A 113,441-nucleotide genomic window follows, 5' to 3' on the forward strand; every position below is an offset into this window, starting at 1 on the left:
TAAATTCCTATGTGCACCTGTTTGTTTTGTTGGAGTTATAGTGAAGCAATTTATAATCTCACAGGATTAAGTCATTCTTTCAGATTAAAAGGGAAGGGATGAATAATACCACGTCGCCAAGGTATTGCATATCCCATGTTTTATGGGATATCCAGCTGTCGGATACTTCATCCTAGTCCTGGAAAGTTCCAAACAAAAAAGAGATATTTGATCCCCTTCGGATTTATTGTCCAATTCATTTCTTTAGAACGGACAAACAAATGGGGTCAGTAAGTTTTGTAACCACATCTCTTTGCTCAATGTATTAAGCTGTTCTGCAGAGTCAAGCCAGAGATTTTGAAGACTGTTGGCAAAGCAATCACTACCCTTCCGGAAACTTTTAAGCCTCACAAGCAAGTGAAGAAGATTGTTGGAGACCGTGCTAAGATGATTGAAACAGGGCAAGGAGTTGATTGGGCAGTTGCTGAAGCTCTTGCTTTTGCCACATTACTTGTTGAAGGAAATCATGTCAGGTTAAGTGGTCAAGATGTTGAGAGAGGTACGTTTAGTCACAGGCATTCTGTACTTCATGATCAGGAAAGTGGAGAGATATACTGTCCTTTGGACCATGTTGTCATGAACCAAGATCCAGAGATGTTTACTGTCAGCAACAGGCAAGTTCTATTGGTATTTATTCTGCCAACTCATGTATTGTATTCCAATATTATTCTTGTCTACTTTATTATTTATTGTCTGAATTTTCAAGATCTTAATGTTTGTTTGATTGGAAGAATGAATTGTTCGTGATAGAAATTAATTAGTTATATCAGTTCATCATTGTTATTCCCTTTGTGTCTGTTATTATTATTTCGCCTTTCAGTGAATAAAGCCATTAATAAATATATGGCCACCATGGACCCAAGGTTATAGGTGGAAGGAAACATTTTATATCTTTATATTTAGCTCATTTTTGGGAATTTTTGTGCTTTTGTCAGTTGCTCCCTAATTCTTTTGAATTTCTGCAAGGAAAATGCTGACCACAACCTACTAGTTGGTGGATAAGGTGCAAAATTGGTGTTCAATGTGAAGACTGCATTGAAATTTGTGAAGTACATAGCAAAGTTTCAATATTTTTGGCATTATTTGCACCGTAACCACCGCCCAGTGCGGGGTTTCTAAAAAGGAAGTTATGGGATGGAAAAGTTTCATTATCTCTATGAAATACATGATCCCAATCCTTGCTAGAATATTGTTCCTTCTGTATTTTTTTTCCTGATACTGTTATTTATTGACCTCGAGTTCAGCCCTTCAATGTAGTAAGTTGCGGTAGAGAAAATTGTTTGTTGTTAAGGACGTCTGTGTCAACTTTTTACGAGCTCTGACATGGTGCAATTTTATTCTTATATGATCTATGATGAGGTTTACCCAGGTTTAATAGCCATTTTTTGTTTTTGTTTTTCAAATTTTACAGCTCTCTTTCTGAATTTGGTGTTCTGGGATTTGAATTGGGTTATTCGATGGAAAATCCAAATGCGCTGGTAATGTGGGAAGCCCAATTTGGTGATTTTGCTAATGGAGCTCAGGTGATATTCGACCAGTTCGTGAGCAGTGGGGAGGCCAAGTGGTTGCGTCAAACTGGGCTTGTTGTCTTGCTACCTCATGGTTATGATGGCCAAGGCCCTGAACATTCAAGTGCACGGTTGGAGCGATTCCTTCAGGTATTGCAATCTCAGTTTTCATCATCTGTTCTGTGTACAGGCCACTTTTTGTTTGTCCACTCATGACTCTCTCTCTCTCTCTCCTTAATGCGTACTTTTTATGCCTTTCTTAATTCATTTGACATCAGTGTGCACTTATATCCCTCAGAATCAGGGAGTGAAATTCCCAAAAGATGACTATTCTAATTTGAATAGCTTCATATGAAATAATCGCTACAAATATTTTACCCTCTTTATGCATTTTCTTATTGTGTCTTTCAGCACGCAAGCATGGTGTTAAACACCCATCTTTTAAGTATCCTTGTCTGTTATACTTGCTTTGCTAAGGATGCTGTTTGATTTTTGATTGGCATTATGTTTCAAATCCTGTTTCACCAACGGAATCCTATGAACTTTGATTTCAGATGAGTGATGATAATCCTTATGTAATACCAGAAATGGATCCAACGCTCAGAAAGCAAATCCAAGAATGCAATTGGCAAGTTGTGAATGTGACAACTCCTGCAAATTATTTCCATGTGCTCCGGCGTCAAGTGGGTGCAGCTTGTTTAATTACGAATGTCTTCTAGCATACTGACGAATTGTTTCCTAGTTATTTTTTTGGTGTGCCGACTATAACCGGTTTTCTTATTTACTATGTCTTTATATCCTAGATACATAGGGAATTCCGTAAACCTCTGATTGTGATGGCTCCAAAGAACTTGCTTCGACACAAGGAATGCAAATCAAATCTGTCTGAATTTGATGATGTCCAAGGCCACCCAGGTTTTGACAAGCAGGGCACCAGATTTAAGCGTCTCATAAAGGATCAGAATGACCACTCAGATCTTGAAGAGAGTATCAGACGTCTAGTTCTTTGTTCCGGAAAGGTGTGTGGCATACTTTTCATTGGTGTTTTTTTCCTTCTTTTTCTAATTTTTGATTTTCCCAATTCATATTCTTTGGTATTTCCAAAAAACAATGGATGTCACTGGACGCCCATTAGGTCTTCCTTATACTCGTCTGACCAAAACTTTCACAGGGATGTGTTGTAAAATACATGCACATTCTGATATTATCCACTTCATTGCTTTTTGGATTCCAAGAATAACTATTTGGTTGGCTTTCATATCCGTAGGTTCTTTTGGTTGTACAAAGCCCTGCCTCCATCATTTTTGTATACCATTTTGCAGGTTTACTATGAGCTTGATGAGCAGAGGAGGAAAGTCGATGGCAAGGACGTCGCAATATGTAGGGTGGAACAGCTTTGCCCCTTCCCGTATGACCTTGTTCAGCGTGAGCTGAAGCGATATCCAAGTATGTATTCGAAACTTGTAATTGATAAAGTTACTTTGACAGGAACAAGGACCCTACCTAGTTTTTCTTTTTGTCCATGGGTTAAACCAGAAGCCATTTTTTCCAGAGCACAGCTTTTATTTTCTTCTTTGATTCCGTTAATAATGATGACATTTATACACCGCCTTTTATATTTAGATTATATCACACTTTGAGTCCCCATGTCAAGATAGCATTCCTCCATGTTGAAATCGGAAGATGCGTGTATCTCTTTTTAGAAGCTTTATTTTTTCCCCTTGTGGCTTATGCTTTTCAATAGTAACCTTGTAACATGAGTTTCGCTGCTACTTTCACCTCGTATTTCGCTGCTACTATCACCTCGTATTTCCCATGAACTTTGCACCCACTGTCGCCTCGCACAAAATTCCCATGAACTTAGTAACATGAGTTTGGCTTATGCTCTTCAGAATTGGTAAATCTTCCTCTTTGGTGGCATCAGTTAACATTGTTTGCTGTGAAAATGTCATCTTTTTATTTCATGAAAATGTGTATATTTGAGTTTGGACTGTTTTATTTGCTGTGTGGCTAAGTCACTCTCCATCTTTGTTGCAAATCTTTCAGATGCGGAGGTTGTCTGGTGCCAGGAAGAGCCAATGAACATGGGCGCCTATCAGTATATAGCACCACGCCTTGGCACCACAATGAAAGCACTTGGCAGGGGTGGTATGGACGACGTGAAATATGCTGGACGTGCTCCTTCTGCTGCCACAGCCACCGGGTTTCAGCAACACCACGTGAAGGAGCAGACCGAACTGGTTCAGAAAGCCTTGCAGCCTGAACCCATCAATTATCCATTCTAAACCCCTTCCCTACTGATCAAAACCAGTTTTTTCCTGTACTGATTGGTGGTGAAAGATCATGTTGCAATCTGAAACTTTTCTGGTTGGAAAAGAGACAAGAAACCGGATGCTTTTTTATTGTGTTAGATTCCTTGTTGTTTGCTTGTTTTGGCACAAGCTGAGAATCGGTAATTTACCGTTTAGAACATGATATCATAGAAATAAAATTTTGATGAAATTCATTTAGAAGGTTCTGATGGAGATATGTTCTGGGCTATACTGTAGAGCCGGTGAATGGGATTTGCTTGTGCTTCCTATTGAAACCCAGTTTATCTGCAAAGTTTATTTGGAGCTGGCCTTAATTTTGGCTGTGCAATGAAGTCGACGGTCAAAACTTACAGCTTTGCATGAACTGATCTGTGCAATAAAGGGTGACCATTTTCTATGCTCCCCCTGAAGCCTGCCAAATTGATCTACCTCGTAGAAGCTGATAGAGAGAAAGCTCATCCCTAGGAGGTCTTCCATCCTCTTTCAAAATTGCACTTATGTGACGCTCGGGACTAAAGAAGAATACGGATCCTGTCGTGTGATGGTCTTTTATTGTAGTCTTAATGGGTTGCAAAATGAGACTCATTACGGTTTTCTTCGTCAAATTGAGCTCTGTTTATTTGTAAGGATGTACTTGTTGCCCGTGCCAAAAATTAGGATGATCAGGTATCAAGGCTTAGTTGAATCGTACTTTTCTTAGGAAAAATAAACGGTTAGAGTTAGAACATTACTCTTGTGACAATCATGCTTTTTTTTTTTTTTTTTTGATAAGCACATTCTTATTATAAATCGCAAACTCATTTACAACTTTAAGAGGCATACCCCTGAAAGAACAAACTCCCAAGGCACTTGAGACAAAACCTCAGAGAACCACTAGAGAAAATAAAGGAACAAGACCAAAAAACACCGAAAGGACTTCCTATATATATATATTAGATTTTTCCTATACGAAACAGGTGGAGCAAAAATCCTATTTGAGAGCCCCCAATTGCAACACAACTCCATGTTCTTTTGGGATTGTTTGACACCCCTCTTTGACTGCACTAAGTCCCGAATAGAAGTTATAGCTTTAAGTATAACCTGATCAAGAGGTGAAAACTTGTGCTGAAAAATCTGTTGATTACGTTCTATCCACAAGTTGTAGACACAAGCAGCTAGCGCACTCTTCAAAAGCCAACACTTAAAACTAGACCCTTTAGCATTCTGGATATACCATGCAATCATATCAGGTAAGGAAGAAGGGATTTGTGCAGCAAAACATCATTGCCAAATAGTTCCCCAAACTGATTGAGAATAAACACATTTAAAATACATATGTCCATGAGACTTTGGCCATTGTTACAGAGAACACAACCATCCTTTACATTCATCCCCCAGCTCAATAACCTATCATTTGTACTTAGTCTCTGAAGCACAATTAGCCATAGAATGAAAGCCCAGCGAGGCACATTTTTACCATACCAAACTATGCTTGACCAAGGCTGGATAGGAAGTTTAAGCCTTTGCTTACCAATCAAAAGACACAGTAAAGCCAACTGGATGAGGGAGCCACACAACTGAATCCAGCCTATCACAAATTGGTTTAAAATCAGCAGGTGTATCTTCTATGATAAACTGAGTGGCCCTATTCCTTTGTCTAGGCCACCTCCACACCCCTTCATGAATAATCGAGGAGACTTTAGAGTTCAAAGATCCACCAAGATTATATACAATATTCTCACCAAATTTATTAAAAAGTGGTCCAAGAGGATGCCAGTTTTCAAGCCAAAGAAATGTACCTTGTCCATTGCCAATCAAGTACTAAATTAGAGGCTGAGCCACATTTCTGAGGTTCAACAACTTTCTCATTGTCCATGAAGCATCACTAGGAATGTCCATTGACCACAAATAGTGTCCCTTAATGAAGTATGAGTGAAACCACTTTACCCACAGGGTAATCTGCCTAAGGGCCCAGAGATGCCTAAGCATCATTACTTTATTCCATTCCTTAAGTCTCTTGAAACCCAAACCTCCTACAAACCTGATCCCAAGAAAACTTAGCAGCAGAATGTTTCATCTCAAACCGTAACCAAAGGAAGACCGTCAAAGTGCTCTCAATTTCTTTGATTGTTTTGCTGGGGATAACAAAAATTGAGCTCCAATAGACCTGTATATTGAAGAAAACATACTAAATCAATTGAGCCCTCCCACCATATGTCAATGTACTAGCAGACCAACTATGGATTCTTCTCAAAGATTTTCTCTTTTAGAACCAAATAGTTAGCAGCTTTTAGCCTGGTAGAAATAAGGGGAACACCCAAGTATTTGACTGGAAGATGGGCCTCAGGAATATGGATGATATCCCGCAAAACAGCCTTATCACCCTCTCGAACCCCAGCATAAAAAAAAACAGAACACTTGTTCATGTTAGGCTTGAGACACTAGAATACTAGTATAAGTCATCTAGTAATTGTTTAACAAGCTGAAAAGAAATAGTTGAAGCTCCACAAAGGATGAATAAATCATTTGCAAAAACCGGATGAGTAAGGTTGATGCTCCTGCACTTGGGGTGGTAGCTAAAGGGGCTTTGATTCACTCTATAATGCAAGCGAGCAGTAAATTAAAGCCTCCATAACTATGAGAAGCAGATAGGGAAAAATAGGGTCCCCCTGTCTCAAACCCCTTTTACCCTGAAAATACCCTTCCAAAGACCCATTGATGACCATAGAAAACTTGGCTGAGCACACACATTGCTGAATCCAGTAGGTGAACCTAGAAGGGAAACCCATAACTTGCATGGTATTGAAAAGGAAAATTCAATCCATAGAGTCATAGGCCTTCATGAAATCTATCTTGATAGCACACCTAGGATCCTTATCATCTCTATGATATCCTCTAACCAGTTCTTGCATCAAAAGCACATTATCAACAATTGAACGACCTTTAACAAAAGAAAATTGAGCTTGATTGATTAAACAAGACAAAATGGGTTGCAATCTGTTTGCTAAAACCTTAGTGATGCATTTATATACCACATTGCAACATGAAATAGGCCTATAATCACGAATAGAAGAAGGAGAGTTGAGCTTAGGCACTAAAGAGATGGCAGTGGCATTCCATTCTTGTAGCAAAGAACTAGACACAAAGAAGGACTGTACAGCAAGAAGGAGATCCTGACCCACCACCAACCAATTCTTTATGGAGGTGAATCCAACTCTCGGGTGGTCACTTCGAGTTGGATGTTGTAGTCAAATTGGGCTACAAAGGCATCGCAAATGTCTTCCCATGTCCTTTTCTTTGGTGCCTCCAAAGTGTTTATTGATATCGTAAATCACTACAGTATTTGTGATCCCCCTCATTTCATATCCCGCTGTTATTATATTCCCATTCTCCCCTCCAAAACTGGGACGGACCCACACGAGGTCTCATGGGGGCACTTGCCCTCACTCGATTTTGTAAAATCAAAGTAATATGATTGAATATTTCAATTATATTCAATAAATTTATGATAGTGTTGCAATAAAATTGCTCTAGAGATTTTCTTTTTGAGAATATTTGTCTGATCTGTTTCATAGAGTACTAAATTTTTACATCATTTTGTGTGCGAACACACCCTTTTCTGTTAATTATAATATGAAATAACATATATATAGTCACCAAATTGTAATATACTGGCAAAATTTGTGTTAATTAACGAATTTTAAATATACGGGTTAGGTTTTTTAATTTATGTGCCCCCACTAATGCAAGCTTCTAAATTCGTCCTTGCTCCAAAACCTTAACCTCTACCAAATTAACGAACCATAAGGTGTATTGTCTCTCCAATACTGACAGGTTAGGGGATCAAATCTTACTGAATGCAAAGATCAAATATCAATTTTTCTGCAGGGAAATTTTTTTCGTGGTTAGTTTATTTTTTTCTTATGAAATTATTCTTTGGATAACTTACAAAACTGATTTAATTATTACAAATCTCAGATGATTGTTCACTTGTTTAAGCTCCGTTTGTTTCGATGTAAAATGTTTTCCATGTAAATTATTTTTTTAGAAAAAAAACTTTAAATTTTTATTTTCCGAAATTTAGTTGACACTTGAAAAATATTTTCAGAAATCGACAAAATAGAATAGAGAGGGGACTTAAACAATGGAGATATCTAATAATATTTGAATTGAACATGGATCAGGACTGACGATCTATAAAACTGAGCAATGAGAATTGCAGTAGAAGGCAGCGGGTTCATTTCCGAAAATAACTTACAAAAGATTTAAGGGTAAGTCATTTTCATCCAATTAATGAAAAATATTTTCCTCATTTTTTTTATACAACCAAACACCGAAAAATAGGTAAAATATTTTACAGAAAAATATCTTACGCTCAAACAAACGGAGCCTAAGACGTAAATCTTTCACAGATATAAAAAGATGCATTCTCTATCACTTCTACCGCATATAAGATCATGCAATTGATTTTATCTTTTTGTCACTATTACTTGCTTAAAATTGACGTTAACTACAAATTAGCGAGATATTTTATCAACTAAAGAACAAAAATATGGTGAACTATGGATAAGGTTTAGATTACCCAAACCTATGTCTAATTAATTAATTACGGATCCATGAAAAGGCCTTTCCACATTGTCTCGTCGTATCATCCCCAATTTCCCGGATAATTTAATTACGTGATAGAGCGACGTCTAATCCAACCACTAAACAAAGTGTACCAACTGTTGATTTTTTTTGTGTTCTTTTAAGTTGCAGTAATAATTAATTAGTGGCCATCAATATACGTAACAAGTGTGTAATACAAGTTGTTATATTCTCTGTATAATTTTTCGAATTTCGTCGGTATGTTCAAATTACTATGAAGCAAAAGCCAACGAATTTGTAGTCCAACGGCACTTCCTCACCTCTTCAGTATGGAAGGTGAGAGGGTTCAATTCTCTTCAGGAGCACGAGTGGTTGTTGTCTTTTGGGCTTGCCCCACCAGTATGCCGCTTAGCGGTACCTTTTCTGGATTCATTAAGGAGTAGGCTAGATATCTATCAAATGACAAAATAAATATGGAGAAAAACACATTTGGTTTTTGCAGTTATTCTAATTTTGGGGGGGGGGGGGGGGGGGGGGGGGGGTGGGGTGGTGGTGTGGGGGGTGTGGTGTGGGAAGAATTATTCCCACTGTAGCCCTTTCCATTTAGTAATTGGCACATAGTAGATATTAGGGGAGTAAGATTTATTCACGGAGTCGTTGGGGTGAATTTCGACCGTCCAAGAGTGTCTTGGATGGTTCGGATTCACCTCCATAAAAATTATTTCCGAAACCCCTCGTAGATAAGTTTTTCTGATACACATGTTATGATCCCGCTAAGATCTAACAATATTCAGGGCTGGCCTGCCAATGAGTTTGAAATTATCCAAAGCGTATTAGTTGTCGCCTATATATAGTCTCCACAAACCGATACTTAAGTCACAGGAAATTTAGCTAAATATTCTTTCTACCACCTATAATTTTCCAAAATTATCCGACCGCAACACCCGGTTCTAAATAGACGTCATCAACATTTCAACACCCGATTGTTTGTGAAGATATGTTCGTAGGACACACATTCGTGAGACAAGTCTAGCAACTATTCGGGACAGTTACTGGAAATTATCCACTCCCAATTAAAAAATAAAAGGTGACCCATTAGAATCGGGTGTGAAGTTGGCATTACTTTCGGCAATGAAATATGTGAAGAATGTGGGGAAAGTCTACAATACACACCCCTTTAAGGTATGTACCATATGCACCTATTGTGTGGCTCATATTGTGCCACCTCATAAAAAAATTACTTGTAGGACCGATCATTCATAACATTTTATTTTGTATCGTAACTTTTATACTAAAAATTCGTAACTTTTCATCATATGATTCGTAACTTTTGAGTAATACATTCATAACATTTTGGGAATCATAACATTTTAGTGTATTTCAATGAGGGTGCATATGATACACACCCAAATAAGGGGTGTGTATTGTAGCACTTCCCAAAGAATGTGAGTTGTGTAATGAATACGAGACCAAAGATTGAATGATTGCTTTTGGTCACATATATTGAAAATGAAATATTTGATGTTATCAACAAAGAGACTATAATGCAACGATTCCAAAATAAGAAACCGCGTCGAATGCAATTGTAGAAACTTGTGTAGCAATTGGTTTTTTTTTTTTTTTTTGTCCAGACCTCAAAAGAAAGATTACTAGTATAGCCTTTTGATATTGTTTTTGGATTAGTTGCAATGCTTGTCAAGCTTTAAATGTGATTTTTTTTGGAACTAAATTTTTAATGGCCAATACGATGATGTTTTTTTTCCCCTGATTTTGTAAATTGGAACAAGTATTAATGCTTATAAATGACCTCATGCGCTCGAACTCCTAGATTCACCACTAGCTATAACATTTTATCTTTTGTAACTGTTGCTAGAGAAATTTTTCAGTGCCGAGCGGGTATATCCCACGTGGTATATCCCCTTGGTGCATCCGAGCTGTCCGATACACTTTTGAACGGCTCGGATTGAAACTCTCTCTCTCCTCTCTCCCCTCACCCCAAAACTTTCTCTCTCCAAATCTGAGCCATCCAGAAATGCAATGGACGGTTCGGATGTGCTGAGCGGGTACCACGTGGTACTTGATCTGGTACCTGCTCGATACTGAAAAATTCTTCCTGTTGCTATGTTTATAAAAAAATAGTGTTGTAAGGATTCTTTTGTGAAGGTAATTTCTCTTGAAATGCATTACAAGCAAAAGTTTGTTCTTTCAACACAATATAGCAAATTACATGTTATCACACTCTAGACTATTTGAAGATTCTGGTAGACCGCTGAGACACTTCAAGAAAATACCGCCTACAACCTGAAAAGGGAAAATCTCCTAATTCAAAATTTATTTGCATCCATCTTTTTACAACCAAACAGGCTATACACTCTAAATCTTATTGCTAGAAAAACAAGACCACAAAACGCATTTATAGCTAGATAGACCAATATCTCGATTTTCGAGGGCTTCCAATGCTCAGGAAGCATTGCAATATCCCATTACAAGCCCTCAAAAAAACGAGACAGATCAAAGACTATCTCGATTTCCATAAGCATTGGAATATTGCGATGCTGCTAGCTCAAGAGTTCACATGATAGAACACGCTTCCGTATTGTCCTCGCTGAACATAGTGGCGAGTCTGTCATTAACGGTCGGGCTCTGAAGAGGCTGCGCCACGTTCCTCACGTGTCCGGCAGGGGCCTTTTTGTCATAAGAGGGAGGGGCATAAGGGTAATACACCAGATTGTAGGGAACGTATGGCCAGAACTCGGCTTTCTTCCCGGTACTCCTCACGCTCTTTAAAACCTTGTCTGGCTTCACGTACCCGCTCACTGTCACCTTGCTTTGCTTACGGTTTACGTCCACCGTTTTCACTCCTGAATTAAATTAAATTATTTATAACCCAAACACGCCCATAGAGATAGTACAGTATTAATACATGAGAGAGAGAGAGAGAGAGAGAGAGAAGGTCACAAGGACACCGCATTTATTATGTAAAATGACTAAACATCCAAGTTGTTTGACCCCATTACGTAGGAAAAAGGGTGTACGTGTTGGTAATTTGTGTTCCATTAACTATGCTCTAATGCAGAAAGCCAATACGAATTTGTTAGTTTTGTATCAATTTTTTATGAATTTTAATTCGTCTAAACGAGTAGAATCGAAAAAGTAAAAAAAAATTATGATTAAACTCAAATTTCTTATTTATTTCGACAACTGTTAGTTCTAATCAGACAATAGAATCAAGAACCTTATATAATTACACATGAATAAGGACAAAAGAAAAGGAGTGCATGAAAAATCGAAAATCATCCCACAACTAATAGCAGTTTTTTTTTAATTTTCGAAACAGAAATAATTCATGCATCACTTTGGTAAACAAGAGGAATCAATCTGGCTTGAAAACAGGGCAGCTCTCCCAGACTCCAAGTACTTGTTCATACACGTTATAAAATACTACTTGTCAAACAATTAAAAATGGTGGATGAAATCGAAACGGTCGTTTGAAATCGAAATCGAAACGGCCTGTTATGCAGCACACATGCGCGCGCATAGACACCACAGAGAGAGAGAGAGAGAGAGAGAGAGAGAGAGAGAGAGAGAGAGAGAGAGAGAGAGAGAGAGAATTTAAGTTCCTTTACCGCTCATGGAGGAAACAGAACTTTTTACTCTCCTTTCACAGCCCTCACAGTCCATTTTCACTTTGACTTCAACTGTCTGAATTCATGTGCCAAAACCAAAACCCAGTTATTCAGATTTCAGAATGATATAGGTGTTGCACAGACCCAATATAACGAGAGAGAGAGAGAGAGAGAGAGAGAGAGAGAGAGAGAGAGAGAGAGAGAGAGAGAGAGAGAGAGAGAGAGAGAATACCTGCATTACTTTGCGCTTGCCTTTCCTTGTGCTGGTGGAACTGCACAATTCTGAAAGGTAATCAAGGTATCCCATTTTTTACTTTTCCTTTTCCTAGACAAAAAGTAATTAAGCTAAGAACCAGAGAGAGAGAGAGAGAGAGAGAGGTAAGGTATTATTTGTGCAGAGTGATTGGTTGAGTCTGTATATATATATATAGGAGGGGTAATACAAAGATTTGAGCAAAATTGTTATAATTAGCCAATCGCGTTTATTGTACAGTACTATATTATGTAGAAAACGACTCATGTTTCTAATGAGGCCAAGAACCCTCCAATCATGCCCACTTTCTGGCCACAAATTAATAATTTATGTTAGAAAATGATTGATATATGAAGTTATGATGGTCTCTTTACTGCTCCGTTTTCACTTTTAGGTTGCATTTATACTGGATTTTTTTTTCTTTTTGGGTTTTTATTTACTGGACTTGAATATTTAATTAATGCAAATCTCAGATGATTAATCTAGGGGCAAATTTCACTTACCTCCCCTGAGGTTTCTGACACGAACAGAAACCTCCCCTGAGGTTTCTGAAATGACATTGTCCTCCCCTCATTTACCTGACAATACCAAGGGACCTCCCCCCCCGTTATCTGCCCGTTAGAAAATGGATGGAGAAGGTGATGTCATTGTACTATACTTTTTACAATACTTATATTACCCTCACCAGACTCATTACCCCTCTCATTTATAAAATATAAAATACAAACATCTCTACACTTTATGCTCGTTTCACTTTGAGATTTTGTACTTATTTAAAAGGATTCATATTTGTTAATTTTCTGTCAAACTCTTGTGAATTATTGGTTCGTCTCGATAAGAGGAATTGAAAAAAAGTAAAAAATTAACTTTTACCAAATATTTTGGGTAAAAGTAATAATTTTATACTCTTTTGATTCCTCTCGTTGAGAAAAACTAATAAACCATAAAAATTTAACACAAAACTAGCAAATACGAAAAAAATTCAAATATGAACAAAAATCAAAAAGCCTAAAAATCTCATAAACAAGCCTGCATGAAAAAATTGACTATGAACAAAAACTAAAAAGCCTAAAAATCCCACAAACAAACCCACAAATTTTTTTTTTCGTGCGGGCTTGTTTGTGGGATTTTTTAGGCTTTTTAGTTTTTGTTCATATTTGAATTTTTTTCGTATTTGCTAGTTTTGTGTTAAATTTTTGTGGATTATTAATTTGTCTCAACGAAGGAATCAAAAGAATATAAAATTATTACTTTTATCCAAAATATTGAATTTCTCAAAATATTTGGTAAAAGTCTTAATTTTTTACTTTTTTCAATTCTTCTTATCGAGATGAACCAATAATTTACAAAAGCTTGACAAAAATTAAACAAATATGAATCCTTTTAAATAAAGACAAATCTCAAAGTGAAACGGGCACAAAGTGTATAGATGTTTGTATTTTATATTTTATAAATGAGAGAGGTAAAGAGTCTGGTGAGGGTAGTATAGGTATTGTAAAAAGTATAGTACAATGACATCACCTTCTCCATCCATTTTCTAACGGGCAGGTAACGACGGGGGGGGGGGGGGGGGGGGGGGGCCCTTGGTATTGTCAGGTAAAGGAGGGGAGGGCAGTGTCATTTCAAAAACCTCAGGGGAGGTCAGTGAAATTTGCCCTTAATCTAGCGCTCTGTTATTGTAACTTTTTCAATGTACTCCCTCCGTCCCATTTTGTTCCGCCTGTTTCCTTTTTGGAACATCCCAAAAAATTGTCTATATCTCACAATCTATAATGTTTTTTATGATTTTGAAAACTTTGTTTAATAAAATAAATTGAGATCTATCAAACAAGATCCATATTGAATATATAAAATATTATAGATTGTGAGATATAGACAATTTTTTAGAACGTCCAAAAAAGAAAACAGGCGGAACAAAGTGGGACGGAGGGAGTAATTTATTTACCAATCGACATAAACAAGATGCATTAATTCTTTACCACTCATACGACACATAAGATCATACGACTGCATCTTTTGTCACTATTACTTGACTATAAATTTACGTTACGGAAATGGATTTTCTCTATTCCATGTTTTGGACTAGCGGAGACAGTCTATATCTGTACTATTATTCATTTGTTGTAATTAATGATTTGGATTCTGTCTCGTCCAAATCATCATACCAGAGAGGCCATCCAGACCCTTAATTAAGTTAACTAAGTTTGTTATTTAGTATTGGGAACTAGAGTTTGCCCGTGCTTAAAGGCACGGCGCAATTCGTTTTGAACACAACTGAAATAAATTGCGAAACTATTAACCTCCCCCGCCAATGAAAATAAATTATATGGGAAGAATTTTTTTACCTTTGTTTAGTATACTGAGCTATTTTATTATATAGATTTTCAACTAAAGAACAGATTAGGGTGAACTATGGATAAGGATTAGATAACCCAAACCAATGTCTAATTATCCATTACTAAATGAAAAGGACCTTCCACGTTGTGTTCTCGTCTGATTATCATCCGGATAATTAAGTGATGGAGCGATATCTAATCCAAGCACTAAACATGGTGTAACAACTGTTTATGTTGCATTTAGTCGTATTCTCCCAAGTTAAACTGCAATAGTTGCCGTCTACTAGACGGCGTCTATCAATGCCACCAAATTACTAGTACTGTGTAATGATATTTACATATTAATATTTAGCTTCTGATCGTGACTATCTCTGGTGTGATTCCCCATCTGACGGAAAAATAGAGCCCGGTCATTGACAATTCAAACCCCTCATTTTGTAAGTCACGATGGATACGTCATGTATATGAAAATTCAAATTGATCAGCCATTGATATTCAGTTAAGAGATCCGTATTTGTACTAATGAATAAACTGTTGAATGGTTAGATTATTACCTTATGTTGCTCTTGAAGTAAATTTAATTCAACCAATATTTTGTATTGTTCCATCAGGCAGTTTTTTTCCCATAAAGAATACAAAACGAAAGGCTAGGATATCATTTGAATTTTTGTTAATACTTTCCCATCTCATTTTATTTGCTCACGTTTTCTTATTGGGCTAGTTGTCCCAAATTGTTCGCAATTTTTCATAATTAGAAACCACCAAAATGACAAAGTTTTAATTATACCCTTTTAGTGTAAGATTCTAACATAACTATTAAAGTAATTGTAATATTCTAAAGTGTACTTTTGGAAAGCTATACGCTTTTTAACCCAAAGCCTTTCAGTCAATAAATTGGAAGAATTGCTTTAATGAGCAAACAAATTGGGACGGAAGGAATAATAAATAAAGTGTTAGTACTCATTTTTTACTCCAAATTGTAAGCTATTAATGGAGGGCTATTTAATCAAATATTAATTAAATTTGGTGATGAGCACCCAATATTGTAGATATTTGGTGCGACTAGTCTCGTTTTGCTTTGTTTTATTTTGCGTTTATTTAGCTTTTATAGTGATATTGCACGTAAGGTAGGTTTTTGTGTTTTTCAGGTAATTCGTATAAATAAGGTGCGTTTAATCGTCAAGGAATGCTCCAGGTGCACCCAAGTACTCAAGGCTATGTACCACCCCATTGTGGTGCTCGAAAGATGGTTTGGAGGTTGCTCGGGTTGCCCAAGAGTCAAGGGAATTGAAGAAGAAGTGAGGATTTTACTAAAGCTACTCATCTTCCGACGTGCTGAGGGTAGAATTGTCATAACTTTTGATGTACAAATTACTTTTGATCCAAACTACTTGGGTTAGAAAGTAGGCTTGACGAGCTTTCCAACGGTTGAAAGAACGCCTAAATCCGAGTTTGGGAGTGTTTGGAGCTAGTCCGTGAAGTTGCCCAAAAAATCTGTCAATCATGTACCGGTACTGGGGATTTCCCAGTACCGGTTCATGCTGTCCAGAGTTGGTGTTTTTCAGCATTATTGAAGGCCTTGTACCGGTACTGGGATTTGGCCAGTACCGGTTCATACTGCAGAAAACAGCCACGTTTTTGCTGCTTTTTCTACTTTCTACTTTTGGAATATCTTCCACTTTTGGCTATACTTTTGGGATATTTTGTGAGGGATTAAGGCCACCTTGTATAAATATGGTCTCCCTCTCTCATCTTTAGGTAGCTAGTCATTTTTCACTTTAAGTCTCTTTTTCATTTTCTTAGAACTCCATTAAAGCTTCAAGCTTTCTTAGTTATTTTCTTCAAGAACACTAGTAAGTCTTTCTCGTTTGTTAATTTCTCGTTTATTAAAGTTGCTTGTACGGACTAGATCTTTACTAATATCAAGTTTATTTCCGTTTTTATTGGTTAATCATGTTTCCTTTCTTAAGCATGTTTTCTAGTCTTTTTATTATGTGTGAGTAGTATTTCGGTTAAGTCTTGGGCTAATCTTTCCCAATGATCTAGGCGGTTATTTGGTTCTCGAAACTTCGGGCTTAAAATCATGATTTTCGGAATTAAGTTAACCTAGCCATTTTGGTCTAAGCGAGGGGTGTTAACTCCTTGATATGAAGTTTAGTCAAGCGGTCTTGGCAAGCAACGTACCGAGGGCTCGTGGCCTCCTACGTGTTGGATACATTAGCAAAAATAGGTTTGTTTTGTTCCGTTTAATCACATCTTTTGATAAACGTAGTCATTAAAGTTAAATCTTTCGGGCGTGAGCACGCGGTCGTGACTCTCGCTTGAGTTATAATCGAGAACCGGTAGCGGCCTTTGTCAAGGGATGGACGATCCCTAGACTTGCCTCTTTTAAGTTAATTAAGCTCATTTCTAGTCTTTTCCTTAATTTTCACCGTTTCTAAGCAAAATCAAGTTGGCCGTCTTGAACGCCGCACTCTACCTTATAAACCTACAATCCAAACTAGCTATATTTCGATTCTTATTGGGTACGATCCCGGACTTCCGGATATTATGCTATCGACGACCTAGCCCTACGCTTGGGGTGTTTCAACCTTATTAGAAGGCGAGGTTCGGAGCTAAGCATTTGGCCAGTATTTATGAAGTTTCTCGGGCTAAAAATCAATGCCCCCAAACCAATTTTGTGATTTGGAGTAAGACCCAAATAATTAAAATCCAAGTGAAGCATCAAATAACTTTCCATTGAGATCGATTTGCTTGGAGAAACTGTAGTCCACTCTTAGTCACATAATCCTTTTAAATATTTTGTGCTCACGCTCTCAATCGTAACACTCATGAATTTCAATTATTTGAGAGATTTTGGAAGATTCTTTCATTCCCCGCTTCACATTTTGTGACTTAGGCATTTCTTCCTATGGGCACATGGGGTACTACAAAGGTGGAGTGACCCAAGATACATGAGAAGTTGGGTTTTTATTTTCAAATGTGAATTGGTTATGGAGATTTGGCATTGAAAGACCTTAGAGCATCCGCAATGGGAATAATCAAAATCAATAACCAAAATGTGTCACGTCAGCATTTGATTATCCATTTAGTTCATAATCAAACTTAACAAACTTTATCTCCACATTGGTTTTTTTTGCATCTCTATAAAAAACCCCTCCAAAATACGCAATGCACCTATGTCCAATTGCAAACGAGTTTTAATCACGCACCCGACCATACCAAATTATTCGTCTCGATGAAACGATTCTAATGTGAGATGTTTTTTAGTTTTGAGTTTGGTTATTGGGTTTGGTTATTGAGTTTTGGTTATTGGTAAAAGTTGTTAAGTTTGGTTATGGAATGGATGGAATTTGATTATTTGCTAAAAGACTTGTAACTTTGCTTATTACAATGTGATGTGTTTTTTTAGCATCGTTGTTAAGTTTGCTTATCCATACCAATTTGCTTATTATAATGTGGATGCTCTTAGGAGAAAAGTTATTTGCCAAGACATGGGACACTTGTCGACGTCCAAGAATCCCACTCCCCCATGATTTCAATTTATGCAACCACTCATCCACAATCGCGGCTACTCTCACTCTTCTCTACAACACCTTGGAGCCTAACAATAATGTTAGAGACACAACACTCTACCACATCACAAATCACACATGTCTCTGTAGCACTGCAAGATTGATGATTGCAAAGCAGTTTTAAAAAAAAATGATTGTTTTCTCATTATCTATCATGCAGTACCATGCACATAGGCGGGTGTGGTTAGTGTTGTGGTGGAGTATTGTGTCTATATATTACATTTAGAATCTAGAATCTATCAAAATAAATTTTCACAAACAGCCACATAGTATAGATTTGAAACTTCTGGTAGAGATACTTTCAGTAACCTGCCTAGAACCTGAAAATCACGAAATTCAAAAGTAATTTCGCAACTTACTTTTATCCTTGTCTATCCATCTTTTGAGAACCAAACGGTCCATTAAACTCTAAAACTTACATCTCAGTAACAACAAAGGAGCAGAAAAGAAACAAAAAAAATCCTAACATATTTGTAGCTACATAGTCCATTATCTCGATTTTTGAGGGTTTCCACTGCAATATTGCATATTGCAAAGCTTATTTATTTGCACGGACCAATCAATCGTTCAGCATTCACATAATAGAACACGTAGTAGTGTTGTCGTCACTGAACATAGTGGCGAGGTTGTCGACGGCGGAGTTCGGGGCAGGAAGTGGGTGCGCCACGTTCCTCACGTATCCGGCAGGGGCCTTTCTGTCATAAGCTTGATGGGCATAAGGGTAATACACCAAATTGTAGGGGACGTATGGCCATAACTCGGCTTTCTTCCCGGTCCTCCTCACCCTCTTTAACACCTTGTCTGGCTTCACGTACCCGCTCACTGTCACCTTGCTTTGCTTACGGTTTACCTCCACCGATTTCACTCCTGAATTAAATTAGATTATTACCAATCCAAACACGCCATAGAGATAGTATTAATAAATGAGAGAGAGAGAGAGAGAGAGAGAGAGAGAGAGAGAGAGAGAGAGAGAGAGAGAGTTTGTTTTAGTCATTACCTCTCATGGAGGAAACAGCATTTCTGACCTTCTTTTCACAGCCCTCACAATCCATTTTCACTTTGACTTCAACTGTCTGAATTCATGTGCCAAAACCAAAACCCAGTTAGTTTTCAGAATGCTATATGCGTTGCACAAGCCCAATATAACGAGAGAGAGAGAGAGAGAGAGAGAGAGAGAGAGAGAGAGTACCTGCATTACTTTGCGCTTGCCTCTCCTTGTGCTGGTTAAACTGAACAATTTTGGAAGGTAATCAAGGTATCCCATTTTTACTACTTCTCTTTGTTCCTTTTCCTAGCCAAAAAGTAACTAAGCAGAGAGAGAGAGGGGGGGACTAGTGGCAGAGTGAATATTGGTTTGAGTGCGGTGGGCGTAAAATTTTCGATATATATATAGGAGGGGTGATACAAATTTGAGCAATTGCTATATTAGCCATTCGCGTTTAGTATATTATGTTGAAAACGACAAATGTTTCTAATGAGGGGTTATGAATCCTCCCAAAAATATCATGCCTACTTTTTGGCCACAAATAGTTTAATACGGAGTAGAAAATAATTGATGAAGTTTTTAGGTGGTATATCACATGATGGTGTACGTCGGCGATTTTAACTGTTCATATGTGTTTTGGACGGTTCGGATTTGAGAGTGAGAAAAAAGATGATAAAGAGTGGTCTAGCGAGAGGAGAGAGAATGAATAAATCTGAACCGTTTAAAACACGGATCACTGATGGGGTACGACATGTGTGGTACCTATTCGGCACCCAAAAACTTGGACCCAGGGGTGCTATAATATTGTACCCCCGCACTACACATGTAGGCCCAATCCGGCTGTCCATCTCGGCAATGGACGACTCGGATTTTCATCCGAATAATTGACGGCTAGGATTTTTAGGAGCTCGAATTAAATCCAAGTCATCCGCACCGAGATGGACAGACAGATCGGCCGCACTATACAGTGTAATGCAACGGGTACACTACAGCCCCTCCCAATCCCAAAAACTTCTCCTATCCAGTTTAGAAATTAACACTAGATTCGCAGCTTTTTCACGCAGTACTGTAAATGTAAAGGAACCCATTAGGAAATTGCTTTTGGTTTTGACTACAAATTTGTTACAAAGTGGTGAAATTTGTTAAAAGATTCATATTAGTAAAAAAATTATTTGAGTAAACGTATGATTTTTGAGTTTGAAATTGTCTTTTTAAAAAATAAGTACTTAATTGGATTTCTGAAACGGGGCCTTGAGTTTTCTCAAATTAATTGTGAATCCAGCTTGTGCTCTTTGTTTGAATCTTAACCATGGTTTTAGTGATTTGCCTTTGAAATTTTTTTTATAAACTGCTAGATAGACATAAGATCTACGCAATAATCGATTTATCTATTGTGCAATCAATTGTCTCATTGAAATCTTTTTACGTCGTAGTCCTTCTTCCACCCGCGAATAAAATAACTAAGGCTAGCTGGGCTTCATAATATTAATCGTTAGCATTTAACAAAAGTTTTGCACTTTTTACAAAGCAACAACAGCGAATTGAGAATTGAAGTGAAACAAAGGGGGAAAATCAAACTTAACTTGAAGCGTAGATTTTATGTAAGTGAAAAAAAGAAGGGTAATTTTATCTTTTTTGCTCGGCAAGGGTAATTTTATTCGCTTGGGGTTGTGAAGAATTTAGGGATAATTTTGGCATTTTGAAACTAAAAAGTAGCATCGGCAAAGGAAGTGAGAGTAATTTTCAGGACCAAAGGGGAAGACAGTGTATTTGTTAGAAATCTTAGGGAGGTCAATATAATTTATCCTATTATTGTACTTTATGTGGCTGTACTTGTAGATTTAAATTCAACTCAAAAGAATTGACAGATTTTAATGTGCTTTTAAACATCAAGGCCCTATAAAAAAAAAAATCAATAGAAGGGTCAAAACAAGTTTTTGAAATCCCTATTTTACCCCTATTTTCTTGGGGTTTTTTGTGGCTATCTTGGGTGGAGGAAGTAATTAATGGATATGCTGTTTTGAGAGGGACACTTTAGTTTGAACGAAGAGTTCAAAGGTATGTCATGCTATAAATGATATGGAGCCCATCTACCCCTTGCATTATTTTATTTTTTTGAACCAGTAAACATATACATCAACAACAAAACAAATACAAAGGACACAAAAGGTCCCATTACAAGAAAAAATTTACAAAAAAAAAAAAGCAAAGGGAAAACAAAAAAAGAAAAACTAGCTTCAATGTCGAAACCCACGTCTCGCACGTAGATTGAAAGATCCTCATCTGCACTAAGTCCGGTCTCATCGCAGTCGAAGCCAAACTGGCTCTTTCACCGTTGCTATTGGAGAGCCCAAGAGTCCGTCACCAAGAGCCATAAACCCAAATCTGGTTCCCCAGTTCTGGGCCCTCCGAATCCAAAAATGATGAAAAAAATGAAAGAACTTAATTTTCTACCTAAAGAGAGTTTTAACCATCTCAACGATAAAAGTAGAAGAGAAGAGGAAAGGGTTTGGAGCTCTAGGGGACTGAGAGGGAGAGAGAAGTAGGAAGAGAACAATAAAAGAGGGGGAGAAAAGAGGTGAGGAAGAAGGGAAGGGGCGGCGACCGGGGGAGAGGGTGGGAACCCAACCCCCCAACACTCTCTCTCTGTCTCTCTTTAGAAGACTCTACCATGCAATATTTCCCCACCTACCTCTCTCTCATCTCTCACACGCCATCTCTCTTTCTCTCCTTGGCTCTCACTCTCTCTCCCTCTTTCACCCAAAAATTTTGCTACACCGCCATAGATCTTTGAAACCCACGCACATCTTGCTCATTCTACTTTTTGGAACATTTAGTTAGAGACTATATCACATGATCAATCTTATGGAATTGCAATGTTATTGGATCACAAATTTCAAGAATTTGGAGATATTGAATATCAAAAATGCTACTTGCACAACCGTTGTATTGATTGTGTGCGTAATTCTGACCATCCCGATGTATTGAGATGCAATAATCTTACTGGTAGTATTCAGCTTGCAGTAACAAACTTTGAACAAAAAGCTAGACTAGCTATAGGGGTGGGCATGCCTGCCACGAAAAACAAAATAAATTCATATAATTAAGCTAAAAATAAATATTTTTATGGGTAATTCTATACATTGGACATTAGTTTGATGAACTGTCAACTAAAAAAAATAAAAATTTAGCGAAAAGTAGGACTTTTTGACATGACAACACAACCCGAAAATGACACGACCCGGACATGACACGAAAGATTTGATAAGTTGAAAAATGTTATGGGATTTTATAAATAAGATTTTGATATATAACACGAAAATGACACGAAATTACCTATTACCCACCCTTAACTAGCTAGATACCTGAATTATAAAATAAAATAAAAAATTGCCTGAAAAGCCTGAGAAATGTTCTCAATCATATCTATGGTTATCTCTACATCATTGGTATACCATAGCCGATTTATGAAAATCAGCCATCCCTATCCCAAAGCACAAGTGTGTGGACATTAAACATGCACATACACATGGTCCATGAATGCTAAACCTTGTGTGTATACTTATGATGGCAAAGTTTTACTTGTTAACGAAGCTCTATTTAATTAGGCCCCATTCCAGAAACCTTCTTAAAAAATAAGCAGCTTATTTCACATTTTCAAGCTCAAAAATAAAGTAAATGAAAAATAATTTTTCAATTTTTTTGCATCGTATAAAAAATCTCATCGAGATCTTCCAAATAAGATCCATAGTACATATTTTTAGATTTCAATAAACCTATAATTTTTGAGCTTAAAATTACCTTCTTAAAAAATAAGGACTTACTTTTTGTTCCGGAACGGAACCTTAATCTGGAATATTCCAATTGGAACAATGCTATGAACACATTTTACTTTAACACTCAGTTTTAGACACACAACTGCATCGAGAGTCCTTCGATGCATGTGGTCCAACATACATTGAGCAGCTTCCAACACAATTGTGTCTGAAATTTGTGTTCTCAATAACATCTTATAATTAGCTTCTTCTTCTTTTTTTAGTAACTGAGGAACAACCCTGCAGCCGAGCCACTATTGGACCAGTCTGCGCAATCCAAACCTCGAGGGAGACTAGCACAGCAACCCACTGCTATGGCCCCCCACTTAAATCATGGTTTGTCTCCAAGGGGAATCGAACCCTGCTATGTTGCAAGCACAAATTCGCCCTTACCATGTTGATTGATCCCAAAAGTCAAAGAGATTCCTATTATACTCTCAATACCCCTGGCTTCCACTAGAAATCCTCCCTTGCAACACACACAAGATCTGAATTTAGATCCTATATTTGGAATTATCAGGCACACAATCGAAAAGGATTTTGAATTCTACTATTACTTGTTTTCTTCTTCTTTTTTAATTAACCTGGGATGTTACCGGGTTGGAAAATCCTACAATACACACTGCAGACCATATTTGGGTCCGTACCATATGGATTACAGACCCCTTGAAATTATACAGAAACTCACAATTTTTGGACATAAATTTATAATAACAATCTCCAATTCATAAATTTTGTATAAAAATTCATAGTAACATTTGCACATAGTTTCATAACATCAACTTTCAATTCATCACATTTACAAGTACGAGATTTTCTCTTAGCATAATCAATTTTTATGCAAATACCATAAAATTTATATATCGATAATATTATATTGTGCACATATATTATGAATTTCTATGCAACTGTAATTAAGTTATGGATTTAAGATGATTCATGCGATGCATACTCACACATCCAAATAAGGACATGTGTTGTAAGTACTCTTTCTGGTCATGTTATAATGTTACGTTACCACAATTAAATTTTAATGGTTTTTCATTAGCTCAAATCCGAAACCCCTTATTTTCAAGGAGTTTAATCACTTAAGATAGAGAGATGAAGTCAAGTTCTAGAATATTCAGCTGCCCCCATATATAATTCGTTGATTTTTTTTTGGTTCTATTTTTTTTTTGGATTGATTTTGCATGAGCTGGCTTTCGTAAATGGGTGCTTGAAAGACTAGCTAAACTTGTAAAGAAGGTTGAATCGAATCAATTGGTTGAAGCTATGCCAGCAAGGCTATGTTAGTTGGGAATTTGGTAAACGTCCTTGTACGCATTTGCACCAATTCCTGTCGCCATATATAACCAAGGCCAAGGGGTACAGCTCTAGATGGTTCATCGATATACGACTTCAATTTTAAAATCCTAAACCATCTGGTACACTTCACCCCTAATTTTATTCATAGCTAGCTATCTTCAATTAGTAGCTAGAATATTCATGATTATGATAAACTCCAAAATATTTGTAAAAAAAAAAAGTATTGTCGGCTTGTTGATCAAGGCAGCTCTCTGCAGTTTATTGTTGACCGCACCGTGTAGCTAGTTTGTGCAATATTTGGATCTACTTTGTTGCAAAATAGTTCAACTTTTAGAACTTGTCGAGTCATCGATGGACTATATAGATCATTAGATCATCTCACCTCTCACCCCCTTGCATAGGAGAACCATGCAAGCATATCCTTACTTCCAACACCAAATTGTGAAGGGCAGGACCAGTAACCCCCACAAGTTGAGCCAGTCTCATGATCACCAGTCGTATTTCAATGCAAGTGGTGTGCCAAACTCTTCTCATTTGTGAAGATCATAAGTGTGTTTGAATTAGGTATTGATACGTATCCGATCAAGACAATTTGTTACTCCCTTTGTTCTCATTTTTTTTGTCCCTCGTCTTATCTCAACCGGATAAAAAATTAATACATTATAACTATTAATTGGCAATACTATTTATATGCAATATAGATTGTTTGATAGATCTTAATGAGCTCTTTTGAACGATCGATATTTTCAAAATTACCTAAAATATTATAGATTGCAAGATATAATCAATTGAAAAATGTCACGGATTCCCAAAAGAGACTAAAGAATGAGAACAAAAGGAATAATTAATAAGAGGTCGGTACCCCCAACGAGCTTTGAAAGGTAAACGATTTCCTTTATTAAAGTCAGCTCACAATGCGTCCTAAAATGCACAACTGTATGGTAGTCCTCAAAAGTAGACCGCACATCGGAACAAAAAATCTAGGTACACAACAATTCAAATACAACACCATCCATAACAACTCGCATACATGTGAAACCCACACGCATTATCGTGTGATAGGACAGTAGAGCAAGCATATTTTATTATGATATTCATGATCATTAGTAGATAGAGAGTGATATTTTGGAGGATTTCTCTATTCAAGATGTCCAAAACGAATTATAATTTCTATCTTCCACAATGCAAATTGTTTTTTGAGAGCGTAATTTAATACTTTTTTATTTATTTAATATGCTTGCCCTAAATCTTGGGCAAGTGTGCGTGTTTAATACAGTATTCAGCAAAATATATATGTATCAACTCTTTGTATGAGGATCAAAAAAAAAACTCTTTGTATAATACTCCAGTACTGCATGTGATTAAACCAATAGAAAAACCGTACTCCAAAATCACAAGCTTTGTCTGGGATCGGAACGCGTGGCATCCCTCGAGCTTGAATTCAGCCGTTTGTACGTTTACCAAAATACAAAACCATGATAATGCAAAGGAGATCCGCAAGCAAGGGTCAATTGACACTTGCAAGGCAGGGTTTGATTTTTCTTAGAAGCAAATCATGATTTAAATGGTGAGTTATGGCGGTGGGTTGAGGCGCGCGTAAGCTGGTCCAGATACTTCGATTATGAAAAAAAGAAGAGATCCGCAAGTAAGTGCAAAAAATGTACTACAACAAATAATATACGTACTAATCTAAAACACCCCGCAAAAAAATTACTACAACAAATAATATACGTACTAACCTAACACTCCCCTCCTTACAGGGGCAGGAGATTCGAGTCCCTCCGTGGGTGGTTTCGGGTCAGGGCTATGGATAGTCCTTGCACCCTCCTACGCTCACCTAACACACCCCGCTACCTATGCCGTGTGAAAAAAAAAATTAATATATGTATTGATAAAAAAAATAATATACGTATTTGTGTGTATGTATGTAGTTGTCGTGTATGTTTTATTCAAAAAACAAGTTTAGCCATTAAAGTACGTTGTAAAATATCAAAAGGCTATAGGATCCTGAGAAATCCTTGTTGAACCTACCCGACAAAAGATTCATTTACAGAAGACTGAAAATGACGAGAATTTAATTTAAATTTACTAATGGAATTTGGAGCAGTACTTTTAATGCATGTGGTCTAGGCCGGAGCTGTTATCATAAATCAAATGCTACTTTTTCAGTGGCGTCTTCAGGTTTTTAATTTAGAGATGGCAAAAATCAAAAACTATGTTGACGTGAATTTCTTTGTAAAGTTTTTTTATTTGGTAGAAATTTATGGGACCGGGTACGTATATTACTGTATAGTGGAGTACTAGTTTATTTGTGTTTAATTATACTACTATATACTTACTTGCAAATCTGGTAAATACTCCTATATATTCACCTACTTTAACTTTCGTATGATGACTCAATACTGAAGAATAACCAAATTATACCTCCCCAGTAGCGGGTTGAGGGTTTCGTGTGTCGTGCTGTGTGCCCATTTTGGGGCCCATCTCGTTCCATTATTTGATCTGAATCATTTATTTTGTTCATCTCGTCGTGTACATAATGCACATAAAATTCAGGTTAGTTGAACATTGGTAACATACTACGTTTTCAGAATGTATTTTTCTTCAAAAAAAACGGTTAAAGAAACAGTTGTAGGCGATTTATTTTAACAAAATTGTAAGTTAAATGCTCACCGATCAAATAGTTACCGATGTTCAATTAACCTCATGAATTTTTACATGGACTAGGTACTTGACAAGATGAACAAAATGACCGGTTTAGACCAAATAATGAGACCTGTGGCAGGGCCCATAACGGGCGCACATCGCACACCCTTGACCCCTTCCCAATAAATAACAACTTAAAATCCCATTAATTAGGATATGAGGCTGCTTCTCCTTCTTGTCCTTCTTCCGGGCTTAGCCACTATAAGTTAATGTGGCCCAATATAACCCAAATCAAAACAGCAAAAAAATATTGCGGCCCAAAATTAAAATCTTCTCATGACATGTCCAAAGCCGAAGCGTCATACCCTGTCCATATAAACTCTAATACTACTAGACAAAATGACGGTTCAGGACGTGTTTTGATAATTAATATCCATCAAAGATATTTTTAGTATTAACAAATATTCTCATCATATCCTTGACGGATATTAATTATTAAAACACGTCATTGACGGTCATTTTTCCCACATTTTCCTCATCAGTATTAATTAAGGCTATTAGCCCTGGGATTTCCCTCTCCTAATAATCTCCCGCTTGAGTTCCATATGCAAGACAACGACAGCATCTTCGATGTTCACAAATACTATATTTGATGACGTTTTCAAGCTTTTTGTGGAGTCTTCGTAATGAACCGCTCCTCTCCAATCCCTTTTTATATAGTATTTAAAGGATTGAACCGTGCTTTCTTGGCCTTTTGTGGGCCTTTTTTCTAACTAGGCCCACTTTGACGATTGAAATCATTCATCTTTTAGAGCTCAAGAACAGCAACTTTGCAAAAATGCATGATAGTGATCGAATTAATATCGACAAGTATATGGTTGAAGCGCATTTTACATTGAGAAAAAATAGGTTTGATCTAATCCGTTATGTACAAATTAATTTAGATTCTAAAAGGAATATTTAAATATCCGTCCTCTTTATCCATGAGATGTAAGAATTCATCCCGCCCTTTTTTCATACTTATGTTTTCATCCTTTTAGTGTGTGAATTATCTTTCTTACCTTTTTTACTATGATATACATATATTATGTTATATTGCTTTCCTAATTTAGTGGGATTGGATTGAATTGTTTTTCCAATTTAGTGAGATTGGATTGGATTATTTTCCTAATTTAATGTGATTTGGTAAATTTCAATGACTGATTACTTTTTTTATTGTTTATTATGGAATGTATTTGAGGAATCGATATTTTTAGGAATATAACATGATAAGTTAACCACATCTTTGCATTTTTTCTTCATTCTTCGAGTTGGCTAAAGGAACATGGCTAAATTACCATAAAAAATATATAACATAACATCCTCAAACCGTTACATGGTTAAACCATGACATTACATGGTTAATTACTTATGATTACATCCTAAAATTCTTGACCTATATAGAAAAGAATTTGGGGATGTAAATTACTTATGATTACATCCTAAAATTCTCGGCTTATATAGATAAGAATTTTGGGATGTAAATTACTTATGATTACATCTTAAAATACTTATGATTTCATCCTAAAATTCTTGGCCTATATAGACAAGAATTTTGGGATTAAATTCCTTATGATTACATCCTAAAATTCTTGGCCTATATAGACAAGAATTTTGGGATGTAAAATACTTATGATTGCATCCTAAAATTCTTGGCCTGTATAAAAAAGAATTTTGGGATGTAAATTACTTATGATTACATCCTAAAATACTTATGATTTCATCCTAAAATTCTCGGCCTATATAGACAAGAATTTTGGGATGTAAATTACTTATGATTACATCCTAAAATACTTATGATTTCATCCTAAAATTCTTGGCCTATATAGACAAGAATTTTGGGATGTAAATTACTTATGTTTACATTACAAAATTCTCGGCCTATATAGACAAGAATTTTGGGATGTAAACATAATTATTTGTACATCTCAAACTATCCTTATATGAATTGGTCCACGCAACGGCCTAACAAATTTCGCCGAACTAGTTTCATGGTAAACGGTCCAAATAATTAACCTTGAAATAGTTTCATGGTAAATGGTCTAAATAATTAACCATAAAATGATAGGAACATACAGTCATATTTCATGATAAATGTTACAAATAATTTACCATGAAATCGAAAAGCTTGTATTACATATATGGTATAAAATATATAACTATATACAATTAACAACACTCAAAGGGCAATATCGGTATTAAAAGTATGAGAAGGATATGAAATCATAAGTTGCTAAAAAGGACGGGATGAAATCATAAGTGAAGAGCATTAGCATTAGCAGCTAGCAAGAGTAATGACTTACAAATTAATTTAGATTTCTAAAATAAGACCCATGTTACCCTATATCGTTCAAGTTGGTACTTTCAATGGTTCATGTGTGGACGTGTAGCTGACATCCCGAATATTTAAATTCCATGCAGGTGTGTTTTACTAAATAAAATAAGTATTGAAAATTTTCAAATAAGTACTTAATTTTTAAATTAAAGATGATGTATTTTGAGAGAATGACATGTCTCGTAAAACAGAAAATAAATACTTAAAAAATACGGAAATGATACTCACACAACCGTTGTGTGTGTTGTGTAACTAATTCTGACCGTTCAGATGTGTTTAGACGCTCTAGATTTTAAAAAAAAACTCTTCCAATGAAAAGTTTAACTCTTCCAAGGAAAAGTTTGAACGAATCTTGACCATTTATTACTACAATGGACAGATGGAGATTGGTTGTGTTTGATGTTTTGCACAACCGTTGTGCATGTAGCATGTTTGTAAAAAATAAGAACTTAGCAAAACGAGGGCAAAAAAAAAGTATCTTCAAGTCTCATAATCTCCTATAATCCTCTTTTCTCAAGATTTCTGAATTTCTTAAGCTGAAGTTATTATTACATAGTAGAATTTTTAGCTCCTAATATTGCCTTTTTAATTTTACCCAATATCTTTCTTGCATTTCTTATTCAAATTCCTTTTCCAGCTGGTTATAGTTGTGCTAAATCTATTTAATTTCAAACTCACAAGTTTGCAATTGTATCATTTGTTCATGAACTCTCTGCTTTCTATGGTATGATAATTAATTAGTAATAACTTCTTACGAACATGCCTTTTTTCCTCATTAGGTAATTAGTAAATTAAATTTCTTAGGCACAAAAGTTTCCTACATGTGTTTTTGTTACCAATCCCGAACATATATTTGAAAATCTTCTGCTTTATTTGCAATCAATACCGTTCTAAGTCAATACTCCATTAAAGAGAAGAAAATTCAATGCACGCCAAAATAATAATTATATTTTGAGCATTTCATACACAGAATCTATAAAAGCAAATATTTTTTTCATTCAAAACTGTTATATATTGCCCCATAAATCATATAGTCCGATAGTCATGAAGCCATCTTGTTTCTCTCTGTAAATAAAGAGCTGCGTAATCCACCTTCATCATCCTAGAAGATCTATAGAAATGGGTTTAAAAGATCTCAAGAATAAGATTTTGATTTTGGGTATGCATTCATATGTTTTTCCACGTACTTACATACTACTTAGATTACTTTTAAGCACACCGATTTATATTTTCCGTTGCAACAATGCCTCGCTCTCTCTCGATCACACGGGACTTTTTTTTTTTCTTTTTCTTTGCAGGGTGGAAAAAATCGAAGGACGAATCAGTTGATAGAAAGCCTCCGGCAAAACCTGATGAAGTTAAGGATCAGGGCAAAGACGAAGACGGAGATCAAAACAAAAGCAGTGAAGAATCAACTACTAGTAATATAACTGAGAAAATGAAGGGGGTTAGTGTGAATGATGAAGATCCATCATCTGGACCTTCTCAAGAAGCAGATGGTGCCCCAATTTATGCTTCACAACAACACTACCCTGATCAGGGTCTGGAATGGAGACGTTATTGGAGGCATGCAAGCAGTGGTGACCACAATTGGCAAGAAAATATGACCAACGATATGGTTAATGATTTTTTTAAGCCTCCATATTAATTACTTTTGGAAATAAGCTAAAGTTTTTTTTTTCACTAATATGGTTCAAGTGATAAGAGATGGATATTTGCTCATATTGGAGAAAATAAGGAAAAAGAAGTGATCTCTTCTGGGTATCTATTTGCTTCATATACAAAGACGAGCAGACAAAGTATTAAATTGATACAGTTTGTTGATGCATAGAAAAATGTGAATCAATCTCCTCGAGACGACTATTATCTTTAATAGTCCAATCTGATTTTCATGGATTTGAATTTTGTTATTTGCCATGGTTCCAATTACAAATTTGTTGCTTCCACGCTATTTAGGGTGAGTTTGGATTACCAATTCAAACTACATATGCAGTAGCCACCTAAAAACAAAATGATGTGTCCATTCACAGATCCAAGTCCTAGTATACGTAGGTTCGTTCTACTAAAGGAAATAAGTATTTATTTTTTAAATAAGTACTTATTTTTTTGAATTAAAGGTAATAATTGTGAGAGAATGACATGTCTCGTAAAACGAAAAATACGTACTTAAAAAATAAGAATCTTAACAAAACGGAACCGTAATAATACAACAATTAGTTAAAAAGATTCAAGATTTTCACTCTTTTTTGTCATATTAAGTGCCATTTTTGTCCGACTTTTATGGTGATGTAAAAAAGCTCCAATTTGCCAATGTTTCACCTTAGGTGATGGTCAATTCTCAGTATAAAAAACAGAATAGGCTTTATAGCATCTTTTTCTAAAACTCGAGCAGTTTCTTGCTTCAGATATGAAACTTTGAATGCTGAAAATAAAACAAAAAAGAATCCTCAAGAAACCTCAATGAAACAGCTACTCCAAATATAATCATGTAATGGCATATGGTCCAAGATCTGAAGGAGGCCCACAAATTCCACATGCAATGCAACCCTATCAGCTCCACCTTCTTCGATCCTCTTCCTCATCCACAGGAGTATACCAGGACGGCCGCCGCTTGGAGTTGCTCAACCTGTAGTTCAACAGCACCTCTTCATCGGAAAGCGCCCTAGTGGCCACGAGAACAAGCGTCTTCAAAATAGGAACATCATCAGATCCACTATTGCCGGATCCCCATGATTTAAACCAAAAACGACCAAACCTCTTCATCCTCGCTTCCTCACCACCTCCAAAAGCAACATTTGGTATATATGTTCTCATATCCTTTTCTGTTAAGGGAAAATCATAAGGACAAACCATGACATTCGGGACCATTCCCTTTGCAGGGTGGTTGGAAAAATGGGCTAAAGCTAGTGGGTTTCTCCGCTCCAACACATCACCACTTGTTGCCACTCTTGTGGGTTGCAAAGGTTTACTGAGCATCTTCCACATCCGGTCAGAACCTTTGTCAGCATCCTGAGCACCCGCCGTAGGCCCCGTGCGACGTCCAATAACACTTGAGATGTCCCACACTTCACGAGTTTCACCTCCGGCACCCCAGGGCTGTGCATTGATCACAGTTCCGTCGTACCTTGTGATCAAGTAAGGGTTCTGTGCATCGACTTTTGGGTATCCAGGAATATAACGGTAGTAAGCTGGAGAGTACACTATGCCAGGGTAGATTGCAATCACTGCACCAACATCAGATTGGCCATGCACGAATAAACCTCGACCAGCCTCCTCATGTGTGATTTGAGATGGTTTGAGCTCAAGAGTATAGCCCATGAGATTCTTCAGCTTCTGTGACAGCTCGGCAGGTTTTAAAGGTTTTGTATCAGGTACAGCTGTGCTGAAAATTCACTCTAATCAGATTCCGGCAATAAAAATTAGCTATCATCAGTGAGTTTCGTGCCATGCCATAAATACAAATGCTTCAGAGGGCGAAGTAAGCTAATGTGATTAAAACTGGTTTACAGACACGTACAGCAGTAACGATCTGTAGTTTTCTTCTCTTTCCATTGCATGCAATCAGAAGTATTGGCAGAACAACATGGCACTACCATTATCATAATACTAGATCACGTACGAGCACACATGAAATCTTTCCAGCCAATGTTAGCATATATGAAAAGGCGAAAACAGGGATAAGTATCAGTGACATATGGATCAAATAACTTTAAATGATCTAAGAGGGGTGAAAACACATGATCATAGCAAGCGCCAAACAATTGCTAGGAAGTAAGGAACCATTATATGAAAAGCATTTACTATTGATTTTCCCCCAGTTTCCAGCGCTACACTTTTCAATACCCCAACTCCCACAATCACTGTTTATTCAAGAAAATTCACTGAATGGTTGTTGGCTTTACCGACAGAGCATGAAATCAACAACATTCTCATCTTATATTTCTTTTTGGCATATTTTATGCATGCCCGGCACAAGAAGAATTGAAGAATAGATTCCAGAAGTTTCAAACACTAAGGAAGTGAAATTGAATCATCTAAAAACTTGTAGACAAAATTATCCAACAATTTCAAATGTACAATGCCCATGAAAACTCACCAGGACTGTTTTCTGAGGGGCTCGTCCTTCCAACAGCAAGGCTAAGGCCACTGCGGGTCTGAGTATTCTTTTGTGAATTTGATTCAGCTGATTCATTTATGCTCTTGGAATCAGGAAGAAGGATTTCATCCATCCACGTGCTGAAGGTTTTAATTTGAGAATGGATGTTATCTTGAACCTGCTTCTGTTGGTCAGCAAGGGAGGCCTTGCCAGCCATATCAATGATCTCCTCCGCATCTTTTTCATCAGCATTCTTTCCTAACCGATTATAACTAGATATTTAATGTACAAAGGATTAGGACTGCATGACAATTAGTATAAAAGCAACTACATGGCAAAAAAGGCTGCATCAAATGCATATGAAGGCACATGGTATGGATTAGAGAACCAATGCATGGGATTCGGACCTGGTGTAAAGGAACAGACGGTTTATATCAGCCTCAAACTGAAGTTGCCTTGGATCTCTAGCAAATGTGGGACTTTTAGCAAGAGTTCTCACACCCTGATAGCAAAATCGAAAACCCAAAGACTTAATTAAGATGATGAAATAATCAGATAGTTATTTTAACAAAGTGGTGCTCCATGTCTAATATAGGATAATCTATAAACTAACAAAATCAGCAGTACTGTAATATGATATGTACTATTATTGCATCCTATTTGGTTGTACTCTATGTAGCACCGACACGGACACACAACACGACATGGATGGGACACCGACACTCCAACACATAAATTTCCAAAAATTGGACGACACAACATGTTTTAAAACTATTGCGTAGGCTTTTATATGAATGAAAATGGTATATAAGGCTCTAAGTAAATATATCATAGCATATATATCTTAAATCACATGTATCATTACATAATTCACAAAAGTACTTTTTTTTTTTTTTTGAACATGTGATTTAAGATATATACATAAGGTGTTTCACCATTTATCTTTATAATCAATTAATCATAAACCATCATCCTCGCGCAAAAAGTAAGACTTCCCTAAGATTTAATTAGAGTCTACTATTTTGGTTAACAACACCGACTTGTTGGCGTGTGTCTCCAGAGTGTCCGGAGCATTTTTCAGAATGTCCCTGGAGTGTCCAAACAAAAAACATTGAGAAAAAATACAGCACCTCATATTTGAGCGTCGGACACATGTCCAGAGAGTATCGGCGTCCGCCAAGTGTCCAACATCAGAAAGTGTTGGCATCCTCATCTAAGCTACAACCATCTAATTGATGTGTCTTTTGACTCTTTTCTTAACTTCCCAACATATCCAGTATGCAGAATCCGGATATTGAAACAAAACATGTGTCGCGCCCCCCCCCCCCCCCCCCCCCCATACCAATTCTATACAACTTTCATATCCTAAAAAAAAAAAGGTTGTGTAACTCTTTGTTCTAGATCTATCCATCCAATAAGAGTATTGAAGATAATGGAGCAAAAAAGGAGCAAGGTAACTCCAAGGTGCAGTAAGTGAATAAAAAGGTAGTGACAAATAAACATACAATACATTATACGTTAGAATTCCACACAAAGAGAAAACACGCACCACATACATTAAAGCTAGAAACTCATGTCAAAGTATGTAATTTGTGTCCAGTTATTTTGACTGATGTCACTACCAACCTACTAAACGACCACCACACAGATTTCAAATGGCAGAATAACAGGTTGTTTGTGATTCCATTTATGTTGTTCGTATAATGCAAAACAACGATTCAAATCGACTATAAATATGTACAATAGCCTTGAATGCAATGAAGACAATTGATTCAGGCCAACAAAAAAAAAGAGGATAATGGGGTTCGCTTCCTGAAAAGAACCATTTCGAAGAAGTTGATTTACTATGTTTGACGATTTTTGGCAAAGAATAGATAATTTCAAAAACCTCATCAAAGTTACAACTCCATCGAACAATCACACACACCCATCTAAATCAGTCATTTCAGTATTTTCCTCCATTGACCAGAAATAAGCTTTCTTCCTGAACAGCAAGATTGGAAGGAAATGTGGCCAACAATTTAGAATCATGTTCGAGACACATTTACAGTATTTTACACTATTTGGATTAGTGGCTTAAAAAAGCCAAACCAGCTTTAAAATTATATTGAACTCGGGCAGAATCCGAATTTGAGTAGGATCACATGACCCCATCAAGACCCACATGGATCCACCCGTCCATTTCCTGGTATGTGTCATTTACCACAGCTCAACTAACACCGTAATTCCAATCTCTCTGGAAACAAAACCAGTCACTCTTCTTAAGCAAATAAATTTAACAAATTGCAGCAAGAAAGTGGTCATCAAACTTTTCCCCTTTCCCACTGATTACTCAAATTATTTGAGCCAAATACACAAAAGAATGCATTTTTCCTCAAAAGAAAGCAAAACCATGAGACGCATCTCAATAACACAGTTACTTATGCGATCGAACTTGGATCGAAATTTTGAAAAATGACCTTTAAAAATGCTCAGCGAAATATAGTCGCATTGAGATCAAAGAGCGAGAGAGAGTACCTCTTGGAATTTCTGGAAAAGAAAAGCCATGAGAGAGAGAGAGAGAGAGAGAGAGAGAGAGAGAGAGAGCGCGCGCGCGCTGCAGCAGGGGATCCTGTCTTTGTTCTTCGTCTCTCTCTCTCTGTGCGTTGATTTTGGGGTTTTGGTTCCAAAAGCACAGAACTAAAACCCTACTTTCGGAGCGCGATCGTTCCAAGTGGATTCGGTTCGATCCGAAGTCCGACCCTTCTCTAGTTCAGAACTTCCATAGACACCGTCCGTGTGTGCAAACAGGCTCACTCCAGATTCCGTACAGATAATTTAAGTTGTTCAATGATTTTAAAAAAAATTGAGTGGGCATGTAGAAAATTAATTTAAATAGTATGTGTAGGAGCTCGATCAAATCTTCTAATTTTAATTCAGATTTCATTGAATATGTGTAGATGCTCAATCGAATCTTTGAAAAATGAAAAATCAAAAGATTCGATCAAAGCATCTACACATATCCAATGAAGCTGATTCTTACGGGCCCACTCGGGTTTTTTTTTTCAAAATTATTAAACAGCTCAAACTTTCCGTGCAAGACCCAGAGTGGATCCAACGTGTCAGTATGTCCACCATTGGTGTCTTTATCAATTTCGTTTCTAGTAGTAGGATACAGAAACAAGAGTTTTTAGGTCCAAAAAAGGTACTATGTGAAGAAAATATATAAACAAAAAAAAAAAGGGAAGAAGAAAGAATGATTTAACCCTCATTCCTCGTGCCAACCAAACATGAGTGAAATGGCAAAGATAATTTCAATGAATACTTGCGCGCCTGTACATGTGGCTAAGGTGACTTCTTTTGTTAATTTCCTCTTTTTCCCTTCTTTCCACACAACCGTTGTGTAAGTACAAAAAAGTCACAAGCCTACAAACAGACATCCAATGCAACCACATGACCAGAAAAACTTCTTCAAACAAACATACTCGGAACTCAGAAGAGAGTCCATCTATGGTACACAAATTGTTTTTTGTGAATGGTACCCAAAAATCACTTTAGTGGTAAGTATTCTCCATTGAGTACTAAGTATTTCATAAGAAGCGATAAGTATATCACATTGAGTAGTAAGTATACAATTCTTACCACTCAATAGGGATACCTACCATTCCATTTAAAATACTTACCACTCAATGTGGAAGTATTTCATATGAAGTGGTAAGTATTTCACAATGAGTGATAAGTATTATTATACATATAAAATACTTACCACTGAATGTGGAATACTTATCACTCCTTATGAAATACTTACCACACAATGTAGAATACTTACGATTAAAGTGATTTTTTAGGTACCATACACAAAAAAGTGTTACCATAGAAAATCAGAAGAAGGCCTTGGTTGCTCATTAGAGTTCAGAGGAGTATCCAGCTACAACCATGAAATGGCAAATAGATTGGAGCATCTTCTTATTGAACAAAAAACAAATAGATGGGTGATCTCACTCCGAATCCCGGGATCATCGAGCAAGCTTGCTGAACAAAACTTAAAGCGGACGAGGATACTGCAATTCAACAAGCTATCCTTAGTGTCAGGCAGGGAGTTACGGTTGGAGATCGCAAGGGACTCATAGCAGGCCTGAAGACCGACACTAGGATTTGCTCCCCGGGAGTTTTGAAACCTCTTGCTCCGACAGGGCTAATCCTTGCCTAGTACCTGGTGCCCTTCAGATTACCGAAATTGAATTTGATGCAGAAGCCTAGTCAGCCTTGAAGAAGCAGGATAAACTGTTTTTCCCAGTAAGTTATAGAATTCATCGATGGAGTGCAAAAAACATACAACCAGGAACAAATCATTCCTCCAGGCATCTAATAACAAAAGAAGGGTGGAGGAGTTCACCAATTACAACTCCTTTCCCACTTATAACAAAATGATGCCAACAAATGAACCCCATAATCGCCCCTTCGTTGGAGAAAAAGTAAACTTAAGTCAGGGCGCGCAACTTTTACACCGTGCCAGCATATTGATGAATGCTTGAGCAGCATCTCCTTCCAATATCACTGAATCGTAACTCATTTCCATAGCCATCAATCAAGACTGCTACCCATTTCCATAGCCATCAATCAAGACTGCTACCAACTCAAAAATCCCCTCCAAACCACGCTTCACAATCTCGACACCTCCCCATTCCCACCTGTAGAATACTATCCCCTAAAAAAGCAATCACCCCGACATCAGATTTCTAACAGAAGGACAATGCACAACTAAATGGTAAATGGATTCTGGACACTCATCACACAATGGATACTGAATATCCGAAGTAATTTCCACTTCCACGTGGTTTCTTTAGAAGCTACAATGCCCAGTCTACAATTCCACAGCAAGTGTTTCACTTTGCCGGGAGCTGTATTTCCCAATAGGTGCTTCCAATACCAGTAGAACTTCATTTCATCCTCACAACTTGGATCTCCATCTGTTCTACCTCCAAGGACACCATTAACTCTTCAACGAAAGCACCACATCATATTTGGAGTCAGCAAATTATTACCAGCACCAGTGTAAGTACCAAACAAGCTTTTCAATGGACTAGATTTATTGAAAGCACCATGATCAGATCTGCCACATCCCCCATGAAACCTGCTCCCAGCTATATCTTCCTTCCAACCATGGTTCAGCGAGACTTAACCACCTTCCTGAACTTTCCCTTGCTTAAAATGTTTCTTTACCTGCCAAGAGAACACGATATGCTAGTAATATGATATGTGAGATGCAGGAACTATTGCACAGAAGGCAAACAATCCACCATAGAGAAGAGCCGGGAGCTCTAACAACATTATCGAAGCATCAAACTTTATAAGGCTGTAAGCCTGTGACTGATATATTTCCGAGAAACAAGGCATCCCACTCATTTTAAATCCCAAAATTCGAAATAACAAAGTCTCATAGAGTAAGATCGCACTGAAATTCCCACATGAAATGCATATGCAACTTCACATACTCCTCGTAAACGTATTTATGTTCTATATGACTATATGTGTTCGAGTATGCATGCTGTGTTCATATACAACCAAGAATAGGATAAAGCTTACATGAAGTCAACGATAAGTATGAAAGAATGCAACATAACTTTCACCACGGCAACTCATTCTTTTATCTTGTCCCCGCACTGGCGATTACTCGTGCCCATGGCACTCCCCCAGAAGTTACTCATCAAAATGCTTTTGACTGTGCTGAACTTTTCTCAGAATCAAAAAAAAAAACTTAGTATATGGACTTGGACTACATAAATCTATATGAAACACATAATAGAAAAATAAAAGGTTTATCTTCGTTACTCCCATCCTAGGTCACATAATACGTGTCCGTATGCTGAGTGAGAACACAGACGAAAGCGTGAAAGGTTCTTTTGTAAACATCACAGAGAACTGGAATTTGCAAGGGAGAGGATTGCCAGTGGGAGTAAAGCCTCCTACAGGAGAATTATGTGGCCTAACTCCCACTTCACAAACAATTAGCATCTGGCTAAAATTGCAAGAAAATAATTCATAAGTTCCTAAATCTTGGACCAGATAGGATTGGCTTATACTATCTAGTGAATCATAGTTTGACCCCAAGTAAACCTTTCGAATCATAAATTGCCTTCATATCAATCAAAGCTTGTGTCTAGAAAAAAATTTCTTCGAAAAGACGAAAGGAACTTGTGTCCCACGGAGTGAAACAAGGAGTATCTAAAAGATAACTTCTCACTTACAAATTAACCATTTGAAAAATAGATTGAGCAATTCCCAATGAAAACACAAGGCTTGTTAAAAGCACCAGTCATTTAAAAGCTACTACAAAGAATTTTTAAAAGGATAGAAAAGAATATCAAGTGCATATGAAGTACCAAAACTCCCAGAGATTGCCGTATTCGTGTCAGACACACCTGGGACACGCAGGAACATGTATCCATTAAATTTCAATAATTTTTATTGAGGGCCACGCGGGTACATACACGGGGCATGACAGGATGGTTTTTAATAAATCTTAAAAGCTTTTTGGGGTAAAATACTTATAATTCCAAAAGCATTGGACCAAAGTGTAACATAAAACATGTGTATGTGTATATTGGTCGATAATGCATTCGATAGGAGTCCTACGTAAATATTTAGGGGATATGATGTATGCATAACTAAAAGAATTATTTAGAAAACATTGCCATGGCTCCTGGCAGGCCCGTCCCCGTTTTTTGAGAATTGCCATGACCGTGTCCCCTGACATGTCTGTGTCCGTGTCCATGCGACATAGGCAAGTACTGTAGGCAGCCAAGAAATTTTAGTAGGAAAGCCAAACTCTATGGGTTCCGAATTGGGCAGCTAAGTTACTTCCAAGACCACAAACATCATCACCAAATCCACAATACCATAGTTTTGTTACTCAATTTAAAACTTGTTCCCTCAACGTACATACACATCTACAACTCAAATCAACCACTGCCCAAAAAAGAAAAAGATAAATGTTCAGAAAGTCCTCACACCATAAATGCTCAAGCACTGCTAAAAGATGTCTAAGCAAAATGAAAACCAGACTTTGTTTTTGTTTTTGTCTTTTTTGGTAAAAATGCCAGTGTAAAACACATGAACGAAAAAACCCATGTTCAATGGCACTTGTAAACATGATCCAACTAGAAACTAAACCAACCCCTCTACCATACTGTGAAACCCAATAAGTACAGCTGAGCACTTCCAGATGGCCACACCAAACATGGATTTTTCAATAGCAACTCTTGAATTCCTAATCAACCATGCCGCAGAATAAGTAAGCATTATAAGCTCAGATATCCAACCAAAATAACATGTGCACAATGAGAAATCTAGAAAATCAGTTTGAGTTCTCGCGGGGTAGGGAAGTATAGGTTTGCTTGCATTCTTTGCAATTGAGCGAGTGAGTTCAAGGCTACGAAGGAGAAGGCTCGGTATGTTTCACCGCCACATTCAAGGAAGATCAATATGAAAGACAAGATAAGATTGAAATCGACTAGAGAAAAGTCTGATGAGACTCTTTTGCTCAAGGAAAGGACTGAAAGCCCTTGACCAAGCTAGCTTTCCTGATGCTTTCTTTCTTCTTTACTCTATTCTCTATTCTGGAGAGGGTCAACCTTATGCAGTCCTCGTCCCATCTACTCTCTCTTTCCTGGCCACCTGACTAGTCTTACCTTTATCTTTGCAACTTATTATTAACACCTGAAAATAAAGACTTCGGACTACAAAGTAGAAGTAGGACTTAAGATGAGCAAGTATTAGAAATGGAAACCTTCAAACACAAACCGAAAGATATCTTTTTTGCTTCTCCTTAAGTTAACAACTTACGAAATATCACTGCACTGAAATTTGACAACATTGTTGACATACCTTCAAGATTCTTCACAGCTTCAAGGTCCATTAACTAACCGCTTCTAAGGGCACACATAGACTAAATCTTCTTCAACATAAGCCAACCCATTTCTTGAACGTCAATCCTGCTTCTCTCTTTTTCAGTTGAGCTTCCGACTGAACTTTTGGAGCTTTTCCCTTGTAGAGAGTCTTGTGGTACCTCAAGAAGAGGGTGCGGTATTTGTACTTGTCAATAAACATGCTCTGTCTCTCCATCATCGCCACAACTTCATTTGCTCGACTGAAGAATCCACCCCTCACAAATGTGTAAAGTACAGAATCCAACAGTTCCTGATCAAACCTCATCCCAGTCGAAGAAGCAAATGACTTCATCTCACCCCACAGTTCAGTTACTTCTGTATATTTCCCCCCTATTGCAGCATACCCAGTGACCATAGAATGGAATGTTTGAGCATTTGGGAGATGTCCCAAGCTCCTCATCTTATTAAGAGCCTTTTCAGCGTCTTGCATCAGTCTTTTCTTACAGAAGAAATGGATAACATGGTTCCAATCATGAACTCCTGAATCTAATCTCTGGCCTTCTTTAATTTCCTGCAAAAGCTTTCCCATCAAACCTGCTTCACCCTTGTCTGCACATCCCTTCACCAGCATCTCAAATTCTTGATGGCCTGATCTTGGTATTTTGGCTTCTTTCATCTCTTTAAACAGATTGAGGGCCCCCTGATTATCATCCTGAAGCACCCTGGACTGAATCAGTACCTCGTAACAGCTTGAATCTAATTGGATCCCAGCCTTGCGAGCATCCCGTAAGAGTGATGCCACCTCCCCAGCTCTATTTTCTTTACAATATGCTTTCACAAGGGAAGCATACACAGCAGATCCAGTTTTAACACCAGCCAAGCGCATTTCATCAAGAAGGTCATGTGCCTGGTCTAACCATCCAAGTAAAATGCACGAATTGATAACATGAACCAAGACTGAATCGTCAGTGGAAGCAGGGGAGTCCTCTTTCTCAGCCTTAATTAGGAACTCAGCCAAATCCTTCGTCTTGCCAACTTCCAGGAAACCCTTGACCAACTTTACATAGATTCTTTCAGTCGGTTGCAGAATACCACGTTCCGTTGTGATCAGATCCACTTGCCTCTGCAGCTTCACCAGTAGAATACCAAGTAACTCTTTGGCCTCAGCCTCAAGTTGTGAAAACTTACGGTCTCGGTAAAAATCTTCAAAACATATTGAATGGCGTTGATGCAGTTTGGCATTATCTAAATCGTCTAATTTTCTGAGGCTCAAAACCTGTTCAGGAGGGGATTGATTGCCACTTCCAGAAACTTCAAAGACCATTGTAGCAGCAGCAAGAGAATTTTGTGCTTCCTTTGCCTTCCGGAGCATTTCCAAGACCATGTAAGATGCAGCTTCCAGATCCCCAAAGTTCAGATGGCATGTAAGCAAGCAATTATAGAACTGACGAAACTGAACATCACTTAGGTCAGGAGCTTCATCTATGTGTCTTTTCAGCTTCTTGAGCTCTTCTCTTCGTCCATTTCTTTCATAAATATGGGCCATAATTACCAATAAAGTCGTATCGACCTTGACACCAATACGAGGCATCATGTCAAGAAGTTGCTCTGCTTTCCTAGTAGTATGGAACAAAAGACAACCGGCCAAAGCAATGTTAAACGCGGTTGTGTTGGGCTTCATGGCAATCAAAGGAGCATTTATCTTCTTACGGGGATCCACCCTCCCATCTTGGAACAAGTAACCCATCTCAGTAACCAACTCAGCAGCAAGGTAAGCACCAGGAGCAGTTTGCGACATGTGAGCCAAGATAGCTGACCAAGCACTCACCGGGGGAAATTGTTCCATTTCTACCAACTTCCTCAGAACAGTTGATCCAGGAATAACTAATCCACATCTTGCAAGACAAAAAGCAAGATAAATAAGTGTCTTCTTCTCTAACAAGTTCTGTTTCCCCTCTTCAATAGCCTGTTCCACTAAACCATATGCCTTCTCAAGCCACCGCAATTCTAGGCTTTCGGCAAAAGCCGTTAGAAACTTGTTCACAAGGGATTTTCTAGGGAACCCTTCCATTAGCATGTGTTGCTCGTGCAACTTCCACGCATCGTCAAATCTATGCTCTTCGACTGCATTTTCTAGGTCCATAGATATTCTACCTATATCTCTAGCCTGAACCAGGATGGTTCCAGCGACACTTGAAAAAGATCGTAAGGGATTGCTGAGCCCATCCGGCTGGCATTTCAAAATGGTACTTTGCATAATTAGCTTGGTAAGTGAAGAGCCAACAACTATGAATCGATGTATGCACCTCCGAGTCCCATTACCCAAAAACTGGAATTCCGGAACCTGAGAAATAATGATACTACAAGAAAAGACTGAAGAAGGAGCAGATCTGGAAGCAGCAGCAGTAGTAACTAGATAGCCCAACTTTCTAAGAGGTAGCATTTTCTGCACACACACAAAAAAAAGGATAACAATCTGCACAACTCAATTGACAGCACAAACTAAGCTATATAACAATACATATACATCTAACCAATGATAAATCACCTGGAGAGACCAACATGATCTATGTAACAAAAAATTGGAACTTCGAAACAACTGAAGCCCAAGTCATGCTTGTCAGAACAATAGGGGCGCTACGCTAGAGATGTCAAACTGGCCGGGCTGGCAAGGGCGCAGCACGACACAACACGTTTAAATGTGGCACGGCACGGGCATGGTTTTAGACAGGCCAGGCATGGCACGGAGGTGAGATGGGCACGGCACCCTTCTAGACAGGCACACAAGGGCACAAGTCGCACAACACAACAAATACTTCTTTTTCCCAACAAAACTCAGTTGAAATGGGCCGACACCGGCACGGTACGACACAATTAAAAAATGGCACAACATGATTAAGTAAACGGGCCGGCCCGTTTGACACCTCTATGGGGTGCTACGTTAGGAGTTCGTCGAGGCCCCAAAAGCCCAAGGTCGGCCCCGGTTGGAAGCCTTTTGATTCATTAATCTTTTAACTAGTTCCTCAATAATATTCTACGGACATAAAATAAAAAATCCACAATTAGTCATACAAGAAGGAACTGTAAATATCTACGCCACTAGAAGAGGGTTGCAGTCGGGGGGGGGGGGGGGGGGGGGCGGGGGGGTGGGGGCGGTGGGGGGTTGGCGCGTGCCGCGCGTAGTGATAGGGAATTAGGGCTTACAAGAACCAGCAACAGTAGTGGAGTTCAAACGATTGCAGAGAGGAGAAATCAGGGTATAAGAAGACATTCGAGAGAGAGAGAGGAACAGAGATACAGTTCTACAGTTCTACAGAGCGAGAGAGAAAGACTTACCAAGAAAGACCAGCCGTAGTGGTCGGGTCCGATTGCAGTGGCGCGGGCGCGGAAAGACGAAGGGCTGTGGCAGCGCTGGTGGCGGGTGCCCAACTCAACAGTCAACACAAAAGAGAGGGAGAAGCCATATGGACGAAAACGACGTCGGTCTAGTCACTATGTTTTTTTTTTTTTTTTGAAGAGATCTAGTCACTATGTTTGTGTTAAACAAAAATAGTCAAAATCACTCGGCAGCAAAAGGTCCACTGATCACCCGTATAGTGGCAAACAAACCGAGGGGTTCACAATCACCTCGAACCTCAGCTTGACTATAAGAGCAAGTTTATCAGTTGTTAGGTAAAAATGCTAGTAAATAGTATATTTTTTTTATTTTATCTACTTATATCCCTCTCAACATTATATCAATACTATTTATTTTACCTATTTTTTATTAAAATATTAATTTTTTCCTCAGCCAAGTCTTTCTTCGTTGGAGAGAGAGAGAGGAGGAGGAGGAGGAGGAGGAGATAAACTAATTGTTTAATGGGTTGCTCATGAACAGTTGTTAGGCAAAAGAAGCTAACAACTGTTGCTGAAGGGATTCTACCGTGGGTTTTAGCAAAGCTGCTGCAGGTGAAAATTTCACTCTTTGGTTAGCTAGAGTAGCTTTTTCGGCTATTTCCCTCAGCTGGTAAACTTGCTCTAACTCATTAAAGATTAGCTCGCTAGGTAAACGAATAAGTTCGGGCTATAAATATACATGCATATACAAAAAAAAATGAGATATTTGAATCGAGTACCTACGCATGTCGGATACTGTTAATTCCCGCATTAGCCCACTCGGTTTTTTTTTTTTTTTTGGAACGGCTCGAATCGACCGTCCAATGACTAAAGACAGCTCGGAGCGGCCATCGATATGATATTAATTGGTACCAATATCATTTCTGTAAATAAATAGTACAGCTAGGAGTATTAATTTGCGAAATCTCACGCGCGCGAGCGTGTGAGTACACATGGCAGTCATTGCATTGATGCTGCGTGGAATGCTTTATAGGAGCAAAAATTGTAGAACGAAAGACCATTTACCCACCTTATTTATTTATTTATATAGTGAATGAATAATATTCATTTTAAATCCACTCTTTTCAATGTTTCATCAAAAAGTTCAAAAATTACAAATAAGGGCTAAAGATATTTTCGGTAGGTCTTCTCTGCAACTTACGTAATAAGCTTGAGTTATCGATCGTCTACATTGAGAGACATCTACTCTCTTTATTTATTATTAATGGATTCTCTCAACCTTCATCTATACTACTTCCGTCCTCTATCGAAATTCTTCAACCATCTTTTTTCTTTCATAATTCAAGTGGCCAGATTAGTTTACGTACACCTCGATTAATCATTTCACTTACAAGTATTTGATTCAAAAATTAAACTCATGAAGCCCTATGAATAAGGACCGTATGTAAAGATATTGAAATGGAATCATATCATTCTTGTTGCAAAGACCAAAGGGTTGTGCCTATCTTATTCTTAGAGTAAACAAATTAAAATCAATGTATGCTAATCTTTACTGTGTTTCTGATTAATTGCAGAACTTAGATTTGTGGTCCGATTGCTGTTGGAGTTCGACAACATGCGACTCTTGCATTTACCAAAATACTAGTAATTAATATGATGGGCAACAATTCCGGAGTTGTTGATGTACCTTTACTGTCTGGCTATATGAATGAGTGTTCAGTTCGTGGAGCCTAAACATATGATTAACCGATTTATGAATATGTATCATGAGATCTGGTACGAGAAGCTTTCGTATTCACACACATCATGACCCCAGTCCCTGCAAGATGCCATGTTGTTTTGCATAAAAATTTTGATGTGATACTTCTAGCTAGTTGAATAGAACGCACAAATAGATCAAACAAAATTACAAAAGCATAAAATGATCAATAGAACGAGTTTTTTTTATTTATTTTTAGGCTTCAAACGTATCACATAGGAACAAAGGAGTAAAGCAATGGAAGAGAACCCCAAATAAATACGCCCAGAGCCACAAAATCATAAAGATAAACCATGTGTGAAAAAAAAAAAAAACCCAAATGACCGAAAGAAAAAATCCATAGCTAGTACTAAACCATATTTTGGGATCCTGGCCTCTCTCAACCACTGCCCCTCCTTTCGGCTTACGCCAAGAACACAGCCACATGCTGGGCCACCGCAACGACGTGAGCCACGGCAGTAAGCACCGCCGCAATCACACCGACAGCCATAACTATCAATTGGACAATTGGAAAGAAGAAGCCAAACATTATGCCCCCGTTGAGAAAATACTAACAAAAAATATCTTGGTTTGTTAGTCTGCTAGTAATTGGTGCTCTGAGCTAAACATCGTCACCCCCATTTTATACCTTGAAAACTTGTCATCCAAAGAGTCCGGCCGTGACTTTACAACTCTCCTTTGTGTTGAGTACTTTAATAAGTTCATGCATCTATTTCACAGCACAGGTGCATGTAAATACATGCATGTTTTAGAGTATTGAATTTCAAGAGACTGGCGGGTTGAACAGAGTCGAAAGCCAGCCATAGTGATCACAGAATCCTGTGCATGAAATTCCCAATGTCTCTCCGTAACTTGAGCCCCTTTTAATTCAGGTTCAATACTCAAACTTATTTTTTGTTGGATGCCTATTTTACTTCCCACAATATTACGGGGTTGTACGTGTTTATAGGGCTCATTTCAGATGTATATACGCTATGCTACCCGCGATACGACTATTACCAGTTCAACGGTGTGATTAAAATATTATTATGGCACTTGAATATTGAGGCATAGAGCTTAATTCCCATAATATTCTTTCACTTCACTTATTTTCTCGGTTGTGTATTTATATCTAGATCGATCTGTAAATAAAATTGTATGCATGGCTTCCATCTATACTATATATGAAGCATAAGTAAAATCTTACAGTCAATCGTCCTCCAAACAGTGGAAAAGAACTATTCAGACCTTGTCTTTTGCCTAATCGATAGCCTTTACACTTATTGTAGTTTCTTACCCTCTTCCTCACTCTTTTAAGAGTATTTGTGTGTGCAGTGGTAGACATGAAATAATCTGCAAAAAGTGAGACCAGTCCCTTTTAGACCCAGAATCTTCAACAAAAAACTATAAATCAAAAAGTCTAGTACCATCCCTAAAACACACACCCAAATGCACAAACACTCATATATAAAATACCTAATCAAGTCTAACCCAAGTGGCACTTCGTTAATCCTCCCAACTAGAAGGTCTTGGATTCAAACCTTGTTATAGTCTACAGTGTTGCAGTAGTCATATATACTCCACTCTGTCCCGGTTTATACCCCACGTTCTCTTCCTTTTTCTCCTAAATATAGAGTAGTATAATTTCTCTCAACATTTGACAAAAAGAAAACAAAACATGCACAGTTATGCATAATTGATAATTGGTATACCGTGACCCGTGGGCAAGGTCCGCAACCCACTCGCTTTATATATACCTAGCTAGCAAAACCTGGTAAGCCATGGAAAGAATTCACATCAGTATAGGTTAGCAAAAAACAAGACTTTGTGCATATGCATAGCCACCACATAATTTTATATATGGTACTAAAACATGGTTCATAACTTGAAATTTAGGGCAACGCTTTCCACTTAGAGGGACTTGCAAGTACCAATCCCATAAATGATTTCTTATGTAACCTGAAAAAGTTAGTATAACTAGTGAAAATTTTCTGAGTTGTGCTAGGACTCAAGCACCACTTTTTTGTGTAGTAATTTGATTCCACATGTAATTAGGTTTAATCTTTGGGCTTCCTATAAATGGGAATTTATGGAGCCTATAGAAGGCAGCGAGAAGATGCGAGGGCAAGAGTACGTAGAGAGGTAGGGGATAAGAGAGAAAACCTAGCGGGACTTGCAAGTACCAATCCCATAAATGATTTCTTATTTAACCTGAAAAAGTTAGTATAACTAGTGAAAATTTTCTTAGTTGTGCTAGGACTCAGGCACCCTTTTTTTGTGTAGTATTTTGATTCCACATGTAATTAGGTTTAATCTTTGGGCTTCCTATAAATGGGAATTTATGGAGCCCTATAGAAGGGAGCGAGAAAATGCGAGGGCAAGACTAGAGAGGTAGGGGAAAACCTAGCGGTGAGCATTGGGTGAGCGAGAGAGCTCAACTATACTCTTGAGTGAGGACTTATGTTAGGGTGTACGTTTTTTGTGAGGCTTCTATATATATATGGGCTTGGATGGCATTGTGATCTTAGTCACACAATCCATCAAATTGTATGCACTCGTGCGTGGTGTATTAGTTTGGGATGTGTTTGAAAAACTCTTTCACGCTCGCGCACGACACTTGAATTATATGACCTGGATTGTGTGATTAATAGTACTTCGCAACATATAAAGGCAACGAGTCCTCTCTCGTTTTGGCAACATAGTTAGAGAATTTTTCAGTGGGAGAATGAAATTTTCCTAACTAAAGATACAACAAACAGAAGAAGGCTCTGCATATGGAGTGGAAGAACAAGACCTACGGGCTACGAGTGCTTCAAGGAGAAAGGCAGAAAGCAATTAAAGATATTAACCAAGAGCCAAAATGTTAATTTCTCAAACCAAAGGGGTAGCTAAAGTGGCAACAGGGATGAACTATAAATTCAGATGTCCGTAAGAGAGAGAACCTCTTGTGAATCTCCAAGTTTAGGCATGGATCGGAGAGGGGAATAGTCAAGGTGCGCATAAGCGGAGAGGAGAATAGTAAAAAAAAAATAATGCTCTTTTCTATTTTTAAAAATTTCCTCTTTAATGATTTCTTCGTTTATGTATTGTTTATAAACATTATATTCTCATTTTATAAGTTTGAAGATACTGAAGCAAATAAACAAGACTAGACAAACAACATTAAATATTCGATTCTTCATAAATTCGTTGGGACACATGCAGGTTTACAAAACATTGCCCAAAAACATGTTTTCGAGGCAAACAAACCACACCAAACAAACTGGAAGCAACCGAAAAGCAACTTGTACTCGGTGCTCCTCGATCAATTAACTAAACTACTGCTTCTTGCGAGTCAATGGACGACATTAAACGCAGCAGCTGCGTGCCCTGCCACCAACGATACCTGTGCCGCTGCAGAAACTGCCTGGACAGCAATGGAAAGCACCGAAACAACAGGTGCTAGCACAGGCACAACGGTGGCAACCACCGGAAGAACTGGTGCAACTACCTGTGTTGCGGCAGAAAGGACCGGAACAGCCGGTGCTAGCACAGGCACAACCACCGCGACCACCGGTGCAACCGCCTTCCCCGCAGCAGAAGCTGCCTCATGAACAGCTGGTGCTAGCACAGGCACAACCGTAGCAACCACCTGATTGAAAACCGGTGCAACAGCCTTCTCAGCGGCAGAAACTGCCTCATGAACAGCCGGTGCCAGCACGGGCGCAACCTTAGCAACCACCTGATTGAAAACAGGTGCAAGAGCCTTCTCCGCGGCAGAAACTGCCTCATGAACAGCCGGCGCCAGCACGGGCGCAACCTCAGCAACCACCTGATTGAAAACAGGCGCAACCACCTGATGAAGATAAGGTGAAACCACCTTCTCCACGGATTGGATGAAAGGACAGAAGGCCAAAAACATCTTAATTCTTGTAGATGTTTCAAGTTAAATGTATTTTGGTTTGTGCCCGATGATCAACTACTGCAGCACTCGCCCACTTAAGGACCCCTTTTTATAGGAGTAGTAGTTAATGCTTTTTTCGAATTCTCAAATATCAGGGAGTAATTCTAAGAGTCTTTTCTCATTCCTAACACATCTGCGCGCATCGGCGCATGGCAGGTGCGTTGGTACATGCAGTACTGGCACTTAATTACAAACAACTTGCTGAAGTTCTTCTAGTTTTTCCATCCAAAATTGCACATCTGCCCTCTCAAAATAGTTTTGAACTTCTATATTTTTTTTCCAAGGATTTTATATTAGATGATCAGTTCTTATAATTAAGTTGACTCGTGAATTAATCTGATTCTCGCACGCATGCTCGCTCCCACTTGTCCAATAATGTTGGTCCATTACGAGCCGTTACCTAGCAACTTTTTAATCGATATCCAGCATTACCCGGCAACTTGTTTAGTAAAGCACTTCAATACATAAATTTTCCAATTTTTTGCACCAATTTAGAAAACTAAATGAGATCACTACATTGGCGTTAAAATTTTTAAAGCAAAAATACATGAAAATATTTTTTTTTATTATTCAAAAAATAGCACGATTTTTCATAATGTGACAAAATTGTAGCATTGAGAGGAAAAAATGTTGAGTGCAAATAGGGTATGAGACACGTGGTACTGAGCGCGCATCCGAGCCGTCCAAACATAACAATCCAAAGATCATAATAAATATAAATCCGGACTGAAGATAAACTTCTCTAAAAGCATGATGTGTGGTGTGGGTATTAAAGATCAGGAGGTGGAGGTTCTGGCTGAGATTATGGGTTGTTTGAAAGGTAAGCTCCAAATGAATTACTTGGGTCTTCCTTTGGGAATCTTAGAAGGGTAAAGACTTGGAAGCCAATTGTCGAGAGGGTTTCTAAGAGACTAGCCCTCTGGAAAACCAGATTTTTGTCCACAGGGGGAAGGATTACTCTGATCAAATCCACCTTGAGCTCTCTACCTATATACAGCATGTCATTGTTCAAAATTCCAATGGGAGTGGCAAAGAACTTGGAGAAAATGCAAAGAAAATTTCTTTGGGGAGGTGCAAGTGAAAAGAGAAAGATGAGCCTAGTGAAATGGAAGTCAGTAACTAGGAGCAAAGGGTGTGGGGGATTAGGAATCAAAAGACTAATGGTTCATAACGAGGCCTTACTTGCAAAATGGTGGTGGAGGTTTACTAAGGAGAAGGATGCCCTATGGACCAAGGTGGTCTCAAGTAAGTATGGTTTGAGGAATGATTGCTCAGTCCCAAAAACTCCAGATTTTGGAAAAGTTTCAACTATGTGGAGTGACATTTGCTCCATAGGTAAGGAGTCCTCAACACTTTGTAACGTAGTTCAACAAGGTTTTAGAATCAGAGTTTGCTCAGGGGCTTCAACAAGGTTTTGGGACCAGATTTGGATCGGGGAAGTAACACTTAAACAAGAATTTCCTAGGCTGTTCCTATTATCATTACAGAAAAATTCCTTGATAAAAGACATGCTACAAGAGGGAGAAGAACCTGCCTGGAATCTGCTTTTCAAAAGACCTTTGCGTGTGTGGCGAGAAGAGCAAAAACAGAGGCTTCTTTAGAAACTTCAAGGATACCCGATGGATAGGTCCAGAGATGATATTATGGAATGGAGGTGGAATGCCAACAAAATTTTCTTAGTAAGCTCAGCTTATGCAGAATGGGAAAACCAAATGGAAAATCAAAATGGGTGGCTCAATGTGATTTGGAAGAACTTATGTCCCCCCAAATTTGAAGTTTTTGTTTGGCAGGCCGTCCAAAATAGAATAGCAACAAGATCCATTTTGTGCAGCAGAGGAATCCTTGCTTCAGGTAATGATCTGTGCCTTTTTTGCTCTCTACATATTGAGTCACCAGTGCATTTGCTCCTGGTTTGCAAATTTTTGTGGCAGCTTTGGTCCTCAATCATTAGGTGGTGGGACACAACATGGGTTTGTCCTTGTTCTTTATCTTTGCTTATGAATTGGTGGTTTTCTCATAGATTTAAGAATTTAGAAAAGTTCTGCTGGGAGACTTGTTTTTTTGCAGTATTATGGACACTTTGAAAAGCAAGGAATGATTTTATTTTCAACAATGTCTCAAAAGATGTGGAAGAGCTGAGCGATTTGGTCAAGACTAGAATGGGTTTTTGGATAAAAGGAAAGTTTGACATCAAGGATTATTCCATTAAGGATTTCAAGAGGAGCTTGTAGGGAATCAGGAGGACCAAAATGTAGTATATGGATCTGATTTTGTGATTGTTTTTTTGGGGTACGTCCAATACTTTATTGGATGTCTTTCTTTTTGTTTTTTCTTGGGATTGTGGTTAATTTGCACATGATAGTATTAGAACATAGGTGCCAACCTCGTTGGGATGTATGTTTCTAGTAGTGATGCTTTCTTACTCTTTCCCTTGATCGATGTACCCTTTCGTGTTTTGAATAAATTTCTCTTTTGCCGACCAAAAAAAATAAAAAATAAAAAGTGTAGGGAAAATTTTGAGAACTTGAATTAATGTTTCATTTACTAACCCATTCAATTCATACTCTTTTTCTCAGATTACACTTGACATTCAGCCAAAAAAAGGTATCTACTCGTATACAATCACAAGCACCTCAATTAAAAGGCCCCAACTAAGGTGAAAACCACGTAGTCTGCATTTCTCTGCCCTCTACTGATCTAGGGTGAATTCTTTTTAACTTAAATTTCTTCTTTGTTTTGTGTGTTTTATTCTTTTTTTTTTTTAATTTTTGTTAGATTTGCATAATAGTTTTTGGATTAATCATTCTCTTCGACGAAAAGAGCCTAAAAAGTACAAAATTATGACCAAAAAAAGTTTTAAAAAAATCATTAAAGACGAAAAAAGTATCAAACAGCTGTCCTATTTGTCTAAAATATCATTTTATTTGAATTCTTTCAATATCAGTCCATACTTTTAAACTTTTTCAACTCATCTCATCAAGATGAATGATTAATCCCAAAAATTATGACGAATAACTAATAAAAACTAGAAAATGATATTGGCACTCCAAAAATTAATGAAGGCACTCCAAAAAATAAAGAAAAGTGGCTTTGAAATTACACTGGTTTTGGAGTGCCTGCATCAATTTTTGGAATGCCAATATCATTTGCCCAAAAACTTATGAAAAATAAAAATTATCAAAATAAGTTCCAGACTAATAAGTTAAAAAGAATGCAGCCCTATTCAATTTCTGTAATTCATTCATTACCATCAAAAGTTCAAAACTCGCTACAATCGATCAGATCCAATCCGATCCTCCCTGCCATACTCAAGCGAAGACTTTCCCCCTCACTCCGGCGTCTCCAGTGCCTCCCCAATCACTCGGCGGAGACCGTAAACAACAAGTCAGTCACTATTGTACATGTCTGGAACGTCACCGAAACTCCATTAACCACAAACTCACCTTTCACTCAGTGAGAGAGAGATGTATGGATGAAAACGACGTCGGTCTAATTGGGGTTCAATTGGTTCCAAAAAAGTTAAATTTTTTTTTTGGTTTTACTAACCTTAGCCTACTAAGCAATGGATAATCACCATTTATGCCAAAAAAGTTAATACGATTTTTTTGAAACTTGTGGAAGAGAAGGGAAAAGAAGGAATAATTAGAAATTTTCTTCCTCTCCTGTTCCTATAGAAAAGGAGGAAAAATAAGAAAATATTTAAATTCAACTTTTCTCCTATTTTCTCTCCAACTTTTATTCTATTTTCTCACATACGAGTACTATTTTCCATTTCTTTATTTCCTTTACACAAGTTCTTATCATAGCATTAGATTTTTAATGTACTTTTCCATAAATGTCAATGCATTTTTTGCACATTAACCATTGTCTAGCATTTTACTCTTCTTTTTCTTTTTTAGTAGGACAAACAAAATTAAATAAAAAAAAGTTAAACTGTTTTTTTTTTTTTGTCAGTGAAAAAAATGGTTGTATTGATAAAAAAAAAATAGTCAAAATCACTCAGCAGAAAAAGGTCCACTCATCCGTACGTAGGACCGTAGGGATGGAGAAATTATTCATTGCCGCTGGGGCAACACGTCAGCTCTTGCCTCCACCAATCCAAATTTGACTTGTGGGTAAAGTAAATTACCATTCCCCCTCTCACACTCCACCCCCGACCCCACAGCACTTTTTCCACACTTTTTTCCCCGGCTCTCCCCCAGTCCCTAATAAAACGTTGCCGTTTTATTTTAAAAAAAATTTCAAAACCATCAATTTGCAATCCAAACAGAAACATAATTATGAGAGCTTTAGAGCCAAAATTTAACTATGTCTCTTTAGAATATTATTATCAAAATAAAAATATCTGCACACCCATTCAAACGGATTAAAAATTGAAGCACTTAATTTTTTAACCATATTTTTTAATATATAAACGGTTTCAAAAAATTAAGTGCTCAAATTTTTACTTCATTTGAACCGGTGCAAAGATCTTGTCAATATAATCAGAATAACAAGATCTTTGCACTGATTTAAACGGAATGAAAATTTATGCACTTTTCGTTTATATATTAATTTGAAACCGTTTATATATTAAAAAATATGGTTAAAAAATTAAGTGCTTCAATTTTTAATCCGTTTGAACGGGTGTGCAGATATTTTTATTTTGATCATAATATTCTAAAGAGACATAGTTAAGTTTTGGCTCTAAGGCTCTCATAATTATGTTTCTGTTTCATAGGATTGCAAATCGAAGGTTTTGAATTTTTTTTTTAAAAATAAAACGGTAACGTTTTAGGGACTGGGGGAGAGCGGGGGGAAAAAGTGTGGAAAAAGTGCCGTGGGGTCGGGAGTGGGGTGTGAGAGGTGGAATGGTAATTTACTTTACCCACAAGTCAAATTTGGATTGGTGGAGACAAGAGCTGACGTGTTGCCCCAGGGGCAATGAATAATTTCTCGTAGGGATGCCAATGGACTGGGCGGAGTCAGAGGGAAAATGGAGTGATGGCGCCATATTCACCGGTATAATTTGTACTAACTTGTTTTTTCAGAGGGTTTCACAAGGGAGTTTTGATAATAAAACAAAATATTAATTAGCGAAAATAGTTTAAAATAAACGAAACGGTGATTTTAATTTGATATTTTGCTCTAGGTATATATATTTAGACTGTACGTAGATATATAAATACAAAAATACTAATTACTGATCCAGAAAAATAGATTTTTTTTTGTCATATTAAAAGACTATTTCTAATTCCCATATTGCTGAATTTTCTCAAAATACTGAAACACATTTGAGAGAGTTACTCAAACAATAGTCCCCATCAAAACCTCTTGCGGTCGAAGACCGTACCAGATAACAACTACTATTTATACCGAAGGTATAAATGGGGAATGCTACGTACAAAGAAAACTTATCTCGAAAGTACCCCGAAACAGCAATCAATGATTGAGAATCACTTTAATGATTGGGTCACCCACATCAAAGTGAATCTCAACCATTGATTGTTATTTTCGAGGTACTTTCGGGGTAAATTTTCTCTGTCCCTAGCATTTCTGATACCGAAATAATTGATTATCTTGATCCATTGAGTTAATCACGGTAAACTTCTTCTTTAATTCTCGTGGGTTGCATGCATATCTCTTCACTACGTGAATGAAGAGAAAAGTAAGGAAAATACAAAACGGTTACGGGTGACGAGGTAATTTCTAATTTTAATTGGAGTACTATTTTGTCCAAAGTGTTTATTTTATATACATAAAAAAAAAACAATTACAGTGTAAAAATAATAATAAAGATTAGAGACAGTTTAGGAAACTTAAAAGTCCCTACAGCTATAGCTTCACGAAAATGGTGGCGCCAAACGATGCTCTTCCTTATAAATAGAGTAGAAGTAGATAGATTGGTTGATTAATTGTCGGGTTTATGTGTAATTGTAGGGCTCATTTGCTTCTAATCAGGTGTTCATGCCGGATAATTATAGTCTATTTGCTAACTAAAATCTCTACGCACGTACGATCGAGAATATTCTTAATGCGCGCATAAAGCTAGCTTAATTAATTTCCAAATATTTAGCCAAACTGTTGGTATATACGTACTCCCTATATTTCTAATTTGCAAACAAAAATCGTTTGGTGAATTAAAATAAATTGATTTTCAGAATTTAATGCTACGCGTCAGTACTGATGATTTTACCACTAGAATTTGGACTCTGGTTTTTGGAATTCCTCTGGGAAGAGGAAGGGGTCATATATATTCATGTACTCCTATATATGATGCACCAGAAATAGTTTTCCCCTAGCTAACTTAATTAATTAGGATAAATGTATTCAAGATATGGATAACATGGGTACGTACCATATTCAAATCTTCAATCGTAATCGTATATCACCAAAAAAAAAACCCAGAGTCATATGTAACACAAAATTCGTGCATTTTAATTTCCGTGCTTCGTTTATTGATTTCAATTCCGATTGGAAAAAAAAATTTCTCCATCGAAATGTTCAGTTTCATTAAACAGATTCGATTCAATCGTGTAGCACTTTTAGCCGAAGCCCCGATCAATCGTCGTGACCAAAACCAAACCAAACCAAACCCGAGCCGTAATCCGACTACATTATTTTCATTTGCCTTTCCCTACTAACCAAGAGCAAAAGATTAGCCTTGACCCCTAAATTAGCCTATAGTCTTAGATCAGTCGTGGAGTACTACGAGGTGATGCGCCATAAGCACTCTATAATTTTTTCCGTTTACAACCGTCGTAACAGAACGTCCCAGCGGTTCCCACTCCACGATTCTCGACTGTTCTAAACCAGCCAATAAAAAACATCCACGTGCCTCTCGTTCCCGCCAAAACCACCCCTCGCCTTCGTTTCACCCCACTATATAATCACACTCCCTGCAACTAAATCACAGGTGACTACCAATCGAATCTCTCTCCTCCTCCACCATGGCCACCACAACTCTCCTCCTCCTCCTCTCTCTCATCCCTCTCTCTCTCCTCCCCCTCTCCTCCCCACTCCCTACCGACGCCGTCTTCAACGCCGCCGAGATCCTCTCCAACTCCGGCTACGTCTCCATGTCCCTCACCCTCCAACTCATCTCCCCCTCCCTAATCACCACACCACCAACCACCTCCCCCTCCTCCCAACCACCCCCGCCACGCGCCGCCACCATCTTCTCCCCCTCCGATGCCGCCTTCGCCGCCTCAGGCCAGCCCTCCCTCTCCCTCCTCCACCTCCACTTCTCCCCCCTCGCCTTCTCCCTCGAAACCCTCCGCTCCCTCCCCTACGCCACCCGAATCCCGACCTTGTCCCCCGGCAACTCCCTGGTCGTCACCACACCCGATCCCACCCGCCCCGTCTCCCTCAACAACGTCACCATTACCGGCTCCCCCATATTCGACGACGGATCTCTGATCGTATTCGGCATCGACGCGTTCTTCGACCCTCACTTCGTCGTTCCTCCTCGAATTCACGTCCCTATCCCTAGCTTCAGGTGCCTCGCTTCCCAAACGACTCCAACGCCGCCGTTTAGTTCCTACTCTTTTGCCGAAGCTTCTAGGGTGCTGAGATCCAGAGAGTACTCTGTTATGGCATCATGTCTTGATCTGCAACTGCCAGGGCTTCTTCACCGACCGAATTTAACGGTGTTTGCTCCTGTGGATGATGTGTTGGTGGATTTGGTTCACAATTTCAGCAATTACGCGGCGGTTTTTCGCCAACACGTGGTGCCGTGCAGGCTGACGGGGACTGATCTTAGTGACTTGGAAGAGGGAGCGGTGTTGAGGACATTTGATGATGGATTTGGTGTCGCAGTTGCAAAGGCTAACGATGAGTTGGTGGTTAATGGAGTTCCCGTGACGTTTCCGGACATGTACAGCAGTGACTGGCTTGTTGTTCACGGTCTCCGCCGAGTGATTGGGGAGGCGCCGGAGACCTCGCCTGAGTTTGGCGGCGAGGAGAGGATCGGACCTGATCGTAACGAGTTTTGAGCTGAGATGGTGTTGTGGTGTTTCCTGCGTACAATTTTCGTGGCTACACGTCGGTTTTTGTTAGTAAATGGCCATCTGTTTTGTGGCGTATGTGTAATGAACGAATCACTGAAATTTGGATAGATCAATCGGTAGATGGCAGAGAAATGCCGATTTTAGTGGTTAGTAAATGAAACATGAATTCAACTTCTCAAATTTTTCCACACATTTTTATGATTTTCTCTTTGTCGTTTGTTTGGTTTTGCATCGCACGTTAGTTTTTTTCTTCGATTTAATGTTCATATAATATACAGTCCATCTCTCGTAAGGACCACCTCATTTTAATAAAATGCGGACCTCCCTTTTCCGATTGAATTTCAATGATCCGAACCGCTCAATGTGTTCAGAACGTGATTTTAAGGGTACTAGTGAGAAATCAGCAAAAAAAATGACCGGAAAGAGCTTCATCCGAGCAGTTTTTGTTTGTTTTTTATCGAATGGTTCAAACAAAAACTGCTTGGATGAAGCCCTTCCCGGTCATTTTTTTTTGCCGATTTCTCGCGGATACCCTTAAAATCACGTTCTGAACACATTGAGCGGCTCAGATCATCAAAATTCGATCGAAAAATAGAAGAAATGAGGAAGTCCGCATTTTAACTAAAATAAGGACTCTCTCATTTGAAACTGACTGTATATATATAAACATCTACTATTCATAGTGTGTTAAGTCTTTCGTAAGCTCAGGATCAGAACAGATCCTGCTTCATGAAATGAAATTTTATAGATAGGTCTCCCATAGGATTGGATGTTACTGGACACAACGATGAGCACTACATCCTCTTCCTGCGTGCACATAACCAATCGTGGATATAATTTTGCCATTCTATACTCTCCAGGGGTGAGCAAAAATTCATCAAACCGCAAATCCAATTCAAATCAAAAGGTTTGTTTTGGGTTTTTAGTAGTATAGTTTGGTTATGGTTTAAAAAAATCAAAAATCGCGTTATATGGTTTGATTTGTGGATTCACGTTCACGGTTAATGTTCTAAACCGATCCAAACCGTATAATACATATATATACATATAATTTAATTAAGATTCCCCAAATAAATATGGGGAGCCTTAGTCAACTACTTTTCGAATTTATTGATTCTATTAAATTCACCGTAATATTTAGTTTTTCTAAGATAATTTAGACTAAACTTCTATATATCACAACTCATTCCTAATTTTCTGTAATTATTAATTTATCATACAAATAAAGCACATGGGATCACCAGATCAGTCAACTTACACAGTCCAATTCCTAAATTTCTCTAAATTTTATTCCTATAATTCCTTCACTACCAAGACTTGAGGCAATTATGGTATTTCACTCTTAATTAATTGGTTGATGTTAGTGTGTTTTGATAATTTAAATGGAATTGATTTTAATATAAGTTTTTCTTTAATTGATCTTTGCAGTAATGCTACACACACAGATTTTGTGCACAGACTTTTTGTGGGGCCCACTACGGGTCCCACACAAATAATCCGAGCCGTTCATTAAATGTAAAACATTTTTTCAAGGGCCCCCGAAAAAAATCAGCTCAATCCGATATTTATAAGTGTTTGATTCAATCATTTAACTTTTCATTATCCTGAGATTCGAATGAAAAGTTAAATGATTGAATCAAGCATCTATGAGTATCGGATTAAGCTAATTTTTTGCGAGGGCCCTTGAAAAAATGTTTTACATTTAATGAACAGCTCGGATTATTTGTGTGGGACCCGTAGTGGGCCCCACAAAAAATCTGTGCACAAAATCTGTGTGTGTAGCATTACTGTTATCTTTGTAACTTTAAGTACTTTAAATATTTTTTGAAAATGACAGCTTAATTTAAAGCAAACTGTGGTTTAAAACCGAAATCGAACTGTACAATGGTTTGGATTGGTTTGATTTTAGGATGATGCTATGGTGTCTCCGGTCATTTAAGGGACTCCGTAACTTTTGGCATAACTTTACCATTATGAGTATAACTAAAACCCATTACGAGCATAACAGAATCCAAACAAGGCATAACCAAAGAATATCTAAAAAACCAACCAAGGCATAACTTGTTTGTTATGCCTTGTTATGGTTCTGTTATGCTCATAATGGTTTTGGTTATGCTCATAATAGATTTTAGTTATGTTCATAGTGGTTTTGTTATGTCAAAAGTTACGGTGTCTCCAAAATGACTGGGGACATTTATACCTTTTGTGGGTTGGTTTAGTTCACTATATTCATATTCTATAGATATTGATTCGGTTCTTGGTTTATTATAAAACCGAACCAATCTGGATCATACTCACCCCTAATACTCCCCCGCTAAGATCAATTGTTCATCCCTCGTTGGACAGAAGGCAGAGATATAATCTGTCCTCGTAGCTTAATGAGCTTAGCGGCTACTGCTATAGTTGGATCCAACTAGTAAGACATTTTCCCCCCTCGAAAATGATATTGGTACCGACGGTACCGTAGGGAAAATACACCGACGGCCGCGCCAGGACGTCTCTACCCACCAGACGGCCGATTCGAGCCGTCCAAAAATTTAAAAAAAAAAAAAAAAAACCGAGTGGGCCATCGCGGGAATCAATGGCATCCAATGTGCGTAGGTGCTCGATCTAAATACTCCATTTTTTCGTGTATACATGTATGTACCAAAGTTGTCAATACCATATCAGCCAGCGTACTGTTTTCACTACTGTAATGGTATGTACCGGTACCGGGCTGTATCCCGGTACCGTTCCGGATTTACCGCAATTAATATTTAATATATATATATTTAATAAATATCTACCATTTTGCATAATTTTAAGTATAAACATAAACAAAATGTAAAAAAAAAAAAAGAGAGAGAGAGAAGGTAATTTTGTACCGGCCGGAACACCGGAAAATGTCCGAAACAGACCTGTATCGTCCGGTACATCCGGTATTGGCCGAAATAGGCCGGTATTTCAACGGGAACGGATCTCTAGTGTTTGTGTTCCGTTTAAGCACCGGTACGGTACGTACCGGCCGGTACGGTACGTACCGGCCGGTACGGTACGGATTTCACAACTCTAGTATGTACAAAAAAATAGGATGTTTGGATCAAGCACCTACGCACGTCGGATGCCGTTGATTCTTGCGAAAACCCACTCGATTTTTTTTTAAAAAAAATTTGGACGGCTCGGATCGGCCGTCTGGTGGCCGGTGACGACCCAGCGCGGCCTTAGTGCATCTTCCCTACGCTATTGGTCGGTACCAATAGCAGTACTCTTTTGCCCCTTATTAAACTGTGCGGCTAAATTGTAGAGTCGGTGTCTCTTTTAAACAAAAAATGACCCCCCTACCTGTGGACAGTACAAGGGCTACAAACGAACAAAGTCCTAGTACTTTTTGAGCTCAATTCGAGACATAAATAAACAAGTTTAAGCTCAAATTCTAGACTCGTTTCATTATCAAATCGAACACAAGTCAGTAAAAGCTCGGCTTGAGTTGGCTCGCAAGCCAATACTTAGTGAACTTTTTACATTAATTGCTACAATTAGCATTAGCATTTTAATACCCTGATGCAAAATCCTTATAAAAATATATTACATATTATTATTCTAAAATTGAGATTATTTTCTTGTAAAATATAGGAAAACGAAATATATATACCTTAACAATCAAAATATTTTTTGTTGTATTAGGCCTATGCGAGAATACATATATATACATTTTTCGTTGGTCTGTTAAGACTCGTGAACAAGCTCGAACTCGAGTCAAAATCCTTATAAAAATATATTACATATTATTATTCTAAAATTGAGATTATTTTCTTGTAAAGTATAGGAAAACGAAATATATATACCTTAACAATCAAAATATTTTTTGTTGTATTAGGCCTATGCGAGAATACATATATATACATTTTTCGTTGGTTTGTTAAGACTCGTGAACAAGCTCGAGCTCGAGTCAAGCCAAAGCCTGCTCGGCTCGAGCTCGACTCGTTACGTTTTCACTGAGCTCGAGCTTGAGCTCGTTAAAAACTTAATAAGCAAGCTTGAGCACGGTAAAGCTCGGCTAGACTCGTTTGCAGCCTGATAGTACAGTACAAGGATAAATTCAAAGCAAAACGAAAACAGAGAAAGGAGGAAATGTTAGGGAAACCGCTCTGTTTGTCATGAAACGATTGCTATTTTCATAACCAGGCCAAATTTCTATGTTTTTCGTAATGTCGAACATTAGCAAGAGACCGGTTTATGGCCAAGCAAGATTATCTAACTTCGCAAGTGTTCAACTTGTAACATCTGGATAGTGAATAAGTATTCGAGTTCTCCCAAATGCCTCAATGGCTTCTACAACGACCTCACTATTGCAATCCTCTGCAGTAACAGCCCAAAAATCAGTTCATGTCACTTTGGCGAAATTCCAAACCAAGTTGAACCACTTGATCTGTTGAATGCTTGAACCCCTTTTGCTCCTCGGCACTCCTGGAGAAGGACAAAGGGAGAACTCCGGCATTGCTGAGCTTTCTCACATCTCCCAAACCACTATGGAAGAGATCTCAACGCTTGCTGTATACCAAGCAGGCCCAATGCCAGAAGAACATTATGTTTTGATGGAGTAGTATTCTGCAGAGTTCCTCTGAATTTGCAGCAGTTGATCACAATAAACATCTGGGTAGCGGTCAGCTGAGTAACTACAAATTAATTTTTTCAAGAATTCAGCATCACAACCAAATCATCTTTGCTTTTCTCGGTCCCATTTCTAGTAAACTGGAGATCAAGGTCCATATCGGAAGAAGAAAAGAAGCCCTCCCGTTCATTAAAAAAAGGGCTCTGCAATGATTCCTCAACTCTGGTCTCAAATTTTCCCCTAGAAGACTCCCTCCTTCACATACCAATGTCGACAACATCCCGCATGTATAAACACAGCGCGCACACACACACAGAGACAATAAAACAGTACCAACAGATTGGAATATAAAGAATGAATTTGTCCCGTCCCTCAACATTTCAAACCGGATCAACTGCTAAGCTACAAGAGGTAACAAATACTAAGCTATAAAATGGCAGTACAATCCCCCTTAATGAGTGAAGTCTGAAGACTGTTTGGTAGCGGCTTCTACAATCAATACCAACCCCCAACACTACAGCCCGAAACCTCCAATTCAAACCCCTCAATATACAGATTTCTTAAGCCTGTGACCAGATCTCCACTAAAAAAAAAAGAGTACGTGTCAAGACCAATGAATGTGTGTCAAAATACCTCGGTATTAATAATATTTGATTCGCCTTTCCTGGATGTGATTCTCCTTCAGTTCTTACACCATCACTTGCACTGATTTGACTGGGTATTCAAGTCATCCAGAAGACTAGTTATGGACTCGTGAAACTTCTTGGCTTCAGGTCCAGCCTTCAAGACATTGACATCGCCCCATTGCGAGCACGGATCCATCCACCAGCTCTTCCGACCCGTGCACCAGGCCCCTGGGGCAGCTCGGTTACGTCCACGCTTGAGGATCTTCTCGTCTATCATGTCCAGAACCGGATTATCTTTATAAAATTGTCTGGCAAAGGCAGCTCCACTTTGAACCATCTGATTATAATCTGACGTGTTTAGAAAAAGGGGGTCCATCTTGGGGGGATTGTCCCAAATCATGTATCTTAGATCACTGTTAACAGTCGTGTTCTTGAACTCCAGGGCATTGCAGATGACAGAATGGAAATACACTTCTTGGGGGAGAATCACATTATTTGAATACATTAGAAGGGTGCGAGGGAGGTTATCCCATCCAAGAACACAAAATTCAAGAAAGCGTCGGCTTAAGATAACCCATTGAGAACCTGGAAATCCGGTGCGTTTTATTTATCAGACAAGCATTCCAACAGCGAATTTATTTTATGAATGCATAGTATCAAAATGAGGAGGTACAGAGAAAAGAAGTTGCCTGTGAAGACTCTGAAGGCATCAGGTGTCGGGCGCTTTTCCGTGGCATGAAAAATTTGGGCCCTCCTTGCCAAGTAAAGCCCCGGATCAACCACAATGGGCTGAATTCTTTGACCCCTGCAATGACATCAAACAATTAGACACTACTTAGATATATGGTTGGTTTTATGTGCCACATAATAATAGCTAATTTAGCTGCAAGGATTTGAGTTTGCCTACTCTTTCCATCCAAGATCGCTGGTGTGATCAATGAAATTGAGGTCTCTTGGGACAGAGGAGAACACATGGGATAAATCTGAAATACAAGGATTACAAATGCAAAGTTCAGTGAGCACAGGTAAAGCAGACTAATGCAATGATAAGTCAACAATCAAGAATTTGTGGAACTTTGACAGCTGCAAAAAGTTTTGATGGCAAGCTCAAAATCAAGAAATGTTGCAAATTTTACTATTTCAAGCTAGCGATAGGTTAAACAAGAAAAGGGCAAGTACATAAACGTGTCCATACAGGTGTATTATAGTACAGAATTAGCTTTCATCTTTTGAGTTCAAGGGAAAACCAGCCAATGTTCAGATTCTGCAAGGTGCGTGTGTTGCGCGGCCCAGGCGATTCATGTTCTCAAAGGACGACAAACTCTGAAGAAATGTTGGACATCTTGTCATCAATTGAAGATGAGTGCCAACAAGTTTAGCCCTCTCGTAAGACGTCATGGAAGCTTTGCTGGGCCTATGACAAGCTTATTACAAGAGAGTGTTGATCAGCTCACAACTCACAAGTGTAGGCATTTAGATGACCAAAAGGATTGCCAATGACTGATATGAAGCATTGGTTTTGGCGGGGTCTTGTTGGGGGGAGGGGATAGTGTTGCACACCTGAAAATGAGATGACTGACGAAGAACAAGGTTTGGTGGGCCAAGAGATAGAGAGACGCACACATGGCAGACAGGAGGAAGAGTGAGGAGTTGAAGTTGAGTATCCATCTTCCTCACTTGAGGTAATCTCAGTAGGAGAGATCAAAAGATTTAAAAGCTCGTCTAGTGTGACTTCACTGCAGACTGTGGAATGTAACGAATGTTTCTGCAATCAAATTCTTCCTAAAGCCCCGATCAAAAAAAAAATCTTTATAAAGCAAGACATATCATTGCATATCACAACTAAAATACGGGCCCATAAAGGGAAGCTGGTTAACTGGGGGGAAACTTGGAGTTAGACCAATCTTCACACCTATGGAGCAAAACCAAGGACAACAAGCTGATGAGAGTCACCCCCTTTAAAATCCAAGCAGGTATCAGTCATGTTGGGAAACTTATCATCAAAACCGTCACATAAAGAATTAGAAGGTCAACTAAGTATGCTTTGCCTGCACCTGATAGCTGGGGCTATACCTGGTTAAAGGCATCTTGCCATGACCCTTGCTTTTGCCTAGCTGCAATCTGGGTTTTCAGGTGCTTGGGGGCACAGCTATAACATAGCCTTCATTTTGATGCTGTTATTCCTTTTTCTTTTTTTTTTTGATAGGCAATGCTGTTACTCTTTTTCCATAGTTATAAAACATTCCAGAAAAATTACTCGAAAGGCAATCTATGACACAAGAATAAAGCTCGTGTCAAGTATGACTCCAGACTGTCAAATGTTGCTGCAATAATTTCTTCATAAAGCACCACGTAACATTTTGTACCACAACTAAAGTACGGGACCATAAAGGGAAAACTGGTTAAACTACACAATGAAATAGAAGCTTAACTAATTAAGCTTTGTCTGCGCCTAATAACCGTGGCTATACCTGTTTAAAGCCGCCTCGCCACGACCCTTAGCTTTTCCCTTGCCGCAGTCTGGGTTTTTAGGTTCTTGGGGGAAAGCTATATCATACCCTACAGTATGGTACTATTACTCTTTTTCCATGATTGGAAAAGGTTCAGAAAAAATTACTCAAAAGTCAATATCTTCCATGAATCCTCAGGCCATAAGAACATCAATATCCTGGTTCTAAAATCTACAGTGTCCATAAGTTTGGAGGGACAGATGCTCCACGAATTTCTTTAGTTAAATTAAGGGAAATGATATTGGCACTCCAAAAATTGATGCAGGCACTCCAAAAAACAAAGGAAAATGGCTTTGGAATTGCACTGATTTTGGAGTGCTTGCATCAATTTTTAGAGTGCCAATATCATTTCCCTAAATTAAACTGCGATTCTTCAAGACAGGAAACCTACCCCAAGCTGCTCCGTTAGACATGACAATCACCACACACGAGGAAAAAAAATTCTTCCACGCAATAAGGTCATATTAGATTGGAGTTAGCTTAGGGCACACAGCTATAGGACATTCATATCAATCATATATTCATATCGATCAAAAAATATTCCTCATCAAGTATTCTGAAAAGAAGGAACCGTCTGAAGAAAATATTCAGCATTAGGACATTTTTGTTTTGTTTTTCAAGCTGAGTCATACATGAAATCCTACAATTTATCCAAGCCTAAGTAAGCTAGAATAAAAAGGCCAGCATGTTCTATGTTCTATTGTCGTGCTGAGTCCATCCTTTATATTTCCTAACTAGGGTAGGTGTTATGAGAGGAAGGAATAAAATAGATAAAACTGCTATGTGTGCTCCAGGGTAGGTGTTATGGGAGGAAGGAATGAGATAAATAAAACGTCATGTGTGCCCTCACAGATTTTCTGCTATGTCTCTTGACCTTAGAACATCTCCCCTGGAATTCCAACACAGGCCCTGAAACATGTGGTCTAGATTTGTCTAAAACCCCTACCTTTATATGCCTCACTGGGGAAGCTACGGTTTTTTATTCCATTTTTATCTTATTTTATTGAGAAGAACCAGGCAAAGCTAGTTTGGAGATGTACTTAGAAACCTATTTTGGTACTGATTCATAAAGATACCCAGTTTACTTCTAGACTACTCACCAGTTACCACAAAATGCATGGATTTCTAAAATCATCGTTTAAAAGGCTCCTTACTCTATGACTAAGCCAGCATGAATAAAGAATTAACCTTATGACTTAAAATCCTTAGTCATTTCCTAACTTGATGCAAAGCAGATAATAAACATCATAATTCATAACCAAAGAATTAACACAATGCACCCAACATAATCCTGAGAGGACTCCGCTGAAACAACATAATCCACCAGGGCCACCCACCCAACCCCCCCCCCCCCCCCCCCCCGCCCAAATGAATCAAAGTAACAACTTTATAAAAAGCTAAAAACTTTTTAAAAAATTGGCATCGATGCCGCAAGTAATTCACCAGTAAAATTTCAATTGACATCATTCAGTCTCCCACATATTTACTGCACGTTATGCAACAAGCAATATTCCTCTTACATTTCAGTGTTTCGCATCTTCGTTGGAACTTACAATTACATGTCTAACCAAAATTGCCCCCCAATAAGCTCAAGGGAAGTAACAATCTCCTAATTAAGAAAGATTAGAAATTGTCACACCGAAATGCGTTGGACTCTCGGCATTATGAAAATTACTTTTCTTACCCAAACACACGCGTAACAAACATGGCAAATTCACAGTTCTAACACCACCAACCCAAAAGAACTAATCCATACACTATCCTAAAGATTGATTCCCCAAAGACGTACTACAAGAAAAAGGGCCTTACCATCTTGAGTAAGTAACGGATAATCCAATGCACTCAAGGTAACGAACCAATCCCACCCACCATCGGCCTTCAACAGTATCGCCGCGCCGTGCAACACCGACGCGATGTTGGAGGACCCCATGTAGGTCATCGCGTCGGGCTTCCCCACCACATCCACGTTCCCGAAAGCCCTAATCACGGCCACCGACCGAACCAGCCCGGCCAGCTTCCGCCTCTCCTCGTCCTTCCCCTCCGCCCCAATGTGCAGCAGGTACCGGTTCCTCGGGTGGTACACCGCGAGCATCAGCCGGAAGACGCTCTCCCCGTCGCCCCCGCCGCCCGAGATGAAGTACGCGAACGCCGGAGGGTAACCCGGGCCGCGTCGGACGGAGGGGGAGGAGGAGAAGGCGGCGCGGGAGGCGCTGAAGCCGGAGATCGAGGAGATGAAGAGGAGGAGGGAGACGAAGGCGGCGAAGAAGAGGGCGAACAGCCATTTCCTCTCTGCTCCCATGCCGATCATACGGCTCTACGACACATGGAATGCAGAAGAAGTACAATAATTAAAAATCAAAAAAAGGGATTGAATCGGGTATCGGAGCTCGGAAAGAGTGGAATTTAGGGTTAGAGAAGTGCAAATGCTCCTGGGTTCGTCGAGATCTCGGCGAAAACTGGTTCCAAGCAAGGATTCAATGAGTTTCCGCGAGCAATGGCAGCAGCTCGTTATAGGGAGATTTCTCTCTCTAGAATTTTTCTCTCTCTGGATATAGGCACAGTGTCTTTGGGTGTGATTCGAGATAGGGTTAGGGCTTGAGGGGGGCTGCACTTTGACAATTCGTAGTTGTTTGATTTATCAGAGTTGATGGGAATTTGATTTGGGAATTCAATCGGTGAACCAGGAGAGAGAGAGAGAGAGAGAGAGAGGGGCTGTGTTTGGAGTTATACTCCCATTATGCTTTACGTGTGGAGAAATAGTAGGCGGCGAGAGATAATATCACGCTCGGGTAGAGAGTGTGATTTGTACGCGCAAATTGAACGGTGAGGATGGGGTATGGTGGAGATACGTGGAGGGGTTTAACGGTCAGATTGTGGGGTAAGGTACAATGGATAATGGTTGAGTGTAGGGGTAAGATGGGGTTTAGTAGTACTAACGTGTTTTTCTTTTGAAGTGTAGTAGGAGTAGTGTTGTTTTTTTCTTTAAAATACTGCTTTAGGCTGCGTTATTATCAACTTAGGCCACGTTCCAGAACACATTCTTAAAAAATAAGTATTTATTTTACATTTTTAAATTTAAAAGTAATATAAATAAATAATTTTTTTTTTGCACCGTATAAAAGATCTCCATAAGATTTATCAAACAAGATCCATATTGCTCGAAAAATTATTTGCGTAGACACATTATTTTTGAGCTTGAAATTACCTTCTTAAAAAATAAGTATTTAAAATGAGTTCCGGAACGGAGCCTTAATTTAAATATGAGAATTTATTTTTATTTAAATTTTTTTGACATTTGTTAGAGTTCATAAGAACGCAGTCTTAGTCTCAATTTTAACAAATTTGCTAAGAGTTTGTGTATTTTTTAATTAATTATATTAAGTAATTTATAATATTTTATGCGATTTAAAAAATATATAGTATTATAGAACTAATGAAGATGTATCAAACAAAATTTATATTCGACGTAAAATTCAATACCGAATTGAATATATAACTAATTTTTTATTCAGTTAGAATAGAACAATGAACTATTAAATTGGAATGAAGGGAGAAGCATTGACTGGTGGTTTTTTCGGGATTGGTTTTGCTAATTCCAGTTTGTTTGCTCTTTGGGAGGATCCTCGGTTTGCGTTTCGTTTTTTTAATCCTCTTACTATAGGTTTTGTTCACCTAATTTTCGTAATTCTCTTGACATTGTTCACAATTCTCGTAAGGAAAATGATTTTTTCACCCTCCTTCCATCTTTTTGGAAATCTTCTTTTAGAATTGATATTCATATTTCCTTTTTTGTCATTCACATTTTCTTTTTTGTTTTTTAGTGTTGAAAGTGTGTATTTTTTTTGCTAAAAAACCAAAAAAAAAAGTATGAATAACAAAAAATGGAATGTGAATATCAATTTCCTCTTCTTCTTCTTTTTTTTCGCCTGAAATTACTATTCTATACTTACTGTTTAACTCACTTTTCAAACCAATGAAGGGTATTTTATTCACTTAATATTACTACTATTATATGGTCACACTTTAACTCACTTTTCACGAATGAAGGATAATTTTGTCATTTCATACTATAATTTTCCTTTTCGCTATTGCGAACATCATTTTTATTTCTTTTTGCTATTCTGAATTATGATAGTAGTAATTTATATAATTATATAGTCAGTCTTAAATGAGGGAGTCCTTATTTTAGTTAAAATGCGGACCTCCCCATTTCTCCCATTTTCCAATCGAATTTCGATGATCCGAGCCGCTCAATGTGTTCAGAACGTGATTTTAAGGGTACCCGCGAGAAATCGGCAAAAAAAATGACCAGGAAGGGCTTCATCCGAGCAGTTTTTTGTTTGAACCGTTCGATAAAAAACAAACAAAAACTGCTCGGATGAAGCCCTTCCAGATCATTTTTTTTGCTGATTTCTCGCAAGTAACCTTAAAATCACGTTCTGAACACATTGAGCGGCTCGGATCATCGAAATTCAATCGGGAAAGGGAGGTCCGCATTTTATTAAAATGAAATGGTCCTTACGGAAGACGGACTGTATAATTATAATAGTAATGTTTTTTAAGGCGCTCGTGCTTATTATACCCACACAAATTAGAGTGAAAGTGGAGAGGATTTTGGGAGTAGTAGTTGTTGGCTAAATACTCGTGACTATCCATCCATATATATGCCAAAATTACTACTCCTGTCATTTTAATTCTCTAGCTAGCTAGCTAGCTCTCTTTTTAATTGCAATTCCAATTCCAACTCCAACTACTTGATGCAAATGGAGAGTTAAAGAGACTGGACACCAAAGTCGATGTCCATCATTTTATGGAAAGCATTCATGCTTCGCTACGCCTGTCATGTTCTTTCTTTCAGGATCGATGTTATGTTGAAGAGACAAATTAAAAATACATACATATATACACACATACAGAATCCGAGTCAGGTCAGGGAATATATATATATATATATATATATATATATATATAGACACACACACACACCCCACGGATCAAGTGAGGGATTCCTCATTTTGTTAAAATGCGGAACTCTCATTTTTCGATCAAATTTTAAAAATCCGAACCGTTCAATGTGTGCAGAACGTAATTTTAAGGGTCACCGCGAGAAATATATATATATATATATATATATATATATATATATAGTCCGGATCCAATGAGAGATCCCTTACCGCCTTATGGTGCGGGACTCTCCTTTCCCGATCAAATTGCGACGATCCGAGCCGCTCAAAGTGTGCAGAACGTGATTTTAAGAGTACCCGCGAGAAATCAGTAAAAAAAATGATCAGGAATGACTTGATTCGAGCAGTTTTTTACTGAATCGTTCAATAAAAAACTGTTCGGATCAAGCCCTTACCGATCATTTTTTTTGCTGATTTCTCGCGAGTACCCTTAAAATCACGTTCTGATCACTTTGAGCGGCTCGGATCGTCGCAATTTGATCGGGAAAGGAGAGTCCCGCACGGTGGTGCGGGATCCCTCATTGGATCCGGACTGTGTGTATATATATATATATATATATATATATATAGAGAGAGAGAGAGAGAGAGAGAGAGAGAGAGAGAGAGAGAGAGAGAGAGAGAGTCCAAATCCTATAAGGGATCCCGCACGGTCTTACCATGCGGGACTCCCCTTTCCCGAGTGAATTGCAACGATCCTAGCCGCTCAAAATGATCAGAACATAATTTTAAGTGTACTCGCTAGAAATCAGCAAAAAAAATGATCGGGAAGGGCTTGATCCGAATAGTTTTTTATTGAACGGTTCAGTAAAAAACTGCTCGGATCAAGCCTTTCCCGATTAATTTTTTTTGCTGATTTCTTATGGGTACCTTTAAAATCACATTCTGAACACATTGAGCGGCTCAGATCGTCGCAATTTGCTCGGGAAAGAAGAGTCCCGCACGGTAAGGCTGTGCGAGATCCCTCATTGAATCCTAAGAGTGTGTGTGTATCTATATATATATACAGTCCGGATTAGGTCAAGGATCCCGACCTAATTCCGGTCTGCACCTCCCATTTACCGATTGAATTTCGATGATCTGAGCCGCTCAATATATGTGTATATATATATATCAAATAAGGAAAATACTTATAACTATTTAATGGGTTGTCAATAACGAAAGAAAAAGATTAAAGAAACACACACACAGCTTTCTATGTGTTAAAGTACACCATGAAGAGTGTTAAAAGTGCATCCAACACAATATCTTTTTTAGCGGATCAAAAAAAAAATTTACTACATGTCTTTTTTGTATTCTTCTTAATTGCCTTATTGATACAGTTTTAGGCTGTGAATAGCATAATCAATTTTAAAAAATACTAGCATAATCAATTAAAAAAATGAAATTTTGAATATCCCTTGGCGTGGAAGTGGGAGATTGGAGCTAAGTCATACTCCATGATCTTTCAGTTTTTCTCTTTGCTCCGTTCTCATTAGTCTTAGCTTTATATTTTCGTTGTTAATCATTGATCTTATAGATTTTATATTTTCGGAAAATGTTTTCACTCTCATATTTTCGCCTCGCTCTTGCTCAACGCACCCGCACTAAAGATTAGAGTGGGAGATAGGGTTTGAAGTAATATGTGATTTTCTTTTAACTATCCACATCAAACTCGTGACTAACCGTATGCGGACGTTTAGCACTCCTATGGCTATCACTTTAATTCTCTAGTTCTCTTACGGCTCCGCTCGTTCTTGTAAATTTATATATAATCTGAAACTTATTTCGGTATTTCTTACTTTTTGTTTAGTTTTTCGGTGTAATTTTTGGGATTAATCATTTGTCTCGACGAAACGAATCAAATATAAAAATATGGACTGATGTTGAAAAATTCAAATAAGACAACATTTTAGACAAATTAGACAGCTATTTGGTGTAATTTTTTCGTTTGTGGTGATTTTTTTTGGCTTTCGATCATAATTTTTTACTATATTTTTTAGCACTACAACAAAATGCACTTTTTGCAGCACTATTCTTGGGGCACTTTACAAAGAAATGCCTTGATAGTTATTTAACGAGGCACCGGCCGAACGAAATGTGCCCTGTCAAATTGACTTAATGGGGCAGTTGGCAACTTGAATTAATGCGGTGCAACTTGAACCCATTTTAGTGTGTCAACTGCCAAGTCATGAAAGGCTACCCAAGTGATAAGATCGAGAGGTCATCGTCCAGTGACAAATATATAAGCTAAGGGCCTTGAAGAAGACCCAAGTGCAGGTCCTTTTTTTTTTCCAATTTATTTTCTTGTTCCCATGTTTACCATTCATTTTGTTCATGAACCAACCTCAATACTTAACAGGTGCTTAAGCACTGTTGGGAGTAGTTTTCTCTTGAGGTACGGTAACTAGCACTCTTGGGGTTAATTTTCTCTCGAGGTATGGTAAATGTGGATTTTGATCTATCGTTTTGTTAAGGTCATCACGTAAAACCACCTATTGCTGCTCTGTAAAGTGCCTCAATAGATAGCCTGATGTGGCAATTTTGTGTGCCTCGTCCAATATCTCTTGGGGCTCCTAGAAGTGCCGTGTAAAGCTATTGCGGCATCGATACAAGCAGTAGTTCATTATTCTGCCCCAATAGTTAAAATGCCTCATAAAGTAACATTTTAGGGCATTTGCAACTGCCTCAAAATGCAAGTTTTGTTGTAGTGAGACTTCTCTCATCGAGACAAACAATTAATCCCATAAATTACGACCATAATCTAAACAAAAAGTTATAAAAAATAAAAAAAATACCGAAATAAGTTTCAGATTATAAATTTATAACAACGCAACAAATCTCCAACTATTTAACCAACTTAAGAGACTGGACACCAAATTTAGATTTTGGTGGGGGCTGAGGGCACTTAAACAACATTCCAAAAGGGGCCATATTATTATTGGCCAATAGAGCTTTCGGTTGTTCTTGTGCTTTGTGCTCTGTTCTTGCATGTACTAACAGTTGTTAAATGAAAAGTGATTTTCGCACTCCCCAACCCAAATTGTTAATCGCATTCTTAAAAGGAGTGTGAAAATTAACTCATACTGCATATTGATTTTCACACTCTCAAAAGGTTAACAATTTAGAAAGTGTGATTTAACCTTTTGGAAGTGTGAAATCAACCACACATTGATTCTTGCACTCTCCTTCCTAAGGAGCGTCATTAACAATTTGGGGTGCGAAAATCACTCTTCTTTTTAAATAACCAAATTTGGTTTTAAAAGCTTACAAAAATGTCCAGGAAGGGGCTGTGAGGCTGTCCCTTTCTGTAAAATGTTTTCCTGATTTCCACCTCTGGGCAAAAAACCCAATCATGATGAGACAGACAGGCAAGCCCTCTTCTTTTCTTTTCTTTTCTTTTTCCCTGTTTGACTAATTAATTAAGGAAGCTTAGGAAGAACTGTTGACCAAAACTAGATTTTTAATTTAATAATAATAGCATAAAAAGGAGGAAAATCACAAGACACAAGTCCACCGCTGGGGCAACATACATTCATTACCATACAATATTCTCCAACGCTCCATTTTTTTAAACTAATTAATGTTATGATCTGAAAATCCCCATGTGTTCCTACATTAAATAAATATCCGAATGTCATATAGTATTAAAAGATTTTAGGCAAACTCTAGCTAGGACTAGTAGGACCATCTCCTATATATGTTGACTTTGCATCCGAACCTCCCCCAAGGGAATGAGTTAATTGCACCTTTATGGGGGGACATCTTTTATGGTTGATTTTTCCGGGGAGGATTGAAAATTAGTATGTGTGATTATTTATAAAGTTTGGCAAAATTTTAAAATGGCCTCTTGGTTACTTAGAGGATCTCCAATCGGAGCTGTCAAATGTGATGTGGAGTCGAAAATAGAAGCTTTTGACACCACAAGACCTTCCAACCTAGCTGTCTTTCTCTATGCTAGATTTTCTAGGGATTTGAAGGGAGGCTCATTTTCTGCCATAATTAGAAGGCGCACCTCATGCCAACTTACTTTTCATTCAAAAGAAGTGACCGTTGGAATTTTGAAGAAGGTATAGTAATATAAGATAATAAAACTTGACATTAGGGTTGAACAATATCGGAGGGTTTGATGTCAAATTCGAGATGCCAAAAGACCACATAAATCCTTTTAAATTTTTTGACATTTTCAATTTGGAGCCATGAATTGGAGATGCTCTTAGAACCGAACCACCTAGGGTGGTGGCCACGACATAGGGATAAGTTCCTTGCTCCAAATAGCCTTGTGACTGGGAAGAAATTGGTTCGGCAGAGTTTAGAAAGACTCATGCTCATTTGATCATGTCAAAAAAAGATTGTCACGCATTAGTCGCCCCCTCCTATCATTGTTGTTAATGATGGTGAGATTGTTTGAAAAGGAGGCAAGAGGCGTATTTCATTGTGAAGAGCAAGCTAACCACACCATGGCTGTGTATAAACCGAAATTTGTGTTTTTGTCCATATTTTGTTCTTCTATGTAATTAGCTGAGTGAACACAGAACAAAATAATAAAGGGAATTAAAATGCCCAATTGGACAATACTACCCCAATTTCGAATTCAATGTACTATACTGGGCCAATTGAACCGGGCATGCAAATCTTCAGCATATATTTTGGGCCATCAAATTGGCCCAATTGGATTATAACAGCCCATTTTCAGGAAGAAGAAAAAACAGAACACAAAAAAGAACAATGATTGGCCCAACTTTTGGTCCAAGTACAAAGGGCCTCTTAGTCCTAACCTTTTTTGGGCTTTTCTGCCACTTTTTTTTTTTGTGGTTATTTTCTTACTGATTTTTCGGGTCTTTTTCTTCGTCTAGCATAAATTTTTTTTCAATTTTGATCTATGTATTTATCCTTTTTCGATTCCTCTCGTTGAGTAAAAAAATCTGTTGTAAAATTTGCCTGAATCTTATAAAGGTTAAGAGAAAATAATCAAAAAGATTGTGCGGAAAAATCACAAAAAAAATTCAACCAAAGGGACCCATAATTGTTCTGCATATATATTTCTTCCGAATCAAAGAGAAACTTTTCATCACCACTCAAATTTTTATAAATTTTGGTTTTTGCATTTTTTGTTATTTATGTGTTACATTTTTTCACTATGTATTCGTATGAAAGAGCTTAAAAAGTAAAATAATATAAACCAAACTTGACTATTACATTGAATTCGAGGGTAGATAGATGTTAGAAATATTTTTTGTTATATATTTTTTCGGTTGCTTATTCGTATGAAAGATCCAAAAGAGTAAAATAATATAAACCAAACTTGACTATTATGTTGAATTTGAGGGTGAAGATTAGAATAATCAAATACAGGAAAGAATATCGTGATTGATTTTTATTTTTTATTAACAATTCGATGGTCGTAATTAGGATGATTTCCCTTTCATAATTACTTAGAAATATTTTCGTATCTATAGTTAGCTCCTTCTAATTTTAAGTGTTATTCATTCAATACAACACATATTTTCTCCATTCTTTGGCTCCGCATTTCGACAACTTGCACTTGTGAGTTGCGCCACTATTGAGTAACTTAGTTTTAATTTCAAACTATAAGTATGTCAATTTAGAGCATCCGCACCATCCTTTCTATATTTTGGACCAAATTACATATTAAAAAGTTGTTTCTTTATTCTTGGAAAAAGAAAGAAAGAGGCAGCAAACCAATAAAAAAAGATAAGGTAGGGACAACTTCACGAACAAATTAATAAAGTATTGTGTAACTTGTGAACACTGGTTCATGCAAAGTTGCGAGAAACTATAGCAAAAATGAAAATTTTGCAAAGTAGCGCATAGGGGATTTTGCCTCCCCCGATGTGGATGCTCATAGTTTCAAAATGAGTTTCACGAAATTTCTAAATAGATCATTATTTTCACATACATTAACTAAAATACTCTTCTTTCAAAAAAAAAAAAACTAAAATACTCTCTTCGACGTCCCATATTGTTTATTCAATTTGAAAAATTCAACTTATTAAGGAGATATTTTACACTTTGCAAACTTAAACTTTTAAAAAAAAATGTCATCCATTAAATCTTGCACTTGCCACATCAAATCAAAAGTGAAGGATAAAAGTTGGGAGTAGTATTTTCTTTTTTACAACGCGGGTAAAAAAAGTATTTTCATAGGACATTGTTCTTGAAGGTAAAAAAATCTACTAACAAAAAGAGACGTACGGAAGGAGTATCATTTGTCATTTAATCAGACGTGGGGCTGTGCTGCCCACGATGGCACAGCAGCCCCTACCCACACCTCACACAGCACCGTTTTGGGAAGGAAAAAAAAACCAAACTATTCGTTTGCAATTTTATGCAGCAGAAACGTGATTATGAGAGTTTTAGAGTTAAAATTTAATTATATATCTTTAGAATAATATAATCAAAATAATAAGATCTTCGAGCCAATTCAAACGGATTGAAAATTGGAGCACTTAATTTTTTAATCATATTTTTTAATATATAAACGGTCTAAAAAAATTAAGTACGCCAATTTTTAATTCGTTTGAACAAGTACGAAGAACTTATTATTCTAATCATATTATTCTAAAGAGATATAATTAGTTTTTGTTTATAGGATTCTCATAATCACGTTTCTGCTCTACAGGATCCTAATAAAGAACAAATACTTAATTTATGAGAACCCTAGAGACAAAAATTAATTATGATACTTTAAAATAATATGATTAGAATAATAAGATCCTTTGCATCTGTTCAAACAGATTAAAAACTTGAGCACTTCATTTTTTTAGATGGTTTGTATATTAAAAAATATGGTTTAAAAATTAAGTGCTCCAATTTTCAATCCGTTTGAACCGATGCAAAGATCTTATTATTCTAATCATATTATTCTAAAGTATCATAATTAATTTTTGTCTCTAGAGCTCTTATAATTAAGTATCTACTCTTTACTTAGGATCCTATAAAGCAGAAACGTGATTATGAGAGTCTTGTAAACAAAAGCTAATTATATCTCTTTAGAATAATATGATCAGAATAATAAGTTCTTCGTACATGTTCAAACGAATTAAAAATTAGCGTACTTAATTTTTTTAGACCGTGTATATATTAAAAAATATGATTAAAAAATTAAGTGCTCTAATTTTCAATCCGTTTGAATTGACGCGAAAATCTTATTATTCTGATCATATTATTCTAAAAAAACATAATTAAATTTTAACTGTAGAGTTCTCATAATCACATTTCTACTCCATAGGATTGCAAACGAAGAGTTTGGTGAGCACCAGAGCGCCCACGTCCCATTTAATCCGATCTGAGCCAAAATAAAAAATAAAAAAAGAATGATATCTAATCCAAACGGGAAATTTGGCGCAATCGAGTGGCCAGGAAGAATCACAGTGCTCTCCATTCCCTTACCGGATTCAATTGCAACATAGGCGAAGGTCAATAGCTTGATTGGAAGCTATGAGTCATCATATCAACAAATCCAATGGTCGATCACGGCCTTAATCACATAATCTTTTATAATATTATGCGCTTTCATTTTCAATTCCCACACTGCGTTTGGGCTTTAAATATCCGCTTTCGCAAATTTTAATAAATTAAAATGCTTTTCAAAACATTTTTAAACTCGCATTCTCACACGCAAATTATGTGTTTTAGATCGTACCCCTTTCATTCACATACCAAAACCCCTTCCTGTAATCAGAAGGAAACTCCACCCACACGACAAAGGAAGCTTCCAGTGACGTACGTTTTGTCTTGTTTTGGGGTCTTGGTTATGAACAGGCCAAAATCTCCGAAAGAAAGGCTCCAGCCAACCACTCAATTTGAGAACGACGTACGTCTCGTGATCTTCGGTCGAGGTTGCTTTCAAACCATAACTGCCAGCATTTCCTTCCAGTTTCCCAACGCTGTTACAGGTACAGCAGATCCTGTACAGCAGCCGGGTACAAACCATTTTTGTGTCTATCTCGGGTTTCGTAAAGATGATTGAAACCGCTCATTTGTTCAAAATACTTCGTGTATGGTTCCTGTAAAAAATCACCTCAATCCGATATTGGAAAGGATGTTTACGAATCATAAGCCTAAATTTTAAAGCAAAGTTAGATGATTCGTAAACTCCCTTTCCGATATCGGATTGAGGTGATTTTTTACTGGGACCATAAACCATAAACGAAGTATTTTGAACAAATGAGCGGTTTCGATCATCGTTACGGAATCCGAGACGAACAAAAAAGTGGTCTGTGCGCGACTGCTGCACAGCATCTGCTGTGCCTGTAGCTTTCTTGTTTCCTTCCACGAAACACAAAGCCAGAAGTCATAGCCGATTGGAAATTGCAGCGGAACTTTCCAAAGATTTACTACTAGCAAATTACATGGAAAATCTAGAACTTGTGAAAGTTGAAAGATCTTTCGCTGCGCGCAACGTTTTCTACCTGAGGTGCTCGTCACTGACTCACTTGGTTGGTCACTTGGTTGGTTATCAATCGGTTTCTGCAGGGAAACTCCTCGCTAGTAGAACCATTGTTGCGACTGTTTCTCTTGGCTTGTCATTCACATCTTCGACGTGGTGTATCCTTCGCTTTTTAGCCGCGTTTAATTGTGTTATTTCCATGCTTTTGGTGTGCTTTAGGCCTTTACTCTTGTTACTCTTGTAATAGCTGCACACACAGTGAATTGTAATATTGTTGTTATTAAAAAAAACAAAAACTTTTTGTATGAAATCTCACCGGCCAAAGAGAAATACTAAAATAGTACTCCGTCCCAAAATGTTTGTCGGGTCCGCAAAACGATGACGTAAAAATAATTCAATTTTTGCAAGAAAATTTTAAATTTTTTTCAACGATTCACTAGATATTAATAAGTTCTTTTAATTTATGATTTTTTTTGAAGTTTTTCTTGAAATAAATGTAGTATTATTTTTGAGTTCTCATTTTACAGATCGGATAAATATTTTAGGGCAGAGATAGTACTATGTTTTTGGATCAGAAAACTATAATAATGATTCAAAACACAAATTGCGCCACAATGTTTGGCCCTTTCCACCGTCCTTCCAATTGAAATTTAAAGACATGTAGTGTTTGGATATCCGTTACTCCTGCTGGTGTTTACTTTTTGAATAATTAATTATAGAAAATTGATTTTGACACTTCACTTTTAGTTATTGGCATTTTATTTGAAATTACAACAATATCCTTCAAAGTGAATAAATACTAACAAAATAAATAATAATTTGGTAATTTCACATAGAATAAGCACAAAAATTTGAGTGTCAATTGCTAAATGTGGAGTATCAAAATCACTTTCTTTATTGATATGAGCTTATTTCTTTATTCGCATAAAATTCGGTAATAAGTAGAATATTAGGGGGTAAAAAAATGATTTTGAATCCTTTTGGATGAATTGATATGAGCTTATTTCTTTATTCGCATAAAATTCGGTAATAAGTAGAATATTAGGGGGTAAAAAAATGATTTTGAATCCTTTTGGATGAATAATGCGCCGCCCTCGAGAAAAGGTCAAAAAAACATCATGTTAAAGCCAAATCCAAAACGCCACGTCCCCCAAGAACCTTCCTAAGAAATATAGGGCGCTGCTCTCCTGTAGCTGAGAACACTGGTATAAGCTGGATTGACATTATCATCCAATGAATAGATAGTTAGGCTCCGTTTGTTTCGATTTAAAATGTTTTACAATGTAAAATATTTTTTTAGAAAATAAACTTTAAATTTTTATTTTTCGGTGTTTGGTTGGCACTTGAAAATATTTTCAGAAATCAACAAAATAGTGTAGAGAGAGAGAAGGGGCTTAAACGGTGAAAAAATATGAGAATATTGAAATTGAATGTTAGTAAATTGACGATCGAAGAAACTGAGCAGTGAGAATTGCAGTAAAAGACAGTGGATTCATTTCAATAAATAACTTGTGAAAAATTTAAGGGTATGTTATTTTCATCCAATTGATAAAAAATGTATTACATGTAAAATATTTTTCTATTTTTTTACACAACCAAATACCAAACAACATTTTACCCCCGAACAAACGGAACCTTAAATTCTCATGGGCCAAAAAAGGCCTCATAAATGGTATACCTTGTAAGTTCTACACTTCTACGTACTCGAAATGTTTAAAAATAAACTGGGTTGATCTTGTCTATAAAAAAAAATATTTAAAAATATAAAAAAACAATTTAATAATGACACATATAGGTAAAGAATAAGGTGTACATTTAGGTAAACACAAAGGTCCTATATGGCAAAACATTCATTATTTTAGGGACATAGTCATAAAGTACAGTATCTTAATATTATGTCAATCATGGACCCATATTTTTTTGTGTTTAATTTGGACAAAAAAGAGACACCTGACTCATCGTGACTGATGAGGAATATATAATGTTCTCAAACTATCCAACACATAACCTCAATTAATATACAAGGTACCATGTTCTACTAATAGTTGTCAATTTTGTTCGGGTGAACATACATGCCATTTTTTCTACCGGCACAATACATATCAAAATTGGAGTGTATCTGAGCACGATTTCAGATTTATCACACTTAAATATTTCATTGTCTTCAATGTACTTATGTGATTGCAAAACTTAAGTAGATCATTCAAATAAATTCTGACACTTTAACGTAATTCAATACTAATTGTAAGAACAAATTAGCATGATTAATGTATTGTGAACTCGCAATTTTGTTTGCTTACTTTAAAGCCGAAGACATTTTTCCTTAGTTACTATACACGGCATTTTTATACCAACCGAAATACCAAGATATGCCTGGTAAAAGTCCGTATTTTGATCGAAATGGACCACAAAATTACGGCCTTGTTCCACTAACACTTTTAGGAGTTTTAGAAAAAAGTGCACGTTTTGCCCTTATTCAATTTTCTCTCATGCTTATTAGTTTTGCGTCAAATTTTTATGAATTATTGGTTCACAAATCAAAAAAGTAATTTTTTTTTCACTTTTACCCAAATATTTTGGAAAATAACCACTTTTAAGGGGAAAAAATTATTAAAAAAAAAAATTGATTTTTTTCTACTTAAAAGTGGTTATTTTTCAAAATATTTGGGTAAAAGTAATTTTTTTTTAAATAAAAACAAAACGTACACTTTTTTTAAAAATGAAAAAAAAATGTTAATGAAACGGGGCCTACGTCTATGGTTTCAGCATAAACCAGAATCGATAACACCACTCATAAGGACCAAACAATCGGGAGTAAAATCATCAGCGGACTCCATACGAATCCCATACGAAGGCGTCGGGTCGCCCTTCACATGACGGTGTCCCCTGAGCATCCGATAATTTTTCCCCCTCGGGGTTCCAACCACATACACATATCGATTTCCTTGATGTGACAGGCGCCACTTTCTCCGAATTTCAATCTAAAGAATAAAACAATCAAAAGGATTGATTAACGCGCCATACATGCCATGAGAGAGGGGGTGGGGTGGCTTCCTCTCAGTTAAACACGCTTTTGCCGCATGGCATCCATCCCCTTCGCTTGCTTCTCCTACAATACAAGATCCTCTTTCTATATATATATATACCCCCCTCTCTCTCTCTCTCTCCGCATCCATATCTACACATTCCTCAATACCCAAAAACCCATTAATTTTTTCTTATAATTCAGACGTCCGGCGAGCTTACGCGCTAAAAAACCCATCAATTTTGCAATCCCAATTAATTTCCAAATCCCAAAACCAATGGCGTCAACATCAGCAATTTCGCTACCCTTGCTTCCTTGCTCCAGAACCAGACCCCACCGGAAAACAAATTACAGGGCATTATCGACGACCGTATCGGCGTCGCTGCGGAACGAGAACTACGGGAGATCAGTGGTGGACGAGAACCTGATCGTGCTGCGGAAGAGGATCCACGAGATGAAGCAGGCGGAGAGCAGCTACGAGCCCCCGGCCCACTGGATGGAGTGGGAGAAGAAATGCTACGCCGGGAAAGACGAGTTCGTCTGCGAGCTGATGGGGTTGTTGCAGACCTGGATGATGGACGCGAGGCCGTGTCTGGTTCTGGGTGCGATCTTGGTGGTTGCTCTGAGCGTGCCCGCGGTGGGGGCGGTGGCTTGGTTTCAAATGCTGGCTGTGATTAAGGGAGTCTTTACACGGTTCCCGTAATTAATTAATTAATTTGATTAGATGTTTTAATAGAGTTTAATTCTTTGATTTGTCTGATCCAGTCAAAGAAATGTATATATATGAATCGCAATGATTTTGCGTAACTTGCTCTTTGGATAATGGTTTCTTTTCTTGTAAAGATCTTTCCCTAGTAGGCTAGTACCAAAACCATATGTCACACGTAGCGAATAAATTTGAGGTACATGTAAATTAGCTATGATACCTTGCATTTCAGAGGGAGAGAGAGAGTGCACGCCATGTCACTGGCTACGTGTTGATGTGTCTTTAACTCTATTTTTTTTCTCAGCAAGTCTACACACCAGGAAACCAGCCCATGCCCCAACCCTGGATAGCCCAAAACGACGTCGTTTTGGGCGTCCCTAAAAAAAAAAAAAAATTACTGAAATTTTGAATCGGCCTTTCTACCATCGCGCGAAAACAGAACAGGGAGATATCAGAGGAGGAGGAGGAGCCCGACCACCAACCTCACCTCCACCACTTTCGTCCACCAACCTCACCACCACCACCGATGGCCTACTCCGACGACCATGAGCACTACCAGCGATCGACCTGTTGCGAAAACCGACGCACCCGTGACGTCAAATCCACCGCCAAGGTCTCTCTTTCTCCCTCTCTCATATTTATATATCTGTTGGTCCAAAATTCGATTTGGGTCCTGACTTCCTAAATTCGATTTGGGTCCTGACTTCAGTGTTAATGGAGGCAAGTGACGGAAGTAAAGGGTGGTTAACTCCTATCATGAATTGATAACCAATTGCTTATGAGGGTGGGGGTTTTATCCCTCTAAATAATGCAAAATGTTACGGTAAATCTTGTATTAGGGTTCTAAATTTTGCCCTAGTTTTTGGATTTGGTCCTTGTTCAGTAATTACTTGAAGTCTTGAACATTTGAGTTCTCAACCTAGGATGGTTTTTAGCAACGTATATGGGATGAAGGATAGCTTAAGAGGACAAAGAATTTATGTTCATTCTATACTCTTTACCTAGTGGAAGGTCAATAGCATGTTATCAGGGGAAAAAAAAGACTTGTGAACTGAAGACAAAAAAAAGAAAGCATTCATTGTCTCCTCTCTTTTTCATTCTTACTGAGCTAACTAGCACGGGTAAAGTGTCAAGAAGTAAGTGGAACTGTTTGAAATTTGTCTTGGAAACGGTTTCTTGATTGACATTTGGAGCTACACTAACATGAATTGATTGCTCATATTTTCATTCTTACTTGATTGATATTGTAGTTTGCTAAGATAAGCTCATGTCATAATTTTGGGATAGTGGCTTTTACACTTGATATTTGACATGCAATGATATTGCAGTTTGCCGAGATAAGCTCATGTCATAATATTTTTATTCTTGAACATGTAGGTTTCCATTGCCATCACCAACATCTTTGATGTCGCCGGAGTCTGTTCCGTCGACAATGCCTCCTCGATCGTCAAATCAAGATGAGATAGATACTAATGAGGCGAAGGTATGGAGTGGACACAATGAAAATGACGAAGAGGTATTGAGTGGTTCTTTAGAAAAAGAGAGTGATGAGATAGGTACTAATGTGAATGGAAATGAGTCAACCGAAAATTTTGAAGTTACAGTTGAGCAACTGAAGGTGGTAATGATGTTCGACACACCAGATGAAGCTTATCTATATTACTCAAGATATGCTAAAGAAAATGGGTTTGGTGTGGCAAAAAAATGTCACAAAAAGGGAAGAGATGGAACCTTGAGGCATGTAACTTTTGAATGTAGTCGAGGTGGAAAGGCGAGGGTGAGAACAACCAATCCGGTCAAACCAAGGCCACAAACAAAAACTGATTGTCCAGCTCGCCTTAATTTTGCTTTGTACCCGAATGGAAAGTGGAGGTTAAATCGGGTTGCCTTGGAGCACAATCATGATCATAGCCCGGGAGAGGACAATCAAGTTTTTGGGGAGATCAACGTCAACGTTGGGAAGGAGCACCATCAAGTTTTATGAAAAGTCAAGGGCAAGGGTGGGGAGGAGCACAATAAAGTATTTCAAAAATGTTGAATACAAATGATAACGGCGAATAGTAGAAAACTTGCTTATTGGTATAGAGAGTTTCTTGTATTTTGTTAGAAACTAATTTTCATTCATGTTTTGTGGTGAAGTGAAAATTATGTGGTGTTTCTATCATTTTGTTTAATGAAAAAGGTGTCACATTCAATGTTGGTAACAGTTGTGTATGCATTTCAATTTTGAGTTTCAATGTTGGTAACAATTACTTCAAGAGTAGGTGCTGGAAATTGAGTTTCTAGAGTGTTGAAATTGAGTTTCAATTTGGAGTTTCTGGACTGGTGGAATTTGAGTTTCTAGAATGTTCTTGTGTTGTGTCCGTTTCCGTGTCGGACACGATTCGTGTCCTAGTTTTTGAAAAATAATGTGAAACATTGGTGACAGGTGGAATTTGATCCCAATAATAATGGAGAGTAGTTCACTTCGTTGTTCTATGGAAATGATGAATATGTATTGTTATTTTCATTGGTCATGACATTGATGAATCTGTAATAGTATTAGCATTACGACTGCTTTGTTAAACTTGTGAATGTTGCAAGGTTGCAATGTGTTGGATTATATTGGATGAATGCAATTTATATTAATCAAACGTATTGTGTCGTATCCGTATCCGTATCGTATCCATATCCGTATCGTATCTTGAAAGATGTATTGTGTCGTATCCATATTTGAAATTGAGTTTCACTTTTAGTTTCTAGAGTGCTAGAAATTGAGTTTATGGAATGTAATTGTTTCGTGTCCATTTTTGTATTGGACACGTGTCAGACACGGCTCATTTTTCTTCTCATCATCAAAAAGTTAGGATTTCAAACTTGAGTATTTTTGTTACCTCTTGGCCCTCTTTTTCGACAACATACACACCAACGCAGGTGTCTAAATGTAATTAGCATATGCAGGAAAGTATAGGTCAAAGCAGTTTGGCTTGCTATTACATTTTCAGCATAATTTGCTCATTATGCTGAAAATTTGGGCAGCACCTCCCCTATTTTTGATCCTAACCCGACGTCTCGCGTCTCGTTCAGTACAACAATAACAACATGTTACGCACAAGCCCACACCAGGCATTTATCGTCCTAATGACCATTCACAAAGCCAAAGTCATAAAATCATCAAGCACATTCAAGTTTAAAGTTTTGAAACAACAAAGAAAACTAAGCATTGTCTTCAAAAAACCACAAAAGCAACAAAAAATAAATAGAGCAAACTCTGACATTCACTAGAATGATGAGCAAACTACATAGTCTTCCGGATACAAAAATCATTATATGGGCATTACATTTATCCTCTCCCTTAAGCTGCGAGCAAAAAATAAAAATAAAAATAAAAAGAACTACTATCACCACCCTCACTATCATCGTCCTCATGCTCTCGTCTTCCTCCTCCTCCTCACTGCCCGTCTCCTCTTCGTCTTCGTCTTCATCCTTGTCATTGTCGGCATCGACACTGGAAGATGTTTGAAGCATCATTAGAATGTTCACAGTAATAGCTACAACATGAATGGGTTGTGGCATGATACGGGTCTTCTTGTTGTCCCTCGCCGCTTTTTCCAGCCAATTTCAGCACCTGTTAAAACACACATCAATTAGGCCACCTTCTTCCTAAACCACCTTGCTCAAATTTTGAAATAAGTTGATCAGTTTGCAAAATTAAACCTTGGGTAAATGTAATTTCCACACACATTTAAATGAGCAATCATCTCAATAAGACCCTTGTCAAGAAAGGGAATCAGGTGGATGCATAGAGACTCGACATTGAAATATCTGCCATGCTGAAAAAACAGTTGGTTAATGTCTTTAGTCTAATGAAGGTATGTATCACGTGACTTATTTGGTTTTTCATTTGAAGAGGTTACTAGTATAGGTACAAGGAATTCAACTTGTTTCTCTTCTTTTCCTTGGGATTAGCCAGGATTTTTATTCCAATATGAACTAGAACTGGATGCTTTCCTTGAGTTTCTCATATGGAGGTTCTCCATTTGGGTTGATAAGCCTACTCCAAGGAATGCTCTTATGTATTCTATAGCTGCAGTCTATACAATCCATTGTGCAACCATTTTCTACCAAATGAGAGACTATAAATTCATTTGAAGCATTGTCTACAAAGGAGAAATCAGATAAGCATTTCAAGTAAGCCTACCACACTTCTAATAGTCATTTAACTGCCTATTAACTTATAAAATACTGAGCCAAAATAAAAAGTAAAGGGGTTAAATTTCACACCCCTTGAACATCTTTCTTAATATTTAATCACTTGATTTTGCAGTTTATATAAGGGTAAATAAAAATATACAAACTCTCTGTAAATTCCCTAGATCCTCGAAAAATCCCAAGAAAGTAGAAAACTTCGGTATATGATTGAACTACATTATGAAATCATGTACAATTCTTATATTAGCAATACAAACTGTGGTTCAATTTGGAATCAAAACCCTAAATTTCAATTGAAATCTCATCTTTCAATTCTAAGCAGAAACGAAATAAGGAAAAGCAAGGATACAAAAAACCCTAACTTTCAATTGAGAGAGAAACGAACAAAATAATGAACAGAGAGAGACCTTGGCGGTGTGTGGTCGCGTCGGAAGTCGAGAAAGCGAAAATCGCCACTGGTGGTGGCAGTGGCAGTCGGTGGAGGGAAGGTCGCCGGTGGTGATGGCGGTCGTGGTGGTGGTCGCCGGTGGTGATGGCGGTCGCGGTGGTGGTCGCCAGTGGTGATGGCGGTCGCGGTGGTGGTCGCCGGTAGCGATCGCAGTGATGGCGTTGGTCTGGTCATCATCCTCCTCCTCCTCTCTATCCCTTTTTCTCTTTCATCGTGTAGAACCTCTCTCCCCCTTTTTCTCTTTTATTTATCGCGTAGAACCAGATTTCAGTAAATTTTTTTTTTTTTTTTAGGGACGCCCAAAACGACGTCGTTTTGGGCTATCCAGGGTTGGGGCATGGGCTGGTTTCCTGGTGTGTAGACTTAAAGAAACACTTTCCCCAATTACTATGATTATGTCACAATTGTCACGCTACTAACATTTTTTTTTTTTCTGGATGAGTAAGAAATTCATTAATAATAAGAATGAAGAACAAGAAACAAAGATTTTATAGGGAGACGGTCTGCACAAAACAAAAGCAAGAAAAAAACATACTCCCAATAAAATTGCAAAAGTAACTAAACGAACTGCTCATATTGAAGTAAAACTGTACTCTAGCACCTGAAAAAAAACTACTTTAGAATAACGAGTAGATAACACGACGCTCTGGTGCTCCAAACACATGAGAATCGTTCCAATCATCCTCAATGGTATGCGATCGTTTGCGCTTAGGACTTGCATATTTTTTGAAATCCTGAAAATTTTGACCATCGTCAATAACGATCCTTGAGCTTTGATTTTCGGCTACGAGCCCTATACTTGCTTGCTTGAGTCAGCCATATGACGGCCTCCATCCTTGGAAATTCTATTTTTGGAGTCCATGAACTGCATAGACTTGAGATACTAATCATGTGGTTGGTCATGCTTTCTGGATAAAGCGGGTACGAATGAGCGTATAAATTTTTTCGGGGGTAAAAAAAAAAAGGGAAAAAAATTCAAAATACCATCAACCTTCACTCTAAATTTCAATTAGACTCCCAAACTTTCAAAAAAATTAATTTTACTTCCATTGTTATTTTCCGTTAATCAAAACGCCCCCTTTCGCCCAAATGACTAACGGATTTCGTTAAATGCCCCATTAAATAGCGTCTCAATCAAATTTCGATGATCTAAGTCGCTCAATGTAATTAGAACGTGATTTTAGTTGTACCCTCAAGAAATAAGAAAAAAAATGACCAGGAAGGGCTTCATTCGAGCAGTTTTTTTAAACAGTTCAATAAAAAACTGTTCGGAGGAAGCCTTTCCCGATTATTGTTTTTGCTGATTTCTTGTGGGTATCCTTAAAATCACGTTCTGAACACATTAAACGACTTAGATCATCGAAATTCGATCGAAAAATGGGAGGTGCGGAGCGATTCGGACCCCTAAAATCCGGATCAGTCCGCACCTCCCATTTTTTGATCGAATTTCAATGATCCGAGCCATTCAATGTGTTCAGAACGTGATTTTAAGGGTTCCGCAAGAAATCAGCAAAAAAAATTGATCGGAAAGGGCATCATTCGAACAGTTTTTTATTGAACTATTCAATAAAAAACTACTCAAATCAAATCCCACCCGGTCTTTTTTTTTTTTTTTTTGATTTCTCGTTGGTACCTTTAAAATCACGTTCTAAACACATTGAGAGGCTTGGATCATCGAAATTTGATCAGGACGCTATTTAACGGAGCCTTTAACGAAATTTGTTAGTCATTTGGATGGAATGGGTCATTTTGATTAACGGAAGATAACGTTGGGAGTAAAATTAATTTTTTTGAAAGTTTGGGAGTCTAATTGTAATCATAAATTCTATACGTACCGACAGTTTCCATAGGGAAACCATACTGACGGCCGCGCCGGGCCGTCTTCACTCACTAGACGGCAGATCCGAGCCCAAAAATTCTAAAAAAAAAATCGAGGGGGCCACGCTGGAATCAACGGCATCCGATGTGTGTAGGGTACTTGATCTAACACCCTATTTTTTGTGTATACGCGTGGCCCCCTATATACACGAAAAATAGTTTGTTAGATTAAACACCCTATACACATCGGATGCCGTTGATTCCCGCGAGGCCCCCTCGGGTTTTTTTTAAGAATTTTTGGATGGCTCGGATTGACCGTCCGGTGGCCGGAGACGGCCCGCCGCGGCCTTCAGTACGGTTTCCCTACGGAAACTGTCGGTACATATAGCAGGGTTCAATTGAAATTTAGAGTAAAGGTCGGGGTATTTTGGAATTTTCCAAAAAAAAAAAAAAGAATTTTGGAACCTATTGGATACGTAATGCGCCGTCCACCAGAAAAGGTCAAAAAAAAAACATCATATTAAAGCCAAATCCAAAAACGCCACTTCCCCCAAGAACCTTCATTACTGAATCAAATCCAATTCTATTCTGTTTTTCCGAGGGAAATGTACTCCAAAATGCTATGGTTCGATATCCGATGAAGAGAATCTTTTTTGAGGTTAAAGATATCGACAAGCTTTACAAAGTGAATGATTTAGATCATCCAAGCAGTCCGGCACAAGCCTTTAAAATGATGAACTGTACACAGCAGTTGGGTTCCCCAACTGCCGAAAAAGCCATCTCCCTTCAGTAACTCAATATCGGGAGCTGCTCTCCTGTGGCTGAGAACACTGGTATAAGCTGTTGTTGACATTCTTGTCCAACGACAATTAATCTTATGGGGCAAAAAAGGCTTCATAGATGGAATACCTTACTTGTAAGTTCTACACTTCAACTTACTCAAAATGTTTAAAAATAACTGGGTTGATCTTGTTCGTTTAAATAATGTTTAATTAAAATTATATATAAAAAAACAATTAATAGAGATAAAGAATAAAGATGAACATATAGGTAAACACAAAGGCCCTATGTGGCAAAAAATTATCTCAAAATTATGTTAATTATGGACCCATATTTTGTTGTGTTTAAAAAAAAAAAAAAACAGACGTGTGACACATCTTGAGTGATGAGGAATATATAATGTTCTCAAACTATCCAATGCATAACCTTAATTAATATACTACAAGGTAGTGAGGTACCATGTTACTAATAGTTGCCGATTGGCGAGCATTCCATTTTTCCTTCGGACACTATACGTATCGAAATTGGAATGTATCTAAACACAGTTTCAGGATTTATCACATTAACTAAGGATTGCCCGTGACTAAAGGCACGCAAAGCAACACGTTTTGAACACAAAAAGGTTTTGTTTTTATCCCTCATCGTTATTTTCAATTTTCTAATAAGAAGATTAACATTTAACCTGTGTGTACGACAATTATTGAGTTGATTTAAGTTAAAAAAATAAAAAAGTCTTTTAAGGAAACAATCTAAACGCAATCAATTGAAAGAATTTATTAGTCATAATAAAGTTGGAGGTTTATATTAATTAGGAAGTGTTCTCTTGATCAAACGGCTATAACCTATTGAAAATTCGATCTGACGGCTAGAGAGCTGCTTTTGTTTGTATGTGAAGACAAAAACCGCTCTGTTTTATCATATTAGAAGATATTTCATTGTCTTCAATGTACTTATGCGATTGCAAAACTTAAAGTGGATCATTTAAATAGTACTACCTCCGTCGCAATTTAATTATCACTTTTGAGAGTTCGTGCCACTTTTTAATTGAATATATTTTATAATTTATAATGTTTTAGGTGATTTTGAAAACATTGTATTATAGAACAAATCGAAATCTATCAACCAAGATCCATATTTGATATAAAATTCATTACCAATTTAAAGATATAACTAATTTTTTTATCCGGTTAGAATAGAACTTGGACAAGCAAATTGGGACGGAGGGAGTAAGTTCTAACACTTTAACGTAATTCCATACAAAATGTAAACAGATTAGCATCAGTAGTGCATTATGAACTCGCAATAGATATTATATATTATGTTTATTTATTTCAAAGCCCAAGAATTTTTTTCCTTCGAAAAAACAATACACTGCATTTTTGTACCAACCGAGACATACCAAGATATGACTAGGGTAAAAGCCAATATTTTAAACGATACGGATCACAAAATTACGTCCATCTTTTAGTAGCAGTATAGTCAGAATTCGATAACACCAATAACAATCAAAGAATTGGGAGTAACTCATCAATTAATCATCAGTGGTCTTGGGGCACGCTTAGGGTCCAAATTCTTAATCACATACCCCATACAAACACAAGGTGTTAAAAAGGTGTCGAATCCACCTTTCACGTGGTGTCTAAGGGGAATTCGATAATTTTGGCCTTGAGGGACAACATACACACATATTGATTTCTTGATGTGACAGATGGCACCTTCTCCAACTTTCAATCTATAGAATAACAGAAAAAGAAGGATTGATTAACGCACCACACATGCCATGAGGGCGGCTTCCTCTCATTTAAACACGCTTTTGCCGCATATTATCCCCTTCCCTTGCTTCTCCTACAATACAACATCATCCCTCGCACGCCCCACCACCCTCCCTCTATATATACACCCCTTTCTCTCTCTCTCTCTCTCTCTCTCTCTCTCTCCACATCCATATCCACACATTCCTCAATATCCACATCCCATCAATTCCTTCTCATAACTTTCGGCGAGTTTTACGCGCTAAAAAAACCCATCAATTTTACAAACCCATTTTAATTTCCAAAATCCCAAAACCAATGGCATCAACATCAGCAATTTCGCTACCCCTGCTTCCATGCACCAGAACCAGCCCTTACCGGAGAACAAACAGGGTACTCTCGGCGACCGTATCGGCGTCGTTGCGGAACGAGAGCTATGGGGGGAGATCGGTGGTGGACGAGAACCTGATCGTGCTGCGGAAGAGGATCCACGAGATGAAGGCGGCGGAGAGCGGCCACGAGCCCCCGCCGGCCCACTGGATGGAGTGGGAGAAGAGGTGGTACGCCGGGAAAGACGAGTTTGCCTGCGAGCTGACGGGGCTGTTGCAGACCAGGATGATGGGCGCAAGGCCGTGTTTGGTTCTGGGCGCGATCTTGGTGATCGCTCTCAGCGTGCCCACGGCGGGGGCGGTGGCTGGGATTCAAATGCTGGCGGTGATTAAGGGAGTCTGTCTTGGTTTCCATACTTAATTAATTCGATTAAATGTTTTAATAGAGTTTAATTCTTTGATTTGTCTGATCCAGTCAAAGAAATGTATATGAATCGTTGCGTAACTTGCTCTTTGGATTGTGGTTTTCTGTAACTCGATCTAGAGTACATTCTTTTCTTGTGAAGAACATCTTTCCGCTAGTACTGGAACCATATATGTCACACGTAGCGTGTAAAAAGACTTTAGGAGGGGCGGTGGAAATAAGTTTGAGGTACGCGCAAATTGGGGCGCGCCATGTCACATGCTACATGTTGATATGTCTTTAATTCTGTTTCTTTTCTTTCTGTTGGAGAAGCACTTTCCCCAAGACTATGTCACAATTGTCACCCTACGTATTGACATGTCTTTTAGCTCTAGGAGAATTTATGACAATGTCACGCTACGTGTGTGCATGTTTTTCCCTAAGCAATTAACGGGTACGATAGTTTTTAATTAGGGCAAAGTCCACTTTCACCTCTTGTGGTTATCGTCATGTGCGAATACTCCTCTCGTGGTTTAAAAGTGAGCACATAACCTATCTGTGATTTCAAAAAGGGGATATTTCGCTTACGTCGTTAACAGAAAAAATGAAATGTCAAAAAAGCCCTTGTATATATAGCTATACACACTAGGGTTCCACCTTACATAAAATTTGAACGACAAGAGAGAGAGAGAGAGAGAGAGAGAGAGAGACGACTTAGGGTTTCCCCTCCTCCATCTGTCGATCGACGAAGAAGGCAACGAGGTTGAGATTTATGCTTCACTGCGCTAGAAAGGTAAACGCTAGGATTTCCTCCATCTCGATCTTCGAGTATTCACGTTTTGTATGGAAAATCCCTTTTACATAAAGCATTCCTTTTTGAATATGCAAGCAATACCTTTCAAAACCCATTATTTTCACTTTTGAATTTGTTAAATCTGTGCTTTCGAACATGGATACTTTATGACATTTTTAAAATGTTTATTGTTAGGGTTTTTATTTGTTTATTTGTTCCGTATTTGAAAAATCTGTGCTTCTAGAACATGGAGTCTTTATGGCATTTGAAAATGTTTGTTGTTAGGTTTTTTTTTTTTTTTTTGTTTATTTGTTCCACACTTTTTGTCTTTTCCACATCTGAGTACGTAATGACCTTGTTTTTTTTCTGCTTCTTTGTCTTCATTATTCACAGAATGGCAGACACATAAATTAATTTGCAAATACACCATGGGGGCCACTTTGAATGGGAGCCACATGTATCCTACAAGTGTGGGCAGGTTAGTTTTGTTCCCATTGACCCTGATATGCTGTCATATTTTGAGTTAAGGGACATTTATACTAAGTTGGTTGGTGTGCAAGACAAGTCAAATGTTGACTTGTATTATAGGTTGCCTGGGTTCACTTTGGCTGAAGGCCTGACTAAACTTAATGATGATAAGGATGTAACAAAAATGAAAGAGACCTATGAGGGTCTGATTGTAATGGTTATTTATGGACAAAAATAATAGAACCATTGTCTGCACTTGAGATAACTGAACCTGACATAAACTTGTCTGATATAGAGATAATCTTTGAAAATGGTGAGGGTGAAAATGGGGAGGTAGTGCAACTTGGGGATGAGGGGCTGGAAAATGGGGATGAGGAGGTGCAAAATGACAGTGATTCTGAAGATTCTAACTATGTAATGGAGTGTGAACCTGTCACGACCCTGACCCGCCCCTTGAGGTCTTAATCATGACAAATGTCAGTGATTTCTCACTAAGGCCAAATCACAAATCAAATATCATCTAAGCAAGTGATAATCAAAAGGGACTAAACATAACAGCGGAAGCAAAAGACGACTTTTATTGATAACGAACCAAAGTCTTACTTAGGTTTTACAAACCAAAAGATAAACCTCTCAAAGTTGTTCTTACTTACAAACCCAAAAGCTAGCAAACCATATACAAAGCTAAGTGTCTACAAGCAAAACTTCCTTTCTACAAGTTTCCAACACATCCCAAAAGTAAACACGCCACCACACTACGCGTCGCTTCCTGAAGGGTGGAAAACAAAATCCATAAGCCAAAGCTCGTGTGAATGATTAATACTTAACTCACATGCCTTCCATGGATAATGCAAAATAATTTGATAATATTTCAAAACAAAGAACTCAAAACCATAAGCCAAATATAATGCACATTCTGCTATTCAAAATTCAAAAGCTACCGGGCGTCCCCAGTAGTGGATAAGCCAGACGTCTATGCATTATCCCAAAACACACACCAACCTCAAACACCCTTGCTAGCCATTAAGCCGTCCCCTAGCAAGACCGGACGTTGGGAATGCCATTAAATAGATTCGCAAATATTTCACAAATAGGTCCACCTTTCATTGTTATCCATGGAGTATATAATTTATAAATCATGTTCAATTAAGCTTGATAGGGAAAACAAGTTCAAAATCATGTGTTTAGGTATTAAATCACTCACCTCGGCTCTACGAACCACCCGAGCTTCCTAAAACAATTAGGCAATAAAAACATGATTAGAAGATGCTAAACAAGCCTATTTTTATGAACATAAGGTCTTAAGGTAGACATATGAAGTTAAACAACCAATCTCAAGAAATAATTTCAGAATCTGCAATTTCATTGACTTCAACTTAAAATCTGACTTTGCACAGGAATAACTAAGGTACAAACTCCACTTACTTTTTAAGGTTTATGAATCTAGTTTCAAAATAAGAAATCGAATCGCGATTTCATCGCTCGAGCTAAAAAATATGACCGTTTCCGTAACATGTGTCTGTGCAGTCAGCACAGTCCGAAATTGCGCGCTGCAAGGTCATGAATTTTTACAGAATTCAATACTTTGATTGTAATTCCGAAATTTTTACCATAGATAGAAGACTCATAGAGGAACTCTCAGTAAAAATCTCATAATTTTTCGAGCTTAGAAACTACCTCAAAAAAATCCACAAAATCAGGGCAGATATGAAATTTCTACTCTGCAGATTTTCAGAAAATTTCCTCTTGTTCTTCCTGCGATTTTCAACTCTTTAACCCATCCAAACTACTTCTAATTCACATCAAAGCCTCACTAATCATGCTCAAACTCATAGATATAGAAATGATACTCCAAGAACATCAACTTCATGCACCAAAATAGGTTTTAAACACTCAATCCAAGGGATCTCAAGTTAGGTTCTTGAGTTCCTTAAGAATTCAACCCTAAAACTCAAATTCAACTTAAATCAAACATCTAGAGCATGAATTCAGCATGTAAAGCATGATATTCGAGTCAAGAAATATAAATTCAAGTGTGAAGAACATGATTTACCAAGGTAGGGCTTCAATCCAAGTCAAGCAAGATTTTTCCCAATTTTTTTCCTTCTCTTCTTCTTCTTCTTCTTTTCCACCGTTCTCTCTCTCTCTCTCTCTCTCTCTCTCTACGTGGAAGATAGACAAAAGGAAAGAGTAGTGTAGAGGTTCTCCTACTTTGTTTTACTAGGCTAATAGAAAAGTTATTAGATGTAAGTGTGACATGTGCTAACTTGTGTTCCAAATATATTTAACTAGCAAGTTAGGCCAATAACTCATATAATAAGCCTAAAGCACAACACATAATTAACTCCAAGCATAATTAAAGACCGGGGTTATTACAGAACCTACTTCAGACAGTGATTCTGATTCTGAAAGTGATGATGCCAGTTGGTTGTATGAAGGCTTAGAGGGCCCAGATGATGATATATTTGACATTAACTCATATATATAACAGAGTTAATGAACAACCTAGGTCCAACGTAGAACAAGTATATGGGGGGTAAACTGGTACTCTGAACCTGAAAATGATGATGAATTGAAAAGTCTAAAAGGGTCTGATGATGAGGAATCAAATGAACAAGTGAAGTTCAATGAGAAAGTACATATGAAGAACCCTGAACTAATTTGTGGCATGATTTCCTAATGCACAGACATTTAGGAAATATTTGAAGGAATGGAATGTGGTACATGGTTATGTCATTGAGTTTGATAAGAATGAGTCAAGTAGGATAACTACCAAGTGTAGACTGGGTTGTACATGGAGGATTCACGCCTCTAAGGTTGGGAAAGAAGCTACCTTCACAATCAAAACTATTAAGGGTACACATGAGTGTGGAAGGCAGTACATTAACAAACAAGCAGACTCTAGGTATTTGGGAAAGAAAATTGTGGATGAGGTCAAGGACAACCCAGGAATTGATATTCCTTCTCTGCAAAAGAAGATTAGGAGGAATGTAATGATTGATGCTAGCAGATTTCAAGTATACAGGACCAAGAGGAATGCTTGGAATCTAATTGCAGGGGATATGTAAGAACAATACTTGAGGATATGGGACTATGCAGAGACTGTTAGAAAGCAAAATCCAGGCAGTCACATCATCATCAAAACAGATCCAGATTGTACTGAGTCCACATTTCAAAGGATGTATTGTAGGCTTTCTTCAATGAAAAATGGATTTTTAGCTAGTTGTAGGCCTATCATAGGTCTAGATGGCTGTCATTTGAAAGGGATTTATGGATGGCAATTGCTAACTGCCGTTGGGAGGGATGGGAATGAGAACTTGTTCCCAATTGCTATGGCCTTAGTTGATATTGAGAGCAAGGATTCCTGGATGTGGTTCATGAGGATATTGGTAGAGGATATTGGAGATAGTCCTTAGACATTCATATCAGATAGGCAGAAGGGGTTGGTTGAGACATTTGAGGAACTCTTGCCTACAGCTGATCACAGATATTGCCTCAAACGTATGTACAGCAACTTCAAGTTGCAGTTTCCTGGGACTCTGATGCAGGAATTATTTTGGAGGGCTGCTTCTACATACAATGTGAATGCCTTCCATTACTGGATGAACAAGATAGAAGAGGCAGACCCTAAACTCACACCCAACCAGAAGACAGCTGCAGATTGGTTAAGGAAAACAGATGCCAGGTTGTGGGCTAGATCTCATTTCTCTACAAACTCTAAATGTGATGTGCTGGAGAACAATTTTACTGAATTATTCAACTCCTACATCCTCCAAGCTAGAGATTTTCCTATCATATCTATGTTTGAGTGGATTAGGAAGAAGTTGATGGAAATGATACAAGTGAAGAAAGCTGGGATGGAAAAATACACTAGTCAGATATGTCCAAACATTATGGATAAGTTGGAAAGTATCAAAGTTGATAGTAGGGTTTGTGTGGCTAGGTGGTGTGGTGAGAGAGAGTTTGAGGTGGATCATTTTGATAGGTGTTACATAGTTCATCTAGGCAACAAAAGTTGTAGCTGCAAAAAGTGGGACATGACTGGTATTCCTTGTTGCCATGGTGTTGTAGCTATTCAGAAGGACCGTAGTAAGATTGAAGACTATGTGCACCCATATTATACTAGAGATGGGTACTTGGCAGCATATTCATACATGATTCATCCAGTGCCTGATATTTATGAGTATGTGCAAATTGGTTTACAACGACTTAATCCACCCCTTGCAAAGAAATTGGGGGGTAGACCTAAAAAAGCAAGGAGGAGGCAAGCAAATGAGCCCAAGAAGAAAGGAGATGAGCAGAAAGCATCTAGGAAAAACTTGAATGTGACGTGTCGTAAGTGCTTGCAAGTTGGACACAACAAAAGGACATGAAAGAACAGGCTCCACCCCAAATCCAAGATGATAAAGGTCACTTTATGCTTTACTTTCTTGTTTTATGCTTTACTTTTTTGCCTTTATCTCCTGCAATGACTTGTGCCTTCTGAATTTGTCTGGCAGAGGTCAGGACATGCTATTGTTAGAGCATCTTCTTCCCAACTAACCCCAAGACAAGCTGCACCTGCAGCATCTTCTGGTCAAAGACCATTGACTTAGGTGAGGGCTATTTATTCACTCACATGCACTTTGTCATTTAGTTGCATATGTACAATGAATGCACTATAACAACCATCTATAATTGCAGCCACCTAAGCTACCCACATATGAAGGAAAGGGAAAAGGTGTTGCTACATCTGCAAGTGGCAGTGTACAAGGAAGGGGTGTTGGAGTGGCTACAAGTGGGAGGGGACAAGGAAGAGGTGTTGGAGTGGCTGGAAGTGGGAGGGGACAAGGAAGAGGTGTTGGCATAGCTGTTGGAATGGCAACATCTGCAAGTGGGAGGGGACAAGGAAGAGGTGTTGGAGTGGCTAGAAGTGGAAGGGGTCAAGGAAGAGGTGTTGGAGTGGCTGGAAGTGGAAGGGGACAAGGAAGAGGTGTTGGCATGGCTGCTGGAATGGCAACATCTACAACTGGGAGAGAACAAGGAAGAGGTGTGTGAGTGGCTACAGATGGGAGGGGAAGAGGAAGGGGTGTTGTGGCTCCACTGAGTCAAGTGCTTGAGAATATCAAAGCAAGGAAGAGAGGCCAAGTTGAATGATGTGTTACTGTGTTGACAAAGACTTAGGACTCTATGTATTTAACAAGACTTAAAACTTCAACTTTATGTATTTAACTATTGGTACTTGAGCACAACTTTAGGTTGAATGGTTGGCCAATCACTTTTTGTGTCTTATTTTGTGTTGGCCAAAGTCAAGTTGAATGGTTAGCCAACCACTTTTTGTGTTGCCAAAGTCAGTATTTTGTTGTGGCAACTTGGAGTATTATCTGCAGTCTTTTGGGATATGTATTTGACGATTTTGGGGTATGTATTTGACTATTTTGGGATATAGAAAATTTATTGACTATTTTATGGCTTGTGTTTGTTTTGGAATGTAGAATGTTACATGGATGGCATGCTATTGATATAGACTGTTACATGAATATTTGCTGCTCATATTCATTTAGGCACCAAAATGCATTGAAATTCATTTCTTCTAACTACAAAAGGGTGCAAACTCATTACAGACCAAATATATCACCAAACTCCTATCCAGACACAACCAAACTCCTACTACTACAAATGGTGCTAATATAGAAGGGGGGGGGGGGGGGAAAGCACCAAACTGATGTCAACTGTTCACTTGACCATAAGCACCAAAATGGTGCAAAACAAAGCAAACACTGTGACCCAGAAGCTCCACTTCATCATCAGCATCATGCCATTCATGTTAGCTTCAAGCTTCATCAATCGAAGCATGACCTGATCTTCATCAAACCCAGAATGCACAACCCGAGGACTCTCCTCAACAAACCTAGAAGCCACAACCCTAGGACTCTCTTCAACGGTTTGCTCTCTTCCAAAACATGTGATCCAAATTGGTTTACACCAAGCCCAGAATTCGCAGCCATGGGGCCATTTCTCACAAACCCAGTAAAGTTTGCCTTTTGATGCCTTCTCTGAGTCAATAATCTTCAAGTCCGCTTTGCAACCACAATTGCACCAATGCTAAGCATACCTAACATCCACGAAGTCCCCACCAGTTTTGCTGCTGTGAGATGAACTTGCCATTGCTGCAAAATCGTGATGGAGAGGAAGACAAGAGAGATAGAGAAAGGGAGAGAGAGGGATAGAATTAGGTCTGTGGGTGGAGAAGAGAGAGTGAGTTTTGCTAAACATTTGAGGGCAAAATGGTCATAAATCTATGCCTCACACGCTTATCAGTCGCGTGTTTCACACTTGGCGTCAAAATGGACGGAAAAGGGTCTATCTGCTCATTTTTTGAAACCACAGGTAGGTTATGTGCTCACTTTTAAACCACGAGGGGGTATCCGCAAATGGCGATAACCACGGGGGGTGAAAGTGGACTTTGCCCCTTTAATTAAAACTAATTTTGTCTATAACAGTTGGTTCATGTCATAAAACTGCATCATTACTTCAAATTACAATTTCTTTTGGAATGGTAAGAAATTCATTGATAATAACAATGAAGTAGAAGAAACACAGACTTCATAGGGAGATAGTCAATGCAAAACAAAAGCAAGAAAAAAACCTACTCCTAATTAAATTGTAAAAGTAACTAAAGCAACAAAAAAAACTACTCTAACACCTGCAAAAGAACTATTTGACAGTAACGAGCAGATAAAGGATACTAGTGTACCACATGACGTTGTGGTGCTCGAAACACATAAGGATTGTTCCAACTATCCTCAAATGGTATGCGATCGTTTGTGCTTAGGGCTTGCATATTTTTTGAAATCCTGAAAATTTTGACCATCATCAATATCCTTGAGCCTTGATTTTTGGCTACGAGCCCTGCGCTTGCTTGGGTCAACCATATGACGACCTCCATCCTTGGAAATTCTATTCTTGGAGTCCATGAACGACATAGACTTGAGATACCTAATCATGCGGTTTGTTGAGCATGTTGTATGATGACCTTCATCCTTAAAATCCTTGTCCCTAAAGTCTATGATATGCATAGTCTTGAGATTCCTCACACTTGCACTCTCAAATGTGGTGTTAGTGTTCGGCACAATATCATGGGACAGGGTATCTCGAGAATCAATTTTCATAGATGCCATGATTCGCTTGGACCTAAGATTTCTCGGACTTGAACCTTGATGCACCATATGAGCTTTTATTTGAGTCGGGGACTCCAGAATATTGGAACATTGAGGCGGAGTTTGTAGACCAATTTACATAAGAGTAGGCTCACAAACAGTCACCATATCAAGGGAGTCACAATTCATAGGATCCTTAGAAAGCTCATTTTGGCCTCGAATCAAAACAGGTGATATACTATGTCGTTGGAAAAACTGAAAAAGCTTAGGCTTTGTTCGTTTGATAGTTTTGAGTATTTTAGTTTTGGTAGTAGGTGGAGAAAGGAATATGGTAATGATTGGAGTAAGGGATAATGAGTTGAGAGAGATAGAAAGAGAAATGAGAATAATAATTGAAGAAATAGGATAATAATTGGAAAGAAAAATAGGGTAATAATTACAAAACAAAATTAAAATTTTTCTAAACTTAGAAACCAACAAGGTCTTAGTTTTTAAGGATGACTGAAGTTTCCAGTCAATGAGGAGGAAATCTTGTTCCAAAATGACTACTATCTTTTCAAAAACTTTTTGGAAGCAGGGCCTTGCTTGGTGCCTGTTACTTGACCAATTACGTTTGTCTTGTGACAGATTCTTGGTAGGTGTACCTCCCTTTGCATAGTCATGCCATTCCGTAACACGTCCTACCATACTTTGTTAAAATCAAGCCTTTCAATACCCATACAAACCGACCAGAAAAAATGCTTATGGAAATGCAAAAAATATTTCATCATTAGAGTCAATGATATGGCCATTTTCCCTCCTTTTGAAATTAGAAAATATTTACATGTTTTCGATGCAAAACCCTTACGGCTTGTTTGGATGCCACAAAAGGAAGGTGTATTGTTTTATACCCCCTTCCAATATGTGGGCCCTCGTTTAATACCTGGTTTGGCAAGCTCAAAACCGGGGGGATTCCTCAAAACCCCCGGCTCCATAACCCCTCCTAATACAGGCTGAGGGGGGATTACAAATTGCTAGGGTTTGAGGTAGCTATGTGGAATCCCCCTTAATCTCGGACGATCTTACCCCTCGTAATCCCCCTTTTCCACTACCCAGGCTCCATTTTCTATCGCAGTCTTCTCGGTCTTGTTCGAAAGACAAGAAGTGTGGCAATTTGGGTGCTTTAGTTGATTTGGAGTTTGATTCATCAGGTATGTTGTTGTTCTTCGACTTTTTCTTATTTGTGTTGATTTTTGTGTTTGAGTTGTGTTGATTACTGATTTCGGCAGTGTTTTGGTTCGATTTGGTGTGTGGGTTTTGTGGGTTTTGACTCCCAGGTACCATTTCTGTCGCTACTCTTCTCGGCAGTGTTTTTGTTCGAAAGAGAAGAAGAGGTTTGTGGCGATTTGGGTGCTGGTCGATTTGAGTTCGATTCACTGAGGTATATTTCTTCCTTGTTCAATTTTGGAGTGTTTAGTGCTCGATTTCTGTTCTATTTTGTGTTGAATTTTTTCCCGGCAGTGTTTTTGTTCCATTTTGTATGTGGGTTTTGTGGTTGTGCTCAAAAGTATTACCAATCTCGGTTCGTACCGTATGTTTGCAGCCCTACGCACGTGTATGACTACGGTAGAATGACATGGGAAGAATCTAGGGAGTGTTCTGTTTAACGACGATTAGTAAGGCTTGGTTGGTTTTTTTTTTTTTGTGAATTGGTTTTGTGGAGCAATTTTTGGAAATTCGTTTGGAATTTGTTTGATGTGAAACCACCAAACAAGATGTTTTGAAATCAGGAAACTCTAAAGCAGTACGAAAATGATGAGTATTTTCATGATTGCTGGAAAACTTATTTGCAATGGGTTCTTAACAACTCTCAAGGTTCTTATTTGCATTGGACCAAAAAAAAAATAACTCTCAGGGTTTATGGTTTGCCAATCTAATACATAACACATACATAAACAGAGGTACATGGTTTATGTATGAATCTCCACTGACTTGCTTAGCAGAGTTGTTATATATAGGAATGTCAGGTTGAGAAGGCTGCCTTTGATTGTTGAGAAGCTGACTTAAAAATACTACAGTTTGGTATTTGTATAGTATGGACGTGTGTTTCCACTTTCCAAACCACGTACAGTTAATTACAATTTGTTCAGTGATATGCTTGTGTGTTTTGCATCGGTGGTGGTGTCGACTATGGAGCCTGTAGGGGGATGAAAACAATTGATGCCTTCTGATCAACTAGATTGCAACGGCTTTCTCGTGCCTCTTCACCGGAACCCTAATTCGTCGTCGGAACCCTAATCTGCAAAATAGACAGGGGGTGAGCGCACCTCTGCCTCTCGTGGCAAAGGCCCTCCGATGCCTTTGTTAGTATCACGTACTAGCAATTAAACCCTAATTATCAGTAGGAAAGCAAGAATGCAAAGTATTGCGTACCTTTTTCTCTAAGTTTACCTCGTATTTATAGATTTATGGATGCTTGCTGTCCAAGCATTCCTGTTGCCCTAGGATTCCCAACTCGTATAGGAAACCCAGGATATCAAGGATTCTTGTTTCCTTTATCAGTTTACTAGGAAAAGAGTCCTCTTTGGATTCTTTTCCATAATGAGCTGAACATCCCATACTCGTTGGGTATCTTTCTCAGATCCTATATTCTTTGGATCTTATCCCTTTATGGGACATGACTACTCTGGAATCTTCCAGAGTATTCCCTCTGCTCCTACTCTCGATTGGAGCTCCTTCTTTGTCCGGCCGTCTCATGGCCGAACAGACTACCTGGACCACGGACTTCACATGTAACTTGGTCCAAAGGTAATCAAAATGTCTCTTATCTGCCGAACAGATAGTTTACACCAATGACTTGTCATGTCATTGGCCTTTATTTAGCCGAACAGACTGCATGGACCAGGGACTTCACATGTCATTGTTCCATATCGCTGTTCTTCATACTGCCCGGAGATAAGTCCAGTTGTATTCACCACGTGCTCCCAAACATCACGTGTTCGGCAACTAAATGTATTTGCTCGGGAATACCTCTCTACAATTGCTCCCCAGCTTCATCTATTTACCACTGTTCGGGGGCAATATATGATGCTTTAGAAACTAAATTTTATTTAGACCAGACCCTTCTGATCCCGTGCAGTCATAATTTCAATATTTCATTGATGCCTTTTGGCGCCTTTGTCATTATACCATTTCGGGGTAAATGACTCCACGTGGCACGTTTCATATGCCTAGCATTAATTTTGAACTGACGTTCTATGAAACGGCGTCAGAACGGTTTCTGCTTTCCGTTACTTTTACCTGTAACGGCGTGAGAGGAAACGTTTCGTCTCCGTCTCTCACCCTTAAACCCCTGAAAGGGCTCTTTTTGGTTTTTTACCCAAAACTCAAACTCGCTCATTCTCTCTCTAGAAAACAGGTGAAAACATCTCGCTATCCGCCATCGCTGCCATCTGCAAATCCGATCGTCATAACACCTTTGTAAGATCCTCATTCTTACTCCATTTCTTTTGTTTAGGTTTCTATCTGAGATCTCCATTCTCAGTTTCGTGGGTCGTTTTCTTAGGGTTTCAGTCACCCCCATTTTCATTTTTAATTTTTTCTTCGAATATATCCATGGCAGATGACAATGAAAACCCTCCTAGACCCAGTAAGTTTAGGAGACTCTGCGAAACCCCAACTGCCATGACGGCATTTTGGTCTGAGTATAGCATTCCTGATAATGTGGGGCTCGAACTCGCCCCCTTAGGAGCGGATAGGGATGGTGGCTCTTGGGATAGAATGTGTATCCCAATTGTGGCCATTGTCGAAGGTGGAGTCCGATTTCCTCTTCACCCATTACTCCGCCAGATCCTAAACTGGTATCGTCTGACTCCCATGCAAGTATCGACAAACGTCTTTAGGCTGATAATGGGTGTAATAGCTTTGAATAGGATTCTGGGGACCCAGTTAGGAATTTGGGACATTCAGTGGTGGTACAGTATTGTACTAAACCCTGAATACAATACCTACTACTTCAAAGTTAGAAGGGCGGAAAAGCGTCTCGTGCTCAACCTGCCAGACTCCGCTCGGGATCATGAGATTGATTTTCTCTATGTCACTGGAGCCTTTGAGCCACTAGGAGAGGATGGCCAAGTGCTAGGGCTTCATTGCCCCCACATATGGGGTTATCCACGTATGCTCTTGCTTTTCATCTTTTCGCAATTTCTTCATTTTACTGCTTTCTCGTAGCAATCTATGTGCCTAATTTTGGTTTTATAACTCCAATCTTGCAGCTGAGAACGTTAACAAACGTCCTAGACGTGAGCCGAGCTACGTCCGAACAGAGGACATAAACAGGATCCTAAAATACAAGGGGAGAACCAGGTACCCGAACAGCTGGTCGGGGTCGAGACGCTGATATACTGCTGGGATACGATCCTTCGTACAGAGGGGTCATTGACAGAAGACTTGCCCACCCCAGCACTAGTGCCGCGTCTACATCCACTGCTCCCCAACCACACAATTCAAGGCTTCAAGCTGGTGTCACTCTTGCCGGTCAGTCAGGCGAAATTGCTATTCCTGACGGTATACCTCAAACACGTGTGGTACTCAGAAGATCAAGTCGTAGGCAACTCATTGCCGAACAACAACCCGTTCCTCACCAAATTACCAATCAGTCGTCCTCATCCGGATATTCTCGATCACCTCCAACCTCAGGTACGATGACGCACCAACCTATTAACCTCAGTTCTTTACTCACTGTCTCCTCTCGGGGACGTGGTGCTACCAATAGGGTAGCATCAACTGGCGCCCCTCCCCCACGTTCACGTCGCAATAAGGGAGGGTCTACGAGATCATCATCGTCTCCTCTGGAACAAGATAGTCCCATTGAGGCTACTGATGCTCATCGGGACAAACGTCCCAGGAGCGAAGAAACTGGAGACGCCTTTACCCAAACCACTACTTTAGTCCAACAACCTCCTTCTTTGAGTACTCCAGTACTTCCCGAAAGCTGGACCCCCAATCTCATTAGGGGCGATCGGCCTGTTCACATTGGGGACAGTGCCAGCTCTTCGGAAACAGCACTCGCCCTTGCCCAAGGTCTACTGCTTCCTGTAGACATGCAGAAGGAATCTGAGGCTGCACCTGATCGGCTTGTCTCCACTAGACTCGTCAGTGGTATCAAGGTAATGTGACTTAATCTTTTCGTATAAGTCGTTATGTATATTTCGTATACCACACATAGTATATTGTTACACCTGTTACTAACCCGATTGGTGGTTTTGCCAGTTTATTCAAAAAATGGTCACACTGGGCCAGAAGTTTCAGGATGCAGATAACGAAAGGATCTCACTATTGAACAACAACACAAGACTGCTTCGGACAGTTGCTCGTTTGGAACGAGAGAGGGACAAAGCCAAAGCTGACTTTGAAGGAGCTAAAGGCAAGCTGGAGATTGCTGAGGAGGGCCTCAATCAGGCACTGTTGGAGATCGATAACACCAAAAAAGCCTCCTATGAAGAAGGGTACCAGAAGGGTTTTGACGCCACAACAACAAGCTACGTCGAACAGATGCCAGCTATACAGGACCAGATCTGGATTGCATGTTGGGAGGCATGTCTGACCAAGGTAGGGGTTGCTGAGGATTCACCCCTCTGGGTTGAGAATGATCTGCCGAGCACCCTTTCTCAGAACATTCAGGAACCAGCAGAACATCCGGAGGATGACATCGAACAGCAAATTGAGGAATTTGCTAATGCTGAAGAAGACACACCCACAGGCGTGCACCCTGCTCAATCTCCTGCTCGGGCTTCGACCCTTGAGCCCATAAACTTGGAAGAGAATATAGTTGAAGATGGTGCTGATACTGAGATCAACACTAACACTCCAGAGGTCCAGAATGTAGACTAAGCAGGTAAGTATATAAACTGTTGCCGGTCCTGCGTGACCATAAGCATATTTTGGCCCTGTGAGGCATCAGTACAATCAAATACTTTGTTTAACACAGGTATTCGGCCCTTCGTGGCATAACCTTATGTTTTGCTCGGCTTCCATGTTTGCTGCATCTGTTCGTATGCAATTTCAATCTAAGTATTTCGTACTGTTAAGCATCATTTGTTTGCATAAGTATTCGTACTTTAAGCAAATCCTACAAACATGATTATTTTGTACTGAATCTAAGTTGCACGTACTTAAAAACATTTGTTTCCCAGTGTCTCGTACTGTTTTCAAGTTTTAGTACATACAAGTGTATTCATACTTGTATTCGTCTTCAAATCTTTCAAGTATTTTCGTACAAACACTTGTAAGGTTCATATAATCATATAGGTGTTCTTTTAAGTTTCACATACTTAAGAATAGATATTTATAAGTTTTACGTACTTTAACATTTTTAAGTTTCCCGTACTTGAAAAATCCATACAAGTGTTTCATACTTGTTAAGTATCACGTACTTACACAAAAACGCCTAAGTATCACGTACTTAGAACATCATACAAGTGTTTCGTACTTGTGTTTTAAGTTTCACGTACTTTAAAGTTTTGAAAATAACACAAGTGTTTCATACTTGTGTTTCAGTTTCACGTACTGAACTGTATACCCTGCTCCCCAATACGAATGAGGAAAACTAATCTCGTAGTTCGTATTTAAAACAAATACCAATATTCTAGATTATTAGAACATAACAATTATACTAAAAAAGTGATTTTATTCATAATCGGTAAAACTCAAGAGGGCGTTATTCGTATCCCTTGCAACTAAAATATAGAACAAGGGAACTATATTCGTAATTCCCACACAATCACGTAGTGCAAATCTAAAACAGACTTTAATACTTCTAAACAAAGAACTTTCGTAGATTATGAACATTCCAAGGCCTTAGAATTGGATCACCATCCAAATCTGCCAATCGATAGGCTCCTATGCCTACAATCTCAGTTACTCTATACGGGCCTTCCCAGTTGGCCCCCAGCTTGCCTTCGTTAGCCACCTTGGTGTTGCCGAGCACTTTTCGTAGCACGAGGTCCCTAACACCAAATTCTCGAGGATGAACATGCTTGTTGTAGCTTTTCATCAGCTGTTCTTGGTAAGAAGCAAGATGTACCAAGGCTTTTTCTCTCCTCTCCTCGGCAAGGTCAAGCTCGATTTGAAGGGCCCTGTCATTGCCTCCACTTTCAACCAAAACGATTTTGTTGGTCGGCAGTCCCACCTCCAGAGGTATGACAGCCTCTGTTCCATAGGCCAATGAATAGGGGGTCTCTCCCGTAGACCTCCTAGGCGTTGTTCGATGAGCCCACAGAACCAATGGTAACTCGTCAGGCCACTTTCCCTTAGCTTTGTCCAGTCTTTTCTTGATTCCATCAAGGATAGTTTTATTAGACGCCTCTGCTTGCCCATTACTCTGAGGGTAGGCTGGGGTGGAATAATAATTTCTTATTCCATATTGGGCACAAAAAGCCTTGAATTTCTTCTGAAATTGGGATCCATTGTCTGTGATCAATGAATAAGGGACCCCAAAGCGAGTGATGATGCTTTTCCACATGAACCTTTCTATCATAGGCTCAGTGATTTTGGCCAGTGGTTCTGCCTCAATCCACTTTGTAAAATAATCAGTTGCTACAAGCAGGAATTTTCGATTCCAGTTGCTTTGTGCAATGGACCCACGATATCCATCCCCCATTGAGCAAAAGGCCAGGGACTTGTCAAAGGCACCAGATCTTCGGCGGGTGTTCGAATCATTGGTGAGAACTTTTGACACTTCTCACAAATCTTTACATACACCTTTGCATCTTCTTGCATGTGTGGCCACCAGTAGCCTTGAGTAATTGCTCGGTGGGCAATAGATCTGCCTCCAGCATGGCTCCCACATGTTCCCTCGTGGATTTCATGAAGGAACTTTTGTACCATCTCAGGATGTACACATAGTAAATATGGGCCTGTAAAGGATTTCCTGTACAATTTTCCCTCTGGGGACAACCAAAACCTAGCAGATTTGACCCTTATCTTGTGGGCCTCCTTTTTGTCAGAAGGGAGTATCTCGTCTCGTAAGAACTCCATGATTGGGTCCATCCAACTTGGTCCTTGATTCACGTCCAAGACCAAGTCTACACTCCTCCCAATGCTCGGCTCATTTAGGTATTCTACTGCCACCCTTCTTTTGAACTCAGTTGGTACAGCTGCAGCCAACCAAGCTAAGGAATCTGCATGAGCATTCTATCTTGAACTTATTTGCTCAATATATACCCTCTCGAAGGTATCAAGCAGGTCCTTGGCTGCCTGCACGTAAGCCACCATCTTTTCATTTCGAGTCTCGTACTCGCCGGACAGCTGATTCACAACAAGCTGGGAACCACAATACACCCTGACCCGTTCTGCTTTAAGGGTCTTTGCACTTCTTAATCCAGCCAAGAGTGCCTCATATTCAGCCACATTATTCGATGCACTGAATCCAAGCCGAACAGATAGTTCAATCAGAACTCCTTTGGGAGGAAAAAGGACAACCCCAATTCCAGAACCAGTATTACATGCTGATCCGTCAACGAATAGCTTCCACTCCGTGGGATCCTGTTCGGCTGCAGGTTGATCCTTCATGGATGATGTCTTTGTCACCTGTTCCTTTCTCGTAGGAGGTAGGGGAGCCATAGTGGGTGAAAATTCTGGCACAAAATATGCCAATACTTGGCCCTTGATTGCTGTGCGTGGCTGATATTCGAGATCGTACTGGCTTAACTCCACAGACCATGTCGAGATCCTTCCCGAAAAGTCTGCCTTTCGAAGCAGTGATTTTAATGGATACTCAGTATATACTACAACTTTATGGCTTTGGAAGTAATGTGGCAATTTCCTTGTGGCTGTCCTAAGTGCCAGGACAAGTTTTTCTAAAGGCAGATATCTCGTCTCTGCATCCAACAATGTCTTGCTAACATAATAAATAGGGATTTGCTCGATCCCCAAATCCCTCAATAGAACTGCACTTACTGCATGCTCGGAAACAGCTAAGTACAGAATTAAAGACTCACCAGGCTGTGGAGTTGACAACAGTGGGGGCTCGGCTAGGTACTTCTTCAGGTTCTGGAAAGCTTGCTCACATTCTGCTCCCCATTCAAATCCCTCCCTCTTTTTCAATAGCTGAAAAAAGGGTCTGCATTTGTTGCTTGACCTGCTGATGAATCTGTTAAGTGCCGCTGCCATTCCAGTCAGCCTCTGGACTTCCTTGGTAGTTTTAGGACTCTGTAGTCTCTGTAAGGCATCAATCTGATCGGGATTTGCCTCTATCCCTCTCATAGTTACCAAATGGCCCAGGAATTTTCCTGAACCAACTCCAAACGCACACTTCGAGGCGTTGAGTTTTAGTTTATACTTCCTCAGGATTTAGAACACTTCTTTTAAGTCAGTAATATGCCCTCCTTTTTCTCGACTCTTTACCACCATATCATCTATGTAAACTTCCAAAGTTTTCCCAATGAGCTTCTTGAACATAATGGTTGCAAGTCTTTGGTATGTAGCCCCAGCATTCCTCAGCCCAAACGGCATGACACTGTAACAGTATAACCTTCGTGGTGTGATGAACGAAGTCTTCTCTTGATCAGGTTCAAACATAGCAATCTGATGATATCCTCGATATGCATCGAGAAAACTCATTCGCTCGTAACCAGAGGTTGCATCAACCAATTGGTCAATCCTGGGCAAAGGAAAACTGTCCTTAGGACACGCTTTGTTCAGGTCTGTGAAGTCCAAGCAGACACGCCACTTCCCATTCTTCTTCTTTACCACAACAGTGTTGGATAACCACTCTGGGTAATAGACTTCACGTATTGCCTTGGCCTCCAGTAAACGATCGACCTCCTCAATCACTGCATTTACATGCTGCACGGCTGCCCTTCTTTTTTTCTGAATGATCGGCTTATGTTGAGGGTCAATGTTTAAATGATAACAGATCACATCTGCATCCACCCCGGGCATTTCCTTTGGCACCCATGCAAAAACATCAATATACTCTTTTAGAAATCTTATCGACTCAGCCTTTTCGTTTGCTGGTAGTGATTCCCCAATTAAAAAATATCTTTCAGGATCAGTCTCATTGATCTGAATCTTCTCCAATCCTTCAACCACTTTTTCATCCAGGCTTCTTCCAACATCCTCGATAGTTGGTTGATCTGGTGCTTCCAACGTATGAACATGGTGGACCTTTGGGGCTGTTTTGATGATGGAGATCAAACACTGTTGAGCCACTTTCTGATTGCCTTTAAGGACTTCAATCCCATTTGAACCTGGGAATTTCACCATCTGGTGATAAGTCGAGGAGACTGCTCTCATCTTGTGCAACCACGTCCTCCCTATAATCGCGTTATAGGAAGATGGGACATCGACCACCAGAAAATCTGTTCTCAACACCACTGATCCAGCCCGAACAGGTAACGTTACCTTTCCAAGGGGCCAGACTGCTCCTGCACCGAACCCAATAAGAGGTGTTGTTGACTGTTCTAAGTCTGATTGGGCCAGGCCCAGCTTCTTGAATGCATCATAGTACAATACCTCTGTACAACTCCCCGAGTCCACTAGAATTCTCTCGATGTCATATTCCCCAACTCGTAGGGTTACGACCAATGCATCGTTGTGGGGTATTTGGACCTCCCTCAAGTCATCATCACTGAATGCCAAGCTCTCATTGCATACATCAGTCTCTCGCCCTCTCTTGTTTCCCAATCGCATCACGTGCTGATCGTGTTTGACCTGTCTTTGCAACAGTCTCACCTCACTCCTCGTATAAGGTGCAGCCAACCCATGTATCATATGGATCACGTCTTTAGGGTTTTGCTCGTAACCCAGCTCCATAACCTTCCCTTTCTCTTTAGGGTCCTCCTGGATAAACTCCTTGAGATAGCCCCGAAAGACCAAATCATCAAGGTGCCTCTTGTATATCTCACAGTCCTCGGTCATATGGCCCCAATCTTTGTGATAACTGCAGTGCTGATTCGTAGCACGTTTTGCATCTTTGTCTCCGCCTAGACTTGGGGGCCATTTAAAATATGGCTGATTCTTTATTCGATAAAGAATCCTGTAAATTGGCTCCTTCCAAACCGTAGTGATAGAAAAGAAGGACTTGGGGTCAGGAGCTTGCTTGTCCTTGTATGGCTCTTGTAGGGAGGTATTCCCGAACAGGTGCAAAATGAGCCCGAGCACGGTCAACAAAGGGTCAACGCACTGTGGACCACTGATATGAGAAGTCAATGGTCCAGAGAGGTTGTACGATTCTCGGTACAATAACATGAGATGTTATTGGACCAGATACAAGGAAAATGACATGAGATGCCACTATTCATAGAAACTTGTTCGGCAAGAGAGAGCCGAACAAGTGGAGAGTTCCTTACAAAGGATATGGTTCAAATTGTTTCCTTAGGACCAGTAACACGTGAGGTAATTGGTCCAGGCCATCTGTTCGGCCATGAGATGACCGAACAGAGAGAGAAGTACTATTTGAGGGAACATTCCGGAAGAGTCCAGAAACAGTGGTATTCCGTTAAGGAATAAGATCCCGAGAATATAGGGTCTGAGAAAGATACCCAATAAGAATGGGATGTTCGGTCAGTAATGGAAAAGAATCCTAAAAGGACTCTTTTCCATAAATTGATAAAGGAAACGAGAATCCTTGATATCTTGGGTTTCCTATACGAGTTGGGAATCCTATGGCAATAGGGATGCTTGGGCACCAAGCATCCGAATGTCTATATAAACAGAGCAAGCCTAGAGGTAAAAGGTACGCAATACACTGCATTCTATTGCTTTCCTACTGATAATTAGGGTTTGATTGCTAGTACGTGATACTAACAAAGGCATCGGAGGGCCTTTGCCACGAGAGGCAAAGGTGCGCTCACTCCTTGTTTGTTTTGCAGGATAAGGGTTTTTCTGACGAGTTAGGGTTACGTTCAAGAGGCACGTGGAGCCGCTGCATTCCAGTGCTGTTCAAAGCACTACTTGAATTTATCCACCTACAATTGGCGCCGTCTGTGGGAAACGAAAGAGTTCCCTTTGAAATACGACCATGGTGGAAGTAGAGCCAGCAACGCCACGCGACCCAAAGGATGTGTTAATTGGAGGAGGGGATAAGTCTCCACCCGGGGCTCCGAGAAAGCCCGACGGAGGACACAAAAGGACCACAAGTAAGGGCCACCCCCTTACTATCCACGGCAACTCTAGAAATAGAGATGGAGAGACGGCATCAAAGTCCACGAGAAGGACTAA

General features: G+C 38.6%; 12 protein-coding genes and 2 long non-coding RNA genes across 21 annotated transcripts in view; 8 read left to right on the plus strand and 6 right to left on the minus strand.

The window, feature by feature from the left end:
• Nucleotides 1-4,057, plus strand: part of LOC131302044 (uncharacterized) — a 6,664-nt gene extending 2,607 nt beyond the window's left edge. Inside the window, exons 4-9 of the mRNA XM_058328614.1 lie at nt 321-653; nt 1,451-1,697; nt 2,102-2,230; nt 2,351-2,566; nt 2,870-2,993; nt 3,594-4,057. Coding sequence (XP_058184597.1) covers nt 321-653; nt 1,451-1,697; nt 2,102-2,230; nt 2,351-2,566; nt 2,870-2,993; nt 3,594-3,832 — 1,288 coding nt within the window. The 3' untranslated portion in view covers nt 3,833-4,057. The remainder of the gene's footprint in view (nt 1-320; nt 654-1,450; nt 1,698-2,101; nt 2,231-2,350; nt 2,567-2,869; nt 2,994-3,593) is intronic.
• A 6,521-nt stretch (nt 4,058-10,578) lies between these two features.
• On the minus strand, nt 10,579-19,580 carry LOC131302052 (heavy metal-associated isoprenylated plant protein 21-like). Of its 3 annotated transcripts, none has more exons than XM_058328629.1 (3): nt 19,405-19,494; nt 12,052-12,127; nt 10,579-11,286 (listed from the first exon to the last, which is right to left on the minus strand). In XM_058328629.1, exons 1-3 carry the CDS (start codon nt 19,477-19,479, stop codon nt 10,997-10,999), a joined length of 441 nt encoding a protein of 146 aa, XP_058184612.1. In that variant the 5' UTR covers nt 19,480-19,494; the 3' UTR covers nt 10,579-10,996. The 3 variants fall into 3 exon arrangements, with proteins under 3 accessions (XP_058184612.1, XP_058184611.1, XP_058184610.1); XM_058328628.1 differs by lacking the exon at nt 19,405-19,494 and adding an exon at nt 12,284-12,480; XM_058328627.1 differs by lacking the exons at nt 10,579-11,286; nt 12,052-12,127 and adding exons at nt 18,488-19,082; nt 19,213-19,288 and having other exon boundaries at nt 19,405-19,580.
• Nucleotides 19,581-30,278: 10,698 nt separating this feature from the next.
• On the plus strand, nt 30,279-31,010 carry LOC131302053 (uncharacterized). Its single transcript, XM_058328630.1, has 2 exons — nt 30,279-30,499; nt 30,639-31,010. Exons 1-2 carry the CDS (start codon nt 30,460-30,462, stop codon nt 30,986-30,988), a joined length of 390 nt encoding a protein of 129 aa, XP_058184613.1. The 5' UTR covers nt 30,279-30,459; the 3' UTR covers nt 30,989-31,010.
• Nucleotides 31,011-31,684: 674 nt separating this feature from the next.
• Nucleotides 31,685-36,110, minus strand: LOC131302047 (uncharacterized). Its single transcript, XM_058328619.1, has 5 exons — nt 36,030-36,110; nt 35,954-35,995; nt 33,844-33,938; nt 33,437-33,708; nt 31,685-32,717 (listed from the first exon to the last, which is right to left on the minus strand). Exons 2-5 carry the CDS (start codon nt 35,981-35,983, stop codon nt 31,891-31,893), a joined length of 1,224 nt encoding a protein of 407 aa, XP_058184602.1. The 5' UTR covers nt 35,984-35,995; nt 36,030-36,110; the 3' UTR covers nt 31,685-31,890.
• A 1,186-nt stretch (nt 36,111-37,296) lies between these two features.
• Nucleotides 37,297-44,790, minus strand: LOC131302045 (pentatricopeptide repeat-containing protein At1g03100, mitochondrial). 2 transcript variants are annotated; one of them, XR_009191584.1, is made up of 3 exons: nt 44,641-44,790; nt 41,303-43,750; nt 37,297-38,638 (listed from the first exon to the last, which is right to left on the minus strand). XR_009191584.1 is itself a non-coding variant. In XM_058328615.1 (2 exons), the coding sequence occupies exon 2, from the start codon at nt 43,745-43,747 to the stop codon at nt 41,375-41,377; it is 2,373 nt and encodes a 790-aa protein (XP_058184598.1). In that variant the 5' UTR covers nt 43,748-43,750; nt 44,641-44,790; the 3' UTR covers nt 41,106-41,374. The 2 variants fall into 2 exon arrangements, 1 of the variants encoding a protein (XP_058184598.1); XM_058328615.1 differs by lacking the exon at nt 37,297-38,638 and having other exon boundaries at nt 41,106-43,750.
• Nucleotides 44,791-49,514: 4,724 nt separating this feature from the next.
• On the minus strand, nt 49,515-50,369 carry LOC131302051 (uncharacterized). 4 transcript variants are annotated; one of them, XM_058328626.1, is made up of 2 exons: nt 50,214-50,369; nt 49,515-50,009 (listed from the first exon to the last, which is right to left on the minus strand). In XM_058328626.1, exons 1-2 carry the CDS (start codon nt 50,277-50,279, stop codon nt 49,713-49,715), a joined length of 363 nt encoding a protein of 120 aa, XP_058184609.1. In that variant the 5' UTR covers nt 50,280-50,369; the 3' UTR covers nt 49,515-49,712. The 4 variants fall into 4 exon arrangements, with proteins under 4 accessions (XP_058184609.1, XP_058184605.1, XP_058184607.1 ...); XM_058328622.1 differs by having other exon boundaries at nt 49,517-50,177; nt 50,211-50,369; XM_058328624.1 differs by having other exon boundaries at nt 49,520-50,087; nt 50,211-50,369.
• Nucleotides 50,370-57,231: 6,862 nt separating this feature from the next.
• On the plus strand, nt 57,232-58,294 carry LOC131299750 (putative fasciclin-like arabinogalactan protein 20). Its single transcript, XM_058325330.1, has one exon. The coding sequence runs from the start codon at nt 57,251-57,253 to the stop codon at nt 58,292-58,294; it is 1,044 nt and encodes a 347-aa protein (XP_058181313.1). The 5' UTR covers nt 57,232-57,250.
• Nucleotides 58,295-62,720: 4,426 nt separating this feature from the next.
• On the plus strand, nt 62,721-63,651 carry LOC131302055 (uncharacterized). The gene is made up of 2 exons (XR_009191586.1): nt 62,721-62,877; nt 62,962-63,651. It is a non-coding gene; the product is annotated as an uncharacterized LOC131302055 (long non-coding RNA).
• Nucleotides 63,218-68,758, minus strand: LOC131302050 (beta-glucuronosyltransferase GlcAT14A). The gene is made up of 4 exons (XM_058328621.1): nt 67,846-68,758; nt 64,434-64,509; nt 64,216-64,331; nt 63,218-64,111 (listed from the first exon to the last, which is right to left on the minus strand). Exons 1-4 carry the CDS (start codon nt 68,342-68,344, stop codon nt 63,597-63,599), a joined length of 1,206 nt encoding a protein of 401 aa, XP_058184604.1. The 5' UTR covers nt 68,345-68,758; the 3' UTR covers nt 63,218-63,596.
• Nucleotides 68,759-82,557: 13,799 nt separating this feature from the next.
• LOC131302056 (protein FAR1-RELATED SEQUENCE 4-like) lies at nt 82,558-85,324 on the plus strand. The gene is made up of 2 exons (XM_058328631.1): nt 82,558-83,733; nt 84,498-85,324. The coding sequence occupies exons 1-2, from the start codon at nt 83,666-83,668 to the stop codon at nt 85,102-85,104; spliced, it is 675 nt and encodes a 224-aa protein (XP_058184614.1). The 5' UTR covers nt 82,558-83,665; the 3' UTR covers nt 85,105-85,324.
• On the plus strand, nt 82,692-83,256 carry LOC131302057 (uncharacterized). The gene has a single exon (XM_058328633.1). It carries the CDS (start codon nt 82,692-82,694, stop codon nt 83,115-83,117), a length of 426 nt encoding a protein of 141 aa, XP_058184616.1. The 3' UTR covers nt 83,118-83,256.
• Nucleotides 85,325-92,217: 6,893 nt separating the features above from the next.
• LOC131302059 (uncharacterized) lies at nt 92,218-92,942 on the plus strand. The gene has a single exon (XM_058328635.1). The coding sequence runs from the start codon at nt 92,427-92,429 to the stop codon at nt 92,856-92,858; it is 432 nt and encodes a 143-aa protein (XP_058184618.1). The 5' UTR covers nt 92,218-92,426; the 3' UTR covers nt 92,859-92,942.
• A 1,711-nt stretch (nt 92,943-94,653) lies between these two features.
• Nucleotides 94,654-96,280, minus strand: LOC131302060 (uncharacterized). Its single transcript, XR_009191588.1, has 2 exons — nt 96,155-96,280; nt 94,654-95,332 (listed from the first exon to the last, which is right to left on the minus strand). It is a non-coding gene; the product is annotated as an uncharacterized LOC131302060 (long non-coding RNA).
• Nucleotides 96,281-96,588: 308 nt separating this feature from the next.
• Nucleotides 96,589-99,496, plus strand: LOC131302058 (uncharacterized). 2 transcript variants are annotated; one of them, XR_009191587.1, is made up of 3 exons: nt 96,589-98,510; nt 98,601-98,696; nt 98,785-99,496. XR_009191587.1 is itself a non-coding variant. In XM_058328634.1 (2 exons), exon 1 carries the CDS (start codon nt 97,605-97,607, stop codon nt 98,472-98,474), a length of 870 nt encoding a protein of 289 aa, XP_058184617.1. In that variant the 5' UTR covers nt 96,589-97,604; the 3' UTR covers nt 98,475-98,510; nt 98,601-99,496. The 2 variants fall into 2 exon arrangements, 1 of the variants encoding a protein (XP_058184617.1); XM_058328634.1 differs by having other exon boundaries at nt 98,601-99,496.
• The last annotated feature ends 13,945 nt before the right edge of the window (nt 99,497-113,441 follow it).

The sequence above is a fragment of the Rhododendron vialii genome, chromosome 9a, assembly GCF_030253575.1.
Source record: "Rhododendron vialii isolate Sample 1 chromosome 9a, ASM3025357v1".
Lineage (NCBI taxonomy): Eukaryota > Viridiplantae > Streptophyta > Magnoliopsida > Ericales > Ericaceae > Rhododendron > Rhododendron vialii.

Excerpts from the sequence above, each read along its gene's own strand:
- LOC131302052 (XM_058328627.1), bottom strand. The coding sequence starts at position 19,479 with ATGGGATACCTTGATTACCTTCCAAAATTGTTCAGTTTAACCAGCACA. Across the intron at positions 19,289-19,404 it reads GCAAGCGCAAAGTAATGCAG|ACAGTTGAAGTCAAAGTGAA; the intron begins GTACTCTCTCTC and ends ACATGAATTCAG. Across the intron at positions 19,083-19,212 it reads TGCTGTTTCCTCCATGAGAG|GAGTGAAATCGGTGGAGGTA; the intron begins GTAATGACTAAA and ends AATTTAATTCAG.
- LOC131302053 (XM_058328630.1), top strand. The coding sequence starts at position 30,460 with ATGGGTTTAAAAGATCTCAAGAATAAGATTTTGATTTTGG. Across the intron at positions 30,500-30,638 it reads GAATAAGATTTTGATTTTGG|GGTGGAAAAAATCGAAGGAC; the intron begins GTATGCATTCAT and ends TTTTCTTTGCAG.
- LOC131302047 (XM_058328619.1), bottom strand. The coding sequence starts at position 35,983 with ATGGCTTTTCTTTTCCAGAAATTCCAAGAG. Across the intron at positions 33,939-35,953 it reads TTTTCCAGAAATTCCAAGAG|GGTGTGAGAACTCTTGCTAA; the intron begins GTACTCTCTCTC and ends TTTTGCTATCAG. Across the intron at positions 32,718-33,436 it reads CCCCTCAGAAAACAGTCCTG|CTGTACCTGATACAAAACCT; the intron begins GTGAGTTTTCAT and ends TTTTCAGCACAG.
- LOC131302045 (XM_058328615.1), bottom strand. The coding sequence starts at position 43,747 with ATGCTACCTCTTAGAAAGTTGGGCTATCTAGTTACTACTGCTGCTGCT.
- LOC131302051 (XM_058328622.1), bottom strand. The coding sequence starts at position 50,279 with ATGTTTTTGGCCTTCTGTCCTTTCATCCAATCCGTGGAGAAGGTGGTT. Across the intron at positions 50,178-50,210 it reads CACCTTATCTTCATCAGGTG|GTTGCGCCCGTGCTGGCGCC; the intron begins GTTGCGCCTGTT and ends GTGGTTGCTGAG.
- LOC131299750 (XM_058325330.1), top strand. The coding sequence starts at position 57,251 with ATGGCCACCACAACTCTCCTCCTCCTCCTCTCTCTCATCCCTCTCTCT.
- LOC131302050 (XM_058328621.1), bottom strand. The coding sequence starts at position 68,344 with ATGATCGGCATGGGAGCAGAGAGGAAATGGCTGTTCGCCCTCTTCTTC. Across the intron at positions 64,510-67,845 it reads TCCGTTACTTACTCAAGATG|ATTTATCCCATGTGTTCTCC; the intron begins GTAAGGCCCTTT and ends CTTGTATTTCAG. Across the intron at positions 64,112-64,215 it reads TGCCTTCAGAGTCTTCACAG|GTTCTCAATGGGTTATCTTA; the intron begins GCAACTTCTTTT and ends CCGGATTTCCAG.
- LOC131302057 (XM_058328633.1), top strand. The coding sequence starts at position 82,692 with ATGGCGTCAACATCAGCAATTTCGCTACCCTTGCTTCCTTGCTCCAGA.
- LOC131302056 (XM_058328631.1), top strand. The coding sequence starts at position 83,666 with ATGAGCACTACCAGCGATCGACCTGTTGCGAAAACCGACGCACCCGTG. Across the intron at positions 83,734-84,497 it reads ACGTCAAATCCACCGCCAAG|GTTTCCATTGCCATCACCAA; the intron begins GTCTCTCTTTCT and ends TTGAACATGTAG.
- LOC131302059 (XM_058328635.1), top strand. The coding sequence starts at position 92,427 with ATGGCATCAACATCAGCAATTTCGCTACCCCTGCTTCCATGCACCAGA.
- LOC131302058 (XM_058328634.1), top strand. The coding sequence starts at position 97,605 with ATGTACAGCAACTTCAAGTTGCAGTTTCCTGGGACTCTGATGCAGGAA.